At 42.9% G+C, this 142305-nt stretch overlaps 9 protein-coding genes across 15 annotated transcripts; 6 read left to right on the top strand and 3 right to left on the bottom strand.

Moving 5' to 3' along the window:
• Window positions 1-36249: 36249 nt before the first annotated feature.
• LOC114793011 (mitogen-activated protein kinase kinase kinase kinase 3-like) lies at window positions 36250-47876 on the top strand. Its single transcript, XM_028984596.1, has 12 exons — window positions 36250-36333; window positions 36624-36886; window positions 37145-37202; window positions 45513-45594; window positions 45712-45776; window positions 45870-45925; window positions 46038-46128; window positions 46215-46284; window positions 46393-46587; window positions 46685-46766; window positions 46917-47396; window positions 47737-47876. Exons 2-11 carry the CDS (start codon window positions 36794-36796, stop codon window positions 47352-47354), a joined length of 1230 nt encoding a protein of 409 aa, XP_028840429.1. The 5' UTR covers window positions 36250-36333; window positions 36624-36793; the 3' UTR covers window positions 47355-47396; window positions 47737-47876.
• A 19906-nt stretch (window positions 47877-67782) lies between these two features.
• On the top strand, window positions 67783-77085 carry LOC114792615 (vasodilator-stimulated phosphoprotein-like). Of its 2 annotated transcripts, XM_028983924.1 has the most exons (13): window positions 67783-67920; window positions 71513-71684; window positions 72766-72946; window positions 73015-73069; window positions 73152-73482; window positions 75525-75637; window positions 75793-75841; window positions 75930-75969; window positions 76049-76091; window positions 76178-76234; window positions 76414-76486; window positions 76589-76646; window positions 76910-77085. In XM_028983924.1, exons 1-13 carry the CDS (start codon window positions 67916-67918, stop codon window positions 76942-76944), a joined length of 1212 nt encoding a protein of 403 aa, XP_028839757.1. In that variant the 5' UTR covers window positions 67783-67915; the 3' UTR covers window positions 76945-77085. The 2 variants fall into 2 exon arrangements, 1 of the variants encoding a protein (XP_028839757.1); XR_003750139.1 differs by having other exon boundaries at window positions 76178-76486; window positions 76910-76926.
• An 832-nt stretch (window positions 77086-77917) lies between these two features.
• On the top strand, window positions 77918-80911 carry LOC114792791 (NHL repeat-containing protein 3-like). Of its 2 annotated transcripts, none has more exons than XM_028984233.1 (7): window positions 77918-78108; window positions 78755-78907; window positions 78991-79141; window positions 79226-79426; window positions 79516-79607; window positions 79704-79816; window positions 80013-80911. In XM_028984233.1, the coding sequence occupies exons 1-7, from the start codon at window positions 78016-78018 to the stop codon at window positions 80257-80259; spliced, it is 1050 nt and encodes a 349-aa protein (XP_028840066.1). In that variant the 5' UTR covers window positions 77918-78015; the 3' UTR covers window positions 80260-80911. The 2 variants fall into 2 exon arrangements, with proteins under 2 accessions (XP_028840066.1, XP_028840065.1); XM_028984232.1 differs by having other exon boundaries at window positions 78752-78907.
• A 1325-nt stretch (window positions 80912-82236) lies between these two features.
• Window positions 82237-93629, top strand: emsy (EMSY transcriptional repressor, BRCA2 interacting). The gene is made up of 21 exons (XM_028983367.1): window positions 82237-82438; window positions 83195-83243; window positions 83348-83461; window positions 83569-83668; window positions 83756-83830; window positions 83935-84110; window positions 84305-84460; window positions 84778-85034; window positions 85119-85353; window positions 85433-85654; window positions 85732-85881; window positions 86385-86558; window positions 86643-86779; window positions 87182-87358; window positions 87439-87631; window positions 87778-87942; window positions 88166-88315; window positions 89615-89757; window positions 89851-90378; window positions 91088-91462; window positions 92568-93629. The coding sequence occupies exons 3-21, from the start codon at window positions 83356-83358 to the stop codon at window positions 92763-92765; spliced, it is 3717 nt and encodes a 1238-aa protein (XP_028839200.1). The 5' UTR covers window positions 82237-82438; window positions 83195-83243; window positions 83348-83355; the 3' UTR covers window positions 92766-93629.
• Window positions 93630-105081: 11452 nt separating this feature from the next.
• Window positions 105082-115498, top strand: klhl35 (kelch-like family member 35). Its single transcript, XM_028984779.1, has 8 exons — window positions 105082-105820; window positions 111363-111475; window positions 112326-113193; window positions 113399-113583; window positions 113657-113775; window positions 113869-114057; window positions 114260-114448; window positions 114952-115498. The coding sequence occupies exons 3-8, from the start codon at window positions 112343-112345 to the stop codon at window positions 115144-115146; spliced, it is 1728 nt and encodes a 575-aa protein (XP_028840612.1). The 5' UTR covers window positions 105082-105820; window positions 111363-111475; window positions 112326-112342; the 3' UTR covers window positions 115147-115498.
• lrrc32 (leucine rich repeat containing 32) lies at window positions 105564-110546 on the bottom strand. Of its 4 annotated transcripts, XM_028984778.1 has the most exons (4): window positions 110445-110546; window positions 110201-110332; window positions 109494-109584; window positions 105564-108447 (listed from the first exon to the last, which is right to left on the bottom strand). In XM_028984778.1, exons 3-4 carry the CDS (start codon window positions 109578-109580, stop codon window positions 106600-106602), a joined length of 1935 nt encoding a protein of 644 aa, XP_028840611.1. In that variant the 5' UTR covers window positions 109581-109584; window positions 110201-110332; window positions 110445-110546; the 3' UTR covers window positions 105564-106599. The 4 variants fall into 4 exon arrangements, with proteins under 4 accessions (XP_028840611.1, XP_028840608.1, XP_028840609.1 ...); XM_028984775.1 differs by lacking the exons at window positions 110201-110332; window positions 110445-110546 and adding an exon at window positions 109935-110143; XM_028984776.1 differs by lacking the exons at window positions 110201-110332; window positions 110445-110546 and adding an exon at window positions 109935-109987 and having other exon boundaries at window positions 109494-109667.
• A 2742-nt stretch (window positions 115499-118240) lies between the features above and the next one.
• mpzl1l (myelin protein zero-like 1 like) lies at window positions 118241-124465 on the bottom strand. 2 transcript variants are annotated; one of them, XM_028983776.1, is made up of 6 exons: window positions 124289-124465; window positions 123522-123691; window positions 122683-122896; window positions 122253-122382; window positions 120617-120722; window positions 118241-120347 (listed from the first exon to the last, which is right to left on the bottom strand). In XM_028983776.1, exons 1-6 carry the CDS (start codon window positions 124359-124361, stop codon window positions 120246-120248), a joined length of 795 nt encoding a protein of 264 aa, XP_028839609.1. In that variant the 5' UTR covers window positions 124362-124465; the 3' UTR covers window positions 118241-120245. The 2 variants fall into 2 exon arrangements, with proteins under 2 accessions (XP_028839609.1, XP_028839610.1); XM_028983777.1 differs by lacking the exon at window positions 120617-120722.
• A 642-nt stretch (window positions 124466-125107) lies between these two features.
• On the top strand, window positions 125108-128240 carry psmg1 (proteasome (prosome, macropain) assembly chaperone 1). The gene is made up of 7 exons (XM_028984396.1): window positions 125108-125307; window positions 125836-125945; window positions 126017-126174; window positions 126312-126374; window positions 126848-127046; window positions 127612-127742; window positions 127823-128240. The coding sequence occupies exons 1-7, from the start codon at window positions 125183-125185 to the stop codon at window positions 127898-127900; spliced, it is 864 nt and encodes a 287-aa protein (XP_028840229.1). The 5' UTR covers window positions 125108-125182; the 3' UTR covers window positions 127901-128240.
• Window positions 128241-137135: 8895 nt separating this feature from the next.
• Window positions 137136-141831, bottom strand: ets2 (v-ets avian erythroblastosis virus E26 oncogene homolog 2). Its single transcript, XM_028983725.1, has 10 exons — window positions 141701-141831; window positions 141418-141493; window positions 140664-140784; window positions 140420-140539; window positions 140131-140331; window positions 139960-140040; window positions 139671-139883; window positions 139326-139589; window positions 139123-139241; window positions 137136-139036 (listed from the first exon to the last, which is right to left on the bottom strand). Exons 2-10 carry the CDS (start codon window positions 141463-141465, stop codon window positions 138821-138823), a joined length of 1383 nt encoding a protein of 460 aa, XP_028839558.1. The 5' UTR covers window positions 141466-141493; window positions 141701-141831; the 3' UTR covers window positions 137136-138820.
• Between the last annotated feature and the right edge of the window lie 474 nt (window positions 141832-142305).

Below are 142305 nucleotides of genomic sequence, written 5' to 3'. Positions count from 1 at the left end.
TTTCAAAAAAACATAAAACAACATTTATGTTGCAATATTTATTATTATTTGACGACTTAGCAGCACTTTCACTTCTTCCCAGGAAACCTTGCACACTTCCCTAGTCTGAGAGAGGTCAACCTGGTGAAGCAGAGCCTGCCTGGATATGCAGCACTTCTCAGATACTTGGACCAGGACTTTGCGTTGCGCTTTGAGGACTTTAGGGAAAGTAGAGGTGACACGGAGTGTGGATTCATGTCACTACACCTGAAAGACTTCTACACATGTCTCATCTGAAAGGTACCCAGACATTAGGAAACATGCACAGGTCATGTTAGCTTTGTTTGGCAGCACTTACATCTGTGAATAGACCTTTAGTGTAATGAACCTTAACAAGTCCAGGCTCAGAAGCACTCTGACTGACCCACACCTACAGGACATCTAAAGTGTTCTAAATGCCTATATATGACTTATTTGTCATATTTTGTTTAATGTTATTTACACAGAAAGGAAGGTTAGAAAACTGCTTGACAAATAAAAGTTCTTTACTTTACTATTAGTGTTTGTATTTTGTGTAAAATATTACATTTGGCGCGCGGTCCTCCGATAGATTTTCATCTGACATTGCCCTATAATGCATGTTGTTCCACCAGGTAGTAAATGAGCGGTCAGGGGATGCGTTTACATTTTGGTTGCACCGGCAGTGAAAGCAAGGTCTTGGGTTTGGAAATATTTTCCCTTCCTTCTTAGTCTAGCAAGCCTTTCTTTGAAGTGAAGGCCTTTCAGCTAAAAATGAAGGTACAGTGCATTTGGAAAGTATTCACAGCACATCATTTTTTCACCTCATTTTGTTATGTTACAGACTCAAATTCAAATTTTATTTGTCACATACATAGTCATACATGGTATGATATGCAGTGAAATGCTTTTAGCGACTACTACAGACCACAGTAATGCAAATGTTGCAAGTATACAATGAACCAATATGCAAATATTGCAAACATAACCAAATATTACACTTTTACATCTTTAACATAAAATATGTGTAACTGGTAGGGTGAAGGTGTGCAAATGAGTTAAAGACAATGTTTAAAGAAAAGAGAAAAGAGCCATAAAAAAAAAGAGCAGTAAAGTAAAAAGCGCAGAGTGATTTTGTGCAAAGATATTTTGTGCAAAAGAGTCCGGAGTGATTGGAGGTGAAAGTGAAAGTGCTGGAGTTCTATGTACTGTTGTTGTTGAGAGCTCGGACAGCCTGCGGGAAGAAGCTCCTCCTCATTCTCTTTGTGTTGGACTTCAGGGAGCGAAAGCGCTTCCCTGATCGCAGCAGAGAGAAGAGTCCATTATTGGGGTGGGTGAGGTCCTTCACTATCTTCCTGGCCCTGGTACAGCACTGTTTGCTGTAGATAGATTGAAGGTCAGGGAGCTTGGTACAGATGATTTGTTCGGCTGATGGAACCACCCTCTGTAGGGCTCGCCTGTCCTTCATGGTGCTGTTCCCGAACCAGGTTGAGATATTTCCCGTCAGATCCTGAGCACCTTGGAGGGCAGTCTGAAGTCTCTCAGGCGTCTTTCACCACGTTGAAAGCTGTCCACTCTCTCCACTGGGCTACTGTTGATAACAGGGCTCTGGTAGGTCTTCTCCTGAACTCCTTTGTCTTGCTGACGTTCAGGTGGAGATTGATCCTCTGGCACCAGTTCACCAGATTTCCAACCTCCTCCAGGTAGGTCGTCTCGTCGTTGTCAGAGATCAGGCCCACCACGACAGTGTCATCAGCAAACTTGATGATGGTGGTGGAGTTAGTAGTGGCTGTACAGTCGTATGTGTACAAGGAGTTCAGCAGGGGGCTCAAAACACAGCCCTGGGGGGCTCCAGTGCTGAGGGTGATGGAGGCTGAGACATGTCCGCCCATCCTTATTGCCTGTGGTCTCCTGGTTAGGAAGTTGGAGATCCACTGACGGAGAGATGAGCTGAGTCCCACGTGCTCCAGCTTGGTGGTGAGTGTGGAAGGGAATATTGTGTTAAATGCTGAACTGTAGTCAATGAAAAGCATTTTAACATTTACATTTATGGCATTTATCAGACGCCCTTATCCAGAGCGACTTACAATCAGTAGTTACAGGGACAGTCACCCTGGAGCAAGTTAGGGTTAAGTGTCTTGCTCAGGGACACAATGGTAGTAAGCGGGATTTGAACCTGGGTCTTCTGGATCATAGGCAAGTGCGTTACCCACTAGGCTACTACCACATAATTTCCCTTCCGAGTGTCCAGGTGGGTGAGTGCTGTATGGAGATGTGAGATGGCGTCATCTGTGGATCGGTTGGGATGGTATGCAAACTGTAGTGGGTCGAGTGTATCTGGTAATGAAGAAATGATGAAGTCTCTGACCAGGCGTTCAAAGATCTTCATCACTACTGAGGTGAGGGCTACAGGGTGGTAGTCGTTGAGGGAGCCAGGATGGGATTTCTTGGGGACCGGAACAATGATGGACTCCTTGAAGCATGTGGGGATCACCGACTGAGATAGAGAGAGGTTGAAAATCTCTGTAAACACAGGTGCTAGCTGGTCCGCGCAGGCTCTGAGGATTCTCCCCGAGATGCCGTCTGGTCCTGCTGCCTTCCTGGTGTTCACTCTCTTGAAGGCTCTCCTCACGTCATGCTCGGTGATGACGAACGCGTTCTCGGTGCTGGCAGTGTCCTCCTGTCTGCAGCTGTTGGAGCCGCTAGCCGTAGCATCGCTATCACCTTTAGCTGCAGCCTCAAAGCGAGTATAGAATGTATTTTGCTCGTCTGCCAGAGACACGTCCGCGTTCGTCGTACCGGATGTTGGTGCTTTATAGTCCGTTATTGTCCTTAGTCCCCGACACAGGCTCCTAGAGTCACTCTGTTTGAGTTGCGACTCCAGTTTCTTCCCATAGCGGTGCTTAGCCTCCTTCACTGCTTTCCTGACGCTGGACGATGCAGCCTTGTATGGTTCCATGTCCCCGGAAGCGAGCCCCGCGTTATAGGTCGCGGTGCGAGATTTCAGAGCGTCGTGGATGGTTTTATCCACCCGCGGCTTCTGATTGGGAAACGTTCTGACGATCGTTTCTGAACGGTGTCGTCCATTAGTTTCCCAACGAAACTCACAACCGCTTCCGCAAACTCACTGATGTTTCCAGAACTACTCTAGAACATGCCCCAGTCTGCATCATCCAGTGCATCCTGAAGAGCGGCCACCGATTGGACCGTCCAGCGTGCCACCTCCCTCTGAACCGGAACTTCCTGTTTAAGCCTTTGTTTGTATTTAGGCATGAGGAAAATGGTGGATGAGATTGTGCCCTGTATCCGTCCTTTATTGTAGTGTAGCAATGGTCCAGTGTCCTTTCGCCCCTGGTGGGGCAGGTGATGTGCTGATGAAATCTCCTGCCACAATAAGCGCAGCGTCCCGGTGCTGTGTTTGGTGCTGTGTGAGCGCCTCCTGCAGTTCGCATAAGGCAGTGTCCGTGTCCGCTTTCGGTGGAATGTAAGCGGCGCTGATGTTGACCGATGTGAACTCCCGAGGAAGTTAAAAGGGACGACACTTGATGGACAATAGTTCCAGATTCGGCGAGCACGAGTGTGTGAGAGTGACAACGGATTTGCACCAGTTGTTATTTACCATCAAACGCACTCCGCCTCCCTGTGTCTTCCCTGAGTCGCGTGTCCTGTCCATGCAGTGGACCGAGAAGAACTCGGCCGGCTGGATGGCGTGGTCCGGCACCGCTGGGTTCAGCCATGTCTCGGTGAAGCAGAGGAGGTTGCAGTCCCGGATGTCTCTCTGGAACTTTACCCTGGCCCTGAGGTCATCGAGCTTGTTCTCCAGTGACTGGACATTGGCAAGCAGGATGCTAGGCAGAGGTGTGCTGTGTGCATGGGCTTGTTTCCCCCGGGGCCGGTTTTATAAGTCTTAACCTTAGCTAAGCTAGGCTAAGCTAGCGAAGCTATGCATTCCTGTGTTCAAGTCAGCCTCCAAACAACGTTTTGGCTAAACGTAGGCATTAACTATTTAGACTGTTCTTAGCTGTTTAGTTAACTTTTTTCAAACTTTGAAGGTTTCCTAAAGAAATTCACCTCAGTTTACAAATCTTAACCTTAGCTAAGCTAACAAAGCTATGCATCCCTGTGTTCAAGTCAGCCTCCAAAGAACTATAATACAGGATTTTATAATGGACAAATATAATCAAAACAGTTGTTTAGCCTTACCAGGGTTTGTTGTTCGACAGTAATGTAAAGAGTTTTTTGTGATTATTTTATTTTTTTTGTGATTATTTTATATTTGTAGAATATTGTATTTTGAAAGCACTGGGCATTTCAGGTTGTTATAAGTAGTTTGTATGTTTCACTTTGAAATGAAACATTTCACTATTAGTTTGCGACTTTTCATTGATATACAAGCAAGTGTCCTTTATCATATCACAATCACATATCGCAATATTGATCTCAATAATCGCAATATGTCTTTTTCCCCAAATCGTGCAGCCCTATACAGAATGTATCTGAAGTTTAGCCAGAAAGTCGCTAGATGACGACACGCGCTACTTTACGTTGGCGTTCTGACAAAACATGACATGGTCTTCACTCTCTCTCCTCAATACAGAACACAGATGTGGTTTGTGTTTTGAAGGGGCTTTTGAAGCATCGAACATTTGAACATAAAGACACATCGATAGACAATACTCGATATTCAAATAAATTTCATGTTCATTCTGTACAGTTCAGTCATGTCATTTACCCAGGGTGACCAGATCTATACATTTCCCCAGAAATCCCTCCCAACACACTTTACTTTACTGCACTAACTAAATGCATTGTTGTAAAATTAAAATTGATGTGTCCCAGCTACCGGCATCTCAGTTTAAAAGAAACTCAGCGCAGGGAAACGCGATGATTGAAAATCCCTAAAAATGTAACTTAAACAGAACCTGAATTTAGACTGTTTAACCATGTCAGTGCCCTCTACACGATTATATAAACCTTTTTCCTGTTTAGATTCTGACAAATGTTAATAAATACGATCTCATGAAACAGAAGCAAAACGCTGCCTACTTTCTGAAGCTGAACAGCCGAGTAAATAAATCCCTGCTTCTGCCACTAGATGGCGATGACGCTCCACCGTCTCACTGCAGAGCAGGCGCGGATTAACCCTTCCTGCCCGAATCACACACGGACTAATGGCTGAAAATTACTAAATTACTAAAAAAAAGTGCATTGGATCTCCTGATGAAATAACAGAAGATGTGAAGTGGTCATTTTCACTTCATCATTTCAGTGTATTACAGCTGGAAGCTTCTAGGTTCCTCACTATTCCATTTGTTTTTGGAAAGAAGAAGTGAATATGACTATACATGTATATTAAAAAGCCCTTAATCCATCCAGTCAGAAGCTCCCTGTGACAGGGTCATAGATCTGTGGTAAATGTACTATAATAAAGGTTCATCTGATTTATTGTAATTATGTAACATAAAAAACAGAAAACAATCTTCCTGTAGCATGTGAAAAGTTAAAGTATTCATTTTGAACAAATGAGAAAATCATAAAGAGCACATGGATAAATGTATAATTCATTGCTTGTCTGTGTGTGTTTTTATGTAAACTCGTCCTTGCTCAGTGTACTTTTGACACATTACAGTTCACCTATCTGCAGCTGATCCTTGCTGGCAATCTGGAAACTTCATTGTTCCCTGCGCAGTTAAAAACGAGTTTGAATGCACCTGCTTCATTTCCACTCGTTCCCTCTCTGTCATTCTGACTTCTTCTCTCAGGTCGGTTTCATGAAGCTGTCAGGAGAGGAGAGAAGGAACTCTGCAGAGATCATGCTTGACTTCGCTGTATTGTACAACAGCCGTCACCACAATTATTCACTATTGCTAGTAAAAGATCTTAATTAGGAGCTGATGAGATCTTTCCTTTTTTAAATTCAGTTTTATTTTATTGAACAGACAAATCTATCACTACAACACCATAAATGGGAGACAGAAATACATGTAACACAGTTTCATTCACACTCACGTTCACACCCAATTATGATAAGTACAATGCTGCTGCATTTTGTACAACTAATACAAAATGCAGCAGCACGACTAATCTTCAACCTTCCCAAATTCTTCCACACCAGCCCTCTGCTACGTTACCTCCACTGGCTCCCAGTAGCTGCACGCATTAGAAAAATATTGATGCTGGCCTACAAAGCCAAACATGGAGTAGCACCATCCTACCTCACAGCCCTCATTATACCTCACACTGCACCTCGTATACTCAGAGCCTCCAGTCTGCTGCCCGCCGGGTCCCTCCATCTCTGAAGGAAAAAGGAAAACATTAATCTAGACTCTTCTCAGTCTTGGACCCTGAGTGGTGGAGTGAACTTCCCCTCGAGGTCAGAACAGCTCAGTCACTGAGTATTTTTAAACGACAGCCCAAGACCTTCCTCTTTAAAGAATATTTAGATTAAATTGTAATTTTCTTGTTGTCGAACTTGTGTACAGAATCTACAACAGAGTGAATAAAATAGATGTTTTCATAGTCCTAGTGAACCGGAGTTGATGGTAACTTAAGCACATTGTAAGTCGCTCTGGATAAGGGTGTCTGCCAAATGCCGAAAATGTAAATGTAAGTAGTGGAATGGTGGGATGGTCTTTACCTTTAACTGAATATCAGGTTTAAACTTATACGAGCAGGATGGTTCACAGGAAACTTTGTGAACCCTGATGCAAACTCTGGCTTAAGGTTAACAGAGGAGATGCAACAAATCAGAAAGCGGTAATCAGCAAGAAAGGAAGGAAAGCGATATCGTTGGAGATGGAGAGGCGTACCGTGCGTGATGCCTCAGGTCTCTTTCTGTGAGGGCGGTGAGTCCGCATCATCTTGTTGCTTAGCAACAGGTTGCGGCTGTTGGCATGGTTCAGCTGGCTTCACGTGTCTCCGTTTCTGCTCTGGTCATCCATTGGGTGGCTGCAGCCCCGTTACAGCCGATTGGCTACGAAGTCGTGACGAGTTCAGCTGAAGTGGAGCTGCAGAGTCTGAGCAGAGGCGGTTAAAGCACTGAATCCACGAACGGCTGTAACCTCAAAGCAATTTTGGAAAAGTGGAAGAGGAAGAAGTCTTACGAAAGACAAAACACTGGCGTCTCAATACGTTTTATCTTCAGCATTGGTCACCGCCTTCGGGCTTGTGCTGGACCAACGATGAGATGTGTTGGCAGTTTGAATCATTCTGGGTACGGGGACTGCAGCCCCACTTTTATTACACTGAGTAATAAACATTCCTAAGTAATCTTGCATCAACCATCTAACTCAAAGACTCTCTTTCTCACACACACACACACACATACACACACACAATCACTCATAAACACTGACAGCATTTAATATCAGACTGAATGATACCAAACCTGGCCTATCTCTTATTATTTACACTTAGATGGACGAGGGATGGTTCAGTCCTGATAACTTTGCTGTGTTCCAGTGACGAGTCCTGAGTTTCGGAATCACAAGGTCTTTCTATAAGATTCCCGTGTGAAGAGGTGTACAGAGGTATGCCGGCTTTTTGGCAGCAGCATGTCTGCTAAAAGGGGGCCATTTGTGCACTTTTTTTATCAGTGGAGATGGTTTAGCGTCCTTTAGAGTTGTTTGTTTTAGGGAAGGGTCCGAGTACTCGGGCTGGAGGACCTGTGCAGGCTTATAATCAGCTTTGACCAGCCTGTTTGCCCCCTACAACACAAGAATCACATGACCGTTGTGTCAGTGAACATAAAACCATTAATTCCATATACTTACAACCAAAGAGGTTACTGTAATATGGAATTCTAGAATCTGTATATGGAATATACAGAACTATATGTACTGTGTGTGGTTTTATAGGTTCTATGAGATGATTGTGTTGGACGATGGTAGCCTGGCTGCTATGGAAGCTGCACCTGTAATCAGAAGGTCAAGTTTTCAAAAATTTCAACCTACCAGGTTTCACTGTGGTCTCATTAAGCAAGATAGCTCCATGAGCACCACTTATGGCTGCCTGCTGCTCCTACGCAAGATGGGTTAAATACAGAGATCGTGTTTGGTTGTGTGAACTGTGTCTTTCTGTTTCTGCTGTTTTTACCATGGCTGGCATCACTTTCACTTCATCTCGATAACACACAATGTTATGTAGGTTGTTTGATCTGAAGAGCTTTGAGACCTGTGGACCCCTGTCCTGTTTCCACCAGCCCCCCTCCCACTTATCCCACTGCCTGAGGGAATGTCAGTGTTACTTGATGAGGAGGAAGAAGGGAAGGAAGCTCCAGTCCAGCACTTGAAGCCTACAGAGAAGATGGGAAGTCTGCACTTTCAGGGTTCCTGCGATCATTAAAACCATGGAAAAAGTCATGGAATTATAAAAGGGAATTTTCCAGACCTTAAAAAGTTTTGAAATATGAAATAAACATATAGTTATTGAAATCGGATTGACCCATGAATGTATAATGATGTACATAGTTCCCGTAAGATTGCATGAGAAACCTTTTTTTCACGTGCTACTGCATGCTTTGCTCAGGCTGTGCAAACTTGGAGGAAGATACGCTGTTGTTTCAGGCTTGTCATATTTTTATTATATCAATATTTTGGAAAAATTTGACTTTTTGAGTTTTTTATTTGCACAGAAATTTCAGAGAATGTAATACAAATTTTCATCAGAGCATTTGAAAAGTCATAAAATTATTTTCTAAAAATGTATGGCATGGCATCATTAAAAAATAAAATTATGTTGATATTTTGAGGGAGAATATGCAAAATTCTGCTCATCATCCATGCTTAGGTCGTCGCTGGGTCTTCCAACAAGACAATGACCCAAAGCAGTTCCTCAAAGATACCAAAACCAAGATCCTGGAGTGGCCTGCACAAAACCCAGACCTCAATCCTACTGAGAATCTGTGGTGGGTGTTCAAAGTAAATGTCCAATGTAAACCATGGATGTTCGATTTTTGCTCTCATTTCAACTCTGTGTATCAATTAATTAAACGTAGTGGACGTTGTTTTTATAGAGTATTGGTTTCCAAAACACTTGTTGTTAATGGTCATTTTCATAGTGAAATCAAAAGTGTTGTTTAATTACATATGGGGGGCTAATCATTTTTGCCTCAACTGTATTTATCAGGAGGCAGAACCTGGGACGCACCTGATGAAACAGGTTCAAGTTTGCGAGTTAGGGTTGCCATGGTAATGGAGGCGTCTGAAGGCTGGGCGAAGTCCTGATGCTCCCTCCATTACAGGAGACGAACGTCACTCTCCCGTAGAGCAGCAGGTGTGGACGGCCAGAGGCTGAAGAAAAGGGGCGTACCAGGAGAGCGTGGGTCATCCGAGGAGAAGGCAGAGTCAACATCACTAAAAGCGCAAGGGTTGAAGAACATCGAGTCAGACGGGGCATCTAAAAAGCAAGGTCACAGTCAAAAAGAGTCAACAATAAAATAATCTTGGACAGGAATGGCTTACATCTACGTGATAGGAATCAACGAAGAGTTTGCAGTGTTATGGCACGTTAGTGGCCCTTTCAAACTGGCTGGTGTACTCGGTATTTTTATTTACAGTCATCAGAAAAAGAAATCATGGTGGCTGACAAGCAGTGAGCACTTTCAAGTGAAGTGAAGTCATTGTCATTGTGAAACACTGCAGCACAGCACACGGTAACACAACATCATGTGTCCTCTGAATTTAACCCATCACCATCGTGAAAAGTGAAGAAGACAGTGTGTTTAACCATAAACATTATATTAAACAGTGCAATAAACAAGATGCCAGGCAATTTCAGTCTGAATGAAATCATTCTGGACATTTCCCTGCTGTGACTCTAGGCCAGTGGTCCCCAAACAGCGGTTAACGTCCCCCTGGGCCAGAGATCACAGGGGATGCAGAATTGCATCTGCGCTGAGGTTAGCAAACATTAAATGTACTAAATCCCAATAAGATACTCAAATAGGATTATTAGGATAATAAAAACGCTGTATAATCCTGTATGCTATATAAACTAGAGCTGTAAATCTTGGCCCGAGCAGAGTTGAGTCGGGTTTGTTCTCAATGTCTTTTTTTTCCCGGCCTGTAAGTAACACAGTTGACACATGAACGTGTGTACGTGTATCTGTGCTGTCATCATTCACGTCTTTTTTTTCTTATTTAACTTGTTACAATCATGACAGACGTTACTGGGGGACAGTGGAAAACGGAGAAAGAAAAAGGACAGTTGGACAGAAAGTTGACATACAGAGAACGGAGAGAATGGAGGAGGAGAAAAATGGGGTGGGGGGTTTGGAGAAGGACGGGGAACAAACACAGACCATCTGCTTCTGTACCTGCTTAAACAGACAAAAAAAAGTTGTCCTCCAACACAGAGGAGATTCTCAGAAAATGTCATCAGTGACAAAACCACAAATCCTTTGGGGTCAGAAAAGACATTTTACTGACCTTGTACTTCTCCTTCATAGTCATGTCACAGATTTCTATTTGCACTAAACCAGCGCTAATTGTAAAACCGGCTGTAAGCAAAGACTACGCTCAAATTGGTAAAAATGCATGATTTATCACGAATTGCCTTTCGTGTCCTGCTAATAAAATAACATTTATACATATTCTTTAATTTACAGTAAAAACAGCGATCACAGACAACGCGTGTTATTCATAATTCTTCTCAGTGTAGAAAGCTAACAAACTTACTGAGAGAATGAATATTTGATGTCTTCTGTTGAATGAGCAACATCCGTAACCTCGCTGTTTAATTAGACATCCAATATTTATCCGGTATGGAAGCTCAGCATTAAAATAAAGATTTTCATGAACCGCAGATGATAGAAAAGTGAGTGACCTACGTTAAAAAGGCCAAAACGCGGCACTTCTTTTAGCCGCCTGTGCGTCCAGAGACATGACCGTCAAACACCAGCAGGTGGCGCCCGAGGCACCATTTTCGCTCCCTGACGACCTACAAAATGACGAACGTCTGCTCTACGTCTTAAAGTGAAGTGATTGTTACTTATGATACACAGCAGCACATGTCCTCTGCATTTAACCCATCACCTTGAGTGGGAAGCGGGCAGTGTGTGGGGACGGTGCTCTGCTCAGTGGCACCTCAGTGGCACCTTGGCGCATCGGGATTCGAACCGACAACCTTCTGATTAAGGGGCCGCTTCCTTAACCGCTACGCCACCACTGCCCCGCCCCCCGCCGAACAAAGCTTTATATAGACACTACAAATCAAGCGCTGATGTTCGTTCTGGCTGAGTACAACCACTGGCAGAACATCATTTTTTATTCTCAAAGCCTGTTTTGGCTTTCACAGCATTCTGGGAAATGTAGTCAAACGCCCCCCCCCCCCCCCCCCCCCCCCCCCCCCCCCCCCCCCAAAAAAAAATACAAGCGCTACTGCATTGGTTTCCATAGAAACTGCTAATAGTTATTATTTGAAATATATAAGAAACATTATGAACTACATTTATTGGCCCGCGAGTGGCTCAGTTGGTAGCGCGGGTGTTCGCGAAGTGGAAGATCCCGGGTTCAAATCCCACTTACGGTAAGTTAGCTTAGCAACTTACTGGTACGTTGCTGTGTAGGCTAATGCCTATAGCTTCATATGCATGCATGAAGTTGTACACAATGTACTGAGGCCGGGTGCTGCTTGTCCTTGTGTGCTTTCAGGAAGGAGACAGGAGGAACGTCGATGGATCCTTTTTATGCCTTTTTGTGCCAGCAAGGCATTCTTTTGAAAGCTATAGTTCAAGAAGAGCTTGAGGAAGTTGCAGCAATTTTTTGCACATTATCCAAAATCCATCAATTACTTTATTTCCAAATGTGGGATTAGCTAACATTAAATTTTAACTTTTACACTCATATGCAAATAAGTAATGATTTAATGACAGCATTATTTTTAAAAAAATATGTAGTGACATTATACACTCCCTGGCCACTTTATTAGGTACACCTTGCCAGTACCAGGTTGGACCATTTTGCTGTCTGTAGTTTTATTATTTGTCAGCATTTCTTTCTACAGCATTTCTTTCTACAGATATTATTTAGACATATTTGATTCTATATTCTAGTGTCTTTGCGTGTTGTGGCAGTCATTATATAATACATTTTCTCCTAAATAAATACATTTTTCTGATTCGGAAGTGCCTTAATTCTAATAGCATAGATTCAACAAGATGTTGGGAACATCCCTTAGAAATCTGGGTCCATATTGACGTGATTGCATCATGCATGTATTGCAGCAGCAGATCCATGATGCGAATCTCCCATCACATCACGTCAGAAAGATGTCTGATTGGATGGAGATCTGGTGACTGTGGAGGCCACTGAAGTTCCGTCAACTCACTGTCATGTTCAGGAAACCAGTTTAATAATAATTAGCAACTTAATGACTTCACCTCACATCTAATGAAGACCCCCAGGTTCACCATGTGTTTGACCAGGAGAATGTGGGAGTGGAGGATTCCATCCTCTATATATTCTACACAGGATGTACTCTCACTGGACAAAGGATGCAGTGCTGTGGGAATCCAGTTTTTTTTACTTCCAGCCCCTCCTGCTGACAGACAAACTACTGCAGATAAGAGTGGGACCCAAGTATGGTGACCTGTTACTTCTGAATACATTACAGAAAAGTCACTACAATAAAATCTTTGGAAGAAGTCAGGGATTTTAATAATGTACAATCTGAACGCTTCTAATTTTGATACCACAGCACGGAGGTAAAAGTTACCAAGATCCTTACGCTTCAGACAACGTACTTGTATCAGAATAGATCAACTATTCTGTGTGATGTCTCCATAAAAACACTTTACACGGTCATCTTGGAGTCTGACTGTTATTGTTCCTCAAAAGATGATGAATGATGATGAAACTGTATCAGTTACCAGTAGACCAGGTTATTATTATTACTATAATAATCAATATAAAAATTATTTTATAAACACTGGAACTCAAATCAGGCGTAACACACAAGGAGATCAATAAAACAACACACTACAAATTACAATATATAATTAAGTCAGGAGTAAAGGAATTTAAATCGTGGTTATTGGCACAATTTATTTGAGGGGTACTTTGAATAGTTAAATGACAAAATGCAATTTGCAATAAAAAAAAAGTATAATATATTTATGTCATTATATTATATCAATATAATACATTACAGAGCAAAAGAAAATATCAGTTGTCTACATTTTTGTTGTGTACGCATGAAAGAGAGAAAAACTGCAGACGTCAGAGACAACAGATTAAAAGATTAGCAGGACCCTGTGGTCTTCTGATGTTCTCTGTCCATGCAAGAACACGTCCCTCTTTGCCTGTTTCTTTTTCTAATGTAAAAACAACGTCTGGTATAAACTTTTATAAGAAATAAAATTTTCTTTAGTTGTCTCTTATTACCAGATATTTATTAAGGTTTTTTAGTTGTTTTTTTTTTTTAAAGCCCTGCTCAGCTGCTCAACACAAGCCTGGTAGAGGAATATAATTTACTGAAACACAGAATACTGACCTTTCTTTTTAGTTACACGCACAGTCTCCCCTGGAGCAACTGTTAAGTGTCTTGCTCAGGGACACGATGGTAGTAAATGGGGTTTGAACCTGTGACACTGTGGTCATTAGGCTATGAACCCACTAGGTTCAGTCCTTTTTCAAACATGTAGAAATAAAACTCCAGCTGGTAGATGTTAGTATGGTAGTTTAAATTACTGCTCATAAACAGGAACAAATTTAACAAATCTTACTCTTCCTCCCAAGTAGTTCTGGGCTGGTTCCTCACTGTTCTCATCATTGAAACTCCACTAGATGAGAGCTTGCATGGACTTATTTTATCAGTTATATTATTTAATGTTGTCACCTTCTCACCCAGTTGCCTGGTGATGGTCTTGTAGCCCATTCCAGCCTTGTGTAGGTCCACCATCTTGTCCCTGACATCCTTGGAATGCTCTTTTGTTCTTCGCCATAGTGCAAAGTTTGGAATCTGTCACATGCCCCCTGGGGGCCAGGTGGTGGGACGGTGTCCATGACACATTCATGAAAATGCCAAATAATTCATTACTTGCATTATTTTGGATTTTCTGGATTTTGGATTTTTAGTGCAGAAGTGGTTCTGCTGCAGTGAAATGTCACGGTGACCATAAATGAAATGAATTCACTCTTTGTTATGTTGCAGCCATTTTTTCCTCATTAATGTACACACAGCACCCCATATTAACAGAACACACTTTTGCATTTATTAACAAAGATAAACTGAAATATCACATGATCCTAAATATTCGGACCCTTTGCGATTTAACTCAGGCGCTGTCCATTTCTTCTGATCGTCCTTGAGATGGTTCTACACCTTCTTTTGAGTCCAGCTGTGTTTGATTATACTGGTTGGATGTGATTAGGAAAGCCACCCCCCTGTCTATATAAGACTTTACAGCTCACAATGCATGTCAGAGCAAATGAGAATCATGAGGTCAAAGTAACTGCCAGAAGAGCTCAGAGACAGAATTGTGGCAAGGCACAGATCTGGCCAAGGTTACAAAAAAATTCTGCAATTAAAGTTCCTAACACTATTACACTATCCCTATATGAAATGAGGGACTCTTTCCCCTCCCCTCTTAAATATCATGCACGTCCCGTTGCATGTTACCATATACTAGTGGTGGGTGTGGTGTCACTAAAGCTCTATCAATGCTCAGACAGCCACCACGGAGACTTGACTATCCAGATCTTGGAAACCCCTTGGTCACCGTAGTGAAGTCCTTGTTCCAAGGTCTAAGCACAGCCTTTGTTGACACTCTGAGCATTGATAGAGCTTTAGTGACACCACACCCACCACTAGTATATGGTAACATGCAACGGGACGTGCATGATATTTAAGAGGGGAGGGTGTAACCCAGAAGAAAGAGTCCCTCATTTCATATAGGGATAGTGTAATTAATGAAAAGTATTTTTTTTTGTTCTTATCACTCGTGGTGCTGCGTTGTACTGACTAACTTGCTAACACAAATCAGGGCGGGACTTTCCCTCTCCTGCAATAGCGATACAGTACGGAGTGGCCCAACCAATAGCAAATAAACAAAACTTGACAGGCACCCAAATAACTTTAATTATTCATAGTCTGGTTTACCACGAGTGATAAGAACAAAAAAAAAATTACTTTTCATTAATTACACTATCCCTATATGAAATGAGGGACTCATTTCTACTGGGTTACAGAAGCAACTAGGACTGCATGGGATTCAAACGAAGAGATGTTAAGATGAGGGAGAAGCAGTGGTGTGAAGGAGCAATTTCGTGATATTAAAAGGCCAGTATCCCCTCCTCTCCCAGTTTTCCTAGGAGTGTGGGAGAACATGTAGGCAGAAGAGAGTGCAGCAGGTGTAGCTGTATTCTGAGGGGATATCCAGGTCTCTGTTAGCGCCAGGAAGTTTGGGGAGTGAAGAATTGTCACGTCCATGTGGACGAAGAAAGACGAGGAATGGCGAATGAAGGACGCTTTCACCTGACATCACGAAACAGGGGTTTACTGGTGGATCACAGGACAGGGGAGACATCCGAGACATTGACATTGGTGAACATGGAACATAACGTTAAAGACCTGACGGCGAACAGAAACGAACAGGGCAGCTTTATACAATTAACACGTGAAAACGATTAGGGAACATTACACATGACAACAATGAAACTCCGGATCTCCGGTCCGTAACCCCTTTTTTGGACCGGATCGTGACAAGAATAGTGAGGCCAGAGATGAAGTCAGCTTTTTTAACAGCAGATTGACAGTTCTAGAGCCCACCTACCACACTTGTTTGAGAAGTAGATGACAGGGTGGGGTAGATGAGATTGTGGGTAACAGAGCCTCTGCAGGGTGAGTATGTTTTCTAAGCCTGTAAGAGATAGTTACTGGAATAGGTTTCAGACACATTGTTGCTGTGAAGTAAAAAGCTAAAAGGAAAAGGAAGGTTAAGGAAAGATGTAAGGTTTGGATTGATGGCGGTTGTTTTACCGACTATGTCTGTAGCAGAGTGACTTTCACTATAAATCCCTAAGTCCTGCACCCTAATTTACACCTCAGGGGAACACGAAACTATCACTGATTGACCACCTCAGTAAGATAATGATGACACTTGATGCTGCTTAAACACAATCTACCTTTCAATACACAACACACAATTGATAGTTCAACACATCTCCAGGGATGACCAGAACCCTTCCTAGAGCTGGCTAAATCACATATTCTGTGCTAAAAAACACCCGCAGGACTGGTGAGAAGTAAGATTTTGCCAAAAGTTTACCTTCCAACAAGACAATGACCCTAAGCACACAGCTAACGAAGGAGTGGATTCACAACAACTCTGTGACTGTTCTTGAATGGCCCAGCCAGAGCCAATTGAGCATCTCAGGAGAGACCTAAAAATGGCGGTCCACCAACGTTTACCATCCAACCTGCCAGAACTGGAGAGGATCTGAAAGGAGGAATGGCAGAGGATCCCCAAATCCAGGTGTGTAATACGTTCCCACAAAAGGATTGTGATATACATCTTTCTATACATCTTAGATAATACATCTGCAATAATGTCAACAATTCTGTTTTTCTGTCAATATGGGATGCTTTTTTCCTGTGTGAGGAATATTTTACACAGTTATTTATCTTTTTTTTTTTTTTAGCAGAAAGTCTGTTTTGTTCCAGATGGGTGTCAAATTGCATGGTACCAATAAGGTTCAAATTTCTTTGAGAAATTCCCACCAGGCTGTGAGTGATGAGCTAATACTGATGCTTTTAAAGGGCTGATAAAGGGCGGATTAAACAGTCTAATATTATTACACAACGTTTGCTCAATATCAAACCAATTATGATCTAATTGATCTTGTGTAGTCTATTTTTGGACACTTATGGCAAGAAAATAATTATAGATATTTGGCAGCTCACTTATGGGAAGAATTGCAACTGTCAAATTTGACACCTGGCAGAAATATTAATACTCAGGTATTTAATGTTCCCAGTTTGCAGTGAGATAGTTGGGTCAAACTGGAAATCACAATAGTAAAACTAGGAACAATTTTAAGTAAGATGAGAAACAAAAAAATGAAAATAAGTCAACTAGACAGATAGGAAAATTAACACACAAAAAGAATAACACAAACCAAATAGAAATAATTCATGCAAACAGAGATTCAGTGGTCCAAACGAACCACACGAAATTGAAATAATGAAACCACAACACAAAATACCAAATGAATGGAAGTAAAACAAAGAAACAAAACGGGGCAGAACAGCAGCGCCAGAGACAGGCAGAAAAATGGCTTGCTTACCTGGGAAAAGCTGTGCAGGCCTCACCTCCAACACTATACAGTATGGCACATCACCCTCACTGGAAGGGTCTACAGCATATGGGACTGTACATACCACCAGCAAGCAAGCTTGGTTAGCCTACAAAAGAAACCATAAGGGGAGAAATAATAAAACCTGACGTAATGTACATTACCCAAAACATAAAAAAAAACTAGGCTTCCTACTTTCTACACGCTGGTGGAAGAACCCAGTCCCACATGATGGGATCCTGGCTATAACACAGGACGAAACCACTGAAACCAGACACATGCATCAAAACATATAATGAAATGTCCTAAAAAAAAAAGAGAATCCCAACATTAAAAGAAAATACCTCCTGAAGGCCGGACTGTGTGGAACCGCTCTACTAGTAATCAGCTCTACATTCTACAGAAAAACTACAAGTAGGGGAAGATTAGAAACTGAGGACCTTGCTACACACATTAAATAAGACAAAGATTTCCTACCTCCTAAACGCTGATTATTTAGGGACCAATCCCAGTTTAATTCTGCTGTTCAGGAGCCAAGCTCAGATACTAAAAGCAAAGCACACATTCAGACAGGCGCAACAGGAGCAGCCACGTCACAAAAAATGGTTTTGTGACGTGGCTTTTATGGTGGACATCACTGACCTGCTCAACACCCTGAATATTCAGCTTCAAGGGAAGGATCAGATCATCACTGAGCTGTTTGACCACATAACTGCCTTCAGGTCCAAGCTGCAGCTACTCTGTCGACATCTGTCAGCAGGTAGGTTACTACATTGTACACACACAGAGACACACATACACATTCAGTTTTAATGGTGATAATGTCTATCATACTGTATTTTATGCCGTAAATAAGTCCTGTCCTTGTTAACTGTGTTGTTGGTTCTTAAACTTGATTGACAGGCAGACATGCGCTTTGTTTGTCTTTTGGAACTTGCATATTTTTTCTATAAATGCTTATGATTTAATCAAGTGATAATGGAGAGGAAAGGTGGCAGCATGTACCCGCACCTCACATGATAAAAGTGCAGTTACTGGGATTGATATTATGTGGAATATGTTAGTAAGTGCATTTACTAACATATTGTAACGAATTAGCTCAAAAGGGAAATATCTAGAATTAATTATAACTGGTTATAATTAATAATAAACATTTAGACTAGATTTGGGGATAAACTGTAGCAGAATTAATGTTACAATTACTTGATCTGTCCGTCCACGGCGCAGATAATATAATTATCTATCAATTCTGGGAACGATTATCCCCCCCTTTTGCCAGGAAAGGTAGCTTTCCCACTCTGCGTGCTAGCAGTAATTTAGCATGTAGCTTAAAAGGTAAACGTTCAGTGACTCAGCTGTGAGCAGCACACAGAAACAAACGATTGTGAATTTAAAGAATTTAATAAACACGGCTATAGCTAACATACAACAATTAGACAAACATATACTTACAGGGTAAAAGGAAAGTGATGAAAAGAGAATGGCAGTATTACACATCAATTAACCACAGCCTAATGAGAATCGTCAGAGAATTCTTAAGTTCACCTTAAAAAGGGGTTTAAACGTGCATAGTTACTTGCATTGGTCCTTATTTCATGCAAAGGAGTCCTGATGTGGTAGGGTCGCGATCCTCCTTGAAGGTAAATTTTGCCAAAGAGTCAAAGTGTTGAAAAGAGGTGTCTCGGGAGGAAGAAGAGAAGTTCTGAGCAATGCGTGCCTGTGTGACGCTCTTTTTGATGCTTTCTGGCACGCCCATCATGTGGCCTGAATGGCCAATCACAAGTGTGACATTTTGGCGGGAGAAGTTCCCTTTGTCTGGGTTTACGACTGACCGGAATTTTTATGGCTGGTCCAGAGAGAAACTGTAGTTCATTGCAGTTACAATTTCTACCTTATAGAAATTGTATGATGCATTTTGTGACCTCATAGTGTGCATCACTGTTTCAGTAATAAGGAGAAGTTCCTTCTGACACCAAGAAAGGGACCTTTAGGAGGTAGGAAAGTAGAGATACACTTATACACTTAATTATAGGTAATTAGAGTTTACCTAATGCAAAATAGAAAGTTGTAACTAGTATAATTCATACAAGGGAAAGTACACACAACGCGTGCATATACGGCATCCACTTATAATCACATATTCCTAGCACAAGATACAGACAATATGTTTAAGTGTGTGCGTGATTGTGTATTGCAAAGGTGGGGCCAGGCAGGAGGTCTTTATGGAATGCTTTGAAGCTTGGAACCCCCATGAGCAGTTTGCAGACCCAGTCTGTTTAGCATCACGTTTGTGACAGTGGGGGAAGACGGGACAATCAGGCTGAGGGTCCAGGTTTGTAATTTGTATGTAAATGTCAAAGGTTAAAAGGTTCTTTGAAGATCAACCATCTGTGATCCTACACAGACGCTACAATATCCATATTCCACTGTTGTGCAGTTAAAAAGTATTGCAAAAAAGTATTTACAAACTACAAACTACTCTTCAGACTACGAGGCCTGCGGCGCCACCTCTGACCTCGGGCTCGCCTGTTCAGGGCCGCGCGGAAGATTCTGGAACGGGCGCAGCTGCGTTAGCGATTAACGTTGAGTATTTTAAAGCTGAACTTCTGTCCGCGCTGCGAGTGGATTTGGTCAATGCCTTAAAAACCGAGGTCCGGGCGGTGTTGGAGAGTGAGCTGGCTTCTATTAAATTGGACATAAGAGCGGCCCGGTCCGAGCTGAAGGAATACAGGGAGACTGTTACTACGGAGCTGTCTGGACTCAGCGTTAAAGTGAAGAACATGGAAGAAAGCCTCTCGACATGCACTGACGATATTACACATCTGCAGAAAGAAGTAAGTCGCCTTACAACACTGACTGAAATGTTGCAGAATAAGTGCGACGACTCGGAGGGCAGATTGCGGAGGAACAACGTCAGAATAATAGGAGTTAATAATAGGAGGCTCAGATCTGCTCCACAACTTTCGTCTCGTCACTACTTCAGCAGGCTTTTGAGTTGAAAGAAGCGCCACTGCTGGACAGGGCGCACAGATCCTTTCTTCCAGGACCCAGGCAGGGAAATCCACCCGGCGTCATCGTGGCCGCTTCCATTACTACCAGGACTGTGAAAATATCCTGCGTCTTGCCATTTATCGTATAAAGATAAATGACATGTCCATCTCAGTCTTCCCAGACTTCAAGGCTAAAGTAGCTAAGGCTCGGGCTGCATTTAATGACATCAGACGGCAGCTCCGCGGGATAGAGGGGGTGAAGTTCGGCATCCTGTATCCTGCTCGACTCAGAATCACCCATCTGAATACCGAGAAAACGTTCTCCTCTCCAGAGGAGGCCCGAGCCTTCATCTCTCGACGCCTTGAGGGACATCCAGGTGGTGAATGACTTTTCTTTTCGCCTGTTTTGAATAAGAAATTCAGCTGATCCTGTATGGTATTTATCTTATACATATGGGAAGTACAGTATTCCCTATTAAGGTATTTTCTATAAAACTGGTCTGATTCATGATTGACAAAATTTCACACCCAAACTGGGTACATGTTCAATTTCAGTTGATTTATTGGTGTGCTCAGTTATTACTGCTTACTGACTGTTTATTGTTATCGATGACGTTACCATAATTGCCATAATTTTTTTTTTTTTGCTGTTACTTTACTTTACTTTACTTTACTTTACTTTATTTAGCAGACGCTTTTATCCAAAGCGACTTACAATAGGAAGACACCAGCAATTCTCGTTCGATTTCTATAGAATATCGAGTTTACAAACTCGATGCTTATTAGAGCATGGTGCATGGAGCTCGGTGCTTATTAGAGCATGGTAGTTCACCCTGAGCACTGTTGTGCTATGTTTATCGCTCACTAGGAGTGTTCCGTTTGTAAAAGAGTCTGTAATATCAGATACCAAAGGCAGGTTTGTCATAGTTATTGGGAAGCTGTGTGGATTTAATGTAGTTTTAGCAAATGTCTACGGCCCCAACTGGGACGACCCACAGTTCTTTTGCACCCTTTTTGCTAAGCTCCCACACCCAGACACTTAATTCTGGGGGGTGACTTCAACCTGGTCCTGCAGCCAAATCTAGACAGATCGAATCCCACACTGTCCAAGATTGTGTCCAAGTCTGCATCAGCTGTTTTGTCATTTATGGAATTCTACAAATTGTTTGACCGCTGGAGGTATACTAACCCCACCTTCCAGCAATATTCATTTTTCTCACCTGTCCATCATTCATACTCAAGAATAGACTTTTTTTTGATTGATAGTAGGTTTCTCTCTTGCATCACAACTAGTCAATACCACCCTATCGTGAAACTTGGATCACTCCCCTGTGCAACTCGATATGTGCTTTCCTAGCAACATCGCAACTCGTCGAATGTGGCGCCTCAACCCATTACTGCTTTCTCATAAATCATTTCGAGACCATATTTCGGAGCAAATTGACTTCTTTCTTGATGTCAATCTCACGGCTGGTATGTCCTTCATCACTATTTGGGAGGCTCTTAAAGCATTTCTTAGGGGACAAATAATTTCATATACAGCCCATGTGAGGAAAATGCATAATCACTAGCTCGTGGACCTGTCCAAAAAAATTATGGAAATATACAAAAAATGTGCTGGTTCCTCTAATCCAGAGTTGTACAAGGACAGGCTGCTTTTGCAATCAGAATTTAACAATCTTTCTATTGCTGAGACTGAAAGGCTGCTTTTGAAGACTAGATGCACATATTATGAACATAGTGATAAAGTCTGCAGCTTATTATCTCATCAGCTTAAGCAAATTCAGGCTAGCCACACAATATATGAGATCCACACGACGCATGGCACTGTATCAAACCAGCCAACAACCATAAATGAACAATTCAAGGAATATTATACAAAACTATACACTTCTCAGGTCCATGTCAGTCCATCTGAAATACATACATTTCTTGATAAGTTAGAAATTCCTAAGATTACCTGTGAAGACCGGTCACGTTTAGACCTTTGGAATATCTTGCGAAGATATAACACAAGCTATAAATTCCATGCAAAATGGTAAATCTCCCGGCCCAGATGGATTCCCAGTTGAGTTTTATAAAGTTTTTTCAGCCAAGCTGACCCCTCTGTTAAACAAACTTTTCGAGGAAATTCTCTCCCAAAAGAAACTGTCCTGTACAGTCATAGTGGTTTTACTAAAAAAAGATAAGGACCCATTTGGAAATCATTTTCACATCAATCACAAATCAAATCACATCATTTTTATATCTCATTTTGTTATGTTACAGCCTTATTCCAAAATTAATTTAACTTCATTTTTTCCTCACAACACTTCATAATTACAATGTGAAAAAAATTTACTTGAGGTTTTGGCAAATTCATAAAAAAAAAAAAAAAAGAGAAATCATAAGTATTCACAGCCTTTGCCATGAAGCTCAAAATGGAGCTCAGGTGCCTCCTGTTTGCCCTGATCATCCTTGAGATGTTTCTGCAGCTTCATTGGAGTCCACATGTGGAAACAGCTGATTGGACCTGATTTGAAAAGGTCCACACCTGTCTATATAAGCTCCAACAGTTCATATCAGAGCACAATCCAAGCAAAAGCATCAGCTGCTGTTCTACACACTCAAAACACAAAAGCGAAACATCTGTTCATAGAAACTACATAAATGAGTTTAGCTTTGGCCACATCCACCATTAAAAGAAAGCCGGGCTTTGCTGGTTGAGACGATGCGGCGGCGAGCAGCGTCACAATCCAGGGGAGGGTGCTTGGGTTCGAGATGCCCAGTGAGATGCTCCTACAGAATGTATCTGAAGTTTAGCCAGAAAGTCGCTAGATGACGACACGCGCTACTTTACATACAAGTGACGTCATCACATCGCGTTGGCGTTCTGACAAAACATGACATGGTCTTCACTCTCTCTCCTCAATACAGAACACAGATGTGGTTTGTATTTTGAAGGGGCTTTTGAAGCATCGAACATTTGAACATAAAGACACATCGGTAGACAATACTCGATATTCAAATAAATTTCATGTTCATTCTGTACAGTTCAGTCATGTCATTTACCAGGGTGACCAGATCTATACATTTCCCCAGAAATCCCTCCGAACACACTTTACTTTTCCTGCACTAACTAAATGCATTGTTGTAAAATTAAAATATGATGTGTTCCGGCATCTCAGTTTAAAAGAAACTCAGCGCAGGGAGACGCGATGATAGAAAATCCCTAAAAATTTAACTTAAACAGAACCTGAATTTAGACTGTTTAACCATGTCAGTGCCCTCTACACGATTATATAAACCTTTTTCCTGTTTAGATTCTGACAAATATTAATAAATACGATCTCATAAAACAAAAGTAAAACACTGCCTACTTTCTGAAGCTGAACAGCAGCGTGCGTTTGATCGGCGCGTTTCCGCTTTATTGTCTCGCCGAGTAAATAAATCCCTGCTGCAGCCACTAGATGGCGATGACGCTCCACCGTCTCACAGCAGAGCAGGCGCGGATTCACCCTTCCTGCCCGAATCACACACGGGCTGATGGCTGAAAATGACGAAATTACTACTACAAAAAAGTGCATTGGATCTCCTGATGAAATAACAGAAGATGTGGAGTGATGTGTTATTTTTATTTAATCATTTCAGTGTATCACAGCTTCTAGGTTCCTGACTATTCCTTTTTTTGGAAAGAATAAATGAATATGACTATACATGTATATTAAAAAGCCCTTAATTCATCATTATTAATATGTATGGTAATAGTGGGTAGTGTGAAGCAACGCACCAGTCAGAAGCTCCCTGTGATAGGGTCATAGATGTGTGGCTTTAGTACATTCATCTGTGGTAAATGTACTATAATAAAGGTTCATCTGATTTATTGTAATTATTTAACAGAAAAAAACAAAAAACAATCTTCCTGTAGCATGTGAAAAGTTAAAGTATTCATTTTGAACAAATGAGAAAAGCATAAAGAGCACTTGGATAAATGTATAATTCATTGCTTGTCTGTGTGTGTGTTTATGTAAACTCGTCCTTGCTCAGTGTACTTTTGACACATTACAGTTCACCTATCTGCAGCTGATCCTTGCTGGCAATCTGGAAACTTCATTGTTCCCTGCGCAGTTAAAAACGAGTTTGAATGCACCTGCTTCATTTCCACTCGTTCCCTCTCTGTCATTCTGACTTCTTCTCTCAGGTCTGTTTCATGAAGCTGTCAGGAGAGGAGAGAAGGAACGCTGCAGAGATCATGCTTGACTTCGCTGTATTGTACAACAGCCGTCACCACAATTATTCACTATTGCTAGTAAAAGATCTTAATTAGGAGCTGATGAGATCTTCCCTTTTTTAAATTCAGTTTTATTTTATTGAACAGACAAATCTATCACTACAACACCATAAATGGGAGACAGAAATACATGTAACACAGTTTCATTCACACTCACCTTGGAACCTTGGAGTAACAATAGACAACCAACTCTCCTTCTCGACTCACATCAGCAAACTTTCCCTCTCATGTAGATTCTCTACAATATCAGACGAATCCGCCCTTATCTGTCAACCCAGTCCACCCAACTACTGGTTCAGTCCTTAGTAATCTCACGACTGGATTACTGTAACTCCCTTCTAGCTGGTCTACCACTGTGCACCATCCAACCTCTACAGCTAATACAAAATGCAGCAGCACGACTGATCTTCAACCTTCCCAAATTCTTCCACACCAGCCCTCTGCTACGTTCCCTCCACTGGCTCCCAGTAGCTGCACGTATCAGATTCAAAATACTGATGCTGGCCAACAAAGCCAAACATGGAGTAGCACCATCCTACCTCACAGCCCTCATTATACCTCACACTGCACCTCGTATACTCAGAGCCTCCATTCTGCTGCCCGCCGGGTCCCTCCATCTCTCAAGGAAAAAGGAAGACACTCATCTAGACTCATCTCTGTCTTGGCCCCTCGTCGGTGGAATGAACTTCCCCTCGAGGTCAGAACAGCTCAGTCACTGAGTATTTTTAAACGACAGCTCAAGACCTTCCTCTTTAAAGAATATTTAGATTAACTTGTAACCTTCTTATTGTCTGACTTATGTATAGAAACTACAACAGAGTGAATAATAAGATTGTATTCATAGTTGGGGGTCCTAGTGATCCAGAATTTATCAAATGCCTTAAATGTAATGTAATGTAAATGCTCTGGTCATCCATTGGATGGCTGCTGCAGCCCCGTTACAGACGATTGGCTACGAAGTCGTGACGAGTTGAGCTGAAGTGGAGCTGCAGAGTCTGAGCAGAGGCAGTTAAAGCGCTGAATCCACGAACGGCTTGAAGCTCAAAGAAATTTTGGAAAAGTGGAAGAGGAAGAAGACTTACGAAAGACAAAACACTGGCGTCTCAATACTTTTTATCTTCAGCATTGGTCACCGCCTTCGGGCTTGTGCTGGACCAACGGTGAGATGTGTTGGCAGTTTGAATCATTCTGGGTACGGGGACTGCAGCCCCACTTTTATTACGCTGAGTAATAAACATTCCTAAGTAGTCTTGCATCAACCATCTAACTCAAAGACTCTCTTTCTCACACACACACACACACACACACACACACACACACACAATCACTTATAAACACTGACAGCATTTAATATCAGACTGAATGATACAAAACCTGGCCTATCTCTTATTATTTACTTAACAAGAAACAATAATTAGATGGAGGAGGGATGGTTCAGTCCTGTTGTTTGCCCCCTACAACACAAGAATCACATGAACGTTGTGTCAGTGACCATAAAACTATTAATTCCATATACTTACAACCAAAGAGATTACTGTAATATGGAATGATAGAATCTGTATATGGAATATACAGAACTATATGTACTGTGTATGGTTTTCTAGGCTCTATGAGATGATTGTGTGGGACGATGGTAGCCTGGCTGCTATGGAAGCTGCACCTGTAATCAGAAATTTTCCAAATTTTCAACCTGCCAGGTTCCACTGTGGTCTCATTAAGCAAGATAGCCTCCCCATAGATAGCTCCATGAGCACCACTTATGGCTGCCTGCTGCTCCTACGCAAGATGGGTTAAATACAGAGATCGTGTTTGGTTGTGTGAACTGTGTCTTTCTGTTTCTGCTGTTTTTACCATGGCTGAGCATCACTTTCACTTCATCTTGATAACACACAATGTTATGTAGGTTGTTTGATCTAAAAAGCTTTGAGACCTCTGGACCCCTGTCCTGTTTCCACCAGCCCCCCTCCCACTTATCCCACTGCCTGAGGGAATGTCAGTGTTACTTGATGAGGAGGAAAAAGGGAAGGAAGCTCCAGTCCAGCACTTGAAGCCTACAGAGAAGATGGGAAGTATGCACTTTCAGGGTTCCTGCGATCATTAAAACCATGGAAAAAGTCATGGAATTATAAAAGGGAATTTTCCAGAGCTTATTTCTTACTGAGAGAATGAATATTTGCTGTCTTCTGTTGAATGAGCACCATCCGTAACCTCGCTGTTTAATTAGACATCCAATATATATCCGGTATGGAATCTCAGCATTAAAATAATTATTTTCATGAAACCGCAGATGCTGGAAAAGTGAGTGACCGACGTTAAAAAGGCCAAAACGCGGCACTTCTTTTAGCCGCCTGTGCGCCCAGAGACATGACCGTCAAACACCAGCAGGTGGCGCCCGAGGCACCATTTTCGCTCCCTGACGACCTACAAAATGACGAACGCCTGGTATAAAAAGTAATTTATTAGTTTTTTAATAGAACTTTCGAGCGCTGATGTTCGTTCTGGCTGTGTGGTGCAGGGTCAGCGCGTTCGTTTCCTGAATCGAGTACATCATTTTTTATCCTTCCTCTCAGTTTGGCCTTCACAGCATTCTGGGAAATGAAGTCAAAATACAAGGGCTACTGCATTGGATCCCATAGAAACGGCTCATAGTTATTATTTGAACTATATAATAAACATATGAACAGTGTACAAAGGCCCGGGAGTGGCTCAGTTCGTTGCGCGGGTTCAAATCCCACTTAAGGTCAGTTAGCACAATGTACTCTGACCATGTTCTGTCTGTGTAGTTTCAGGCACGAGGCAGGAGGAACGTCCTTTTTATGCCTTTGTGCCAGCAAGGCATCCGTGTCAAAGCCATATTTCAAGAAGACCTTGAGGAAGTTTCATGGAATTTTTGCACATTATTTTTGTTCTTGTCATTTTGGGGACGCTTTAACTCCAAAATCCGTCAATAACTTTATTTCCAAATGTGGGATTAGCAAATATGTAATGATTTAATGACAGCATTATATTAAATAAATTTAAATGCAGTGACATTATACACTCCCTGGCTACTTTATTAGGTACACCTTGCCAGTACCAAGTTGGACCATTTTGTCAGCATTTTCTTTCTACAGATATTATTTAGACATATGCTGGAAAAGTGAGTGACCGACGTTAAAAAGCCCAAAACGCGGCACTTTTTTCAGTCGACGCCGATGCCGAACCTCCTGTGCGCCCAGAGACATGATCGTCAAACACCAGCAGGTGGCGCCAGAGGCACCGTTTTCACTCCCTGACGACTTACAGACGAACTACTGCTATACATCCTAAAGTGAAGTGATACACAGCAGGACATGTCCTCTGCATTTAACCTCTGTCCTATGCGGGGAGCAGTGCGTGGGGACGGTGCTTTTTCTTCAGTGGCACCTTGGCGCATCGGGATTCGAACCGACAACCTTCTGATTAAGGGGCCGCTTCCTTAACCCCTACGCCACCACTGCCCCGCCCCCCGCCGAAAAAAACTTTATATAGACACTACAAATCGAGCGCTGATGTTCGTTATGGCTGTGTGGTGCAGGGTCAGCGCGTTCGTCGCTGTATCGAGTACAACCACTGGCAGAACATCATTCTTTATTCTCCAGCCAATTTTGGCCTTCACAGCATTCTGGGAAATGTAGTCAAACGGCCAAAAAAAATACAAGTGCTACTGCATTGGTTTCCATAGAAACTGCTAATAGTTATTATTTGAAATATATAAGAAACATTATGAACTACATTTATTGGCCCGCGAGTGGCTCAATTGGTAGCGCGGGTGTTCGCGAAGTGGAAGGTCCCGGGTTCAAATCCCACTTACGGTAAGTTAGCTTAGCAACTTACTGGTACATTGATGTGTAGGCTAATGCCTATAGCTTCATATGCATGCATGAAGTTGTACACAATGTACTGAGGCCGGGTGTTGCTTGTCCTTGTGTGCTTTAAGGAACGAGACAGGAGGAACGTCGATGGATCCTTTTTATGCCTTTGTGCCAGCAAGGCATTCTTTTGAAAGCTATAGTTCAAGAAGAGCTTGAGGAAGTTTCAGCAAATTTTTGCACATTATCCAAAATCCATCAATTACTTTATTTCCAAATGTGGGATTAGCAAACATACAATTTTAACTTTTACACTCATATGCAAATAAGTAATGATTTAATGACAGCATTATTTAAAAAAAATATGTAGTGACATTATTCACTCCCTGGCCACTTTTTTAGGTACACCTTGCCAGTACCAGGTTGGACCATTTTGCCGTCTGTAGTTTTATCATCTGGAGCTCAAGCCCTTAGCCAGAACGGGAGCTCAAACACCCCGAGTCAGTGACAGGCTCTGGAGGGATTCCAAATGCAATTAACTTCATTTTTGTTCACCATTGTGCACATGGTGAAAGAAAACACTTGGACCCCCAAATCTATACATTTGAACATCTATACATTGATAAATTTTATTTATCCTCATAAAGATGTCATTTCAGGACAGTTAATGCAAGTAGAAAACTGCTTTTTTTGTTTCACAAAGCAATACAAGAAATTACAATTCTATTCTATTATTGTATTAGTTCACTAATTGCAGTTTTATGACGGGATGGCAATAGGCGAACCCACGTGTCCTCCAAACTCTCCAGCTATCCAAACAGGAAAAAGGCCTTTCTAACAATGCTAGATCGTTTCTCACCAATAATATTACCATTGTTGTACTAAGCCGACTAGTATCTGACTTTTCAGCAAACTTAAATAAAAGAAAAGGATCTGCACTTCACTAGGTTAGAGTACCAGGTTCTAGACACAGATTCATGTCTGGTGTGATGACATAAAGTGAATTTTACAGCTCTGATGACAGTTCAGCTGCCCTCCAGTGGGTTCTCGTGGGGTGGAAGGAGAACTGTGCAGGCTGTGCATCCTCTTCTGAGGCATCATGTCACCATCATAGTGTTCCTCCCTGAAATAAGTAGGCAGAATCAAACAATGCAAATGTTCTTCTAAATGTACTAGATGTTCCATTTTGTACTACTACACTGAGCATGTGGCCAGCATGTAGCTAGCATTTAAATTCTATCCGCTAGCTGGCCAGGTATATAGCCAGCATAACACCTGGATAGGCGCAGCTCAGATTATCCATGATATCTCATTTTCCAGAATAAAACCACTTTTCTAGCATCATTACCATTTACAATGCACATTACAGTTAAATAATGTTCACAAAAGCACTTATTTACGTGCCATGGTAAGAATTGCGTTGCTAAAAGATATTTAAATGACTGCTACTGCCGACAAGCTGAAAGAGGTGTGAAAAGGGCATGATTCTGAGGACCAGATTATTTCGCGTATTTCTTGTGCAGCAGCGAGAAAAGTCCTACAAGGTTTGGCGTCCGTGTTTTGTGAAATACACTTGTTTTTTTGCATTGTGATCACGACTACTGTCTACTGTTTAGGCGCTGGTGCCTGACACAAGGGGGCTATTACAGGTTAGACAGCCAACACGAGAGATCATTGTCAAGAAAGACTTTCACATCCCTGCTTCTGAAAGGTATCTACTCTGTTTATTTATTATTATAAAGAACGATTACTCATATATTTTTCAGTTATATATTTTTTAACTATATGATGTTTTCTCCCTTGGGTCAGTTAAGGTTAAGGAAGGTTGCCGGTTCGAATCCTGATCCGCCAAGGTGCCACTGAGCAAAGCACCGTCCCCACACACTGCTCCCCGGGCGCCTGTCATGGCTGCCCACCAAGGGTGATGGTGAAAAGCAGAGGACACGTTTCTCTTCATCGATGGTGACTTAAAAGCACATTGTAAGTTGCTCTGGATAAGGGCGTCTGCCAAATGCCTTAAATGTAAATGTTTCACTGTCACCGTGTGTGGTGCTGTGTTTCACAATGACAATCATTTCACTTTCACTGTACTTTTCCAAACACAGTAAATGTATCTTGATGTTCTTTGTTGAATTCCTGAAAAATGGTAGTAGCCTAGTGGGTAACACACTCGCCTATGAACCAGAAGACCCGGGTTCGAATCCCCCTTACTACCATTGTGTCCCTGAGCAAGACACTTAACCCTAAGTTGCTCCAGGGGGGACTGTCCCCTGTAACTACTGGTTGTAAGTCGCTCTGGATAAGGGCGTCTGATAAATGCTGTAAATGTAAAAATGGCAAGCGCCGACAGGATACTGCAGGATGCTGCACCGTAGGGTGAAAACACGCATACAATGCAGAAAGTGCCAGGCGCCACCGTGCCTCACTTCCAAAAAGAGTATGAGGAATATACATATGATGTGATATTTTCACAACTGTTGGGAAGACCCCACCTTGAGAACAGACAGTCGAGGAACTCCATCGCCGCCTGAGATGTGACCAAGCCTGTAGAGGAGATCTTTTTGAGTACAGGTCATAGGCAACCACTAGAAAGCGCTGATAATATGTGACACCCTGGAATGGCCCACAGATATCCAGCTGAACGTGCTGCCATGGCCCGGCCGGCCACTGCACAGGTTGCAGAGGTGGAGGTGCGGGAGGGCCCGTCTTTCCACTGACGAGGCAGGCTGAGCAGTTCTTCACCGTAAATTCAATATCCCTGTCGATCCCAGGCCACCACACCCTGTCACGGCAGCACCGCCTGACTTTTACGATGCCTTGGTGTCCCTCATGAGCCATGGCCAGGATGCGAGGTTGTAGTCTGCCGGGATAACGGACCTCATTCCAGCAGAACAGCTCATCTTTAATCGGCTGAAATGGTGCCAGGTCCTTGGACAATATGCGTGGCCACCCCTCTCGAATGAAAGTGCAAAGCAGTGACAGCGCTGAGTTTTGCCCTGAAGCCAGTTGGAGGTCCTGTTGGACACAACCTCCCGGAGTGGCCCATGAAGCGTGTGGATAAGCTCTTGTCAGGGAATTTAAAGGTATGATGCCCTCTCCAGACAGGCGAAAGCCCACAAAATCGACCGCTGGCACAGGGTCTTGAGCATGTGATCCAGGCGCTCATCATGTGATGCGAGGGTTGGACCATGCACAACAATGTCGTCCCCGAAACTGCAGCAAAGATGGTGGACATGATTTTCTGGAAGCAGCTAGGGGCAGAGCTGAGACCGAAAGGCATCCTGGTATAGCGGAAGACGCCCATGTGTGTGTGACAAAAGCGGCTCTCGGGATGCAGCAAAACTTGGAGATAGCCCTGTAGGAGGTCTAGTTTGGAGAAGACAGTAGATCCATGGAGTTTAGCGGCCAGCTCCTCCACAGTGAGGCAGCGGGTACTTGTCAGGGAAAACAGCTGTGTTGACCGACCTTAGATCCACGCATGGCCGGAGAGTCCCACACTTAATTAGGATCTTGGGATCATTAACAGCTTAATAATGTGTCTGGTAGGTTGAACTAAAAACATTCTCAGCACTTGCCTTTAGGTTTTGGAAATTGATCTTTAAATGTGGAAGCTGTCAAGACTTGATTAATTTAGTTTAATATGTACATGTACATATTTCATTTCTAGGTTCTACAATCCTAAAGGATGTACCTAATAAAAAGTGTGGCACCAGAAAAGTGAAGTGATGATCATTGTGATACGCAGCACAACATACACTGCTTTTAACCCATCACCTCTGGTGAGCAGTGGGCAGCCATGTCAGGAGCCCGGGGAGCAGTGTGTGGGGACAGTTTGCTCAATGGCTCCTCGGCCAGTCGGGTTTCGAACCGACAACCTTCTTATTACCTAGCCACTTATTAAACCGCTAGGCCACCACTGCCACCAGACAAAAGGAAAGGTTTGCAAAATGTAGAGTAAAGCATGCTGTCCTGTAACAGAACCTGTAATTTACTGGAGTTTTTATTCAGCTTTCACTGTCACTGAGGTAAGAATCATCAGGGCCATGGGGCGTGGACTTCAATCTAATGAGCTAGAATGCAATAAAAACATGATGCTCAGAATGTAACAGTAAAGCGGATATTTTATTTGATGTATTTCTGTATCCTCCTCCTTCTCCTTCCTTCGGTCCCACCATCAGGACGCTGATGAAACTGCTGACAGTTCCACAACTCAGTGAGTGGACTGGCTGCTGTGGTCTTCACACGTCAGCAGCTGCATCTGAAACACAGTAAAACACGAGATGATATGAATCACACTGTTCTATAAAACCAACACGTTGTAAAAAGTGAAACCAGCGAATGAAGACGCTTCCTGTATGAACAAACCATCTGTGCGTCGTGTAGCAGAACTCGGGGAAGCGAGCAGACACAAGGAGTTACACACAACATAGTTACATATTTAACTCTGTGTAATGAGGGAGCAAATGTAAACCAAACTATGTTCAAGTCTTCATTCCTGCCACATCTTGTCAGGTACCCTGAGGATCTGGAGCTGCGCCATTCCAGATGACAACAAAATGTGCATTTGTGGTGCTTCACTTGCGGTTTGAAAACATGTGTTTGGTGTGATCTCCGATTTCTGATGAATTGTGGGTTTGTATGTGTGCTCTGAATTGTTGTCACGATTTGCTGTGTGTGCCGGGGAGGGTTGTTTTAACCCGGCAGTACTAGTGAGGTATAACCTGGTAGTGTTATTCTCCTACGCCCCCAACATGCATTTTGTCTGTTATTTAAATATTAAATAAATTGTATTGTTTGAATCATACTTTGTGTGTTGCCTGTGTCTGGGGTGGACAAAGTGGAAGTAATAAGTAACCTTACGGTCCCGACAATAACAGTAAGCAAACCAAACTGAAAGAGCTTCAAAATGTCATAAATCAAGCAACCTCTGAAAAAATAAGACAGAAGAAGGACTTTGACCAGATGATCAGCCAAAATGAACGCATGTTGTCAAAAAGCAACCTTGAAATTGCAAATCTGAACAAGAAGCTGGCACTACAGGGTTCCAGGCTGAGCAAAGACATGGAGAAAGGCAGGCGACAGAACACAAATAGTAATCATTTGAAGTCTGAGCTAACTAGGAAAGTTCAAGGAAGCTCAGAGACAAACAAGTTCTATTAACGATTCCTATGAGCCTCATTCAGAAGCTCAACTTCCGGATGTAGTGCCTGAACATTACATCAGAGGGGCTTAAGGTGCTGCTGGTCCTGCAACCTAATAGAATAGAACTTCCTACATTTACATTTTATGGCATTTATCAGACGTCCAGGCTGGAGGTTCCAGGACCACCACCTATTTACTTTTTTGCTGGGTTCCAAATTCTCTTAAGTTCTTAATCTCCATCATGCTCTGATTATTCAATGTATTCAGATATCAGAAGATCTGCCTGTAAATACTTTTTGGGCCATGGGTAAGATCTTCATAGGTGTGTTGGATCCCGATCACCCCACGTGCTGTCAATTAATATGTTGTGATCATAACCCATACGATGATGTGATCATAACCCATATGATGTGTAACCCATACATACTACAAATTGGATAATGAGGAGAAGATGGCGCTGAGAGAAAATAAAGAGAGAAACTAATGAGGTTGACTAGTAAATAGTTTTTTTTTTTTTTTTTTTCAATTTTAAGTACTGATAATTTTTTTCCATAGCAATAGACTGTGGTTACTGGACTATTGAATGAAGAAAAAAATTCCATGGCCGTGGACTGAACAAGATGACGATCTGCCACCCATTTTCAAAGAGCCTGAAACAGTGCAGCATTTACATGATTCTCAGCATCGCAGAGGGGATATCTTCAATAAAGGCAAAGTCGGAATGACTGTTTTTCTGTGTGCTGGATGTAAGTGGATTCACACTTTTGGTAAGAGGAAAAAGTGAAACTACAACAGTTTTGGACTCAGTGTAACCTGCTGAAAACTGTTGTTTCCAGACACTGATTTCTATTATTTTGTTCTACCACAACGGAAGAGAGAAACACTGTTTTTAATTTTAATATTTCGATTTTGTATTTCCATGCTGGATTGCGGGGTTTCCTTGTTTACTGTCTGTTAAATTGGTGGAAGTGGCGTCACAATTCCTAACTCTGTGGTTAACTGGTTCTGGGTTATTGGTGATTTGTGATAGTAAACCCAACTTGATTTAAAATAGGCCTATACATGATTAAAAGCATTAAAATAGTTGACCTACAGGGTTATGGTAATATTAAAATAAGAACTAGATAAGAATTTATGACTGATAAACCTTAACTAGAATTTGGAGAGCTCCAATTCTTTTTTAACCAAATAGATTAACCATCACCTTAGTGAGCAGTGATCAGCCATGAAAGACACCCGGGGAGCAGTGTGTGGGGACGTTGCTTTGCTCAGTGGCACCTTGGTGTTTTGGGATTCGAACCGGCAACCTTCTGATTACGGGTCTGATTCCTTACCCGTTAGACCACCACTGCACCTAAAAAATAATTTATTAATCTTGATTAATTGCATTTAATCACATAAGCAAATTTGTCCTAAAGTGCAATTATGTTTTATTTAAAAGGGTTTTAGTTGCCAACAGAATCAAATAATAGACATGGACATGAATATTATTAAGTCAAGCTTTTAAATCACATGTGTATCACATGTGACAATCACTTCACTTTGTAAATAAAAATAATATCCCTGGCTAAAAATGGGAAGAGTTCAAAATAAAAAGCTATTTACGTACTTTTAGTACATTTTCAGAATGGAATAAAAGTGCAGTTTTTGTTCTTCAAAAGAACAAGGCAGAAACATTTAAGGTCATTTGACAGCGCTTCGGATGTCTTGCAGATCGCGATCCCATGATGCAGTGCGCACTTTGCTGACGAACGGAGCGCACTGAGTTCGCACGGCCATTTGGTGACTTTGAAGCACGAAAAACATTTGTCGACGTGGAAACTGCTCCTGTACAGATTCAGATGGAGCTAATTGAGCTGCAGTGTAAAGATCGTGTTCGAATATTTCAAACGTCAAATGAAGCACTGCATTATGGGATCTGTAGTTTGTGTTATCAAGGTTTCCCTCGAATACATTGTGGTACCTCTAAAGTCTGCATCAATGTAATCGGTCGTGCACTGCATTTTCCTGGAATACAAAGGGCGATGTGTTAATTAAAAATGTGTTATTAAACATTAAATATGTTTAACGTGTTATTTTTATGATTGATTAATCGCAGTGACAGGGAGACAAGCGAACATGTGGCGCCATCTTGTGGTCAAAATGCGCCAGGTCGTGACAGTTTTTCAATAAGTAAAACTCCCAAATAACCCAATAATATTTTTTATATATTTTATGGATCATCACAAAAAATGAACATCATACAATTTCATCATTTCGTTGTGCATATTGTCCATATTGGATTTCACCACAGTTATAAATAGTGAAGTGAAAATGAAGCGATTGTTATTGTGATCCACAGCACACGGTGCACAAAACGAAATGTGTCCTCTGCTTTTAACCATCACCCTCACCCAGGCGCCCGGGATTCGAACCGGCAACCTTCTGATTATGGGGCCGCTTCCTTAACCGCTAGGCCACCGCTGCCCCAGTAAGAATGCTGAAGTCGGGCTGTTGCTATGACAACTCTCAGTTTAGCTTTTTGGAATAAAACTGTCAGTTGCTCCTGCAGCAAATAGTGGCGAAAACTCCCGCGTTTTACTCTTGAGACCAGAGCCTTTTTCATCTGCCTTTTAAAACATTTTAGCCTTCTAGCACATTCATTTAGTATAATTTTAGTATAGTTTAATTTAGTATAATTATTGGTGTTAAATATTTGTTGCTTGTATTTTACTTGTTCCAGGCGTTGGAGAGCCGGCTCTTCTTTTTGTCTCAGGTTTTTCCTTCCTGCAGGTTTCTCAGCTTCAGGACCTGCACCAGCCCATCTGGAGGTAAAATATGCAGCTTTTTATTGAAGTAGCCCCTTCCGGACCGGATCCTGACTTCGTTTCTGGTGATACAGAACTAATACAGAGCTACTAGCTATTAGTGTCACTTATTACACACAATAAGCTGAAAGGGTGTTAATGGTGATCAGTTTACTGACTGTATTCCAATTTACTGTCCTGCACTTGCAACATGTCCACAACTGTTTACTGTCCCTGCCACTGGGGAGTCTCTTTACCGCATGTACGAGTGGTTATGTGCTCATTGAACAATTTCATTACTATTTTCTGTCTAGCGGCGAGACGCAGAGGAGCAGCGACGACATCCAGTGACGTCGGAGGAGGACACCATCACCGCTTCATTGGCGACATCTTGTTTTCTTCTCCAATTACAGACTTTTTTTTACTTGTTCTAGTTTAATTGAATTGGTTTTAGGTTGGAGCAGTGAAGACGAGGACACCAGCCATGGAGCGGCAGATCAGGTTCACCAACCCCGAGGACGACTTCCACTACTACAAGGAGGAAATTGGGTCCGGTGGCATGTCCCTTATCTTCAAGGTATTTTTATTATTCACTTTTAACTTGCATTTTATCCACGTACTGAGTGCCACACCCAGTTTCAACTGTAGGGTGAGGAGATTGGAGCTTTTCTAAAAGAGGACACCTTAGCTTGGGACTCTAGTGAAAATTCCACTGGCATGAACAGCAGAACATTTAAAGAAAAATTAGGAGTTAAAATGTCTGACTGACTGTTTGTGCTGTTGGTGAGAAACGAGTGAAGTGCTGATCTTTTCTCTGTATTCTGTCTTGTTTCAGGCCAGAAACCTGCAGACAGACCAGATCGTGGCCAGGAAGATGACCAGGCCTGAACTCGGTGTGTGTGTGTGTTGTGTGTGTGGGATGATTGGATCATTGATCAGTTTCTGTCTTTGTCTTTATAATTATTGAATTCATCATTGTGTAACGGATGCACACCAGCATCCAATCACCCATGCACATCAGTTGGTGTCAGAAGAGAGATTTTATTTCTGTGGGAACACAGCAGGGTACAGTCAGTGGCTAACGATCACACGCGTCACGGCCCTCCTCTCATCCCCTCTCTGCTCCCGCAGCACACTGAGGCAACTGCCCGACAATACAACTTGTAAAATATGATTAAATAAAAAACAAAAAAATAAATAAATAAACCCACCACATGAATTCAACCAGTAACTCAGTCATTAAATGACATATATTAAACTATTTACAGGTGAGCCAACAGTGACATTAAACAACAGTAAAACAACAGTAAAATACAAAAATACAATTTAAAAAAAGAAAATGACGATCGTATAGTGGCTACGTTACATACATTTCACATTTAACATACCTGTGGGAACACAGCAGGGTACAGTCAGTGGCTAACGATCACACGCGTCACGGCCCTCCTCTCATCCTACGAAACACATGCTTCTGCTAACACGTGGCGGCAAATAAAATTTCTTTTTTTTCTTTTTTAGAACCGCGCGTGTGGCACAACGCCGCACGCGCTTATAATACACAGCATAATACCAACAACATGACATAACTTTAATAACTTTAATACACCTATATACAACACATGATATGGAGAACACTGCACGCGCGTCTCACCCCTCTCTGCTCCCGCAGCACACTGAGGTAACTGCACGTGAACGTGAGCTATAGAGTGCGCCATTAATGTAACCCTGACCACACAAACAATGTGGAACCAAAATTTTCGTTCCCACCCACAAATACACAGAAAAAAACACATGAACACCGTAGCTTACAATTACAATAAGTTTTGTTGGAGTTCACGACATACATACAATTATCTTACATAACATCCCGGCTACATACTCCCCCCTGAACTTCACAAAACTTATTCAGTAAGGTAAGTAGCTCAATGACACAATGCTATGAACCCGGTCATCCATACAACCATCGTCTACTATGCGACACATATGTCTCCCACTTACAGGGAAAATGACAGAGGATAACTGGCCAGGTTCTCCTCCATCACTTGCTAAAGAGGTGCCCCATACACCACTCACTACTACGAACAGGATAACTTCATTAACTGTGTGTCTTAATGGATCTACAATTAATGCCAATCACATGGGACATTGATTACGATGACAGGAGATTCACAATCCCACTAACTGATCTTTCCATAGGTACACTTTTCTGTGTCATGTTATGAATCAATCGGCTTACCGGCTTCACTATTCTCCCTACTCTCGTCCTAATCTGGGATATAGTAGTTGCTTGGGACGTAATCTCATCAGACAAAGGGGTTGTGGAGGGTACAACCATAACTGAGTCAGCAGGAACACTCGGGCTTTCAGTCTCAATATCATGGTTGCTATTTGAGGCACTGTCATCACAAGGTGAGTTGTTCACAGGTAGGGAAACAGGTTCTGACACTTCCAATCCTGAAGGCACTTGTGGATCTTCAGCACAACCAACTGTGTCGGTAACTTCAGCCACCCAATTAACGGTACGCACAGCACTGTCTATGACCGAATCTAGAACAGATTGAGTTCTTCCAGAATTCTCGCTATGCACCTGGCTGACTTCAGGCTCACTGGTGAAAGAACACTCATCTCCAACTTCAAGCGGGAGGAAATTTGCTTGCAGGAGTAAGTTGCGGTGAACTACTTTCACATGTCCCGAGCTGGTGTTCCTGACATGGTAGACATGGCACCTGGGGTCCTTAGATTCCACAATGTAAGGAGTAGATTCCCACTTGTCTGCCAGTTTCCTGCGTCCACGTTCTCCCTTGTTTGCCAAAAGGACTTGGTCTCCTACCTCAATGTCGCAGCCTTTGATTCTCCGATTGTACAATTCAGCTTGATGACGTTGACTATCCGTTGCATTCGCTTGTGCAACCAACAAAGCTTCCTTCAAGTCATCTCTCATCCTCTTGACAAAGCTGTCATAATCCACATGATTATTGTCTCTTTCAACGTTATGAAACATAACGTCAACCGGTAGACGTGGAATTCTTCCAAACATGAGGTAGAATGGTGCGTAGCCCGTGGACTCATGGGCTGTACAGTTGTATGCGAAAGTCAAGGTCTGCAACACTTGAGGCCACCTCTGCTTAGCTCTGGGGGGTAAAGCTCTGATCATGCCACCTAACGTTCTGTTAAAGCGCTCAGCTTGACCGTTTCCCATCGGATGATATGCAGTGGTTCTTGACTTCATGACTCCAGCTACCTGCATGAGCTCTTGAATCAGCTGGCTCTCGAAATTAGCACCTTGATCCGAGTGTATCCTCTCTGGGAATCCATATATACAGAAATAACGGTCCCACAGCTGTCGTGCTACCTGCTTAGCTGACTGGTCTCTACACGGGAAGGCATGCGCCATTTTGGTGAAGTGATCTGTTACTACCAAAACATCCACGCTTCTTCCATTCGAATCTTCTGCTGACCAGAAATCCATGCAAACAAGTTCCAACGGCCTCGTGGTTCTAATACTTTCCAAGGGCGCTCTGCCTTCTGGCTCAGGTGTCTTGCTAACCACGCATCGTCTACAACACTTGACATGCTCACGAACATCCTGTTCCATTCCAACCCAAAAGAACCGCTGTCTTGCCAAGTACAGGGTCCTGGCTTGACCTTGGTGTCCAGCAGTGTCATGAACTCCTTCCAGAACATCCTTAATAAGTGATGACGGAACAATGAATTGGTGTCTTTTCTTCCCTGTCAGAAAGTCTTTATTGGCTCTATACAATATGCCATCCAACATCTTCAGTTTCTCCCACTGTTTCAAAGCTTTAAGTACCTTGTATGTCTCCTTAGCACGCTCCCTACGTGAAGGTCTTCTGCCACGGGCCACGTAGACAAGAATACGGGAAAGGGTAGCATCCTCGGCTTGCTTTTCCTGCAAATCCCGGAGGGAGAATGAATGCAAGGGCACTTGACCAGATGGTACTAGCTGTTCCACGTCCTGTGCTAACCAAGAGATCACTCTTCCTTCAGGTCCCTTGTTCCACTCCATGCAGCCAGTCAATAAAGCAGACACTTCCTCACTGCCGAGTGAACGACGCTGCAGATTTTCAAAGGAGGAAGGTTCTACCAAGGCCTGACAGTTATTGCTTAGCCTAAAAGTGTCCTGAATCAAGTCTTCCTTAAGCTGTTCGGCCTCCTTCAACAATGCTCTGTAAGGTTCTTCCACCAATCTCACACTGACCTGTGGTTTCACAAACGGCTGTCGGCTGAGCGCGTCAGCCACTACATTTCGGCTGCCAGGTATGTATCGGATGTTAAAATCATAAGGAGCTAACTTGGCGACCCACCTCTGTTCACATGCATCCAACTTGGGCTTTGTCAGGATGTATGTCAGTGGATTGTTATCCGTCCAAACAGTGAATGGGTGACCTTTCAGCCAGTGTCCGAATTTGTCACAAACAGCCCACTTCAATGCCAGGAATTCCAGTCGGTGAGCGGGATAGTTAAGCTGGGCACGGGTAAGTGCTTTGCTGGCAAAGGCTATTGGTCGAGCCTTGCTCCCGTCTTCTGGGGCCTGTGACAGTACGGCGCCCAATCCATCCAAAGAAGCATCCGTGGAAAGAACGAACGGCCGACTGAAGTCTGGATGTGCAAGTACAACCGAATTCAGGAGTGCTGACTTCAGCTGCAGGAACGCTTCTCTGTGCTCCTGCCCCCAATCACTTGGTTTTAACTTTTTGAATGAAGCAGCTCCTCTTGGATTCCCTTTCCTTCCTCTAGGAGCTGCAGTCAACATGAAGAGTGGTTTGGCAATTCTAGAACAGTTCTGTATAAATCTTTGATAATACATCACCATGCCGAGAAATGATTTTATCTTCCGCTGACATGGTGTGACAGCATCATCCCTCATGAGATCCACTTCTCCCATATCACAGATGGCGCTGATTTTGTCGGGATCTGCAGCAACACCGGCCCTGTCTACCACATGACCAAGAAACCTTACACTGCGCCGGAGGAAATAGCACTTCTTTGGAGCTAGCTTCAGCCCATGGGCACTCAGTCGATTGAAGACCATCTCCAATCGTTCCAAAGCTTCCTCCTCACTTGGAGCATACACCAACAAATCATCTAGGTAGCAGAGCAAGGTCAAAAAGTTTTGATCACCGAACACGCCCATCATCAGACGCATAAAGCTTGCAGGGCTGTTACACAGACCCTGTGGAAGCCTGTTGAACTCGTAGAGGCCCATTGGTGTCGTGAAAGCAGTTAGCTTCTTGTCCTCTTCTGCCATTGCAACGTTATAGAAGCCGGACGTCAGGTCCATGGTACTGAATATGGCATTGCCGCCAAGGGCCGCCAGACAATCCGCTTGGTGGGGTAAAGGGTGTGCGTCTTTGATCGTTCGAGCATTCAGCCACCGGTAATCAACACAGACGCGGAGATCACCGCTCTTCTTCCACACTAGCACCAGGGGAGAAGCCCATTCACTCTTGGACTTCCTGATGATCTCTCTTTCCTCCATATCAGTCAACACATGTCGGAGTTTCTGGTAGTGTGCAGGGGGTACACGCCTGTAGGGTAGCCTGAATGGTCTGTCGTCGGACAGGTGGATATGATGGACTATGTCCCTAGCCTTCCCACAATCAAGCTTATCCTTGGAGAACACACTCTCGTACTTCTTGATCAATTGCAGCAATTTGATTTTCCAATCCAGCGTCACTTCACAGGAATCGATGTCCAAATCTTTCAATCCCATTCGCTGTAGATCATTGCTAATGCTGAAGCTTGGGTCAGCTCGTAATGTTTGGTTATGTAATTTGGCTGTCACACCAAGTGACTGCTTGATGTCCCCATCAAGGTCTTCTACAGCCACACATGGGTAGACATCGGCCAGTTTTGTGTTCCGTTTAAGAGTTATGGGCGAGTGACCTGCGTTCAAAACCTTAACTGGCACCCATCTGTCCCCTGTCATGGTAGCTATGACTCTACCAATAATTACCTCCTTCTTGTGGGTCTGTGCTCTTGGTGGTTCGATGACGATGGTACTTCCTTCAGACACTGGGGAGGTCACCGGTAACTTAGCCCACACCAGATGTTCATGCTCTGGAAGTAGCGTGACAGCACGGGCCAGTTTAGCAGTTCCAATGACATCAGGTATTTCACTTCCTTTCCAACGATTGAGGCCAGACAGCATGTTCATGAAATGGGAAACCTCTGGGCTCCCTGGGGCCTCAGGCTGTGCAACACAGCGCCAGTAAGACGACATCTGCTTCATTTGAGACTGTAGGTACTTGATGACATTCGTGCCCAAAATCAGCTCATCCTGCTGTCCGGGTACTACTAATGTGGGCACGCAGACTGTGTGACCATACACTTCCATATCTACATCATGCACCTGCTTAGGACGGACTTGGACACCTCCACAGCCTACAAGGACAACATCAGTAGGTACTGTACTCTGGGCTGTGATCAACCCTGCATCCAGCAGTCTCTGTTCAGCCTCTTCGCTCATAGTACACGCCATGGATCCACTGTCCAGCAGAGCATGCAATGAGACTTTCTTTTCCACAATAACATCCACATAGAACAGACTGTCTACTTTGTCCAATTTCATTACGTTCTGAAACACCACCATCGTGTGGTCGGGAGTAGCTGCAACCATTTCTTCAAACTCAGACATGGCATCACCAGTATTGAGGGTCCCTTTTCCTGTACTCACATTGTCCCCTCCCGAATGTGAGTAATTCAGTTTTCCTGGTTCTGTGATCGATTAACTGACTGGACAGCGCGTTTAGTTGTCCCAGGGCAATCCCTTCGTTGATGTCCAGTTTCAAAGCAGACGAGGCATCTCTTCTCCTTCATACAGTGTGTACGAGTGGAATGTGACTTATCACTACACACCTGGCAGGTAGCACGCTGGTCCCACGAGAAGGATGAGGGCCTGGCTGGAGCAACAGTGGGGAACTGGCTCGTTCTTTCGAGTACCTTCTCTAACATGTCGAGAACACGCTCCAGCGTACCTGACTCTGTAACAGCACTTCCACTTGTCTTGGCATCACTTGACTTGACTGGGACACACTGCGCTACATTAGCGTGAGCATACCCACCATCGCTGGTGGCAGCCGGGTCAGTGACGGCCATGGCAGTAGCCACCTGGAATGAGCGAGGCTTGTGCATGCCTAGAAGAAGCTTCTTTGCTTGGATCTCTCTCTGATTCTCGTCAATGGCTTCCTGCACCTCGATCACAGTCCATTTACCTATGGGTTTGCACTTGAACACACTAGAAAGTTCGACATCTGGGCAGTTTCTGATGAACATCATCGCTATTTCAGCATCCATATTCTCCATTCTGCTTCCTTGTTGGTCCAAATATTTGCTGGCTATTTCAGCTGCTGTGTTCAGCCTCACCCAGTAGTCAACAGGGGTCTCTTGAGCAGTGGGCAGTGTAGAATAGAAGTCGGCCAACGGTAGGCATGACACTGGAGTTTCGCTAAAGTAGCGTCTCAAGGTGCAGTAAATTGCTTCGGGGTTGACAGTAGCATTATGTGAATTGTTACTTTTGAGAGTTACCTTGACAATGCTCTTTGCTCTGCCCATCAGGTGTTCCAGAATCTCATCGATTTTTTCAGGTTGTGCACACTCTTTCTTTCGCAGGTACGCTTCCATCTGGTCGATCCATTCTTGGATGGAGCAGCTGTCTCTTCCATCACCACGGAAGATGGGTGGCTCTTTCACTTTGGATTTAACAATCAAGCTGACTTGAGATAAATCAAGGGTTTTACTGGCAGGTTCGGTTCTAGTGTCACCCAGCGGTGGTGACTGGCATGACTGCACGGGGGTCTGACTAGCCAACAACCGATTAATGACAGAGTCTCCAATCAGGTCACATAACTGTTGTGTGGCAAAATCATTGCTAATAGCTGGAGTGGAGAACCTGGGTCTAGCAATAGGTGTCTCAGTGCATGGTTGTGTGTCACCTACTGGTGAAGTATGGACCTCTGTGGGATGACTAATGCCTGGCGATCCCACCCCTAAAAATCTAGGTAACCCTCGGCCACGCCCCAAACCCAACATGAGAGCATCAGATACTTCTAACCTATCACTGGACATATTGGGTTGATATTACACAATGGATGATAACCAAATAAAAGAAGGTTCACTATGTACACAACACCACTATCAGAACTGATATGCAGCAGACCGTAACACAGTAGGTTCGGAACACTTCTGTCTTGGTGCTTCCAGCTTCACCAGCATGCACTCGGTCCCGGCGATCGGCGATGGCTGATCAGGTGCATCCGGGTCACGGCACCAGTTTTATGTAACGGATGCACACCAGCATCCAATCACCCATGCACATCAGTTGGTGTCAGAAGAGAGATTTTATTTCTGTGGGAACACAGCAGGGTACAGTCAGTGGCTAACGATCACACGCGTCACGGCCCTCCTCTCATCCCCTCTCTGCTCCCGCAGCACACTGAGGCAACTGCCCGACAATACAACTTGTAAAATATGATTAAATAAAAAACAAAAAAATAAATAAATAAACCCACCACATGAATTCAACCAGTAACTCAGTCATTAAATGACATATATTAAACTATTTACAGGTGAGCCAACAGTGACATTAAACAACAGTAAAACAACAGTAAAATACAAAAATACAATTTAAAAAAAGAAAATGACGATCGTATAGTGGCTACGTTACATACATTTCACATTTAACATACCTGTGGGAACACAGCAGGGTACAGTCAGTGGCTAACGATCACACGCGTCACGGCCCTCCTCTCATCCTACGAAACACATGCTTCTGCTAACACGTGGCGGCAAATAAAATTTCTTTTTTTTCTTTTTTAGAACCGCGCGTGTGGCACAACGCCGCACGCGCTTATAATACACAGCATAATACCAACAACATGACATAACTTTAATAACTTTAATACACCTATATACAACACATGATATGGAGAACACTGCACGCGCGTCTCACCCCTCTCTGCTCCCGCAGCACACTGAGGTAACTGCACGTGAACGTGAGCTATAGAGTGCGCCATTAATGTAACCCTGACCACACAAACAATGTGGAACCAAAATTTTCGTTCCCACCCACAAATACACAGAAAAAAACACATGAACACCGTAGCTTACAATTACAATAAGTTTTGTTGGAGTTCACGACATACATACAATTATCTTACATAACATCCCGGCTACAATTGCAGTTGAAAGAATGTGGGATGAAGTAGAAATGTTACGAAATTTCAACCATCCAAACATTCCAGCTTATGTGGCCAGCTTCTACTGGTGAGAGAAAACACACACACACACAAAATGATTTCCCTGTTTAATGATCTTGTAATAGATTAATAGATTAAAATGTTTCAACTCATCCAGTCACCTTTTCTTTCTTTTCTTTTGTAGGGACGCTTTTGTCCAGTTGTTCATCGAGTTGTGTGAAGGGGGCTCGCTGATGGACATCGTTCAGAGTAATACACCTTTCTTGTGTGTGTTAGATGTGTGTATGATGTGTGGTTTTTGTACAGTCCTTCATTGCTGTGGTTTGATGTTTGGATTTACAGAAACTGGTCCCCTGTCAGAGCTGCAAATTGCCTTTGTTTGCAGAGAAACCTTGAAGGTAACCACACCCATCCACACCCAATCTCTCTCTCTCTCTCACACACACACACACACACACACAACACATGTTTGCAGACCCTTGGTTTCATGTTCTGTGTGTGTCTGACTAGGCCCTGGACTACGTCCACAAGAAGGGGATTGCCCACAGGGATGTAAAGGCGGGCAACATCCTCCTCACGGAGAGCGGCGAGGTGAAGCTAAGTAAGTTCTGCAGAACGACGGAAATGTGTGTTTGTTGCAGGGGGAAAATGTGAAGAACTGTGTTTGAAGGATCTTTCTTGCTGCAGGTGACTTTGGACTCGCTGCACAGCTGGATTTTGCCAGAGGGAACTGTACGGTGACGGGAACTCCACACTGGTGAGTTCAGAATGTTCTAAGATCACATGAACAGACAGACCATCATCGTGTGTTAAAGTGTGTATCTCTGTGCTGGCGCCTGTGTTAACTTCTCAGCTGTGTGTGCAGGATGGCACCGGAGGTATCAGTCTCCCATATGTGCGGTGGCGGCTACAACCACCTCTGTGACCTGTGGTCTCTTGGGATCACAGCAATAGAGCTGGCAGAGGTGTTTCCCCCCAGCTACAACCTGAGCATTGAAGGCTTCTTCCGCCACATGCGCAGCTTCAGCTTCCAGCCCCCGACTCTGGACGAAGAGAAGTGGTGAGTCAGTCTGACCTCAGCCAAGGAGCCTCAGAAACATCTTCACTGCTTCTCATCAGAGCAAAGACACTTTAAGATGTTGCTCTTCTCTCCTCAGGTCTGCTGAGTTCTGCCACTTTGTGAAGCTCTGCCTCACAGAAGATCCGGAGCAGAGGCCCAGCGCAGAGGAACTTCTCTTAGTAAGACATTTGTCACATTTAGTCCCCTGGCTGATGTCACTATACTGACAGTGAATGAAGAGCAATATGAACATCCTGATGTTGGCAGCAGTGTTTGTAGATGCTGCTCATGCCTACAACTAACAGCCCCTTATTCCAACCTGTGTGCAGCATCCCTTCATCACTCAGTCGGGGCTGTCTGAGGACCTGATGCTGGATCGGCTGAACCAGCGTCAACACGCCGTCGAGGACCAAGGCCACCTGATCCCAGCCGCCGCCCAGCTCCCCTCTCAGCCTGTGTCATCTGCAGCATCAGATGACATCGAGCCTGAGCTGCAGAGCTTGAGGGGCTCTGACACAGAGCCCCGGTCTCCGGAACCATCCGACCCCGCTGCTGTGTCAGATGGAGCCCGGATGTCAGCAGGGTCGCTTCCCCGTCCAGTTTCCCCCCTGCACCTGCCTGACCGTCGAGGGACCGCGCCTGTCCGAGGAAACAGGGTGCGGCGGTTCTTCTGCCGCCTGCCACAGGCTTTCCACCGACTCCCCCGTGCCCTGCGACGCTGCTTCTCAAGGTTCAGCTGCACCTCCTGTGGGTGCAGTGACAACTGAAGCCCTGGAAGCAGCAGAAGAACGAGAAGAAACAGCAACAAGGTCAACCGTCATTTACGATTTTACAGCGTCAAACATCTTTTACTATTAGAACATCCTTCAACACGTTATTATCACGTATTCAGATGTGTCTGATACACAATCTTTCTGACAAGATGTGGCAGGAATGAAGACTTTTTGCTCCCTCATTACACAGAGTTAAATGTGTAACTATGTTGTGTGTAACTCCTTGTGTCTGCTCGCTTCCCCGAGTTCTGCTACACGACACACAGATGGTTTGTTCATACAGGCAGCGTCTTCATTCGCAGGTTTCACTCTGTACAACGTGTTGGTTTTATAGAACGGTGTGATTCATATCATCTCGTGTTTTACTGTGTTTCAGATGCAGCTGCTGACGTGTGAAGACCACAGCAGCCAGTCCACTCACTGAGTTGTGGAACTGTCAGCAGTTTCATCAGCGTCCTGATGGTGGGACTAGAGCATTTAGACTCTAGCTTGTCACCTGCGGATGAAGAAGTATGATAAAGGATCAAGAATTGATAAGTTACCACTACCACTGATGAAGACTTTAGATCCCTGGCAGTTTCCACCGTCAGTGGGTGAGATGTAGGCTCCTCCCACAGAACGATCCTGGATTCTACTAAGGCCGGCAGGAGGAGAGAAACCAAGTAAGCAACAGGTTACAGAACAAAACACCAATTTTCATCAGGATACGGAGCAGGATGTCTAGACTCTTCTCATTCCCTGCTGCTTTTACACCACAAATAACTGTATGTCTAGTTTTGCTAGTTGGTTCATTTGAAATAAAAACAGTTTTCAGCAGGATCAGCGGTTTTGTCCAGTTATTGTGTTAAAGCGAATCCATTCTTTCTTCACACAGGACAACTCCCAGCCACTGGGGACGTACGTGACAGTGTGTGACCTGGTGCCGGTCCGGTTCAGTCGTGCGGACAGCCAGACCGGCTGATCTGCTGTGGCGACGCCTAACAGGAGCAGCCGAAGGAAGGATGAGGAGGATACAGAAATAAAGTTTTTTATTTCTTCTTTATGAGTCCAAATAAAATGTCTGCTTTACTGTTACATTCTGAGCATCATGTTTTTATTGCATGGTTATAAAAATATGATAATTCCATATTGAACTGACCTCATGTTTATCATCATTAAAAATCCCATATAACAAGAGTGTGTGAACTGTTCAGAATTTTCCGGAATTGTAGCTCATTAGATTGAAGTTCACACCCCATGTAGATAAAGAGGAGTCAGTTGATCAAATTGCTTTGGTGGTTATTTAGGCTGATGGTTCTTACCTCAGTGACAGTGAAAGCTGAATAAAATGTAAAACTATTGATCATGCCTCAGATATGACAGCAGGGCTGCTTGTTACCGTAGCAAGACTCCAGTAAAATACAGGTTCTGTTACAGGACAGCATGCTTTACTCAAAACATTTTCCATGCTTTTTATTAGGTGCGTCCTTTTGTATTTTAGAACCTAGAACTGAAATGTGTACATGTACATATAAAACAAAAAGAGAAGAACAGAAAAATTCATCAAGTCTTGACAGCTTCCACATTTAAAGATCGATTTCCAAAACTTGAGGGCAAGTGCTGAGAATGTTTTTAGTTCAACCTTCAGTGTTTTTAACCTACCAGACACATTATTTAGCTGTTAATGGTCACAAGATTTTCTTGCACAAGTTTTGATCACAAAACTCTTGCACAAGTTGTGCTTCCTGTTGTGAATGATGCTCTGTTTCTATGAGACACCAGTGTTCTTATTAAAAAGCAGCAGGACCAGACAACATACCTGGTCTGGAGCTACGGGAGTGTGCTGTCCAGCTTGCAGATAGTCCTACAAATGACCGGCTCTAATCCAATTCAAATTTTCAAATTCAAATTTTATTTGTCACATACATAGTCATACACTGTATGATATGTAGTGAAATGCTTTGGCGACTGCTACAGACCACAGTATTGCAAATATTGCAAGTATACAATGAACCAATATGCAAATATTGCAAACATAACCAAATATTACACTTTTATGTAACATAAAATATGTGTAACAGCAAAGTATAAAGTGAAAATTTCAGGGGGGGATTGAGTCCAGAGTGATTGAAAGTGGAAGTGGAAGTGAAAGTGCTGGAGTGTAATGGAGTTCTATGAAGTGTTGTGATTGTTGAGAGCTCGGATAGCATGCGGATAGCATTCTCTCTGTGTTGGACTTCAGGGTCTCAAGCAGCCAGGCATAAGCTGGTTGACTACATCATAACCCTGGATAGCCTTTCTATTGTGGAAGGAAAATTTAGTAGGCCCAGACACTCCACGAAATTGAGCAGACCGAACACTCCACGTGTTTCACCTTTGGTCATGGAACAGCCAGAAGACAACTGTGTATCTTAGGTGGGGGGGGGGGGGGGGGGTTCTCTTGGGAGTCCCCCTGCGCGCGGTAAAATAAACTTGGATAATCAATTCAGTTGACTTCCTTTATTGCAGCTCCCCAGACGGCAGAATTTCCACCACACCCTCCACTGGCTCCCAGTAGCTGCACGCATCAGATTCAAAATACTGATGCTGGCCTAAAAAAGCCAAACATGGAGTAGCACCATCCTACCTCACAGCCCTCATTATACCTCGCACTGCACCTCGTATACTCCGAGCCTCCAGTCTGCTGCTCGCCTGGTCCCTCCATCTCTGAAGGTAAAAGGAAGACATTCATCTAGACTCTTCTCTGTTTTGGCCCCTCGGTGGTGGAATGAACTTCCCCTCGAGGTCAGAACAGCTCAGTCACTGAGTATTTTTAAATGACAGCTCAAGACCTTCCTCTTTAAAGAATATTTAGATTAACTTGTAACCTTCTTATTGTCGAACTTGTGTACAGAATCTACAACAGAGTGAATAAAAATATTTTATTCATAGTTGGGGGTCCTAGCCGCGGACTTCTTAGCTGCAGAGTCTGAGCAGAGGCGGTTAAAGCGCTGAATCCACGAACGGCTTGAAGCTCAAAGGAATTTTGGAAAAGTGGAAGAGGAAGAAGACTTACGAAAGACAAAATACTGGCGTCTCAATACTTTTTATCTTCAGCATTGGTCACCGCCTTCGGGCTTGTGCTGGACCAACGGTGAGATGTGTTGGCAGTTTGAATCATTCTGGGTACGGGGACTGCAGCCCCACTTTTATTACGCTGAGTAATAAACATTCCTAAGTAGTCTTGCATCAACCATCTAACTCAAAGACTCTCTTTCTCACACACACACACACACACACACACACACACACACACACACACACACACACACACATAAACACTGACAGCATTTAATATCAGACTGAATGATACCAAACCTGGCCTATCTCTTATTATTTACACTTAACAAGAAACACAATAATTAGATGGACGAGGGATGGTTCAGTCCTGATAACTTTGCTGTGTTCCAGTGACGAGTCCTGAGTTTCGGAATCACAAAGTCTTTCTATAAGATTCCCATGTGAAGAGGTGTACAGAGGTATGCCGGCTTTTTGGCAGCAGCATGTCTGCTAAAAGGGGGCCATTTGTGCACTTTTTTTATCAGTGGAGATGGTTTAACGTCCTTTAGAGTTGTTTGTTTTAGGGAAGGGTCCGAGTACTCGGGCTGGAGGACCTGTGCAGGCTTACACAACACAAGAATCACATGACCGTTGTGTCAGTGAACATAAAACCATTAATTCCATATACTTACAACCAAAGAGGTTACTGTAATATGGAATTCTAGAATCTGTATATGGAATATACAGAACTATATGTACTGTGTGTGGTTTTCTAGGCTCTATGAGATGATTGTGTGGGACGATGGTAGCCTGGCTGCTATGGAAGCTGCACCTGTAATCAGAAATGTTCCAAATTTTCAACCTACCAGGTTCCACTGTGGTCTCATTAAGCAAGATAGCCTCCCCATAGATTGCTCCATGAGCACCACTTATGGCTGCCTGCTGCTCCTACGCAAAATGGGTTAAATACAGAGATCGTGTTTTGTTGTGTCAACTGTGTTTTTCTGTTTCTGCTGTTTTTACCATGGCTGAGCATCACTTTCTTTACTTTACTTTACTTTACTTTATTTAGCAGACGCTTTTATCCAAAGCGACTTACAAGAGGAAGACACCAGCAATTCTCGTTCGATTTCTATAGAATATTGAGTTTACAAACTAAGAGCCCTGATAAGGCTTAGACTTGTCAGTGAAGAGCATGCTCGGAGATTGTTAGGTGCTAGACTAAGAAAAATTATAATGTATTTATACATTTTTGTATTGTTTGTGCAATGTATATGCATGTGCGTGTGTAAGTGTTAGATTTGTCTGTAATATTTTTTGAACAAGAGGGTTTTCACCTGCTTCTTAAAAGTGGTGGTAGTCTCGGCTAGTCGTGTGGAGGAGGGCAGGTTGTTCCACCAGCCAGGGACAACAACGGAGAACAGAGATGATTGGAATCGGAGACCCCGTGAAGAAGGAATTTTTAGTCTCCTTTCGTTTGCCGATCTGAGAGAGCGTGCAGGAGTGTAGCTAGGTAGTATTGTGTTGATGTAGGAGGGTGCAGTTCCATTTACAGCCCTGTAGGCAAGCATCAAGGATTTGAACTCAATGCGAGCAGCTACCGGGAGCCAGTGGAGGGAGGTAAGAAGAGGCGTGACATGGGTGTATTTTGGCTGATTGAAAATGAGACGGGCTGCCATATTTTGGATCATCTGGAGTGGTTTTATGGTGACTGCAGAGGCTCCAGCCAGGAGAGAGTTACAGTAGTCGAGTTTCACTTCATCTCGATAACACACAATGTTATGTAGGTTGTTTGATCTAAAGAGCTTTGAGACCTCTGGACCCCTGTCCTGTTTCCACCAGCCTCCCTCCCACTTATCCCACTGCCTGAGGGAATGTCAGTGTTACTTGATGAGGAGGAAAAAGGGAAGGAAGCTCCAGTCCAGCACTTGAAGCCTACAGAGAAGATGGGAAGTATGCACTTTTCAGGGTTCCTGCGATCATTAAAACCATGGAAAAAGTCATGGAATTTGAAAAGGGAATTTTCCAGACCTTAAAAAGTTTTGGAATATGAAATAAACATATAAAGTCATTGAAATCTGATTGACCCATGAATGTATAATGATGTACATAGTTCCCGTAAGATTGCATGAGAAACCTTTTTTTCTACGTTTACAACTACAGCGTTTAAAACTAGCGCGGGACTGTAGTATCTTAGTTGGCTTTACGTAGTGAACCATGTCATGTGCTACTGTGTGCTTTGCTCAGGCTGCGCAAACTTGGAGGAAGAAACGCTGTCGTTTCAGGCTGTTTTTTTATTTGCACAGAAATTTCAGAATGTAATAAAAAATTTTCCTCAGAGCATTTGAAAAGTAATAGAAATTATTTTCTAAAAATATTTCCCACAGTTAAACATGGTGGTGGCAGCATCATGCTGTGGGGCTGTTTTGCATCCTCAGGCACAGGGAGCCTTATTCGGGTGCATGGCATCATGAAAAAAATAAAATTATGTTGATATTTTGAGGGAGAAAATGCAAAAAAAATCTGCTCACCATCCAGGCTTAGGTCGTCGCTGGGTCTTCCAACAAGACAATGACCCAAAGCAGTTCCTCAAAGATACCAAAACCAAGATCCTGGAGTGGCCTGCACAAAACCCAGACCTCAATCCTACTGAGAATCTGTGGTGGGTGTTCAAAGTAAATGTCCAATGTAAACCATGGATGTTCGATTTTTGCTCTCATTTCAACTCTGTGTATCAATTAATTAAACGTAGTGGACGTTGTTTTTATAGAGTATTGGTTTCCAAAACACTTGTTGTTAATGGTCATTTTCAAAGGGAAATTAAAAGTGTTGTTTAATTACATATGGGGGGCTAATCATTTTTGCCTCAACTGTATTTATCAGGAGGCAGAACCTGGGACGCACCTGATGAAACAGGTTCAAGTTCGCAAGTTAGGGTTGCCATGGTAATGGAGGCGTCTGAAGGCTGGGCGAAGTCCTGATGCTCCCTCCATTACAGGAGACGAACGTCACTCTCCCGTAGAGCAGCAGGTGTGGACGGCCAGAGGCTGAAGAAAATGGGCGTACCAGGAGAGCGTGGGTCATCCGAGGAGAAGGCAGAGGCAACATCACTAAAAGCGCAAGGGTTGAAGAACATCGAGTCAGACGGGGCATCCAAAAAGCAAGGTCACAGTCAAAAAGAGTCAACAATAAAATAATCTTGGACAGGAATGGCTTACATCTACGTGATAGGAATCAACGAAGAGTTTGCAGTGTTATGGCACGTTAGTGGCCCTTTCATACTGGCTGGTGTACTCGGTATTTTTATTTACAGTCATCAGAAAAAGAAATCATGGTGGCTGACAAGCAGTGAGCACTTTCAAGTGAAGTGAAGTCATTGTCATTGTGAAACACTGCAGCAAAGCACACGGTAACACAACATCATGTGTCCTCTGAATTTAACCCATCACCATCGTGAAAAGTGAAGAAGACAGTGTGTTTAACCATAAACATTATATTAAACAGTGCAATAAACAAGATGCCAGGCAATTTCAGTCTGAATGAAATCATTCTGGACATTTCCCTGCTGTGACTCTAGGCCAGTGGTCCCCAAACAGCGGTTAATGTCCCCCTGGGCCAGAGATCACAGGGGATGCAGAATTGCATCTGCGCTGAGGTTAGCAAACATTAAATGTACTAAATCCCAATAAGATACTCAAATAGGATTATTAGGATAATCAAAACTCTGTATAATCCTGTATGCTATATAAACTAGAGCTGTAAATCTTGGCCCGAGCAGAGTTGAGTCGGGTTTGTTCTCAATAATGTCATCAGCGACAAAACCTCAAATCCTTTGGGGTCAGAAAAGACATTTTACTGACCTTGTACTTCTCCTTCATAGAGAGTCATGTCATTCTCCATCATCTGCTGGTTCCATTCCACCAGCATGCAGCACAGAACGCGGCTCCCCCCTCGGGGACAAAAAAAGTTCTTTGAATTGAAGTGAATGTGCAAATCTCTGTCTGTTTGGCACTTTATTCACAAAAGCTGCACTGATCCAAGACTAAAAACAATCAGCGTGTCCGACATGAAAGAGCTTATTTCTATTTGCACTAAACCAGCGCTAATTGTAAAACCGCCTGTTAGTAAAGACTACGCTCAATTCGGTAAAATGCATGATTTGTCATGAATTGCCTTTCGTTTCCTGCAAATAAAATAACATTTAAACATTTTCTTTAATTTACCGTAAATCTAGCTTTCTCCGTGTAGAAAGCTAACAAACTTGCTGAGAGAATGAATATTTGATGTCTTCTGTTGAATGAGCAACATCCGTAACCTCGCTGTTTAATTAGACATCCGATATTTATCCGGTATGGAAGCTCAGCATTAAAATAAAGATTTTCATGAACCGCAGATGATGGAAAAGTGAGTGACCGACGTTAAAAAGGCCAAAACGCGGCACTTCTTTTAGCCGCCTGTGCGCCCAGAGACATGACCGTCAAACACCAGCAGGTGGCGCCCGAGGCACCATTTCGCTCCCTGACGACCTACAAAATGACAAACGTCTGCTATACGTCTTAAAGTGAAGAGATTGTCACTTGTGATCCATAGCAGCACATGTCCTCTGCATTTAACCCATCATCCTGAGTGGGCAGCCATGATAGGCGCCCGGGGAGCAGTGTGTGGGGACGATGCTTTGCTCAATGGCAGCTCAGCGCCAACTTGGCGCATCGGGATTCGAACCGACAACCTTCTGATTAAGGGGCCGCTTCCTTAACCGCTAGGCCACCACTGCCCCGCCCCCCGCCGAAAAAAGGATCATATAGACATTACAAATCGAGCGCTGATGTTCGTTATGGCTGTGTGGTGCAGGGTCAGCGCGTTCATCGCTGTATCGAGTACAACCACTGGCAGAACATCATTCTTTATTCTCCAGCCAATTTTGGCCTTCACAGCATTCTGAGAAATGTAGTCAAACGGCCAAAAAAAATACAAGCGCTACTGCATTGGTTTCCATAGAAACCATATTTGAAATATATAACGAGCATAATGAACAGTATACAGAGGCCCGCGAGTGGCTCAGTTGGTAGCGCGGGTGTTCGCGAAGTGGAAGATCCCGGGTTCAAATCCCACTTACGGTAAGTTAGCTTAGCAACTTACTGGTACGTTGCTGTGTAGGCTAATGCCTATAGCTTCATATGCATGCATGAAGTTGTACACAATGTACTGAGGCCGGGTGCTGCTTGTCTTTGTGTGCTTTCAGGAACGAGACAGGAGGAACGTCGATGGATCCTTTTTATGCCTTTTTGTGCCAGCAAGGCATTCTTTTGAAAGCTTTATTTCAAGAAGAGCTTGAAGAAGTTTCAGCAAATTTTTGCACATTATCCAAAATCCATCAATTACTTTATTTCCAAAAGTGGGATTAGCTAACATAAAATTTTAACTTTTACACTCATATGCAAATAAGTAATGATTTAATGACAGCATTATTTTAAAAAAATGTAGTGACATTATACACTCCCTGGCCACTTTTTTAGGTACACCTTGCCATTACCAGGTTGGACCATTTTGTCAGCATTTTCTTTCTACAGATATTATTTAGACATACGCTGGAAAAGTGAGTGACCGACGTTAAAAAGCCCAAAACGCGGCACTTTTTTCAGCCGACGCCGGTGCCGAACCTCCTGTGCGCCCAGAGACATGACCGTCAAACACCAGCAGGTGGCGCCCGAGGCACCGTTTTCACTCCCTGACGACTTACAAAATGACGAACGTCTGCTATACATCCTAAAGTCAAATGATACACAGCAGCACATGTCCTCTGCATTTAACCCATCACCTTGAGTGGGCAGTGGGCAGCCATGACAGGCGTGTGGGGACGGTGCCTTTTCTTCAGTGGCACTTTGGCGCATCGGGATTCGAACTGACAACCTTCTGATTAAGGGGCCGCTTCCTTAACCGCTAGACCACCACTGCCCCGCCCCCCGCCGAAAAAAGGATCATATAGACACAAAAAAAACGAGCGCTGATGTTCGTTCTGGCTGTGTGGTGTAGGGTCAGCGCGTTCGTGGCTGTATCGAGTACAACCACTGGCAGAACATCATTTTTTTATTCTCCAGCCTATTTTGGCCTTCACAGCATCCCGGGTTCAAATCCCACTTACGGTAAGTTAGCTTAGCAACTTACTGGTACGTTGCTGTGTAGGCTAATGCCTATAGCTTCATATGCATGCATGAAGTTGTACACAATGTACTGAGGCCGGGTGCTGCTTGTCCTTGTGTGCTTTCAGGAACGAGACAGGAGGAACGTCGATGGATCATTTTTATGCCTTTGTGCCAGCAAGGCATTCTTTTGAAAGCTATATTTCAAGAAGAACTTGAGGAAGTTTCATCAATTTTATGCACATTATCCAAAATCCATCAATAACTTTATTTACAAATGTGGGATTAGCAAACATAAATTTTTTACTTTTACACTCATATGCAAATAAGTAATAATTTAATGACAGCATTTTTTAAAAAAATATGTATTGACATTATACACTCCCTGGCCACTTTATTAGGTACACCTTGCCAGTACCAAGTTGGACCGTTTTGCCGATTGTAGTTTTATCATTTGTCAGCATTTTATTTCTATAGATATTATTTAGACATATTTGATTTTATATTCTAGTGTCTTTGTGTGTTGTGGCAGTCATTATATAATACATTTTCTCCTAAATTAATACATTTTTCTGATTCTGAAGTGCCTTAATTCTCAAAGCATATATTCAACAAGATGTTGGAAACATCCCTTAGAAATCTGGGTCCATATTGACGTGATTGCATCATACATGAATTGCAGCTGCAGATCCATGATGCGAATCTCCTGTCACACCACGTCAGAAAGATGTCTGATTGGATGGAGATCTGGTGACTGTGGAGGCCACTGAAGTTCACTCAACTCACTGTCATGTTCAGGAAACCAGTTTAATAATAATTAGCAACTTAATGACTTCACCTCACACCTAATGAAGACCCCCAGGTTCACCATGTGCTTGACCAGGAGAATGTGGGAGTGGAGGATTCCATCCTCTATATATGCTACACAGGATGTACTCTCAACACCATCCAGCCCCTCCTGCTGACAGACAAACTACTGCAGATAAGAGTGGGACCCAAGTATGGTGACCTGTTACTTCTGAATACATTACAGAAAAGTCACTACAATAAAATCTTTGGAAGAAGTCAGGGATTTTAATAATGTACAATCTGAACGCTTCTAATTTTGATACCACAGCACGGAGGTAAAAGTTACCAAGATCCTTACGCTTCAGACAACGTACTTGTATCTAGAATAGATCAAATATTCTGTGTTGATGTCTCCATAAAAACACTTTACACGGTCATCTTGGAGTCTGACTGTTATTGTTCCTCAAAAGATGATGAATGATGATGAAACTGTATCAGTTACCAGTAGACCAGGTTATTATTATTACTATAATAATCAATATAAAAATTAGCTCATAATTTATGAACACTGGAACTCAAATCAGGTGTAACACACAAGGAGATCAATAAAACAACACAATACAAATTACAATATACAATTAAAACAGGAGTAAAGGAATTTAAATCGTGGTTATTGGCACAATTTATTTGAGGGGTATTTTGAATAGTTAAATGACAAAATGCAATTTGCAATAAAAAAAAAAGTATATATTTTTGTAATTTTATTATATCAATATAATACACTACAGAGCAAAAGAAAATATCAGTTGTCTACATTTTTGTTGTGTACGCATGAAAGAGAGAAAAACTGCAGACGTCAGAGACAACAAAGAAAGAATAAAAGACTGAAAGAAGCAGCGCAAATAGAAAACAGGTGTGATGAGGTGTGAAGGTACCTGCTTTCAACCTTAGTTGAGAACTGGAACTGTTCTTTACACTAAAATGAGAAAGATCTTCTTGCAGGTCCACCTAGTGAAAGATTAGCAGGACCCTGTGGTCTTCTGATGTTCTCTGTCCATGCAAGAACACGTCCCTCTTTGCCTGTTTCTTTTTCTAATGTAAAAACAACGTCTGGTATAAACTTTTATGAGAAATACCATTTTTTTTAGTTGTCTCTTATTACCAGATATTTATTAAGGTTTTTTAGTTTTTTTTTTTTTTTAAAGCCCTGCTCAGCTGCTCAACACAAGCCTGGTAGAGGAATATAATTTACTGAAACACAGAATACTGACCTGGTCCTGAATCTCATATCTTCATCTCGGCCTGGGAGAACATCTTCTGCATTCATCTACTCAATCGGTAGACAGAATGTTCATCAGCACACAAACACAAGATACCCAGAATATATGATTGTACAAGAGAACAGAACTGGGTTTTACTGACCTGCAGTACTGGGTTTGAATGGGTGGGGCGTATGGGTGCTGTACTGCTGATCCTCCAAACGCTGCCCTTGTTCCACTGCTTCTTCCCTCTCCTGCTGGAGTCTCTCCTCGCTCTGCCCTCTCCATCTTCTCCTGAACCCTCTGCACTCCACTGCAGTCATTTACATTTGTGTTATTTAGTAGACGCCCTTATTCAGAGTGACTTACAATAAGTAGTTACATGCACAGTCTCCCCTGGAGCAACTGTTAAGTGTCTTGCTCAGGGACACGATGGTAGTAAATGGGGTTTGAACCTGTGACACTGTGGTCATTAGGCCATGAACCCACTAGGTTCAGTCCTTTTTCAAACATGTTAGTATGGTGGTTTAAATTACTGCTCATAAACAGGAACAAATTGAACAAAATTTAACAAATCTTACTCTTCCTCCCAAGTAGTTCTGGGCTGGTTCCTCATTGTTCTCATTATCATTGAAACTCCACGAGATGAGAGCTTGCATGGACTTATTTTATCAGTTATATTATTTAATGTTGTCACCTTCTCACCCGGTTGCCTGGTGATGGTCTTGTAGCCCATTCCAGCCTTGTGTAGGTCCTTGGATTGCTCTTTGGTCTTCGCCATAGTGCAGAGTTTGGAATCTGGATAGATTGATTGCTTCTATGGACGGGTGTACTGAGGTTAGAAGCTCCCAATGTCAGCTCCTGACCTGTATAAAATACAACTGGGAGACAGAAATCTTGCGGATTGAAAGAGGTTCAAAATCTGTCACCCCCGAGTTCGGGAACGCACAGACCGACATCGCGGTTTCTGATCCTCCGGGAAGGCAGGAGAAGTGACTGCCAGGCATTGGGCTCGGTGGAGGTGGAAGTAGCCTAGTGGGTAAGACACTCGCCTGTGAACCAGAAGACCTGGGTTCAAATCATACTTACTACCATTGTGTCCCTGAGCAAGACACTTAACCTTAAGTTGCTCCAGGGAGACTGTCCCTGTAAATACTGATTGTAAGTTGCTCTGGATAAGGGCGTCTTATAAATGCTGTAAATGTAAATGTAGATGGAGGGATGATGCAGGTGAGTGGGAGCGGGAGGGGAAGACGGGACGTGCAGCTGCGCAAGAGCCCACAATCAAAAGGCAGTCGATGCAAAAAAGTTGAGCATCAATGAAAAAATAATTATCAAAGAGCGGGCAGCACCCTAGATGGTTGCCTGGCTTTTATTCTGAACATTGAACCGGTCTTCTTTTGCTTCCGAGTCACCTGTCGATGTCACATGCCCCCTGGGGGCCAGGTGGTGGGACGGTGCCCATGACACATTCATGAAAATGCCAATTCATTAATAACTTGCATTAATTTGGATTTTCTGGATTGTCTCTCAATGTTCAAATACACCAGCTATTGAAATTATAGACTGATTATAGACTGTGTCAGTAAATTTACAAAATCAGCAGGGATTAAAATAATTTTTCCCCTGACTATATCTTTTAATCTGTACATTTTAACTGAGTTTAAGAACAGTATAATGTCTGATCCCAACAAAGACATGGTCAAGAAACCCTCTGTCAACCATGATGGTACACCATGATCTGATGTCACTGATAGAGAAATGAATTACTGCTCCATGTGGAGCAACTCCAAGCAGGCCACTTCACTTTGGAGAAGAGGTTAGGCTGGACACCTGAGCTCTGTGGAGTCCACATCCTTAGAGATCCCAGGACAGTGTAGACAACGTTGCTCCATGTTGTGATGATCCTACTGACTGGACTGGATTCCATATTTGTCAGCAAGGTCCCAGTTTTAAGCCAAGTGCCAGATAGTTGAGGAACAGGAACATGTCATCTAGGCACTGCAGAGAATGAGTCTGGCAAAACACATTTGGAAACCATTACAATATTTAACCACAGAGGTATTTCAGAGGTATTAGATAAATAGATAACATTATTATTAATATTAATAATAATTATTATTATTATTAGTCTATAGTGTCCAAAATGTATTTTGTTTGTATAATATGTAATAAATTATTTTAATAAATAAAGTTAAATACATTTAAAAGTAAATCTAGGGGATTCACTGGAGATATACTGTATGTTTCAATGGGATTTGACAGGCCCTACAGTTGACACCCCCCACACTTGACCCTTCTGCACACAAGGAAAAACTCCACACAAAAAAAACTCTTGGAGAGAGAAAAAAAAGAAAGGAAGAAACCTTGGGAAGGAGTGATACAGAGAGGGACCCCCTTCCAGGGTAGAGTGAGCCTGCAAATGGTGTCAGTGCAGGGTTGGGGATGATATAATAATAAGTCCTACAGTTGTAGGGTTGGAGAAGTCCAGGATGTAGTCAGTGTCATGGTCTAGATTATGTGTCCAATGCCTTACATTTTTTTTATTAAGTAATATCATTAAACATTTCAATTACATTGGTGGCATTTAGCAAATGCCCTTATCCAGAGCGACTTTCCATCAATACTTCAATGCTACTTCCATCCCAATCAGTGTAGATATACAGTGGGTAGAGATAGTATTCAGACCCTCTTAAATTTTTCACTCTTTGTTATGTTGCAGCCATTTGCTAAAATCATTTCAACCATTTTCTTCCTCATTAATGTACACACAGCACCCCATATTAACAGAACACGCTTTTGCAGATTTATTAACAAAGATAAATTGAAATATCACATCCTAAATATTCGGACCCTTTGCGATTTAACTCAGATGCTGTCCATTTCTTCTGATCGTCCTTGAGATGGTTCTACACCTTCTTTTGAGTCCAGCTGTGTTTGATTATACTGGTTGGACGTGATTTGGAAAGCCACCCCCCTGTCTATATAAGACCTTACAGCTCACAACGCATGTCAGAGCAAAAGAGAATCATGAGGTCAAAGGAACTGCCAGAAGAGCTCAGAGACAGAATTGTGGCAAGGCACAGATCTGGCCAAGGTTACAAAAAAATTCTGCAATTAAGGTTCCTAACAGCACAGTGGCCTCCATAATCCTTAACTGGAAGACGTTTGAGATTTACATTTACATTTAAAGCATTTGGCAGACGCCCTTATCCAGAGCGACTTACAACGTGCTTCCATGTTACCATCGATGAAGTGATCAATTCTGGTTCACTAGGACCTGCAACTATAAATACAATCTTATTATTCACTCTGTTGTAGTTTCTATACATAAGTCAGACAATAAGAAGGTTACAAGTAATAAATATTCTTTAAAGAGGAAGGTCTTGAGCTGCCGTTTGAAAGTATTCAGTGACTGAGCTGTTCTGACCTCAAGGGGAAGTTCATTCCACCACCGAGGGGTCAAGATGGAGAAGAGTCTAGATGAGTGTCTTCCTTTTACCTTCAGAGATGGAGGGACCAGGCGAGCAGCAGACTGGAGGCTCTGAGTATACGAGGTGCAGTGTGAGGTATAATGAGGGCTGTGAGGTAGGATGGTGCTACTCCATATTTGGTTTTGTAGGCCAGCATCAATATTTTTCTAATGTGTGCAGCTACTGGGAGCCAGTGGAGGGAACGTAGCAGAGGGCTGGTGTAGAAGAATTTGGGAAGGTTGAAGATCAGTCGTGCTGCTGCATTTTGTATTAGCTGTAGAGGTTGGATGGTACATAGAGGTAGACCAGCTAGAAGGGAGTTACAGTAGTCCAGTCGTGACATTACTAGGGGCTGAAGTAGGGGTGGGTGGTAGTAGCCTAGTGGGTAACACACTCGCCTATGAACCAGAAGACCCGGGTTCGAATCCCACTTACTACCATTGTGTCCCTGAGCAAGACACTTAACCCTAAATTGCTCCAGGGAGACTGTCCCTGTAAATACTGATTGTAAGTTGCTCTGGATAAGGGCGTCTGATAAATGCTGTAAATGGCTGAACCAGTATCTGGGTGGCCTGTGTTGACAGATAAGGGCGGATTTGTCTGATATTGTAGAGAAGGAATCTACATGAGTGGGAAAGATTGCTGATGTGAATGGATGTGAGTAGATGGTACATGGCCGGATGTGATTGAGTCGTTTATGATATAAGAAATGAAAGGGATGAGGTCAGGAGAGATGGTTTGGAGCATTGCAGAAGGGACAGGTGGTTGGATTGCCTGTTGATCTTAGAAAACTGATTTAGAGCAGTTGTAGGAGGGTAGAGTAGGATTTGTGGTGGAGAATGTCTTACAGAATTGTTCAATCTTCCCTGTGAAGAAGTTGGCAAAATCATCAGCAGTTAGGGAAGATGGGGTAGGGGGAGTCGGAGGGTTGAGTAGAGATAAGAATATATTGTGGAGTTTGAGGGTTGTGGGCAGAGGCTTCCAGTTTTGCCTTGAAGAAAGCAGGTTTAGCAGCAGTAAGGTTAGTAGAAAATTTGAGCAGAAGATTCTGGTAATACAGCAGGTCTGAGTCAAGCTGTGATTTCTTGTATTTTGTCTCCGCTGCTCGAAGTACTCTTCGATTGCTGTGCAATGTATCAGAGAGCCAGGGCGCAGTGGGAGAAGTCCTTTTGGGATTAGAAGATAGACAGAAGTGATCCACAGAAAGGCAAAGTGAGTTGAGAAAAGAGTTAGTGGCTGTTTCTAGTGGTAAGGAGAAGAAACAGTCAGAGGTAGGGAGATGTGAAAGAATGCAAGAAGATACAGATGAAGGTGAGACAATGTGAAGGTTGAGTCGAATGAAGGATGGATGGTGGATAGTCATAGAGATGAAGTGACTTTTTTAACAGCAGATTGACAGTTCCAGAGCCCACCTACCACACTTGTTTGAGAAGTAGATGACAGGGTGGGGTAGATGAGGTTGTGGGTAACAGAGCCTCTGCAGGTTGAGTATGTTTTCTAAGCCTGTAAGAGATAGTTACTGGAATAGGTTTCAGACACATTGTTGCTGTGAAGTAAAAAGCTAAAAGGAAAAGGAAGATTAAGGAAAGATGTAAGGTTTGGATTGATGGCTGTTGTTTTACCGACTATGTTTGTAGCAGAGTGACTTTCACTATAAATCCCTAAGTCCTGCCCCCTAATTTACACCTCAGGAGAACACGAAACTATCACTGATTGACCACCTCAGTAAGATAATGATGACACTTGATGCTGCTTAAACACAATCGACCTTTCAATACACACCACACAATTGATAGTTCAACACATCCCCAGGGATGACCAGAACCCTTCCTAGAGCTGGCTAAATCACATATTCTTGTGCTAAAAAACACCCGCAGGACTGGTGAGAAATAAGATTTTGCCAAAAGTTTACCTTCCAACAAGACAATGACACTAAGCACACAGCTAACGAAGGAGTGGATTCACAACAACTCTGTGACTGTTCTTGAATGGCCCAGCCAGAGCCAATTGAGCATCTCAGGAGAGACCTAAAATGGAGGTCCACCAACGTTTACCATCCAACCTGCCAGAACTGGAGAGGATCTGAAAGGAGGAATGGCAGAGGATCCCCAAATCCAGGTGTGTAAAAACAACTCATGGCTGATCAAAGGGCTGTTTCTACTAAATACTGAGAAAAAGGTCTGTATATGGAGGACTATGTGATATTTCAGTTTTTCTTTGATAATACATCTGCAAAAATGTCAACAATTCTGTTTTTCTGTCAATATGGGGTGCTATGTGTACATTAATGAGGAAAAAAATTACTTAAATTATTTTAGCAATATGATTTTAGCAAAATGGCTGAAATTTAACAGCAACACTGACATACAGTTTCTTTATACATGTCAGTGTAGAGTACATAAAAAATACACATTGTTGGTGTACAGAATTGTAGAGATACACATTGTTGGTGTACAGTATGTGGAAATACACTGTTAAGTGTACAGTATTTGTTGCTAGTGGATATTTTACACAGTCATTTATCATTTTTTTTATTTAGCAGAAAGTCTGGTTTGTTCCAGATGGGTGTCAGTTTGCATGGTACCAGTAAGGTTAATTTTTTTTTTCCGAAATTCCCACAACGCTGTGAGTGATGAGCTAATACTGATGCTTTTAAAGGGCTGATAAAGGGCGGATTACACAGTCTAATGTTATACACAACGTTATATCAAACCAATTATAATCTAATTGATCTTGTGTAGTCTATTTTTAGACACTTATCAGCCTATTGGCAAGAAAGTAATTATAGAAATTTGGCAGCTCCAGACTTGTGGGTTGAATTTTAGGAATTAGAAAATTATAAATTATGGAGTCCAATGATTTGAACCAAGCTGGGGGTGATTTTTTCAGAACCATTTAGAAGTAATTGATTTTTGGCAAGATCATTTTGATTGTTTTAACACTTATGGGAAGAATTTGACAGCTTGGCAGAAATATTAATACTCAGGTATTTAATATTCCCAGCTTGCAGTGAGAGTTGGGTCAAACTGGAAATCACAATAGTAAAACAATTAACAATTTTAAGTAAGATGAGATAAGGAAAAAACAGAAAAGAAGTCAACTAGACAGACAGGAAAATTAACACAAAAAGAGAATCCCAACATTAAAAGAAAATACCTCCTGAAGGCCGGACTGTGTGCAACCGCTCTACTAGTAATCAGCTCTACATTCTACAGAAAAACTACAAGTAGGGTTTAGAAGTAAGATTAGAAACTGAGGAACTTACTACACACATTAAATAAGACAAAGATACTAAGATGAACCCTGTAAAAGAAAACAGCAGCAGCTCAGGACAAACCACGCTACCGGATGGTGCACCAACCTGTCACGATCCGGTCCGAAATGGGGGTTACTCCGGTCCATGATCCGGACCGGAGTTTCATTGTTGTCATGTGTAATGTTCCCTAATCGTTTTCACCTGTGTTAATTGTATAAAGCTGCCCTGTTCGTTTCTGTCCGCTGCCAGGTCTTTAACGTTATGTTCCGTGTTTACCAGTGGCTACGTCTCGGATGTCTCCCTGTCTTGTGATTCACAATTAAACCCCGGTTTTGTGATGTCAGGTGAAAGCGTCCTTCATTCTTCGTTCCTCGTCACTCCTCGTCCGGCTCTCCGTTCACCCGCCGCGCCATGCCCGCATGGCCGTGACACAACCTTCCCCGAAGAGGCGGGGTGGAAGGAGACGTACGCCGAGCTTCAGTCATGTCAGAAACTGCACGCACTGTGTGAATAGTAATAGTTTGCTTTTCAACAACATTCTCTGGATTCTCATAGAAATTTTCAGATGTGCTGGACATTGAGATGTGGTCTGAACTAGCTTGTTCAAGTACTGGTGACTGTCAAATAATGTGTCAGATTTGCAATTTGTGTGCACTAGATCTGAACTTGGTACTAAAAGATATCCATCTGATCATCTAAGGACAAAGAACCCCAAGATCACAATGGCAAGAAGATCTGTGAGAAAGATGTGATGACGTCACACCATCTGTCATCAAGGCTTTCTCAGGTGATTTGGCTGGTTCTGGTGACTCATTAAAACCACAAGCATCATTTTGTATGTTCTTTGATCAAATGTGCAATCTTAGCATTTTAAGATGAGTTTTATCTTCTGAGCACACTATGTAGTCAAATATCTCAACTCGCCCCTTTTTATATATTTTTTCCCAATGGGGAAGAATATCTTCTTCCCATCCTCTAAAACTTTGCTCACAGTGTCATCTTTCTTGACAATGATCTCTCATGTGCCCCCCTAACCTGCCTGTAATAACCAGCTTCACAATTCAACCAACCCATTACAATTTTTCATGTTTTCGTGAAGCATTTTTGTTTCCGAAACTAGGACCAGGATGCATTTGTTGCTGTGTGGCAAGAGTTTGGAAGTTTCATTTTAGCTGGTAAATGTTCCAAAAGTTTCCTCTTTTCTCTGCATTGCTTCCAGCGTGTCTGATTTTTTTTTTTTGCAAAACTCAGTCTACAAAGTGAGGAATATACTTTGTCAGGATTTCTTCTTCTCACCACATTGTGATTCATCTACCGGGTTAACACATAAAACAATTTAGAATTAAAATTAATATAGGATTAAGAAAAGCAAAGGCTAACCTATACATTTTTAGATATTGCACTTGAAAATTCACTTTACTGAATTCAGTACTGACTCTCCTTTTTAATCAAATAGTTCAAAACAAAATTATACTGTCCGGATTGAAAAGTAAGGTGTGCCATAGGGCTTTAAAATGAGTTTACAGTGAAGTATTTATTTACCATAGCCTAATAAGGGAATAAATTAATATGCTAATAGCTGCTCAATCACGAAGTTAGTAAACAGAGAGTAAGATTGCTTTCCATTTTCTATAAAAGCATCTGTAATTATAAATGAAATTTAGAGGTAAGTATTTCGAAAGAAAAAAAAACTTATATGCAGATTACATTTTGAACATAAAACTATTCTATGTTTTCAAAAAAGGCTTCACGGTCGTAAATACGTGTCTGAAACTTTAAAAGAACCAAGAAAACAACAATCGCTTCTCAAATTTGCCGGTTTATGGTCCTTTAATTCTGTATTCCACCTTGGCCCTGATAGACGTTCATTCGTTTAAAAGGAGCGCCAGCCCATCCCAATATGGCGGCTCTATTGACGCATTTGCTTCCTTGGAGGCCCCATTCAACGCAGTGTTGCATAGATGGCGCTGTGCCGCAAAAGACGGTGAACAACGTCAAAAAATTATAATACACGATAATTCTTAGCTGAATTAATTGATTATTGAGTGTTAATTGTGTACTTTGAGAGCAACCTTTAACTACAACATTTACCATTGTAATCATGAACAGGAACCAGGGACAAGAGGTCACAATCTTTGACAGGCGCTGCCAGATAGTGTGACCGTGCTGTAAGTAGGATCCTATGCGACTTTCGTGGCACAGCGCCATCTAGGGTCACGAAATTCGACGGGTCACAGAATTCGGTACAACACCTGTAACGTTAACGGTGATTGGATCACTGGTGAATAAGAAACGCCTTCGTTTCTGTTAAGATATGTTAAAGTTAATAGTTAAATATAAAAGGGTTAATAGTTGCGTTCTTCGCTTATCACGAAGCAGATGCTTTATGTATAAAGGCATTTGCAGTGACTGTATATGTATTTGTTTGTTTAATATACGGCCATAAAGCAGAAGTCAGCACAGGTTGATGACCGCGGCCACAGGAAGCGGCGCGCCACTTTATAAAGCAGAAGCGGCCGTGCACGAAGCTGCAGGTTCTCTGCTCTCCAGGCGCACGAAGCTCGCTGTCTTCATCCCCTGAACGGACCACCAGCGGGACGAGGACCGGGCTCGCTTCACGATGGGGTAAGAAGGACTTTATGGACCAAGTGGGGTGTACTGATGGTGTGTATTCACACACGCACAGGCCTGCGTAGGTTTAAGCCAAGAAAAAATGAAATCTTAAATTAACAAATTTTATTCATTACTTTCTGAATCACGACTTTCCTCTGTAAGAGTGAAAAAGCCAGGTTTGCACAACCAAGAAATGTTTATTACGTAAAGGTTTGTAATTGTGCTACATATGCATGATCTCAATATTATTGTACAATCCTGAAATGTACTTATTCCTGCACCAAACAAGAACATTGCCAAATTTCCTTTTGCAATGCTTGAAGATTTCACAGAGATGCAAGATTCTTACAGATCCAACTATTGACAGATTTAGGAGACCTAATGTAGTTTATGAGGGTTTGTCCTCAGACTCACTTACTAATAATCCAACCAATGAATGAAGAGTAACCTCTAATGCAGTTTTGTGGTTCACTGGATGGAAGGTGCGTACAACATGATTGCAGCCCAAACTGTTCTTGTTTGCTGGATGGGATCTTCCAGAATGTTGCTTTAGCTCCTCAACTCAACTTTGCACTCTCCTTTCAAGTTCATGGACAACTCAGCAGCACCTCCAAGTCTCCCGTTTTCCTGAAGCTTGAGGTTGTTTCCCCATCTCGAGCTCATTTGGGATAAGAAGCTATCGTCTAAAAAAATAACAAAACTATTCACCAATATTCATTTTGTTTTCCACACGTTAGATCCAAAAGTATCTCCGGTTCCACATTTCAAATCAGCCAAATCTGTAATATGTTTAGTTTATTAGGATATTAGAACATATGAGGATATAAAGTGCACAGTCTTTCCGAGTTAGTTTTATTTCACCTGTATCTACTGATATGAGCGATTTAAAGATATTTGCTGTGTTGCTGAGGCAAGTGTGGCTGTGTGTGAGAAACTGCACCGCAGTGAGAGCAGCAGGATGATGGTGTCTTTTTTTTTTTTTTTTTTTTAATTGTACGGTAAGTTCCTCCTTTTCTATCGGTTTAAATTGTGAACTTCCTTCAGCAGAGTTCATACACATTTGTTTTCTCTGACTCTCAGTTCTCCCGAAGTCTTTGAATTTCATCAATTTTCTTTCAAGCCCACGTGAGGACCAATCAGTGGTTTGCCCTGAACAGCTCACAAGTTCCCTCCCTCATCCGGAAACTGCAGATCAGGGGGGGCAGGTTGAATAAGTCAATAAGAGAAATGTAAAAAAATGAGAGAGAAAGAGAAAAGAAAAGCCGTCGTGAGAGTTTGACATCAAGTGCCTGATCTGAGTGTGTAGATGAAGCAGACAGTGTTCAGTGTCGGACCACAGCTTCCTGTTTTCTCAGTAGCGTGTGTTCCTGGCTGTCACGCCGAGTTTCGCCCAGCGTTACGCTTCTCTTATCATTTGTTTGGTCAGGGTTCGAGTTCTCGGTGTTTAATTTTGGAAACTGATAAACACGTCTGTAGCGGTCAATGCATGAATGCAAGGGAGCCCTGTCGCTTCACACTTATAGTCTGTAGAACCCATCTCACCACTTCCTGACTCTGTTCTACCAACCGCGTCCCACGCAGCAGGTTCAGAGCTTTCAAAAAGAATCGCTGGCCTTTTCCTGCATTTTCAGCACTTTATTTTGGTGCGATTCCTTGACGGGGCTTGTGTCTGTGTCCTTATTTGGCCGTGGTGAAGTCCCCTGGCACAGGAACTCTCACAGCAGAGACATTGTATCACGTCTTGCACCAACGCCTCTTTGTCAAAGTGCATCAGTTGAGGATTGTGGTGTTTCACATATGCTCTGCTTTTTTGCATTTTGGTCTGCATCAGAACCGCACGCCTTTTTTTTGTTTTTGTAACATCTTTTTTAGCTCCAGATTATACCCCTGCACGATTGTGAAGTTATAAAAATACTTAGAATTGTTAAAAGGTATATCAACACACACCACAGTGGCTGATTGGAATTTGTGAAGTGAAGTGATTGTCACTTGTGATACACAGCACATGGTGCACACAGTGAAATTTGTCCTCTGCATTTAACCCATCACCCTGAGTGAAGGTTGCCGGTTTGAATCCCGATCCGCCAAGGTGCTCAATGGCATATTGGCGGATCGGGATTCGAACCGGCAACCTTCTGATTACGGGGCCGCTTCCTTAACCGCTAGGCCACCACTGCCCCCTGGGAGTCACGTTACCACATGTCCGTTAAAATTAAAAGCCATGGCCACGCGTGAGATTAGACCTTCAAGAATGTTGCCCTGTTCCAGTCCGGCAATAACTTGCAGTGCATGTAGCAAATTTCTTGTCACATGATTCCATCCATGTGCCCGGGAGCAACACGGAGATGTGGTAACGTGACTCCCAAATTGGCAAGATGGCCACAGGCCAGCCGCTCAGTCATTGATTGGCATCCGTCAACTAAACTCTGCTCCTTCTCCATCTCAACCCGTAAGACTCACCCTGCTCGTCTCCTCACCTCTCAACTCTTCCCTCTCATCCTGTCCCTTCCCCAAATTCAACCTAAACGCAAACGACATCCGTGTGGCATTGCGGCTCATGCCGGTTCTCATTCGCATATTAAACCGGTGGAAACTTACCTGAAATTCCTACACATGTTCTTGCCAATCAAAAACGACCCACCGGATTGCAGTATACAAATTACCTGCCTCATTGCGTACTATCGCACCGGGGTTTCTCGTTTCGTCCAACACGTGCTCATGTTCTGGGACCGCGACATTCCATCAGTGAAGTTTTTTTTTAATACTTGCTTCACTGTCTTCAGCATGCATGCAGTGCGGTCCAGTTTATGGTCCTGTGTGATTTGTATACTGACATCCGGTGGGTCGTTCTCGATTGACAAGAACACATGTAAGAATTTCAGCCGGCAACATTGGAACAGAGAAAAAAACGCATTGATGTCTGAATACATTGCCAGCGTACATTTTTATTTATTAATGGTCGTCATCCACATTTGATTTCTTGGCTTTTATGAATACTTGAATGCAGTCAAAACATGTGACAAGGGAAGGTTTTTTAGGACATTTCAAAATCACGAATATTATCCGATGTTGTCCACGTTTGCGTTCACAACATGCTGCTAATGAAAGTGAAAAATTACGGACAGGTTGCTGTGATTGGACAAAATTGCAAGGGGTTGTTAATAGTTGAGATCATGACAGCTGTATTTGCACTATTTTACTTTGCACATTTGTTATTCATTTCGCTAGTTAATCGCTGTCTGCCTCATTGTCTACATGTCTTTTGTTAAATTTTATTCTTGCACTGTCTGTGTCCCCTGCTTGCACTTGGTGGAGCCCAGGTTGTCTGTTGCACACGTGCACTTTGTCAGTAACGTTGTTTAAATGTTACATGTAGCACCAGATTCCAGAGAAACATAGTTACTGTCTGTAGCTGAAATGACATTAAAACTCAACTTCAATGCAGTAAGCATCTTGTGTTTCACAGTGTCCTACCCAGTTTTAAGTCTTCACAGGATCACAAGAACATTACACCTTTCATTATTCTGATGATAAAACAGTGACTGAGTACAATGTGATGGTGACACTGAGTCAACTTCTGTCGTTCCTGTGTCTGTGACCTTAGTGAAACCAGTATTTGCCAGGCCCGGGCCACTGTCATGATGTACGATGACGCCAACAAGCGCTGGGTCCCGGCGGGCACCGGCGCCCAGTGTGTCAGCAGAGTTCAGATATTCCACAATCCTGGCACCAACACATACAGAGTCGTGGGCCGCAAAATACAAACCGACCAGCAGGTATGACGACCGTCGAGGTCACGACCTCTGTTAAACCTCTGTGTGTTTGCTGTAACAATAATCAGGTTTATGTTAATGCCACATATATTCCAAATGTGGGTATTTTTTTAAGTACACTGTGTGTCAGTGAAGATGTATAACGTGCATTTCATGAAAAGGCTCTTTGTTTAATGCAACTTTGCTGACAGGTTTATCTGTGAACGCGCATTGTACGCAGGGCTCTGTGGTTGTCACGTGTCCCATTTGTCAGTATGTTTTTGCTGTGTTGATTTCCATTTACTCAGTTCTCATTATTTTACCCATGACATTTTTTTATTCTAGTTCTTTCGTTCTTTCAAGAGCTGTATTCTAACCCTTTCTGATGTTTGAATAGTTTTCTGATGTTCTAAATGTGGAGCTTGTTCGGTCGTGCAACATTAAAGACGCCCTCAGGATTTACAAAAAATATATGAAACATGAAAGAAACACAATGTTTCTTGTGCATGTGCATGTGACACATTAACGACATTGAAATAGCCCAGAATGAGGAAATCAGTCATCAAGTTCCTACCGTTTTAAAAAGAGAAATAATTACACTCCTGCAAAAAGGGTACATAGTTTTTCTTTTATCTATTTATGAGAACACCTTTAACTTTTCACCAGGCTTCTGGCCCTTATTTCTTCACTGTTCACATGGCATTGGTTTTCCCCTGCCTCTAGTGACCACCAGCAGTACACTGGACGTTTTTTTGACACCACGGGGTTTGTGTCTGTCTGTACTAGCTTCGCTTGTGCTCCAGAGTTTCCTCTTTGTCCCTGTATATTGAGTTTAATTCACTTGAACTGGTTTGTACAGCATGCACCAAATAAACACCCCAAACTCGGAGGAACTGATTTGTTGGTGAAGAAATCAGAATGAATACAGTTTGGCAGGTTAGCTCTCTCCAGAAACACAGTAGCAGTTGTATTGTGTCATGCAGTGAAATATGTCTTTATTTTCAAATATCAAAAAAGATGTTTATTATATTATGGTTCATGTAGAGTTCCACGTCAACACAATATGCATGATGATTAACATTTTTTTTTCTGTACTTTATGATAGGTGGTCATCAATTATCCCATTGGAAAGGGATTAAAGTACAACCAGGCCACACCTACTTTCCACCAGTGGCGAGATGCTCGGCAAGTGTGGGGGCTGAACTTTGGGAGCAAGGATGAAGCCATCCAGTTTGGTGACAGCATGACGCATGCCCTCGACATGATGAACGGAGTGGCGGAAGCAGGTACCGTGCGCAAACTATTGAACGTCCAGACAGCCTGAGCAGCGTCTGATTGAACATCTTCTCCACAGCCCCACGTCAGGTGCAAAATGGACCCTCTCCAGAAGAAGTGGAGCAGCAGAGAAGGTACCATTACACAGTACAGTGACAGAAAACACTGAGAGTGTGACAGTCTTTAAGATCCAGGCTGTCGGACTGCGTTCACCAGGCTGGAGAAACAGAGACAAGAGCAGCTGGAACGTGAGCAGATGGAAAAAGAGCGACCCATCCCTCCATCCTCACCTCCACCCACATCCCCTGCCCGATCAGGAGGCCCCCCGCCCCCCGGGCCGCCTCCGCCGCCCGGACCACCACCGGCACCAGCATGTCCGCCTTCCGGAGCCGGGCCACCTCCTCCCCCAGGGCCACCTCCTCCTCCTGGACCTGGCCCGCCTCCCCCGCCGCCACTGCCCTCTGGGGGCGGAGGTGGTGACGGAGGAGGAGCCGGTGGTGGGCTGGCCGCAGCCCTTGCTGGGGCCAAATTACGCAAAGCAGCCAAGGTTAGTACAATGTAATTAATATTAATATTAAGTGTTTTTAGGAGCCATTTAAAGTTCTTATGCTTCTTCACCTTTTTATTGATGTGATATCAGTGAAGTAGTTGCAAAAGTAGGAATCATTTCCAATGTACTGGAAGGGTTTCAAGGACTAACTGATCTACAAAGTCATGGTTTGGTTTAGGGCTGCAACAACGAATCAATAAAAATCGATTACTAGAAGAGTTGGCAACAAATTTCCTAATTGATTTGTTATGTCGCGCGCCGCGGAGATGTTTGATTATTTTAAAAAAAACTTAATTTGAGTGCGGAGTGGAGTGAACACACTCGGTCTCTCTCGCACACAGATGCTAGCAGAGTTTGGCGCCTCAAAAAAACAAAAAACAAAAAAAAAGCGGAGGTAGAGGACATATACATGGCGGAGGCAGAGAAATCTGCGCGAAAATATGCAAAAGCGACATGGCATGGCACAGGAGCACCACGGCAATGATCCAGCACCTGAAACGCAAACATGTTGGAGTGTTTGAGGAGGAAGAAGGGAGTTCAGCAGCAGGGGAAGTCGCTACAGAATCCTACTTTTTTCCGTTTTGAAGTGAGGAACGTAATGTCCCTGGTGCTGGTGTTTAACTCGCCGCGGAGGAGAACTAGATGGGGACTTACAGCGCCACCTACAGGTGTGGAGGGAGGATGAAACAGCGTTCGGACTGTTCTCTGCGTCTCCGCGTGGACGACTCGCCTATTGTGTCCCTGAGCAAGACACATAACCCTAAGTTGCTCCAGGGGGACTGTCCCTGTAACAACTGATTGTAAGTCGCTCTGGATAAGGGCGTCTGATAAATGCTGTAAATGTAAATGTTTACCCGTCATCCAGCTTGACAGGCATGACAAGTTAGCGTTAGCGCGTTAATAACAGTAGTAAAGCAGGGGTGCTATAGTTTTCTTTGCATTAAAAGACTAAAGACATGTTTTTATTCACTAGACTTTTTTGGACCATTCATTTTTCTATCTGTTGTCATGCATACACTGCAAAAAAAGCTTTTCTTACCTAGTAATTTTGTCTCGTTTCCAGTCCAAATATCTAAAAAATCTTAAATCAAGATTACTAGACAAGAAAAATGGCATGAGAAAATTAAGTGATGCTTAAAACTTCTGTTTGAGATTATCTCATTAAGATTAGTTTTGTTACCCCATTGGCTTAATTCTGAGATATTTTATCAGAAAACAAGACATCACTTCTTATGTGTAGTAAACACATGATTTAAGATTTTTTAGAGATTTGGACTGAAATCAGGACAAAACTACTAAGTTAGAAAAGCATTTTTTGCAGTGTGTGTGTGTGTCAGTGTTTGTGAGTTTATGCGTCTGCGAGTGTGTGCATCTGCAGTGTAGTGTAGAGAACAAGTTCTGACATTCAAACAAATCCTCTTAAATTTTCTGATTTGTATTGTTCTTTTTTTTCTTTTTTTTATCATTCTGGCAGCTCATGTGGCACTTTATTTTAAAAAAAAAAAGTCTATATTTGGCAGATGTAAAGCATACATGTGTATGTTTTTGTGTTAGTCCATTTTTTTTTTTTTTTATTATAACAGCTCAAGGAGCAACATGTTTGTGCACTTTCTAAAGATTTTGGTTCTGTTTTTGAATAAAAGGTTGAAAATAAATGATTGACAGATTAATCGATTATTAAAATAATCGTTAGTTGCAGCCCTAGTTTGGTTGGAGTTTCTTAGTGGGGTTCTGGGTCTTATTAAATTGAATTGTAAATCGAGCAGATAATGGACTTTGGTATGGTCCCAGTAGTGCACAGGATCTTGAGGAGTCCACTGAACAGGCCATGATGTTGGCATACACGTGAAAGTGAAGTGATTGTCATTGTTAAACACAGCACACAGTGCTCACAACGAAATGTGCCCTCTGATTTTAGCCCATAATCAGTGGGCAGCCATGAAAGGTGCCTGAGGAGCAGGGTGTGGGGACCTTGCTCAGTAGCACCTTTTATGCCGCTCATACTCTTAATAATATGCCCTATCACTATGCCTATGTAGGATGACAGTGGTAACAGCACACCGAAGCCAGACACCAGCAGCAGTGGAGGAGGTGGTGGAGGAGGTGGAGGAGGAGGCCTAATGGGAGAGATGAGTGCCATTCTTGCACGCCGGTTAGTCCTTCACACAATACAGGACCCACAGCGAATCATATTTATTTAATGAGCACATTTATAATAAGATTAACCACAGTAACAATAGTAAATATAATAACTTTTGCACATAGTGTGTGTGAGAAAATGTGGAAAATTATATTGTGTCCCTACAGGAGGAAAGCTGCTGATATCCCAGCACCCAAGAAGGAAGAGCCAGCCAGTGTAAGCAACAAAAAACAATTCTCTGTAAAGTAAATTTGCCACAATGCCAATTGACATGTAAATAATTTGGGTGGTTGTATGACTACAGGATAGCAAAGAATCCTCAGCTCCTAAACCTGTCCAAAGTGGTGAGTGGTGATTCATTTTTCCAATCCACTATCATCACATCAGAATAAATTGTTACATTTTCTCACTGTTTTATTTTAGATTCTGTTAAAAAGCCATGGGAGAAATCGGCCACCTTGCCAAGGTAAAAAAAAAAAGCAATATTTTATTTTTTCTTATGCGTTAGTATTTCTTGAAAGGTTCCCCCAGATGTCTCACCATTTTCAACAGGTCTAATATAGCCCCCCGTGGTCAGGAGGTCACATCATCCACTGCCCCGGGATCCAGGTATTCCTCCTTTGTGTTGCTGCCTCAGGGTTCAAAATGCCACATTCTGGAAACCATTCTGGATGCTTATACTGTTCGCCTTGTAATAAAAAAGTGCATTTATGCACGTATGTGTTCCTCAAAGTCTTCTGCTGTGTTATTTTCTTGTTTAACCTCACAATACTTCCGAACACTGACAGGGTGAAGCCGTCAAATCCGAGTGCAAATGAAACAGGCACAATGGATGAGTCTCAGTTGGAGGATTTTAAACAGGTAGGTGACATAACTGGAATGGTATTATCTTTTTCAGTATAGTAAGAAGCATTTTATTCCACATTAGTTGTGGTGAGGCTCAAACAATGTGTGGTGTTGTAGAGTATCCTTGAGGAGATGCGCAAGGAACTGCAGAAAATAAAGGATGAAATAATTGAGAGTAAGTATATTTTTTTGCTTCACCAAACCATTATGTATAAACCATATATGTATACTTATATAGATACATTATTAGCAGATAGGTGTTATTGTTTTAATTAGAAAATCATGAAATTTTAAAATCTACTACTTGATTGGGACTGATGGGCAAATATTTTACTTAGATTCTAAAAACAAATGACTTTTTTTCTTTATATTCTATTTGTCTAGATGCTCCAGTGCATTTTAAATATGTGTTTCTTGTGTTGTTATCCCTTCTTCTAGCCTTAGTTCAGGAGCTGCAGAAGACTGCTGTGTAGTCTCTACTTTGCACAGAGCAGACTGGCACTGCAAAAAGAAGTAGAGTTTTATGACATATTTACATCAATTGTTCTGGAAGTTTTATTTAAATTTAAAATATTTGGAATTTGTTTTGCAATAAATTGATGCCTTTTTCTGGACGTCTGGGGGTGAAAATTACTACTTTCTTTCAGCATGGATTTTTTTTTCTTTCATGCTTGCATAAAGTTAGTTTCTACAGTTGTGTGGGTTCTCTCTTTAAATTACATTATATTTATTACAATTTGTGTATTATGAATTGTAAAATTGTCATACTCCTTTAAAATGCTAACATACAGAACTAACATACACAGTATATAGTTATAAATGGTAAGATCTTATTATACAGAATACACAATATTGTAAACAAGTGAATTAAAGTGAGGTGGTTGTCATTATGATGTACAGCACACGGTGAAACATGTCTTCTGTATTTAACTATCACCCTTGGTGAGCAGTGGGCAGCCATGACAAGCAGTGTGCAGTGTGTGGGGACGGTGCTTTGCTCAGTGGCCACCACTACCCCACTGTGACAGTGACAATAGCACTAACACTCGCACAATTATTTTTTTTCGACTAGCACTTTACAATTTCTGAGTTCTTTTTCTGACAAGTTAGGCCTTATCAGGGCTCTTAGTTTTGTAAACTCAAAATCTATAGAAACCGAACGAGAATTGCTGGTGTATTCCGCTTTGGGTAAAAGCGTCTGCTAAGGGAAGTAAAGTAAATAGCAAACATCTACAACCCCATAGCATGGAAAACAGCTTGACATTTAAATGTCTCGCCATGGTATGAGACAAATGAACAGATTATTTTCCTTTGCCGACATATGATGACTGACTCTGTCCTCGCTATTGCTTTAGTAAAAATAGATTCGGCTTTTGCATTGCGAGTCGGTGTTCTCGCCGCAAACGAACGTCTCTGCGGATCAATGCAACGTGACCGTCACGTGATCAAAACAGGAAGTAACGAGAACCGCGGACGCGAAGAAGCGGTGGGCTTGTGTCAGCGTGGAGTGACGTAGAAAACCGCTTTTTATACGGAAACCTTGAATGAAAAGGAAGAACCACTCGAGTTTAATACTGCTCATGATGGCTGCAGTGTTCTTGTTAATGGTAGTTTTATACAGCACCATCTTTTCACCGGTAAGCGTACTTCTTCCTCATAACACGTCTGCCATTTTGGTGGATACCGGTGCTTTTTGTGTTTGATAAAGTGTTACAGTGTTGGCCACTTGATATGTCTGCTCCATATGTCCTCTATATTTAAATTACTCTATCATTAAAAAAAACAGCTCTGCCCGTTATCATTCGCTAACTCGAATGTCAAGTGCATGTCTGGAAATTCTACTACGTACTTGTGGTTAGAAATGTGGACATATCAATGAGAAAGACGGATATATTTCGTCAGACTGCACATGCAGGAACATCAACCTCATCGCTAAATGCTGAAAGATCGCACGTATGCAACACAGTGGCCATTCACTAAAAACGAGGTGCAAAATAAAAGGGAATAACACTATCAAATACAATTTGTGTCTGTCTTTTGTCAGATTGATGAATAGTTTTAGTTTCCGTTGTGCAAGTCATCTGTAAATTATAAGTAAAAACAAAATTGGGTGGAGCTGACAGGGCTGCATTTAAGTGACTGTAAAATATATAATCTGAGGTTGCATCAAATGTTAAAAAAAAAAACGAGTGGCCTCAACTAAGTTTGCTTGAGATAAAGTGGTTCCAGATCTGAGTTTTGGATTAGTGCAGTAAAGCAGAGCACGATCCTGTACTCCAGCAGACCACCACTGCAGCACTGAAATCTGACGCCGGACAGATGGGGAAACCTCTGTACAAACTGGACATCGCTTGGCCTAAATACACAGAATACTTCACTGGTCAAGTGTTTGGAGTGGCGGTCGACCATATCGAAGGCTTGGTGTATGTTGCACAGGTGAGTGTCAACTCACATAGCCCTCAAACTGACATATTTCATCTGCGTAGAACAATAGTAATAATAAGTGGGTTTCAAAACAGAGGGGGGAAAATGTACCAAAAGTGCTTGTCTTCAGCACCGATGGTGACTTCCTGCAAGCTTGGAACACCAGTACATTAGAAGAACCCCATGGAATATTCCTTGCCAATGCAACTGCAAACCCCACGGTGTGGATTACTGATGTGGGAAAAGGTATTTTCTTATGGGAAAAACTGATTTATGTTTAAAAAATCCATGCTGTGCACATTTCATTTTTTTTCTCTTAATTTCCCTTAGGTGCATATGGTCATACTATCAAGCAGTACAGCCCTTCAGGAAAACTTCTGCAAGTTCTGGGCACGCCCGGAAAGCCTGGATCTAACCTGAACCCGCTTCAGTTTGACCAGCCTGCCGAAATTTTCGTCCACAGTTCAGGGGAGATTTATATAGTTGATGGTGATGGTGGCATGAACAATCGTCTCATCAAATTATCCAAAGGTTCTTATAGATGTTGATATTTATCATGATTACAATTTAATTTAAAAAGTTAATGCTCCTGGTGTTTTCTAACTGGATGTCCCTCTCAGATCTTCAGGTCTTGTGGATGCATGGCGAGAAGGGCCAGGGCCTGGCGCAGTTCAACATTCCCCACAGTGTGGCCGTAGATTATTATCAGCGTGTATGTATCTCTTCCTCTGGAAGCTATTGGAGTACATTTTGTGCAATTTTTTTCCCATGCATTTTCACCTAACATTTCCCATTTTTTATTTTGCAGGTGTGGGTTGCAGACAGAGGAAATAAGCGAATACAAGTGTTCAATTCTGTAACAGGAGACTGGCTTGGATCATGGGGCAGCTGCTTTGATGATGATGCACCTTACTCTGTGAGGTAAGACTAAAAAGGCAATGAAGTTGTTGATGTGTGTATGAGATTATTTTACCCGCTTCCTTTTATTAGTGGAAAAAAGGAATACTATATTACTAAAAAGTGCTAGATTACACATACTAATACTATGCTTATACTATGTATATAACTATATAAGAGCAGCTTGAACTAATAGGGGGACACCCCTCTGATTTTCCAGGTTGACTGCTGACCAGAAGTATTTTGTTGTGGCTCAGTTAAACACCAATCAGGTATCCCTGCTGGAAGCCCCTCCCGTGGGAGGGATTGGTCAGTGTAGGGTGACCAGTGTCATACAGCTTGCAGAGGACATTAAACCCCACCTAGTGGATGTTGACCTCAAAACTGGGGCATTGTATGTTGCAGAAATTGGAGGCCAACAGGCACAGAAATTTATACCGTTGACTCGTGGCAGTAGTTTCCTCTGAATGATTGTTACGGTGAGATACATTTTTCCATCATGGTGGCAGACAAAACACATGGGACAAGAATCATTTATGGGCACAGGCATTGTATGGCAAAATAAAAAAATGCAGTATTTGCACAGAGGTGATATGTATGAATTAAAATAAATGTTTTTTTTTTTTTTTTTTTCATAATTAAATCTACCTGTTGAATTTGTGTAGTACTCTGGATTCTTGCTGTAATATTGTGTTAGTGTTAATGAAATGCACATGATGCTGTATTTTATATTGATTATGCAGATTCCCATCACACTGCAGCCATCATGAGCAGTATTAAACACGAGTGGTTCTTCCCAATCCCATCAACTGATTGAATTAAGTTTGCGGTTGTTGTGCAAACTTGCTTTACTATAATTTTTATTGCTGTTATTTTGAATCTGAATTGCTTTTCATGCTATTTGTGAATACTGTGATTGTGCAGTTCTTTTCATTTAAATTTGATTTACAGAATCATTTATTTAATTAAAAATTACTCACTATTTTACCTGCAAGTGATGAAGTATGTGGTGCAGATTTCAACTATAAAATTCAGCTTATTATACACCAAAGACATATCAAAGATATCTATGTATACAACAACCAGATTTTCTGGAAATAAATAATGTTTTAATGCAGACATTTAAGTTTGGACTAATTTAAATTATCCATGATTAATGTGCATTTTTAAAAAGAAAACTTTCCCCTGAGATAATAATAGTGATAATAGTGAAGTGATTGTCACATGTGATACACAGCAGCACAGCACACAGTGAAATTTGTCCTCTACATTTAACCCATCACCCTGAGTGAGCAGTGGGCAGCCATGACAGGCGCCCAGGGAGCAGTGCATGGGGACGGTGCTTTGCTCAGTGGCACCTTGGCGGATCGGGATTTGAACCGGCAACCTTCTGATTACGGGCCCGCTTCCTTAACCGCTAGGCCACCACTGCCCCCCACCACTGATGATGATGATGCTGTTTTATCATGTCTTATGATTGATGTTGAGAATAATTTATGTATTTGGTGACATTCATCGTTTCTGTTGAAGCAGTTCCTAAGACTTCTGGGATCAATGGCATGTTTAGAATAGAACAGAATGCCGTTTATTGTCACTGTAGGCATGTACAATGAGATTAAAAGCAACTCCTTCAGTGCAGACATGTATGTAGAAAAATACACAAATTGCACAAATTACAAAATGACGGAATAAATGACTAGGTAAGGTTTTATATACAGTGTGACGTAGTGAGGATTGCACATTGTTTCAAAAGTAATTCACAGTAATGCTGAACATGTACAGTGTCTTTAGACGTGTTTGTAGTTTCTTGTGTATTAATAACGTTATTTTTTTAGTTTACCGTGATATGCAATAATAAAGTTTGCTCATCTGAATAATTAATATAGCCTTCGTATTTCATAATAATAAGTGCTTTATCTGAAATGCATATATCTCAGCATTTAACAACAGCAACTACATATAACATGGCAATGATCAAGTTGAACGAATTTGTACATTTGTTCAAAACCGCTGGGGCACTTTGTACAGTTTCAAATACCAAATGTAAAAAAACAATAATAATCAAACGTACCACGTTTTCGAGGTTTGAGTGGACTATATACCCTATGGCACAAGAGTTTCTTGCGAATTATTAAATGATCACTGAATAATTTAATAACGTGCATAAGTTATTCGAGAAATCTGCGAAGCTCTGACACAACAACAGAACCCGTACAAAAGCGCGTCAACAGCGCTACTGGGGGTCCGTGCATTGATTGTAACAGAATTGCCCAAAACATAATGAAATAGAAATACGTAGATTACAGATTTTTGCATTGTTTCTTATATGAAACTATTTAAATTAAGCTCATCGCACCTCTTCATAATTTTGTATTCATTTTAATTACACCCATATTTTGAAGGAAGTGTAAGACACAGTCAGGCACATTTGTGGACACCTCTGTTTGACTCAGGCCCGAATGTTTTGGCGTTCATTGATCATGGCGGAATTGTAGAAGAAATAGAAGATGATGCCCAATAAAATGGCTAACATGACCTAATCGGTTTAAATACAGCTACCCGCAGGAACACATTAATGGACTACAATGTTGTTACATCTGGATATTACGGTTTGGAGCTGTTGTGACAACGGAACTTCAGTGACCTGTAAGATAAACCTACCTAGCCTACTGATTAGCTGACTAGCATTCTTCTGCATTTGAATGTCAGTGTTTACAGACAATGTTCTGCTTAGACCTGATATATTTTATTCTTGTGGGCAAATTTGAAGACGTTTGTGACTGTGCTCTATAACTAGGACGCGGCGGGGATTTTTCACAACATGCTACCTAGCCCCCGGTTCGACTGATGCAGTCGTTTCGTGAGAGAAAAGCCACAGCATTTAACCTCTTAGATGGAGACTCACGATGTGCATCCTGAGAATGAGTTTACATCGTAAGATCCATCAACGAACCTGCATGGTGGGCAGGAAGGTGTCTGCACAAGAGCCTATTAGATTTTTTATTAAGCGGTCAAACGCACATACACTTGTCTACTTTCTGGACGTCTCAATCTGCCTTTTAAAGTTCTTGAACGTGTGAAATGGTTCGTGCAAGGTGCACAAATAAAGAAAACCGAACCTAATTTAAAGCACTGTACTGTGCCTTACGAACCATCGGTTGTCTTGATCTCGGCCCTGTAAACAAGGGAGCTACTGAGACGTGGTTGCAGCGTCGCAATTCATTCTTTCCACGCAGGTCGTGTTCATTTTGTGGAGGTGATATGGTTTACTTGTAGTTGTAATTTCAATATCTGAATTGCAGGAATAGCCATTCGTGACTGTAGTTCTAATTCGGTTGCCCTCGCGACCTCTGTGCTCCCCTATAAAGTGGAAGTTTTTAACTGGTCGTTTCTCTTTTGAAGCCTGAAGCAGTTTCTTACCACCTCGCTGAGCAGCAGCGCCCTCTGAGAGGTGAGCGACGCAGAAGCGCTTGTTCAAAACTTCCAATTCCATCTGCCCACCAAGTTCTGGTTTAAAGAGAGCAAGCTGTTTATTTGCATTTTCTGTGTTCTCAGACAAGTTGATGATCCAGCAGGAGAAACCCGAGCTGGTCGGCACTATGCCTGTAGTGTGGCCCACCCTCCTTGACCTTGGAAGAGATGAGTGTAAAAGAATCCTCCGCAAGCTTGGTAAAATATCCATATTGGCAACACCAGTTCACATTTCAGTCTGTTGCCATGCTGGATTGAAGGAGCTAGGTGTTCATGAGAAGTTCAGTTGATCTCTCTGTCTGCAGAGTTGGAGGCATATGCAGGTGTCATTAGTGCTCTCAGGGCGCAAGGAGATCTCACAAAGGATAAGAAAGATCTTCTTGGGGAGCTCACAAAAGTTCTCAGGTACAGGTCGTGATAAATGGTGTGTAGTATTATAAGAGAATGCATATGCTGATATGACACATCACATCGCCTTGCTTCCACATTTAGCATCTCAACAGAGCGCCACCGTGCTGAAGTCCGCAGGGCTGTCAATGATGAACGCCTTACGACCATCGCACATCAGTGAGTTATAGCGTCTTTTAATTTGATATATGGGAAAATGTTATAGGGAAAGGGTAGATTTCTTATATGTTTGTTGTCTGTTCTGTTCTTTTACCTCTTTGTAGTATGTCTGGACCAAATAGTTCTTCTGAGTGGTCCATTGAAGGGCGGAGACTTGTCCCTCTCATGCCCAGGTTGGTTCCGCAGACGGCATTCACTGTCACTGCCAACACTGTAGCCAATGCAACAGCTCACCAGAACTCATCCCTCCTCCTGCCTGCGGAGACGGGCAACAAGGAAGGTAACTAATTCACGCAAGTGAAAATATCTGACTTCCTGACATGGTAGTGTAACCGAATACGAATGCATGGCCTGAATGTGTGTGGAGCACTTAAAGGATAAGAAATTCGTGTCTAAAGCTGGAGAGCCCCTCCTGTACATGATGTATTTGAATTGTGTGAATGCTAAAACTTTGATTTTGTTCATTGCTTGCAGTGGTTGTTTGCTACTCCTACACAAGCACTACATCCACACCCACTAGCGCCACTGCACCAAGCGGAAGTGCAGCTGCAGCTCTCAAGTCTCCCCGGCCAGCCAGCCCTGCCTCCAATGTGGTGGTGCTCCCCAGTGGCAGCACAGTTTATGTAAAGAGTGAGTGGAACTCCTTTAAACTTTTTCTCATCTGCCATATTCCTGGTTGTCTCTATCCTGGAGAGGGTAAACTCACTACCCCCCCTGGCAATTTTTATTGCTGTGCAATCATCTCTTGACACCTTGAATGATGTTTTTATTTCTTTATATGAAATGTGAAGAGGGAAAGAGCCCACTAATGCCTCTCACACTACCTGCTTCCTTATTCCTCCCTTTTTCCGTCATTCTAAACACTCCTAATAACTCTTGTAGAAAATACAGCCCTTTGTCTTTATTGTATTTCCCTTAATGGTCATTTTCTCTGTAAACCTGGTCAGGTGTGAGCTGCACAGAGGAGGATGAAAAGCCCCGCAAGCGTCGGCGCACCAACTCTTCGGGCTCGTCACCGGTGTTGTTAAAAGAAGTCCCCAAGGTGGCCCCTCCCATCTCCAAAACGATCACTGTCCCAGTCAGTGGCAGCCCTAAAATGAGCATCATGCAGAGCATCGCGAACTCCCTTCCACCGCACATGTCACCGGTCAAGATCACCTTCACCAAGCCCACCACCCAGACCACCAACACCCCGACGCAGAAGGTCAGTTCATAGCTCATGCAGCGAGAGAAGATGCGCCTTGCTCTTCAGGAGTAAAGTGTCTGTGTTTTTTTTTCCCCCTTCTAGGTGATTATTGTGACAACGTCTCCCAGCTCCAGCTTTGTGCCCAACATCCTGTCAAAGTCACACAACTATGCAGCAATGTCCAAGCTGGTGTCCACCTCCATTCTGTCGTCCTCCAGTCAGAAGCAGACTGTGGTTATCCCAGCCAGCTCCAGCCTTTCTTCAAACCCCAGCACAGTAGCTGTGACCTCTGTGGTGTCCTCCACGCCATCTGTGGTCATGTCAACATTAGCACAGGGTATGTGTGCTAGTAAGTTTGCCATTAAATCTGTTTAAAAGCACTGAAGAGGTGTGTGTGTTTGTGTGTGTGTGTGTAGGTGCCACCTCTGCTGCGGTCAAAGTGGCCTCAGCAAGGCTTCCCTCGCCGAAGACCCTGGTGGGTTCCCCGACTCAGATCATCGCCCAGTTTCCCAAGCAGCACCAGCAGTCCCCCAAACAGCTGCAACTGAGCTCACCCATCTCCTCTCCCGTGGGGTCTGGCCAGACCTCGACAACGCCCCCCGGCAGCAAACCCACCATCCAGATAAAGCAGGAGTCTGGTGAGCATTGCCGGCCACGCCCCGTCCCTGCATGGCCCACCGTACAGGGCAGTAAATGTAACTTTAACACGTTTCAGGAGTGAAGATCATCACCCAGCAGGTGCAGCCCAGCAAGATCCTCCCAAAGCCTTCCTCCACCCAGCTGCCCAGCAGCAGCACCTCACCCATCATGGTCGTCAGTAGCAATGGAGCAATCATGACCACAAAGCTTGTGACAACACCCACAGGTGCGATGATCACAGTTTCAGTTGGGGTTAAATGTCAAAACACTAGTGAGCAGCACCACTCAAAAAAGTTGTTTAGGACTGCTTGATGCCACAAAAGCCAAATCTTTGCTTTTATATCGGTCTTGTTGGTCCCCTAATACTGTATCTGAAGTCTTTTGTTTCTCTCTGAACGATGAAGCAGAATGGCCAAAGCTCTCTACACCTATCACTGTTTCTAGCCACTGCAGGACCATAGACAGGGAACTCATATTAATGTTAGGGGACCTTTAAACTCCTGGTCAGTTAATGAAATGTAGTTTTCAATCAATTGCCTTATCTTCATTTTGCAGTTTAAACTTGCAAATTTAAGTCTTAAGATTTGTGTACATTAGCATTTCATCATACTTAATCTCCCATTGAGAAATGGTTAAAACATTTCACTGGAGTACACAATGTGTTTTGATGGTCAAGATGAATACAGATTTGGAAGACATCATAGCATCATTTCATTCTTTTTCCTGAAGGCACGCAGGCAACCTACTCCCGACCTACAGTCAGTCCTACCGTAGGAGCACGAATGGCAACTTCAGCAGGTGGGGCAACCTATGTGAAGACCACCAGTGGCAGCATCATCACCGTGGTGCCCAAGTCTCTGGCAACGCTTGGGGGAAAAATAATCAGCAGTAATATAGTGTCTGGTAAGGCCATCACGCTTTTCCATTATGGAAATTCTGTCTGAATTTTGAACTTCACTTTTTTCCTCCCTCCATTCTCAATTTCAGGGACCACCACAAAAATAACCACTATACCTATGACATCTAAGCCCAACGTCATAGTGGTCCAGAAGACAACAGGAAAAGGAACTACAATCCAAGGCCTGCCTGGGAAAAATGTCGTAACAACTCTGTTAAATGCTGGGGTGAGCAAATGTCGCCATGTCTGCAATAGATGAGATCCAGCATGAGCAACACATGTCATGTATAGGGGAATGGTAATAAAGTCTATACAGTCTGTATAATTTTATACTGAACCCTGTCTGGGTGTTTTTGTTTATTCCATTTCCAGCTTTGCAACTGGCTTTGACATATCAGCCATACATTTAACCAGTGGAGGTTTTAACTTTTATGATGCTTCACCATTGTATTTTTTTCATTTTATCTATTTAGCTTTATTTTTTCTTCATTTTTTTGAACACTTGACAGTAGAAATACATATGAAAACATGTCACAATTTCCTGACACAGTAGTACTCCTGTACGCATCATGCAGAGCATGTTAATTATTTTTTTTGTCATTTGTTTTAAATCTATCCCTGTGAACAGGGTGAGAAGACGCTGCAGGCAGTTCCTGGAGCAAAACCAGCCATCATCACAGCCTCTCGGCCCATAACCAAAATGATTGTCACGCAGCCTAAAAGCATGGGCTCAGGGGTACAGCCTACAACCACCACCAAGATCATCCCTACCAAAATAGTGTATGGACAGCAGGGGAAGACGCAAGTAAGCTGGACGTCCTTCGCCTCATCAGACACACAGTGGTGAATCGAGCGCTTATCAGCATCTCACCGTGTTTCTTCCAGGTTCTCATCAAGCCCAAGCCCATGACTTTTCAGACGGCCGTAGTGAGTGAACAGACCCGGCAGCTGGTGAGCGAGACGCTGCAGCAGGTTTCTCGAGCGGCAGAATCAGGCCTTGCCTCTGGCCAGGAGGGGGCGCTGAAAGACGATTCTACCACGGAGAGCAGTTCCCCATCTGCCGAAACGCTGCAAAGCGGTAGCTGACCACAGGCTCATTATTAAGCAACCTATTTATTGGTTCAGTTATTAGTTATTCCTCAGGCCTGTTCACCTTATAATTCACTTAGGGTCCATTATTATTATTTATTAAGAACAATTTTGGGGGGATCTTTAATGTTACAGAGCTTCAGCCAGTGGTACATGTAATTGCATCCAGGGGCCAGGAATGGCCTGAGCATGAGGTTGCTATGGAAACAAGCCCCACAATTATTTACCAGGACGTGTCAGGAGAGTCCCAGTCTGCCACTTCCACAATCAAAGCTCTGCTGGAGTTGCAGCAGACAACAGGTACAGTTTAGTTTTCCTCTGCAGATTAAAATGTTTGATTGTAGTAACCTTTGCCTCTATTACGTGTGTGTGTGTGTGAGTTTGTTTGTGTGTGTCAACACTACGTTACATCATACTGATCAGCTGTGGAGCTTTATTTCGCACCAGGAAGTACGGGGCTTTCCCTGCTATTCCCCTTTCATTTGTAGATTTTTCTTTAATAAAAGCCTTGTCTTTAATACAGTCAAAGAGAAGGTGGAGCCCAAACCCCGTCAGCACACAATTGACTTGAGCCAGATGGCTGTCCCCATTCAGATGGCCCAGGACAAAAGGCAGTCCCCTGAGCCCCCAGGACAGGGGGAGTCAGAAGCCTTGCCGGACCACCCATCAGCCGGTATGAGCCCTCCTTTTCTCCTGGGTTAGGTACCAGCAATTTGTGTGTTATGGAACTGTTAGCATGAACAGCAGGGATTTAGGTGGGCTTTCCACCAGGAGTCAGCCCACATGACGTAGGAGGCTGGTGTCATTTGATAACATGTAATCTTGTAGGGTTTTTCTTTTTTTTTTTTATTTTATTTTCGTTTTCGTTTTCCTCCTTTGTGCCAACCCTGCTGGAAAGAACAGAGTGCATGCAATTTAAATAATATTGTTAATAGTGAAAGTGAAGTGATTGTCATTGTGAAGCACAGCACACGGTGCACACAACGAAATGTGTCCTGTGCTTTTAACCATCACCCTTAGTGAGCAGACGTGACAGGCGTCCGGGGAGCAGTGTGTGCCCTTACAAATCCATGTCAACCGATATACTTGGCTAGGGCTGTTTATGTCCTGAAATAAACATATGTAAGCACATATTTTGGCTGTGTTAATGTTATGCAAGGCTATGTATACATGTTGTTATGTATTAATAGTGTTTCATATGAAACATTAATAATGTTTCATATGTTCTAAAATTATCCTTTCGGTCTAGATTACTGCCTTCAGTTTCTTTTTCTTAATTTTCTGCCATCTGGTATTATGAAAAAGTACCTATTATTTTCCAGGTCATAAGGTATTTTTATACACACACACACACACACACACACACACACACACACACACACACATATATATATATAAAATATATATAAAAGCATATTTATATATATATATTAGTATATATTAGTTCTGTTTTCAATTATAGGAACTTGCATTTTCTAGAAATGTTTATTAAATGTGTTTTTGGACTTGTCATAAAGAAACAGAAAAAGTGTCACCATGTAAACAAATGGGTACAAGCAATGTTTTGGGAATTGGCATTTTTCTAAATAATCAATTTAAACAGTGTAAATGTACATTTACTGCAGCATTGAGCATCATTAACCCTAGAAGCAAAAATGTATGTGTCTTTTAACTTGTGTGTTTCAATCATTTTGTCCAATAGATGCTATGTAGGTCTGTAGTAAACTGAGAGTTTTTCAATATAAACCTTTTATTGGTGCGGATGAGAATACAACATGATAAACAGCTAACTTTAAAAATAAATAAAAGGATTGTTCATAATCTTTAAAGCCAATCAGCAAGTATGTATCCAGTCTTGACATTTTTAATTCTTATTTCATACAGTTTTAGAGGCTGAGCATTTGGACAATGACTAATATTAATGATTTCCAACAGTAAAATATTGCATTTTTTTTCTCTTCCTCTACTGCAGGCAAGACCTCCACAGGCAGTCCTTCAGTTGGCACTGTGGTCAGCGAAGTAACTCTGTCCTCCAGCCAACCACAGGTGGTTTCGTGCCAAACCACCGGCCCAACGTCCTCCATTGTGACAGTCACTCGTCTAGTGCCACCACAGGTGAGAAATTCCCCAGAGAGCTCTCTGCTGGTGACCAGCCCTTGTTTTCTGTTGCCCGACACCAAGCTCATTAGGATCTCTTTTCTTCTGCAGGTTGGAGGAACCGCCGTGATGCACAACAAACAGACCGAGGAGCAGGTTGTGGAGGAAGGGGAGCTGGAGGGTGACACTCTAGATCCCCAGACAGGGCTGTTTTACAGGTCGTCACAGCCATCTTCCCAGCCTCCGTCTCAGCAGGGAAGCTCCCAGGCAGCCCAGCCAGAGCCAAGCCGACCCACTCCTCACTCCACACAGCCTCAGCAGATCAAACCTCCACCCTCCTCCTCGCCTTCCACCTCTTCTCCATCCTCAGTCAAGAGAGCTCCTGTACCTCATGAGCATCCACCACCCAAAGCCTCCACACAGCCGAGCGCTTCTGTGAAGGAGAAGCCACCCCTGGCCTCGGGTGGGCAGCCTGTGGTCCAGGTCCTGTCTGTGAAAGCTCCCCACACCCCCCAGCTGCCCAAGCTGCAGCAGGCACCCACCTCACACAACAGGCCCAACATCCACACTCAGCTCTCCCAGCCACCACCCCTGCAGGCACACCACCCCGTGGTTTCGGATAAGACCTCGTCTGGCCAGGTTAGTGCATTTATGATGCCCCCCGCATTCAATTTGGCTCCTCAATGAAATTTTCACTGAAGGATGAAAAGATTTAGATTTTGCCACTCCAAGGTCACGATTATTCAATTATTTATACTCATTTCACACGGATTAAAGTTTTCAGTCACCGTGACAACTGAGTCCACTACAGACCCTCACAGGCCAAACACATCTCATCGTTTTAGCGACACTCCGCAAGCATCTGCAGAATATTGTTGAACTTTGACCTCTGACTCATTAATGCGCAACCCACGGTTTTGGTTGAGTTTTCGGTTTACAAAAAAATAAATAATACATTTGTCAGATATTTTTTTGCTTAATCCATGATTTCAGCTGATTTTCTTGACCTCGTTTTAGATTTACTGTAGTAGTATTTAACTGGACGTAGCTGCATCAGTGCACTGGGACACTAAGCAGGGCACTCAATACCAGTACAGTTTAGAGGGGTGAAACTTCATTTGATTATTATTATTAATGCCTCAATAATTGATTCATTATGATGTTCAACCGTCCACCAACCGTCACGTCTCCATCGCAATGCATCAATAATGCAACGATTTCAACACTCCATGTACAGTTATTATATGAGACGGCAACAACGCATGTAGTAGAATGTTGTTGGAGGCATGCAAGTGCATAGTGGCAATTTTAATGCCACCAAAAGTCATTTTTTTATTTGCCCTAACAGGTTCAGCAGCCCATCATCACTCAAGGAGCCACTGTGACAAAAATCACTTTCGGCAGCCACCAGTCACCCCCTGTCTCCAGCAGCGCCGAGGCAGCAGCCAAACTCCTCCCTGAGGCCAGCTCTGGCATGAACCCAGAGAAATCCTCTGTGTCCGACATCCTCAAGATCTCCATGATGGAGGCGGAGATTGACCCCAGCGCCGAGCCCATGGTGGTGGACTCGTCCAGTGACTGTGGCTCCTTCAGCTCCACCGCCGCCTCGTCACTCATTAGCAGCTCAGGGTCGGCCCTCCACCACCCCAAACAGCAGCATGGCCAGTTTAGCCGCATACAGAGCCTCACCGCCCAGAAGAGCAAAGATGTGGATGTCATAGAGGTACCAGTGACCCTCAGACCCACTTCAGAACCTGGTGTTCATTTTGGGATTTTTTTTATTATTATTATTATTATTTTTTATAAACAATCTTGTCCTAGTTTGGCTTTTGTAGATGCCATAATATACATACAAAAAAACACAGCACACCACCTTTCACGCTTTCATCAAAACACTAGAGTACACAACATTTATACAATTGTTAAAAGGTCCCCTGTCATGACTATTATGACTACACCAGCCATTAATAGGAGTTCCCCTAGCCTGTCTATGGTCCTGCAGTGGCTAGAAATGGCAATAGGTGTAAAGAGTGTTTTATCCATTCTGCTTCACTGTTCAGAGAGCGGCAGCTCAGACGGTCAGATCTGGAATTTGTCCCCTTATGATGTCTTAAGGGGAAAGATTACCTCCCCTTTCTCATGCTTTTTCCTACCAGAGAATTTCCTACCCCTCCCCTAAAAAAAAGTATCTCCAGTGATAATCACGGCTTCCAAATGTGCTCTGTGATTGGTTATAAAAATGAACACAAATGTATTTTTTTAGAACCAGTAGTGGTAAAAGTGGTAGTAGCCTAGTGGTTAACACACTGACCTATGAACTAAAAGACCCAGGTTCAAACCCCACTTATTACCATTGTGTCCCTGAGCAAGACACTTTACCCTGAGTGTCTTTAGTGAAACTGTCCCTGTAACAACTGATAATTTATTTTCTGAAAAAAAATGTTGACACGACTTCCTGTCTGCAGCAAACATTGTTGTTGGTGGATGTTGATGATGACCTAATTTCTGTGAATGCCCACTCAATTTCTATAGGCTGCTCTCTTCATTTCGCCTGTCTCCTCCTCATTAGCATTTAAAGCTACAGACACCAAAATGGTGTATCCTGAGAAATCTAATTGTGGGACTTGATCAAAGTGGCTGTAATTCTGCACCAAGGCTGAATCTCAGAAAGAGACTTCAGATACGGTATTAGGGGACCAAGAGACCGATTTAAAAAATAAAATAAATTCACAATAGGGGATAAATAATCAAACACTGGTATTGAATTAAAAGTCAAGTGATGCAGATTTTGGATGCATAATATAAAAAATTGGGTCCTCTTTCTCCAGGTTATCCCACAGTACTCCATAATGCCCGACTCAAGTCAGTCGAACGTTGTGGTGGAACCCAGCGGCTTCCTGGAAATCACTGACTACACCAGCCAGCGTCTAGATGACGAGAGCATGATGGAGCCGGAGGTGGACAGCAGCAACGACGAGGGAGCGGCTGCCAGCCCGATGGAAGGCTGCGCTGACCAGTCGCAGTGAGCGGCTCTACGTTCACAAAGACCTTATTCCCACTTCTGTAGAACATTGACACACGGTTGGTTATTTTTTTAAGCTTTTATGACACTTGGAGCCTTTGTGATGTCACATGGTCAGAAGAGCTTCACAATTGCATTTTGTGAAGGGAAGGAGCTGCTGAACAGAAAGGATCCTGAAGAGACGAAACAGGAAACTTAACTTCAGAGGCATTTAGAAAAGAGGTGAAAACATGTTAAATATCTTTTTGTACTTTATTGCCTTTTAGAAAAGCAGTGTTCATAAGGAAAAAACGAAAATACACTTTTTGTGGTGGCTTCTCATTAGTGTCCACGTCGCTCATCCATTTATTTAAGAAGACTTTCGATTCATGCTGAAGTGCCATAGGATGTTAAGTGGTAAGGCTACTTAAATTTCATTTGACGTAGACAACGTTGACGATGGATATTTTTGCTGTAATTATGCTCACTCACGCAATTGTTTTTTTGTTTAGATGAACTAATGTTAAAAAACTAAAAGTTACCCCCCCCCCCCCAAACCCCCTGCCCACCCACCCCCAACATCTCTCGTTTTAAAGGATCTGTAACCCAGGCCGTGGAACAGCTACTATTGTTTAACTCTATCTACGTTGAGTATATCTTTTGGTGCAGACTGTGTGTTTTTTTTTTTTTTTTTTTGTTTCCCCCTGTTGGCCAGTTCCACTTAAATGCTTGTAGGCAAATCATTCTCAAGTTTGTTTAAAAAAAAAAAAAGAGAAAAAGAAAGAAAGAACAGAAAAATGACCATTTTGTTCTAGTGTTCTAAACAATGTTTGTCTATCTTGATGTAACATTTTGAATTTTAACTGTATAAAATTTACTATAAAACCTTTGTTTTTGTTCTGTTTTGTGTGTGTGTGTGTGTGTGTAAGGTTTAATCATTTACTTGTATTTGCATCTTTGTGCAAATGAATCCTCCTATGGTTGAGGAAAGTACCATTCTGAAATCGACTCTAAACACAGAGCAATAAGGGCAGAGACTTTTCGGTGGATCCCAGCACCTGCCTTTTCCTGAGAGGTGTCAGCGCTGAGATGTGGTCATCTTGATGGGAGACAAGGTGTTTGCCCCCCCCCACCCAGCCTGTTGGGCAGTGGAATAAGACAAGCAGTGTTTTTGTGTAAGACAAGTCCTCTTTAAGCACGTTAATAACTAGTTTATCTCCATGTAATGAGTCCGCGGTGGGGCTTTCCTGCGTCCTGGGTTGTGTTTGAAGCTCAGCTGTCATTATACTGAATAAGGAAAGTTAGCTGGGTCATTTCTAAATGGCTTTTGTTTGTGGGCGTAACAGTCTAGACTTTATCAAGACGTTTCTCTCATTTTCAGTTTCATAAAAACCGCTTGAGATGTCATGCAATCGGGGTTAAAGACCAATGGAAACCCCCCCCCCCCCCCCCCTTCTTTCAATCGAGGCATATATGTGTGTGTACTCCTCTCATGACGCCTATGAAACTGAACATGAATTACGCTCCGTGCACATCAGGTAGTTTTATGCTTACGACGTTGTCTGTCCATGCATGCGGGGCCTTGGTCGTCTCGTTCTTGTTAAGGCTTAAATAGTAACCAGAACATGAAGGTGTTTCGCTCTCGCTGCCTGGGTCAATATACAAACATTTAAGGCCTCAAGTCGCATATTTGAATAGAAGTCTTCAGATGAATGGAGGCCCATGCCTGGGGTCTGTTCTGGAGTTAATGGGGAAATATCCCAGGAAACTCAACCTTGGGTTCACCTTGCTGAAAGAGCTGGTGAGTGGGAGCTCCTCGGGTGAAATATCTTTGTGGGAGTAAACAGAGACGCAGAACGCGGGAAACCTGATCCCAGCATCAACACTTTCAGTGACTTGACTGTTTCTCTCCCTTTGTTGTCGCAGCTCTGTGGCATTCGATAGCTCGCCATTCTTCTTGGTGTGACTCTCCCAGTGGCGTTCTCTCACAAGAGAGCAGCAAATGGGAGATTTTGTTCTACTTCCAGACTTGGGATAGCTGAGTCAGTCCTAGGACATATGGCTCTCTTTAGGGACATGCTGACTTATCAGCCCTCTCTACACGCAGCCTGTGGCCAGCGACTCCTGATTAATGAGCCAGATTGGGGTACGTGACATAAGATTATAAAAGCAACAGTAAAATTCCAGATGGGTGTTTTCTGCAGTGCTGAAGGTCTCCTGCAGATAGGAATTTTTCTAAAAAGGAAATTAATATACGGGGGGGGCTGGCTGATGTTGAACCTCCATTTCTTCACAGTGCATATTCATTCATTCCTCCCCTGGGAAAAAGATATCCAAGTATGCTGTAGCTTTGGTACCGGCTGTGAGTTGTAAATCGGTTATGTAAATATTTCTTTTTTTTTTATTTCAGGGTGAGAGGATCTTTCTCTTAAACAAGAGCAATTGTGATGTTCAACATGCCCAGCTGTTAAAAAAAATACAAGACTATTTAAAGTGCTGGAAAAACAGTAAAAGTAGTGGCGCAATAGAGTCTGACTTCCAAAAGTGGTCGTTTTGGCCCCAGATACAATGCCATTAAAACACCGTATGAAGAACATGTGAACAGGGATATACGTGATTTCCGTCACTGCCTTGTAGGTTTTTTACTTCCTAAAAACCAGTTCACTTTCAGGTAGTTGTCAATTACATGGCGGACAACCACATTGATTACTACAATCAAGGTGAATTCTGATCTTTAAAATCTGATCTTTAACCCATGACCACTAAAATGTTATGTTGAGACCGAGTGAAGGTTTGCACCAAACATGAAGAAGATTCCTCGATGTGGTCTTACACTTTACAGTGAGGTCACAGAGACCTCAAGCTCGGCTCGAATCGGCTCATCCTTGCTTTGAAAAAATCCACCAAAGGCCATCTTAACTTTTCCTTCACACACGAATTTAGCAAGAATCGCACCAACAGCAAATAAGTGGTCAACGTATAAAAAAGGTACTGTGCATAGAATATGAACTAAGAAGTAATGTAATATGTGGAAGTCTGATAAGACAAAATATTTGCCAATATCAGGCTGGCAAACTTTGGTATGATTAACAATATTTCTTACATCATGGAAAGCAGGAATCAAGCTTAGTTTTTATTGTTTTGTTTTTTTTAGACTTCTTGTCAGTCAGGATTATTTCTTTGATGTGGTGTATAATCTCACACATTGTAGGAGCCTACGTTAACAACTAATTGTATTCATTCTAGATGTTAAAAATAGTTTTTTTTTGTCCGTTGAGAGTATACATTTTCCCATTTCCACTTGTGTCCTGAGAGGTTTCACTAAACATTACTGTCTCTTCCAGGCTCTTTGATGGATTTTACGCACTACTTCAGCAACCAGGTACAAGAGTTCCATAGATAACTTCCTCCTGCTCGTTATTTATAACTACATTCATTTCTGCATTACTTTTAAATCATTCATCCTTCTTCTCAGTTATCTGATCACCTCGGCCCATTTGAGAGGACTTCAGAATGAAGAAGAGCTATTTTGACCTTAGTGCATAAGCAGCATTCAAACCACCAGGGCATCGTAACGCTGTCCATCACAGGAGGGAAGGGGGCCGTAAATAACCCCGGCTGTGGGACCCCTTTAACCCCAAATTTCCCATGTCGAGATGCAAGCAGTGTGATGGGAAACATGCTGCATGATGTTGACCAGAATACTGTATTTACATTACAAATGAGCCTGGTGGGGAAATTAGTACTCAGACACACCCTGGCTCATGCTCTACAACTGCCTCTCCTGTATATCCACATTAGTTAGTATGTTCCGCCACAAATGAACCTTGTGTGCATTATTTTGCTGAAGTGCAAATGAACTGTACCCCCCAGAATCATTAGTATTCGATTAGCATTCAACCTCTCTACTCATTACCACCCAGTTCTTGAGTTGAATCTATGCTGTTGTGTGCTACCTCTGCTACAAAGACAATGACGTCTATGTGAATATAAAATCACATAACCAGACAAAACCGCAAGCAGAGGGTGTGCTGTCATGCGTTTCCATTGCACAGCAGAAACCTGCGACGTCACAGATCTCACAAATATTATGCGGAATTGACTGACTCATATTCACTCTTATGAAACCCTCAAGCGTAATATGTGTAGGAGAACTATTTTTGACTCTGAAATGAAGGAAATACTGTATGTATTTTGTTCTAACTAATCCTCCAGTGGGCTGAAATAAGTCACTGAAACAATGACGCTTTGCTCTTAGGGGGAGTTGCAGATGCTATTAATGAGAATGTAGGGGCTCAGCATGGTGGGTAACCGGCCAGATGAGAATGTAGGGGCTCAGCTAACCAACTAACCACATGAGTAGCCAAGTGAGTGCTTGCGATTTTTACAACAATGTACTTGGAATAAAAACCTGCCCGATAGAGTAATGTAATAACACAGGACTCATTATTACATATAACACGTTACCAACTTTTTGAGGCATTTTTTGTAGTTTGCTCAAATTGCTCAAATTCCTTTGCCAACATTATTTTTGTTGTAAATACCTCTAGTAGCTGGAAATGGAATATCTACATAAAGGTAGAAAGATCCATTATCAGCAATGATTATCAGTTTAAATGGATGCTGTGTTCACTAATGCAGGTTTGTCGCTTTTAAAGCTTAATTGTTCTTTAGAACTGACATCTACAATGCACAAGGTCTGCTGTGTATTCCTTTGATCTAAGAATTTTTTTTTTCAAACAAATGTCATTATTTCTAACTATGTCAGTGACTATTGATTTTGCAATATTTTCAATTCAAATTAATTTAATCTAATTACTAAATGATTCTAACCTTTTGAACAGTTGTGTTCTTTCAGAAGTTTTGTGTAAAGGAACCAGTTCAAATTCTATCTCTAATTCACTGAATTCATACCTTAAATTTACTGAAAGCCCATGCATGCAGAGTTCAAGTAAAATAATGAGCTGAAAGGGAACCAGCAGATTTCAGTTCTTGTCACACTTGGGTTGAGGTTTGGGCTTCTGAGGTTTAGGATTTATTTAGAAATCAGACCACTGTGGCTTTTCCTCTTTTCTCCAGGGCCCTATTAAGCGAATAGTTCCCCCATGTCTCTCGTAGACCTCTCTGAGATTTACAGCACCGGCAGCCATGCATTATACAAGCTGTCCAGTGTGACATGAGTTTGTCTGAGTAGAAATCACCAGAGGCCCGTTTGGATCACAAAACATGTTACTGATTCCTCTCTGTGCTTTGGAATAGATAAAACAAGAACAACACACACTCATTAATAAACAGTCTAACTGGATATATATTCATATAATTTCGCACATGCAGGATAAGCCTGAGACGCCCACTTCCCCAGATACCCCAGTATGGGTGGGTCATGGGCCCTGGGAGAATGTGGTTGAAGTTTGACTAAGGGGCGCCATGTCCTCCTCATGCCACCTCACAGCTTGGTCCCATTAATATAAGTAAGCCTGTCCCACCATGGGTTGTCAGCAATGCTGGACTGGCATTTAATACTATATCAAAAGACCTTTTTACTTGGTTAAAAGCAGTGTTTTACAATGACAATCACTTCACTTTCACTGGTTCAACTCACCTCCACAGCAGGATTGCCAAAAATGCAGACTGGCAGTCAGTGTGATCCTAACCCACTTGAGACGGGTACATTGTGCACTTGTCTGGCATTCGTCTGGTCTGGCACCTGGGGAGTCTAAGAATGAAATCACGCCATCCAGAGCTCCGCTTCTAATGAAACACCAGAATAATTTACGCACAAACACCTGCCGGATGACCTCAGATCTGATAGCCGTTCACTAATCTCTGGATTGCATTTAAACGCGGGCTTTGAAATAGGGATTGAAATAGTTTCACTGTTGCTCAAGGCATCGGTGCCATTGTGATTGTGTGTCTCTCTTGGCGATCATCATGAGGAATGATGACACACAGTCGGTCTGCTTCATGTCACTAAAGTGCCTTGTGTGTTTATGCGGCCGTATCTGGATCTCCACTCACTAGGCTCTTACTCCCATGTAGGACTCACACATTCTGCAGATGAAGAGGATATGAGTAAAGAGCACATCATTTCACACGCTCCCTTCCCGCAGCCCATCCATCAGTTGGACTGCCATGCTCAGGCCAGACAGATGGGAGATAACGTTTTATTCACATTTAAAATTCCACAGACATAAAGAATTGGCCAAAACCTTCTCTGGGTAATCAGGTAAAAGCCAACACTTTACTTTACTTTACTTACTTAGCAGATGCTTTTATCCAAAGCGACTTACAGGAGGAATACACCAGCAATTCTCGTTCGGTTTCTATAGATTTTGAGTTAACAAAACTAAGAGCCCTGATAAGGCCTAACTTGTCAGGAAAAGAACATGCTCGGAAATTGTTAAGTGCTTGACGAAGACAAAAAATCAAAAATTATTTTGTGCAGTGTGTGTGCGTGTGTTAGTTTTAGACTCGTCTGAAATACTTTTTGAACAACTGCTTCTTAAAGGTGGTGGTAGTCTCGGCTAGTCGAATGGAGCAGGGCAAGTTGTTCCACCAGCCAGGGACAACAAAGGAGAACAGAGTCGATTGGGATCGGAGACCCCGTGAAGAGGGTACCTACAGCTAGCCCTGTAGGTAGCATCAAGGATTTAAACTACCAGAAGCAGCTACCGGGAGCCAGTGAAGAGAGGTGAGAAGAGGCGTGACGTGGGTGTATTTTGGCTGATTGAAGATGAGACGGGCTGCCACATTTTGGACCATCTGGTTCAAAAAGAATATGATGTCTGAAAAAGTATGTGATGTGTACAGCTATAGTGGTAAACAGGTTTTCAGCGTATTTGTGTTTTGGCTTGATGATGCCAGAGTCACCGTTAAACATGATCCCTAACACCTTTTCACTGTAAAAGTTGTATCACTCCTCCTTGGTACCAGACCCAAACTCAGGTACATAAGATGGTTGCATCAGGTAGGGCCATCCAGCATGAAACTTTTAACTCGGGTGTTCCACTGTGACGACCCCGAACGGGAACAGCACAAGCGAGATGACGACGACTTTAGCATCAGTAGCCCCTCTCCAGAGGTGGGGTTTCAGTGACGCCACTCCAGCGCTTCTAGCATCTTATTTTAAATCTTATTTTTCCCCCTTTATGGTTTGATCCAAGGTTTGATTCATATCTGCGCACCCCAGACATTTTCAGAATATTTCCAGTCACCAAGCACTGGATCTTAAGGCAACTCACAAATGTATTTTTTTTAACTTGCTTTAGAAGTCTTATAGAGGACAATTGATAATTGCAGTTTTTTTTTACACCCACATAGGTAAAGTTTGAGCTGTGTCTGAAAGTATTAGAATATAATATTACTGATTCGTATGATTGGAGATATTACACTGCGTAATCATGGTGCTAGATTTACGCTGGAAATGATGGTCAGTGCTGGCTGACCCATGGTTGGCAGTATCCCACTTGGCCATTTCTTCCTGTTTCACTATCATACTTCATTGCGTTTGAAGGACTCTATACATTGATGATGAGTAATTTGATTCAGTGTAACCGACACCATCAGATATGCCAGAGATCAGCTGATGTGGAGTACTTTTCGACACAGAAGTAGAGAAGTACCTTGTGAATCCGACCCAGTGTTTGTTCCTCATAAAATGTTTGCTTGCAGAGGAAACCAATCGCATCAGCCCACAGATATCATCTTTTAGCTTTCAGAAAGTTCTGAGAACTTGATCCTTATGAAACCCAGGTTGCATCTGTTCCTTGTATCTAGCGCTCTCACGTTGTCAACGTTACTAATGTGACGGGTCTGCTTGCTCCTGGTGTTATTGTTGTATTGGATTTATGGTCCCTCGGACCGCTGTTCGTGAGAGAAGGGCTGGCATGCCATGCCGCTGTTGTTTAGAGCTCATGAAAATGATGGCCTGACTCAAAAATTCCACGTAGCTATGTGTAATGCCCCTCTGGCGTGAGGCTTGCGAGGGGGGGGTGTATATAAATTTGCGTGGAGGGGGTGGGGGGGGATTTAGCTTTGATGTCTGAGGCAGGGACGTGTGGGGGGAGGCGTCTTCCTTACTCAGAGGTGAGCGGTCATCTGTGAGTCAGCAGTAATGACCACCGAGGAAAGTGATTGGGGTCTGCTTCCAATTAGTCCGCCCCAAACTAGCAGCGCTTCGCTCTTATCTGCAGCCACATCGTAAACACCATGAACAGGGGAATAAAGCAGGAAACTGAGATCAGAGGAAATGAAAAGTTTTTGTTGCCACTTTGGTGCCAGAAACAGCAGTGCTTTGATCAAAGCTCCTCTCATTGGTTGGCTCATTCGTTCTATGTTCTATAGCTCTATGCCATTCTTACAAAAAGTTCTCTAAAACAAAATGAATAGGACCCCATGTGTACTAGACTTGATATTCAGCTTGGAAATGCCCTCACTCACCCTCACATGGAAAACACATCAGCGCAGGGTTGATTGCGGCCACCTTCTTATGCAACACCTTGTGTAAGACACAGTAATTCATCTCCAGCTGTTGGGAAAACAAGCCATTTCACTCCCTTTTTGGCCCTCTTCTCTCCAGCATTGTCCTGCTTAGAAGGTCTGCTGTCTGCCCTGGAGCTGTTAATGTCTGTAGAGGGACCAAATGGGACACTGAAAAATATGCACAGGGGTGGTCGGTGCTTTTTTTTGGACCAAGTTCAAGCGCTGTCTCTCTGGGCTCCCTTCCCATGGCTTAAAAATGTTGAAGATTTGCGTCTCTCCAAATCAGGGAGCTTTGGCTGTGATGGCAGCATTTCACACTCTTGTCTTCTCTCCACCTTTGGAGATCGCAGACGGTTTCCTACAGTCCTGAAGGTTTATGCTGAACATTTCTTATCATTCATTCATGTTAATCTGATGATGACAATAGTGAACAAAGCAGCCATGAAGCTACATAGAGGTGACTCTGAAAAAACATATTCATCAGATTCAACATACTTCACTTTCTCTTGCTACAAAAAAATAATTAAATCTGTTTTTAGCATTGGATTCTTCAAAATGGCTCCATTATAACCACCACAGAGTAGGTGTGTCCAGACTTCTGACTGGTAGTATATAACTAATGATTGGATTGAGGACAAAACAATTCCTGTTTTTTGAGAATATATATGTTTTTTTTGTAAAGATGTTGGTGAATGGGGGGATAATCTAATCACAGTTCCCTTGATATCAACTTTAAAGACATCTGTCAAAACATGGCCACGTAAACTGTGTTCGTACGACGAGGAAGGAGAAACATTTCACAGCCCTTGAAAGGTCACGTCTTGAAAGAAAAATATATAAATCATTTAGAACACTTGCACTGGATGGGCGGCATGGGCAGGATTAAGTCAGGGGAACAGGGTCTCCTCATTGTAATGAGAGAGGGCGTCGGCCTTCCTACCGAGTCAATAGGATAATGTGTCTTCCTCTGAGGAATGGAGGTGCAGGGGTGCTCCTGTTTTTGACCACAACGGTGGCAGGGGTATAGCTGTGTACAGAAAGTCATGTGCACGACGTCGCCGGAGTGGTCCTGACCAAACCGAAAACTGCAGAGACACAAACACCAATTTTTTTTTCCCACAACCAGAGACCGAAAAAAACACATCTGTTCCACCAAAACCATTTACCCATATCTCACACTTTCAGTGACTCATGAAAACAGTGATTATCAGTATAAATAATCCGCTTTGGCGGGTTTAATCACCGACTCACAATGACCACTAAGCGTCTCGTAAACAAGGCAGATGGCAGCTCTGCGTGGTTTTCATTTTCATTTCAGGAATCCCATGACTTTGCTTCACGCACACAGGCTTTGTCATTGGACAGCCTCATCCGTTGTCTTTCTGTGAAAAACGAAATCTTGCACAGTGGGTGACAAACACTGGGCACCAACGTATTTCCTCCAGAAGCACAAGAAATAAATGCGAGCTGTCCAACTTTTATAGCAGAGCACAGAGAGTCTGACCTGGGCATGGTGCATGGTGCATGGTGCATGGTGCATGCTACTTAGTCATAATCTTTCAAAGTTTAACATCAACAGGAGATTTTTGCCTCAAAACTGAATCCAGTTGTTGAAGTTTTACAGGGAAAACAGCAAACTATACACAAAACAAACATTGCTATTCTGATGTGGTGATGATTTTTAAAAGTGTAAATATACAAAACTTTTATTTTATGTATTAATATTTCAAAATGAAAAAAATCCACTTCATAGTGCCTTGTATAACTTTTGATATAGAATATTTGGGGACATTTTGGGATTTGTTCGTTATGATATTCATTCATGGTTGACAGCCTCTGAAGTATGTCTGTGTGCAAATTAGATTGGTTGAAACTTGGAAGATACCTGTACCAACACAGGACAAGCATGAAAAACGCCTGCACAAGGTCCGAGCTGGGAATCCAACTCACAACCTTGGAGATGTGAGGCCACGTCACTGAATGAAACTTTAATACTGAATTTTGATAGATAGCCTCTTAGAAGAGAGGAAACTAATATTTAATTGTCATGTTTCTGAATAAAAAAATGACAGATAAGCACTCTTAACTCTAAAATAACAATCACATACCCTATCTGTGGTACACTCAATAAATGTTTATGTAAATTCAAGTTAAATCAACAATATTGCTCTAATTATACTGTGAATAATTAATACACTTTTGCAAACTTACACATGATTATTTGTTACCGTTTCACTTCCACAGGAAACAGCTTGCTCTCACAGCGCACTCCTTCACATTGCACATCTTAATGGTCTGACTGAGGAGGACATGTTGGTTCTGTCAAGCATGTTTTTCCAAACTGATAAGCAGAACACACGGGTGGATGAAAGGACGAAACCCCAACAGCTGAGAGGTCTCATCCAAGAAGATCTTGGCTGGAAACTTTTCACACAGCGAACACGGAACCTGAACTGTCAGGAACCATAAACCCAGGATTTAAACAACAGGTTGGTGACAAAACAGTACGTCAAACTCAATCATCATGAGCCAGGGGATGAAGAGTAAGTGAAGTGTAGATCTTCATGTGCACATGTTCGTTGGAGTTAGTTTGTCTCCTTTAGACACATTCATCACGTGTCGATACAAGGGATTTCACACACCATCTTTGTTTGTTCTTTTTTGGAAGGATGGGATTGGGGGATGTTACAGACAACAGCAAGCAAACATTTTCTTTTTTTCTTTTGCAGATTTCCATTACAAGAACAAACCAAATTATGGGAACTTTGTTCGCAGTCATCACTGGAGCTCAACATCTGCTTATATGTTGAATGATCCCAACAGAAATCACTTATTAACTTCTAATCATATTTTTCAATTTTACATTTACATTTACATTTACATTTACGGCATTTATCAGACGCCCTTATCCAGAGCGACTTACAATCAGTAGTTACAGGGACAGTCCCCCTGGAGCAACTTATGGTTAAGTGTCTTGCTCAGGGACACAATGGTAGTAAGTGGGATTCGAACCCGGGTCTTCTGGTTCATAGGCGAGTGTGTTACCCACTAGGCCACTACCACCCACCCCTACTTCAGCCCCTAGTAATGTCACGACTGGACTACTGTAACTCCCTTCTAGCTGGTCTACCTCTATGTAATTTTGCAAGGAAAATGCCACTATAACATGCCACCTCCAGAAAACAGAGAACTTCAATTGCATGGCGCTTTATGAGCCTTACTCATAAACAAAGAAATCAATTGCACATTTGTAATATGTTGGTGCTTGACGTGGTTCAGCCAAATACCAAGAGAAATTACCGCATTATCTACTGAGGGTCTTTGTAGACCTCAAAAAAATGTGTTGGACACTTTATTACAAACAATGCGTGGAATGCTTTCCGTAGCGTAAAATTTCAAAGCTCTCAAAAAAATTGTGTATAATTTCTCGGGGAAGAACGCTAATGGCACATTATAGCGTTATTTAGCTTTGTCTTTGAACAGACGTTGAGGTCTTGTTGCAGGAACAGGGCCTGTGGCATCGCCAAACAAAAGCCTTAATCTGACAGACTTTGGACAGACAATGGACGTTTTCTCCCCCGTCATGCAATTCTCTTCTTGTGCGGTGTAATTATCCAAGCTTTTGAACCCAATTGTGAACATTTCACCTGAAACTCTATCTACAGCTGAGATTTGGCGTCATGTAAGCACCGGTCCTGAGCGTCAGAAACTCCATATCATATGTCCCATAGTAAAGTAACGCCCAAAAAAACGTTCTATATTTTCATTTTTATTTAGAGGGTGGTTAAGGAATGCATAGCAGAGGCTGTCCTTCTCTGGCAGACCTGGCTCAGATTGTCTCTAATAACTTGGCAGTTTATATTTATGTGTCCTGAGGTGTTTCCTGTGAGCCTGCATCCTGTTTTCAGAGGTCAGCCTAACTGCAGAAAAACAGAGCGCCCCATCCCAGGGGAGACCATCAGAAACTCATCCTGGCAGCAGACAACAGAGGACATTACTGGACAAGAAGGGGGGTTGTGAGGGAAACGGACAATCCCAGCCCGTCTGTCCCAGCTTATGACTTTAGGGTCCAACGTTTGAGAGCCAGTCTGGGTGCGGTTTCCACATCTTCCTGGTTTCCTCTGGGTACTGGGGCTTCCTCATAGTCAAAGAGCCCAGAGAGTGGCAAGTTAGCTGGTTTGCGACTGTATGTCTTTATCCACTTTTTTTGTTGCAGACTTTAAACATTTGCTATGCTCTAAACTGAGATTTGTCCTAAAATCGACAGTCCTCAGAGACACAACCATGGTTCAGCAATCAAGATGCAATCAGTTGTTACAGACACGAATTGAAGACGGAAAACTGCGTTTGCAGATAATTTACTTATGAAAATACAAAGAGAACATAATTACATGAATTTACATCATATACACAAAAATCCTTCATACTTGTGGGACACAAAAACAGTTTGTTTCAGTTTCTGTGAGGACCAGGTGACCTGTCACTTTGATTTAATGTGACCTTTAGGGCTTTCTGGTTGGCCCTCGTCATGTGAACTACAATGAAAAGCAGAAGAGGTGATCGTCATGAGTCAGTGTGACCAAGAGGAAACAGGACAAGGTGAGTTTTTACGCCTCTGAATGACTAAAAATATGCCAGAAGACGGAGAACTTCCCTCACCGGGGATCTTCCTTCATCTATTTTAGAAGGTCTTGTTAATATAGATGAGAACACACTGTGCTTGTCCAAAAAAAAAAAAAAAGACCAGTGAATTTACTTGACGAGCCATATCAGTGTTTTAGATCGGAGTTTTGTGTACCCAGCCAGCAGGACACGCATTCTTGAAATGGCTGCCAATTTGGCAATTTTGACTGAATTACCTCTTAATCACTCCCGGCCGACCCTCAATTTCAATCAACAGGCCAATCAAAAACAGGAAACGTAACTATAGTGCCCAGCAAGCTGTAAAAACAAGGCTTCTGCGGGCGTCCCATCGGCTTTACTTCCTCGGGTCAGATTTATAAACCAGTCGGCTGATATCGTACGCCACTGCATAGGAGAAGTCAAAGATCCTGATAAGCGGCGTCTCCGTAGTCACGGTGGATGGAAACGAACGCATGTGGAACATATCATAGGTCCATGCAGCTATTCACTGTCCGTTCCATAGAAATAGTGTCTCCGCTGGAATCTGTTCATATTCACATTCAATAGTTAAAGTGCAAAAGAAAATAAATACAAAAGATACATGTAGTGTCTACAAAACATTCTTATCCAATTTTTCAAATTGACCCTTAAATGTTGATGCCTAGTATGATGTCTATGTATAAATATATCCTAAAAAATTTCCATTTCTTCACATTTCTCACGCCATAATTCTTCATTCGAATCAGTTTGGTGTTTCACGCCTTAAAGCTGTCGTTCAGCCTGCACCTCTTGGAGTGACACAGTTTCAGGAGCAGCATCACCACCACGATCAGCCCCAGCAGTGTGGCCACGATGACGATGACGGCCAGCCGGCTGTTGTTCAGGGTCTGGCAGGGTTCCTGCGACGCGCCCCTGATGTCGATCTGGCCGAGCTCGGAATCTCGCTCGTAGGCACACGTCACTGCGTCAATGTCGGCAATGTCCACCTTGAACTCCTGGACCAGGGCGGGGAGCCACGAGTTGCTGCAGCAGTTGAAGGGGTTGGAACTCAGGTAGAGAGTTTTCAGCCTCTGTCCCAGCGTGGACACCGTGTCCTCTTCCAGCGTCACCAGACTGTTGCCTTGAAGGTTCAGCACTTCGATCGACGACTCTTTGTTCCACAACGGAACTGCTGTTAGTTTATTGAAGGACAAGTCCAGATAAGTTAAAAAGTACAGGTCCGCGTCCAAGGAACGCAGGTCGTTTTCTTTGAGGGACAGACGCGTCAAGGACGTCTCCAGACCAGAGAACGCAAGCGCGTCGATTTGCAAACTGGGGTTCCCAGACAGGTCCAGGAGAAGTAGAGGACTTCCGCGGAACGCGTGGGCCGGCACTGACGCCGGGCTGCTTTTGGAATAGTACAAGTAGTTCAGCGTCCTTATCGAGGACAGCGACACGCACCCGGGCGGCTCGTCCCCGCCTTCGTGGGCGCAGACGCTCAAGTCGTTGCGCTGGAGATGCAGTTCCCGGATCTGGGGCAGCCGGCGGAATATGTCGGGGTCCAGCCTGCTCAGATAGTTCCCTTGCAGGTACAGGCTCTCCAGGGCGCGGAGAGTGTCCTCCCCGAACGAGACGTTCCGCAGCTTGTTGAAGCTGAGGTCCAGGGTTCTCAGCGAATGCATGGGGACGTCTCCGCTCACGCCGAAGTCCCTCAGACAGTTGCTGCTGACGTTGAGCGTCTCCAGCTTCTGCATGCACTGAAAGAAGGCGGCCGGCAGAGCGTGGATCTGGTTGTGGCTGAGGTCGAGGTAGAGCAGCTCGGAGAGGTTCTGATGACCTGCGGCCTCCTCCTCAGCCGTGCCGTTAGTGTTGACGCTCATCAGGCGGTTCCGAGACAAGTCGAGAAAAATTAACCTGTTCCTGCAGGGCAGGACGGGAAAGTAGTGGATCTTGTTCTCCCGCAGGTCCAGGTAACGCAGCTGGTACTCCACATCGGTTTCCACCTCAGCTTCAAAGAGCTCCAGGCTGTTCTTACTGAGGTTGAGCGACCTGAGTCGGTGCAGGTTGAAGTCGGCGATGCAAGTTATGGAATTCGTGGACAAATTGAGATCGGAGAGATCTTGCAGCGCGTCGAAGGCGTCCTCCTCAATCTCGAGGATGACGTTGTTCTGCAGGTCGATGCTGCGGAGGGCCGAGGATCCAGCAAAAGTGTCCTTGTTGATTTTGGTGATGCTATTGCTGGCTAACGACAGGCTTGTGAGTGCTGGAGCCTCGCGCAGGAAATAGTCGCTCATGCCGGTGTACAGCCCATTACTGGAGAGGTCGAGCCGCCGCACCGCGGTGAGCGGCCCCACGTCGGACTTCTGCAGGGCGAAGGCTTCCAGGTCGTTCTTCGACAGGTCCAGCTCCTGCAGGTTGGTCATGTCCTTAAAGAGGTGCGGCTGAATGAACTGGATTTTGTTGGCGCGGAGGTTCAGGTGGCTCACGGCGGCGAAGGCCGCCAGCAGGCCGTGGGTGAGGTTTTGGAGGAGGTTTTGCGACAGGTCCAGCTTGCGGACGTCAGGGGGCAGCTCATCTGGGACGGCCTCCAGATTCATGCCGTTGCAGTACACAGCTGTATCATTCTGGTGAAAGAAGATCGAAAGGAGAATTAGAAGCTTATCTTCTGGCAGTGGTGGCCTAGCGGTTAAGGAAAGGGCCCCATAATCAGAAGGTTGCCGGTTCGAATCCCGATGTGCCAAGGTGCCACTGAGGTGCTGCTGAGCAAAGCACCGTCCCCACACACTGCTCCCCAGTGGCTGCCTACTGCCCACTCAGGGTGATGGGTTAAATGCAGAGGACAAATTTCACTGTGTGCTGTGCTGCTGTGCATCACAAGTGACAATCACTTTACTTTTCACAACTGCAACTGTTTTCAGCTTTACTGAGATTCCTAATAATCAATCAAGCTGATAAAGTGAACACAGCAGCCATTAAAACCCAAGAGTAATTGTTGCTGATGACGGAACGCTTTACATTTATGCAGATATTGCACTCGTTAACAGCCATTTCCAGCAACCAAGCACAATATTAACAATGTCTGCACAAGACTGTACATCATTTTGATCGTATTTTAATGCAAATAACAGTCTTTTATCTATAGAATCTACTGCTACTAATACCAGCGCTTCGTGACAGATCCACACTGGAGACGGTTTCAAAAAGACCAATCTTAATTTGATGACTTCATTTTTTAATAATGCAGTATAGCGCACGCAATCCTGAAAATGTTTTCTCACACAGTCCTGTTTTCACTCCGGACGAAGCAGATCAACAGTTAAAGTGAGACGATTACAGCTCCAAGCCTCCCACATTTCATTTATTGTTTCCAGACTTCACGAGCCCCTTGGCTCTTCCAAATATGGCGCTGGAGCAAAAACATGCATTTGTTTATGTCCATACTTCCACCAGACAAAGCCAAAGCCAGCTGGGAACAGAAAGTGTGTGTGTCTGCTCCCAATTACTCAGACAAACAATGATGCTGTGCGCAGCATTCTTAGAAGAGCTGGAATTCCTTCTCTCCTCGACTCAAAAAGCGGCTTCCACGCTCCTTTCTCAAAGCAATGTACATGAAATTGTTTTATGATTATGTGTGTATGATCTGGCTGTATCTGGTCGCCATCCAACTTACCACTCGGCAACGGGAGAGCTGCTGCGGGTGTAAGGATGAGGCTGCTGCATCCATAAGGGCCAAAATCATCCAGAGGCGAGCTCCCATGGTGCTGTGAAGAGTCGAGAAGCATGTGGGTGAACCTCCTGATCTTCTGGCCCCAGTAAACTACTTCTTGTGGCAGGGTGGAGGAAGCTGCTCGCCAAATAACAGTCTGACCTATGACTGTGCACTTCAACATGATGCATGCAGAAATGTGCTCACGGCTTATTTTTTAACATTAAAATTTGACGTGGAAGGAAACACCCACAGACAAAAGTCAAAAACATATCTGACACAGATCTGACAATTTTGCAGAAATGTCTATCTTCCTGTCGTACGAAAGACAACACAGACCAAAGATATTAAAGTTACAAAGCGACAGATGCAAACTAATTTTGTCTGGAGAAAGCACTGTTTTACCTGTGCTGGGAAGCGCAACTCTCTCCAGCTGCTCCTGGGACCATCTCACATCCTCAATGGCTCAAGCTACCACCTTCCATCCTGCAGCATTGTTCCCCACCTCCTTTCCTATACTCCCCCTTTTCCTTATTTGGGATCGGGAAGGGAATATTCCCTCTCTCAGGAATTCCCCCTCAGATGACCACAGGTTGTGTCACGGCACGAAGGCCGATGGACAGGACAGGACCAGACCCCGAGGAAGAGGAGGAGGAGGATGCGGAACGTACCTGCAGGACCCATGTCGCGCGTCACGGGGATTCCCTTCTTCTGGCGTCGAATTCCTTCATGAGCGGCCACGAGCTTTTACTTTCTTTTCGCAGCATAACGAAGTCCGCGACAGGACACGGGCTCGTCCGAAACTTTAATCAAATAACAAGTGCAAAATGTCGAAACATCGATATTATTAAATCTATCTTTAAAAACAATAAAATACACTGGATGAATTAAACGTTAATTGGATTTTAAACTCACCATAATTTATAAATTCAGTATTTTTGGAGCTGGTAAACAGTTTCCTTTAAGCCACCAGGAAGAGCAGCTGTACGGGTCTGTAGCGGGCAGGCAGGAGCCGACAAACCCGCTGGCAGGAAGAGCGTGAAACGGCGCCCCCTAGCGGCGAAAAGATGTAGAATTCCAAAAAAGGGAGCAGATACTTTATTTATTCATCCGTGTTTCTTTTCATTTTGTTATAAGAATGCGAGAATTAAAAACGACATCAATATTCGCCTGTTGAACAATAGAAATGCAGAAATGCGGATTTTTGATCTAACCTAAAAGCCAGGTAGCAGATCTATGACTAAATTCTCCGCTCAACTGGTTGGTTGACGCAAAATCATGTCCTGGAGGTCCTTAGAAAATTAATCAGGAATAATAAATTGTTAAATTTACAGCACAGCATGCAGCACGCCACAGTGCCACCTAGTGGATGTCATTTTAGTATTGAAGGGACAGATATCTACATTCGTCAATGTACATAAAGAATACTTGCTCTTGGAGGGCTATGGAAACTCGGTCTGTTTTCCACTATAAATATTCTTCTTTCCACATTCCAGAATTGCAATAATATACAGGATTGTTTTGCAATCGCAAACTAAAAATGTACGTACCTAAATCTCCATCAAATCTGCAGTAAAAGAATAGTATTGCAATGTGCTCAGGTCAAGTGTCAATTGCATACCAATTTATAAAATATAGAGTTGAACGCTAATTAAAAATGTCTGGACTAAAAAAATTAACATTTTAAAATTCTTTTGAAAATTTGTTCCCAGTAGGTGGCTACTTTGGCACATATGTAAAAAGTTGCTTGTCTGGGTTTTTCTTTGCCTCCACATTCTTTTCTGTGATGATGGGCGGTCCCTAATTGAACCACGCCTTTGTGTGGAAATGGAGCCAAGCTCCGCCCCCAACAGCCGTACCCTGCATATTAGACGGAAGTGCGTCCGTCTATAGGCTGACATGTGTGAGGGCTTTTTACATCACTTCAGACCATCATCTGGACAAAGGTGAGTCCTATACAACATACAAGGTTTTTATTAAAGAGTGTCCAGCATCAACCCATTACCAATGCTTATCATTTATCATTGCAATTCTTTATTCATCTCACGTGAAAACATTTTTAGAAAGCTTTGTTATGCACAATTTGTCTGCTGCATTCAGTTTAATGAAGTTTATTTTGTAAATTGCATACTTAATCAATACAAATGGGTAAAATTAATTGCACCGCTGTAAATGTTTAGTAGGTAAAATGTTTTTTTTTATAATTTGACGATCCACTTTAACACGTCGGACACTGCCGTAGTCCTTCTGTGATTCTCTCCTTCTGCATTACACTGTGTTGCCAGATCCGAGATTTTTCCTCGGACATGGCATACATTTAAACATATATATTTTTTGTTCCGTGAAATCACAGATGGTAATTACCTATAATAATAAAAATTACCTATAGCAGTAAAAATATATACAATCCACAAAATTGTCCAAAATAATTATTTATGAATAGAAAGATTTTTTAATATTTCTAACCAACTGAACCTCAGATCATCTCAATAATATGCTGCCATATAAGAGTCTGAACACAATCTTTATTGTTCTTCACAACTGAGTGCTAATTGTCATGATAAAGTGCAAAGCCTGTCACTTTGAAGCATTTTATATGGTTTGAGGGAGATTTTTCTGTTTTGGTGTTTGGTGTACTGTTTTTCAGATCTGGCAACATTTTAGGGCCACAGCTGCTGATTCTATTGACTGGCACTCATGTGCATCCTGCATGTCCTTATTGTCTGTGTCGATGTTATGTTTATGTCACATTTAGTCATGGTGATTTTGATTTTAACATAGAATTCATTTCTTCAGCTGTACATCCTTCCATTATGGGGTCTGGGACCATTAAAGAGGGACAAGATGACTGCAGAATAAAGGACAACTTCTGCAGCGGACCCTCTCATGCAGAGCAAGTCTTGCAGATCTTGAACCTCTATCGGCAGAGCGGCAGTTTCACTGACGTGGTGCTGCAGGTGGAGGAAAAGGAGTTTCCATGTCATCGTGCTGTCCTCAGCGCCAGCAGCAGCTACTTCCGCACCATGTTCAGCAGCCAGCTCCAAGAGCAGCACCAACACCTGGTGCAAATGAATGGCATCTCTAGCACGGCTCTGGAGGTTGTGCTAAATTTCATGTACGAAGGACTGATGAACATCAATGAGGGCAACGTGGCCATGGTTTTCCAGACTGCAGATCTTCTTGATGTCACTGTGCTACGGAAGGTCTGCATCCAGTTCTTGGAGAAACAGGTGGACCATTCCAACTGCCTTGGCCTGATGGATTTTGCCAGCTTCTACACCCTCACTCCACTGGCTGAGCAGTGCCAGAAGATGCTGTTTCAGAACTTCACTCAGGTTTATCAACACGAAGAGTTCACAAGCCTCCCCAAAGATCGAGTGAAGAAGCTGCTTTCCTCTGAGCAGATGCAGGTGCAAAGTGAGGAGGTGCTGGTGAAAGCCGTGCTCAAGTGGGTCCACCACAAGCCCACCAGTAGGAAGGGAGAACTGAAGGAACTGCTGGAGCTCGTCCACCTGCCTCTGCTGGATCCCGTGTTCTTGTTGAACTCTGTAGAGAGTGACAGCATCGTCCAGGACTGCCCCGAGTGCAGGCCTCTGATTCTTGAAGCCAGGAGATACCACATGTTTGGAAGAGAGGTGCATTCTCACAGGACAAAGCCTAGAAGGTCAGCACGAATGTGGATGTTGTCTGCTGACATTTTTAATATATTTTACTGACCACCAAAAAAAAAAGCAATATTATCTGATGGAAAAATAAACACAAATCCATCGTTATTTTTTGAAATATATATGAAAATCTATAACAATCAACTTATTGTTGCTGTTGATTAATTCATGATTATCAGGCAAAACTTGATCTTTCCTGTCTAGGTCATCAGACAGAGCAGAGATGATTGTCGTGATTGGTGGCTGTGACCGAAATGGCTTTTCAAGACTGTCCTTCACAGAAATGTTCAAGCCCACCTCCAATGAGTGGATGTCAGGCGCCTCTATACCCGGATACTCCAAGTCTGAATTTGCATGTTGTGAATTTCAGAATGACGTCCTTGTCTCAGGTAGCGCCCGGCACCGCGCTGACCTCCGGCCCGAATCCCTGTTGTTTCGTGAATAAATCCTCTGCTCTGCCAGGTGGTGCCCTGAACAGCGTGGATGTCTGGAGATACATGTCCCAGCTTGACCAGTGGGTCCGGGTCGGCTCTTTGAATCAGGGCAGGTGGCGCCACAAGATGGGCGCGCTTCTTGGGAAGGCAAGTTTCTTGCCCCAGGTGATGCTGGGCAACACTTTGCTCAGAAGAGCTGGATAACCATGACTTTTTTTTTTTTTCTTTTTTAACTTGTAGTTATACGTCGTGGGGGGTTACAATGGCCAGGAGAGGCTATCCAGCGTGGAGGCGTACAGCGCCTACGACAACAAGTGGCGCAAAGTTGCCCCCTTGCTGCTTCCTGTTAGCTCAGCTGCATTAGCAAGCTGTGCCGGTAAACTGTATGTGATTGGAGGGGCGGTGAGTGAAAAAGACAACTCAGACAAGGTGAGCATCCTAAAAAGATAAAGAACATCAATCAGTGTAAATTGAGCCATCAGCCAACTGGGCTCTTGTTTTTGCACGCCTGCAGCGTGTGACATGTCAGCTCCAGTCCTGTAATAAGCGGTGTCTACAGGCTCTCCTTGTAATTATGGAGGAACTGCGCTCCGCAGACTGGTGTTCTTCACCCTCCGTCCTCCTGTTGTAGGTACAGCGCTACGATCCATCCACAGACGAATGGGAGTGCATGGCCCCAACTCCGTTTTCACAGCGGTGCATCAGCGCCATCGCCCACAATGACATCATTTACGTAGTCGGTGGCCTGCTGGATGTGATCTACAGCTACAACCCGAGCAACGACTCCTGGGGCAAAGTTGCTAACTTGCCTATGAAAGTGGTATGTGGTTAATCACCTTCATGTAGTAGTTGCAGGATCAGCACTAATTGAACACGCAAACCAATATGAGAGTAGAAATGGGACGAGTTGACCAAGAATCAGCCACAACATAATAACCACCATCCGATGACGTGAATAATCCTGTCCAAGGACAGGGGGCAGAGGGAGGGACATATTATTCAGCAACTGTTCTACTGAACGCAGAAGCATTTGAGCTTTTACTGCAGCTGGGTCATAGCATGGTCCGACCATTGGTGGTCCAAGGAAGGAAGATGGAGAACCTACACAATGTTATTAGGATGGTCATTATGTTATAACTCCATTTATGTGCAAAGAACAAGAGCTGGAAAAACCATTACATTTACATTTCTGCAATTTATCAGACACCCTTATCCAGAGCAACGTAATTCCCAAACCTCTGCTGCATTTTAAAAGCATGAGTGCCCCCGTGGTTTATAGGACATTAACGTTCCGTCTGTTGATCCCGTGTGCTTGTCTCTCAGGAGAGCTGTGGGCTCACAGTCTGTAATGAAAAACTCTTCATCGTGGGCGGCCGTGATGAGTGCGCTGCAGCAGTAGACGGTGTTTGGTCCTTCTGTCCTGATAGTGGACTGCTGTCCAAGGAGCTGCCCATGTCACGGTGTGTCAGCTACCACGGCTGCGTCACCATCACCCAGCACACACCTAAAAAATCCTGATGCAGACCACTTCCTGTTCAACTGGAAAAACGTCACCTGAGCGCGTTTGCTGCTCCAACCAGGATGAAGTGTGATTTTAATACTCTATTTGTAAAAGTGCCTCTCTTTAATTTATTCTTAATATTATATAATATATAATCTAGTTATTCTTCATGCTGTACAGCATTATTCATGTTGTGCTTTAAACAAAATGTTAAGTGAAATAACACTTTACTCCTTAATTCCATGACTGCTTCAAGCACAGTCTCACTGAAGGACAGCTACTTAATAGGATGTTATAAATGTGATTTTTATGTGTACAGTAAGGCATTGTTGATTGGCTCAAGGGAGCGTAATGCCAGAAAAATCCTGACAGGCGATATCCACACTGTAAAACATTCATCCTACATTACACTGTACCCATTTCAAAATAAAACATGGCCTGTTGATGTTCAGAGTGTGCAGAAGTATTTATTTCCCATTCAAGGATGTGGAGAATGTGCAGGAAACATCTAGGACAAAAAAGATAGTGATTGTGAGATAATTTGATTGTTTGTATTCCTGGGAACTCTGTGTGGGTCTCAGATGTGCTCATCAATGCTGAATTACTGTCGTGGTTTGTGCAGATGGGGCTGAGGGCCAGATGGACAAGCGTCTCCAGTGCCCCTCTAATGTTCTGGTGATGAACTCCCCAGGGGAGCTGAGGTCTGCTGTATGTTCCCCTCTGTCCTGTTACCAAAAGCATCATGTCAAACCTTTATTTAAACCAGGATCTGCTCATTGTTCTAGATTTGACTTGGTTGCATTGGAAAAGTTCAGAAAAATACAATTTACCTTATAATAGAGGTGTGAACCTTCACTGGTCTCACAATTCAATTCATTTACAATTATCAGTGCCTCGATATCAATGCATCCCATAAATTTTCACATGATGTTTTCAAATACAAGAGTTAAGGTCTCGTACACCAGTGTGGACGCTTTGATTTTCTCCAACATTAAGAAAAACAGACTCACCCCCCCCCCCCCCCCCCCCCCCCCCCACACACACACACACACACACACACACACACACACTTATGAAAGTGAAGTGATTGTCATTGTGAAACACTGCGGTGCAGCACAGCACACGGTGCACACAATGAAATTTTCCAATCACATTTAGTTTTTGTATACAATTTAAGTATTGGATCAGTATTGCCGATACCAACCTGAATTTTAGTTGGTATCGGATCAAATGGGAAACCAGTGGTATCACACATGCCCAGTTTGTGGTGATGTTACCTTAGTTCCGTTTGGAATTTATATGAAAGCTGAAGTGGGGATCTCCCCCCACCCCAGCATGTTGGTGTTCAGATTACCTCTCTGCCCAGTTCCTTAGAAATTGTCGTCAGGTCACAAGATTCATGACAGTTTCCAAAGAGAGAGAGAGAGAGATAGAGAGATGGACAGATAGAGAGATGCAGACCTTTCATCCACCTTTCAAGAAGCTGTTTTTCACGTGCACATTTCCACAGTACTCGTTTGAGGAAATCCAAATTCTCCAGATCTCAATCTGATGTGTGGGATGTGCTGGAAAAACGTCACCTGATTTTTATATGTACAGTAAGGCATTGTTTATTGGCTCAAGGGAGCATAATGCCAGAAAAATCCTGACAGGCGATATCCACACTGTAAAACATTCATCCTACATTACACTGTACCCATTTCAAAATAAAACATGGCCTGTTGATGTTCAGAGTGTGCAAAGTATTTATTTCCCCTTCAAGGATGTGGAGAATGTGCAGGAAACATCTAGGACAAAAAAGATAGTGATTGTGAGATAATTCGATTGTTTGTATTCCTGGGAGCTCTGTGTGGGTCTCAGATGGGCTCATGAATGTTGAATTACTGTCGTGGTTTGTGCAGATGGGGCTGAGGGCCTGCTGTATGTTCCCCTCTGTCCTGTTTCCAAATAGGGGCAGTGGTGGCCTAGCGGTTAAGGAAGCAGCCCCTTAATCAGAAGGTTGCCGGTTTGAATCCCGATCTGCCAAGGTGTTCGTCAGGTCACAAGATTCATGACGGTTTCCAAAGAATCACAAACATTAAACAGAGATAGAGAGATGGACAGATAGAGAGCTGCAGACTACTCATCCACCTTTCAAGAAGCTGTTTTTCAGGTGCACCTTTCCACAGTACTCATTTGAGGAACTCCAAATTCTCCAGATCTCAATCTGATGTGTGGGATGTGCTGGAAAAGCAAGTCAGACTCATGGAGGTCCCAGCTCACCATGCACAGGATTCAGACCTCTGCATTGGTAGCAGGAAAAGGAGCTAATCAAAACTTATTCGTACTGCCGGTTACTGGTTTCAAAAATAGCTAAACAGATTTTTTATTATTAAACAGACAGTAAACTATTTGAAACCTGACACCTGCCAACATGTTAGACTATTACACAGATGTCAGGTGACAAAAGCACAGCGATTTAATCTGATTGGATGGTAGGGTGGTAGTAGTCTAGTAATTAAAAAAAATACTTGCCTATGAACCAGAAGACCCAGGTTCAAATCCCACTTACTACCATTGTGTCCCTGAGCAAGACACTGAACCCTAAGTGTCTCCAGGGGGGGCTGCACAGTGGTGATTAGTCAATAATTAACCTCCCAAAACAAAATGCTTTCATATATATATATATATAAAGTGTCCTTTTTAGGCAACATATTAACCCTCAATGAAACTTAATATAAGAAAATCAGACCAGCAGCAGTCATAAAGGAAGCTGTAAAGAGGTCAGGGGTTCCCCAACTGAGGGCAGAAAATGAGAGTTGGTGGAAGAAACAATGATCTGACACCGTGGTTAAATACAGTTTAGGGTTAATTCTGGTAGGGATCCAATAAGCTTCACCAGCTTTGGTGAAAAATAAGAGCCAATTTGAATAGGTTCTCAACAAGATATTTAAGCATGTGGCCAAAGTTGCACTAATTATTATTTAAGTTGCTGATGTATTTATTGAAAAATGAGATAGTGGATTGCTTGTTTAGCTATTTTTCATATCAGTTTAATTACCACAACCCATGTAAGTGTTCAATTAAATTTATTTTATAAAAAAAAAAAAAAAAAAAAAAAAAAAAGCCTTAGGTACACACGTAGTTCATACACAAAACTCATGTACCAAAACAGATCTGCAGTGATGTGATTTTAGTACGTACAGAGCATTGCAGTTTTTTTCAGTTAGTAGATGAAATGCAAAAGGCACTAATTAACCACTTTTACATCGTTCCAGTTTTAAGACACAGAAAACGCACACGCAACAATGAGTCTCTTTCTACAGGACAACAATAAGGAAAGTTGCATTTGATACACAGCAAATAGTGCAGACATTGCAACACAACATTTTCAGCGCAAAGAATAAATGCCTTTACAAAACACCCACATCGCTACCCAGTTCTCATCACTACTGTGGAATGGTTAATAAAACTGTGGTTGAAGTCTAAAACTTTCATTTTTGATCGGAATCAATGACTTAGAGGGAAAAACTCCAGCATTTTTTAGATTTGGGAATGTCAGTCATCTCATTACATATAGCTTGCCAATGGTTTAAAGCTACACAAAAATAAAATAATAACAGGATACAACCCTTTATAAAGCAATGATAAGACTCCAAAAACAAGAAAACTTGGCAAATAAACATTTAAAACCTGAATATTTAAGACTAGAGAATATTTGGCGACAGGATAATGCAAGTCTGGGTTACCCTCACCATCATCACCTGGATAGGTTTTAGAAGAACTCGCTACAGTGAAAAGAATACAGTTTGTGGAAATAAGACTACTCCAAACAAGAAGGACAGAGGGCTGATATGCAGCTGAGATGCTGATCTGCAACCACTTTTTCGGCCCCGAAAATGTATAAAATCAATAATAATAATAAAACAAGGAAATCCATAAACATCACAGACATAGGATAGGATATGTCAGCTGCAAGGTGGTTACTAAAGCCATGCGTATCATGCAGCTATCAGCTCCAGAGGTTGCCCAGGCTTTTAAGACTATATGTAGTATACATCAATGTTCACATAGCAGTCAGTAGCACCAAATATAACATTTGAATATGAATACATATCTCACATAAGGCAAATGCGATTCGAATTATCTGTCTTTGCTGAGAGCTCAAGTCAACCAGGCAGTTTCAGTGCCGTCTGAATGCAAACGGCGATAAAACTACATGAATGAGCCGAGCCCTTTCAACAGGCAGTGGTGGTTTTGACTTAAGATGTTTCTAACCATACTGTGAACTGTGAATGCGGCATTAAAATAAATCCTATTAAAAAACGATTTCTGAAAATATAATACATAAAAAAAAAATCTATCTATATACGGTTTGATATTTTTTGGCCCATTTTTGAAGCTTAAAGCAAGGATGGTTTGATTCTTTTTCAGACATTATGAAAACCACACATTTCAAACAGTATCACATTCCAGCATTAATGCTATTAATAGTCATGGTTTCTTAATAAATTAAAAATAGCAACATTTTTGTACAATAAATCAAAATCATTTGTTTCACATTATGCTGTGGCCAAAATTCGTATCTGGTGGTGGTTGTACCAAGTGGTTAACAAGTGGTTAGTTCTTTAGAATGGTATTTACAATTCTAAGACAGTGTCAGGTCCGTAGCTACATTAGCATACACTTAATGCTGATTGGCTGAAATTAAAACCTTATAAAATGTACAGGAGGTCCATGCTAATGTTCTAAAAATCATATTTATATGTGTTCAGACAGGTTAGACAAATTAGCAATATGTAAAATTACTCAACGGAAATGTTTGGCAAAGTGTCTGTAGTGAAATCAGGAAAATCTACATGGAGGTGTGTGTGTGTGTGTGTGTGTGTGTGTGTTTCTGCCTGTGAATGGATCTGGTTGTGTTATAAGTAAGCCATGTCTATAACAGGAACCCTAAAAAAAATGGGGGATAAAAGACAAATGAAGATTTATCTAGATGATTAGATGGAGTTTGTTCAATGGCATTAAGTCCGTAGGAGCCCCTCCACAAATGCAATGTTTTAATACCGAAAAAGGCCAATATGATCCATCCGGAGACAGTCTTCAAGTGCAGCCTCACAGCGGGTGGCGTCATGGTTCAGCTTTTGCGAATGTCGGCGTAGACCACTGGCTCCATCTTGTGGAATGAGTTTGCGTTTTTGGTACCGGAGTGATCGAGCTGAGCGTATATCACCGGTCCCTGTGGGAACGAGGCAGGAGGTGAGTGACAGTCTGCATTCCACTTGAAAACAGGTCTGATTCCAACAAGAAGCAGCTTGCGTGAAGTCGGCGTACAAGTCTTTGCAGGAAAGGTCTTAAACAGACATCCCGGTGGAAAAATAAAAGATCTGCCTGCACTTGCCTTTTCACCCAGATGCAAGAGAAGATACCAAACAGGAAAACAAACCAACCCCAGCAACACTCACGGAAAACAGAAGAGCTCTGCGGCACACGTGATCCAGGTCCTACCTGAACTGGGGCCGACGGGCTGCTACACCGCGAACCCTCCGTACTCGACTCAGCCTTCTTCCCTGGCCGCAGCGCTGGGGAGCTGGCACTCTCAACCGAGGTGCAGCTAGTTAGCGCACGTTTCGGGTGGAATGGAACGTTTGCGTTGGTGGCAATGGCAGGCATTTTGGGTAGGATTGTCACAGAGCACACATGGACATACAAACAGGTGGAGACAGACACAAAGAACATGAGATGAAGACATGTGATTATGGCCCTCAGGCTCACGGCAGAAAAGAAAATGTGACCGTGGAACAAATAAGCAATGCAGGTACAAAAAAAAAAAAGCGAAATCAGCAGAAACGTGCTGTGAAGTCTCAAGAGCAAAGGTCTTAAAACCCTGACAACTACGCAGAACATCTCAGCAGAGATACGGAACTGGGGTCCCGATCACAATTCCGATTTCATGTGGCCTGAAAGAAAGTATAAACTGATAACATTGTTACTAGGGGTGTTCAAAAATATCAATACAGCAATATATCGCGATATTTTATCAATACAGGGACATCAAAATATTGATATCTTTCTATACAAAGTCCAAAACTCTGCTCTGAGTTATGTTATGTCTGAATTATTAATTTTATGTGATCAACACAGATCACACAGCATCTTGTTTTTCAGCTCTGATTCACCATTTTCAGTGAACTGTAGAATATTGCAATATGTATGATAAAAAGTCGTATCGTGATACGTATTGTAATGTGAGATCCTTGCCAAAACACACCCATAATTCTAACTGTATGAGAAGAAATGACTGCACTGTCATGAGATATCAGACAAAGTCTTGACAAAGGTGCCAATTTAAGTTGTGTTATCATAATGAAAACAATATTAATGGTCATATTCCTGATATTAATCATTGAAGATCCATCTACTGAGCCGCAAATGTTAGACAGGAGAATGCAGACAGAGCAAGGCAACGTCACGATGGGTTAGCCTGTCAGTATTATTCATTAGTACCTGTCCTGTCATCCTATTTGCTCTCGGTGCTAATGTTCTTACTTCTTACTCACTTGCGATGGCCAGTTTTTGTTTTTTTTCTGATCAGAACTTCTGATGGACATGAGGACAAGCAGCATGAGGACAACACTGGCGGGACATACAGTGATGAAGGGTTAGTAGGTGGATGGAGGGCAGCAGATGGACGCGCGGGTTAGATGCTACACAGATCATTCCCCTTTTCCTGTAGTATCCATGTGAACCACTGGAATTCCAAATAAATACCATATTCCTACCTATGATTCTAATTACAACAAATTTAGTCTGAAATTTGATTGTAAACTGGGCATTTTCTTTGAAGCTCTGAATATGAATTTGACCACCACTTTGCATTAATTAAACTTGTTACAAAAGCAAAACACAAGCACTAAACACGCTTAATTATTGTTGCTAATCGGCTTGACAGTCACACGCCATGCAGACTAGTTTATAATAAAATGCAGCAGTAGTAGTAGTAGTAGTAGTAGTAGTACACAACAGAGGGTTCATGCAGAGACCCCACATCACATGATCAGACCCTACAAAGCTATGGTATCTTCACTGCAGACCTTGTGGACACCTCGCTGTATGAGTTTAGCAGTCTGAAAGCACAGCTTACCCTTCGTAGTCATGTCTCGGCTGTTGTCTTCTTATGATCAAATACGAGACAATGGCGATGAGAAACAGACAAATCATGGAACCAATCACTGCGCCTGCTATTATTCCGGCATTGTTGGGAGGTAAAGACTCTGAAAAACAAAGCAGAACAAGATCAAAGGCTTTAGAGGGCGGGAGGAAGTGAGAGGAGAGGAGAGGAGGATGTTTTCTTCAAAGTGCAAAATATATTTAAACTATGTCAGATGATGTTTAATCCAATCAGGCCATTTAAAGACTTTAAAATCTTCCAATCAGGTCGTGATTTACCGATATCAGCTCTAAAACAACCGATCCCTTTTTATTCTTAAAAAGGTTAACAAATTATTTAATTCCAAATTTCGTGAATTAGTTGATGCATGTGCAAGTTTTAGAAACCCCAATAAAAAGTTTACCTTTCATCACAACCCACACTTTGGTACGGGACGCTGTCCCTGCTATGTCAGGAGGGTTCTTCACGTCACAGGAGTACGTGCCATTGTCAGTGAACTGCATCGTGTTCACCTGGATGGAAGCATCCTTCTTGTTCAGGTCTCCTACCCACAGCACCCGCTCCTTAAACTGAGGTACATCTCCTGGGTAAGGCTTTCCTCCAGCGTAATGGAAGAACTGCAAGAATCAGGACAGAATCACAGACAATTAAACACAGACAATTGATAAACAACCTTAACATGACCGCTAAACAGAACTATGGACACACCGAGTTCCACATTTTGATCAAAAGCAACTAACTAGGCCAAGAAAACTTCATGTGGCTAAGTGGTACTAATGCAATAACATTCAGCACAAAATTCAAACCACTAAAAGAAAATTGTTAACGTAACAGAAAGCCCAGCGTCAAAAACTGTGTTTAATACAGAATTCCCTTATTTCCATGAAACAATGACACGATGTGTGTGTAGAGAAAGAGCCTGTGTTATCCTGTTGTTCTCTGAGCAGCAATACAATATAATTCTCCATCTGTAGACTTTTGCTTGAAGGAGATCATTCATTATCTTACAGAATTGGGACGAGATCAACAACACTCAGAAAGTGTTAACATTATTAACACTTTCACTTTTTAATCATTATTGTTGTGTGTTTTACACTTTTACATAGACCATTCCCAAACAGTTAATCTTGGGAACCTTTACAGTTTATACTATTTATAACTTGCAGAAATATATAAAAAAATATATATATCCCCTTCCGTGACAAGCTAGTAATGCTATATGTGGTCACTGTGGACACATACGGTCGTTCCGGATTCCGAAGAGCCTTCAGGGACGAAGGACCAGGACACTGTCGCTCCACTGCTCACCACCTCCTTGGACTTGAAGGAACATTTCAGAATGCCGGTGGTGCCGTTCTCCACCAGGAGCTCGTCTGGGGCGTACACGTCGATGGCTGAAACTGGCAGAGTACCTGGGTTTGTAGGACGAACGACATCAGAAATGACATCAATGATGAAGGCCTGAAAATTACCGCACCCAACCCCACCCAAGTGTGCCAGGACCGAGCAGCTCTCTGCACGGGTCAGCTACGACTTTATATGAAAGCAGGCAATTAAACTGCAGCGCAGCTATTCGTTCAGCCGGATATTAGCCGGCATCCAGTCGGCAGTGGACGTTGTCAGCCTGTGTAAAGGCGTGTCTCGCGAACATGTGAGCAGCATGAACGTCTCCTCACGTTAACGCCTAATTAAACGCAACTGGGCGGGAATTAAACTCACGTGACTTCCCATTCGGAACACTGGACCGAAACCTGTTTGGTTACGACTCTTTATTGGGAAATATAGCAAGACGTGCTAACAAAAAGAAAGAACGAACTCGCAGTAAACCAAAGACATACTTATTTGAGTACACTTTTATATAATCCACCCAACAGACGCGAAACAGTCGCATCGTGCGGGACTGGTGGTGAGGATCCCAGATGTCACAATCGCGGCCAAAGCGAGCAGCACACACTTATTCTGCTAGCTAGCATGCTAGCTAAATACACAGGAAAAGGCCATATACTCACCAAAAATAAGGCGCAAAAAGAGCCCGCAGAGTAAAATGTTCTTGTGTGCTGGATTTAAGTATCCAAACCCCATTGTTTAGCGTTCATGCGTTTACCGTGCGCCTTAACCCGCGACTAGAGTTGAAGGTGGTCTGTTTACAACAGCCTCGCTCCTTTGATGGTCGGCCTTTCTTCCTGTATTCCAGCAGGATGGGTGGAGGGCGTACGGCAGCCTGAAGGTGGGCGGGGTCACGCGTGTATCAAAATAAAGGTACCGCAGCTTTTCTGCCACGCGGTTGGATTGGAAGGGAATACTTGAACACGTTTAAGCGCGATGCAGAAAGTGAATACTTTGACAAAAACCTCAACAGCTTCATGCACTCTGCTGTATAATTTCACTGTTTTTTCTGCATCGATTTATTACGTGTATGTCATTTAAGTCTTTCCTTAACTTTCACTTTCTTGTCACAACATTGTCCATGTCGCACACGTACCCTTCATGCCAGACCGTAACTTTAATGTTACAGGTAGCACCTGGTTCCGGAGAAGCGTAATGTCTAGCCTGCGAATAGCTAAAACGGCAATATAGCTCACTTGAACTTGAACTTGAACACAGTTCACAGTGGGCTGCTAGACTAACGAATGTTCTTGTTGTAATGGATATAAAGCTAGAAGTAACTATATAATTCAACTACTCCCGCGACCCCGAGTAACATGACTAACCGAATAAGGGTAGTGGGTGAGTGAGCGATGTTAGATTTGTTACTTTTTTTTTTTTTTTTTTTTTACTATCTGCTTTTGCACTTTTATTTTGGCTGATCGTAGCCGGAAGTAATTGAGAAGGTGCCGTCTTGAATGAAGTCGTTTTTTTTGCGTTAACATTTGCAGCTGAGAGCCGTGTCAAAGTCAGAGATCATGGCAACGTTTTTCGGGGAAGTGCTGTCTGTGTATTCACGAGCAGTGGACGAGGACGAACAGGAGGAGCTGGACGAAGAAACCGAGGAAGATATTCAAATCCGACACGAGTTACTCCAGAAGAGGTAGCTTGTTAGCCAGCCATCGTGCATGAGTCGGGATTTTGAAAAGCTCCACCCATTCTGTTAGAATATGGAAGATCATAACCGCACGTCCGAGTAAGGACAACATTTTATAATGACTCTTCATGTCCACGTTTGCGAACAACACACTTTAGCGAGTTGGCATTTAGTGGATAAACTTTCACATCACGGCGACGACGTGAATGCCAGAACTCCCCCAATATTTCCTTCTGACCGCGGCATCTCTCCTACATTATTCCACCACATTGTTCTTTGCTTGTGAGTGGATAAAAACTAACAAGGCAGAAGTAAGAAGCAAGTTATGTGTCCAAATGACAGTAGTTAGTGCACATATAAATTTTTTTACAGATGCTATTCCTATTACAGCGCATCTGCTCATGAACACAGCTGCTTTTACATTTCGTTTCATACAGGTGCCGTGTAGAAAAGGAAAAGTCAGGTCAGGGTTTACTTTCGTTCTTTCCTTTCTTCCCAGAACAACTTTTTTTCTTCTTCTTTTTGCTTCTACAGAGAGGTCCATCTAAATTGGTGCCCAGAGCTTTGTCAGGATATAGAAAGCTCTAGCGACAAGAAATTGCAGCATTCGCACCTCATATTGGCAGTTGGCCCCAATGCAGCAGGTAAGCATTGGCAGGAAAACCTTTGTGCGCTACTGTCTGGAAGGACATTAAAATATGTTTTTGCCCGTCAGGTTTTTTATCTGCACATGTTTTAACCGCCGGAGACTGGGCGCCAGTAGGCTGGTTCTCCCTGTGGAACGAGAGGAGTCGGGGAACCAGCCGTCTCTCCGACTCTCCGGCAGTGGGGGAGCCTGGATGCCTGATCTACCAGCAGAAAGGAAACGCCTCAGTAAGAGCGGTTTTAATCCAGATTTTTAGAAGATGTTGTTAGCATGTTTTGGAGATTCAATTGCTGAAATGTCGTAATGCTGATATTTTTGATGTTTGATTTTGATGTTTCAGTCAGATTGTCTATAATTGTTGCAGGTTCTGATATGCCAGTGTCTGAGTTATGTTGCAGAAGATCAGCTCTTTCAATGGACTGATAAGGTAACCCTCGTTTTGGTGGCAAAAGGATGTTTCTATATCTGGGATGGTCAATCAATTATGCACATTGCTTTCTGCATATTTATAAGCTTGACAACGGCTCAGATTGAGAGTGAGTTGAATGGAAATTAAATGAATTGTTCTTAATAGTCCAGTCATGCAGTTTTTTTTGTCTGCCTGTGTTTCAATATGGTCCTTCTCCTTGTTTGTGGCAACCGTGTTAATTGCATTCATTTATTTGAACTTAAGTAATTGCAAGCATTAACCTGTTCATGTTGATGGCCCTAATATAACCCTAAGTTACTCCAGGGGGACTGTCCCTGTAACTACTGATTGTAAGTCGCTCTGGATAAGGGTGTCTGATAAATGCTGTGAATGTAAATATAATATACAGTACATTTAATCAGCTTTAATAGGGTCTGTTTCTGGTTTTCTTAGACACCAGTGATTGATGAAGTCATGAATGTTTTAAACAGATCTTCGCATGCCTTCCAAAGAGAGGTCTCAGTGTCCTGGTGCTGTCGGACTCCCCAGTTGCTGAGTACAAGACCCCCAACTACATTAATGGAAGCAGCACACCTTTCCTTCGTGCACTGAAGACTAGTGCTTATAAAGAAGCGCTACGTTGCCCATTACTTGAGCAACCAAACATTGTCACCGGGCTAGCAGCAGCAGGTATTATACTTACCAAGTATTACATGAGTACTTCATTCAACATTAATTGTCTCTGTTTTTGCAGCACGTTCATATTAACTCCACTCTGCGGGTTTTGAAGTTTTTAACATATTTTGAAACGCACAGCAATAAAGTAAAGCTCGGCAGCCTAGCATACAAATATTGTGATGGAAGAAATCAGAAAAGCTCCAAGCTGCTAAATCATTGATGAATTATGAAATGTGCTTAAATAATTAACTGCTTCTACTAACATTTTAAGGACACATTGTTTCTGTTTCAGAGTAAGCATGGCGTTAATTTAGTGCATTCATTCAAACACTGTCAGATATATATAATGGGACATTAGGACATTTTCTGGAGTGTTTTTAATTATGATTGTTAACTTAACTGTATATGGTGATTTATAATGAATATATATATATATATATATATATATATATATATATATATATAAAGCAAATGCAGTATTTGAATGGAACCACACACTCATGAGTAGTAGACGTATGACCTGAAGTAAGATGTGGAGCTGTTGAACAGTTGTGATTTTTCTTCCCCACGTTTTCAGTGCTTTCCCACTGTGAGGTTCAGGGAGTCCCTGCGGTGCTATACCAGTGCTACAGTGACATGATCGTCCCGGACTCGGTGACGATGGAGGCCTACAGAGTGGCTCTCATGCTACTGAGCAAGACGGTGAAGGTACGGACCATCTCTCTGCCTCTACCTGTCACTGCCACACTTTTACACAGAAACTCATGACATGTTTTGTTCTCTTTTAGCTGGAGTCTTGCCCAAATGCAGATGTCTTGCAGAAGGTGTCACGTGTCACTGATGTCTCTAGTAACCTGTACACGTAACTAAAGGGTCTCGAGTTTTTTTTGTGTGTGTTTTATATATACATGTGACCTTTAGAATATTTTCTAATGAAAATGTATTTTTTTAATGCATTGTCTATAATTTCATATCTCCACCCATACAAGGTGGCGATGCTCCATTTATAATACAACCTAACCCTCAAGAAAACCTGCCAGTACCATTATCTGTTTTTAGTTCTATTACTAGTTCTATTATAATTGCTGGTACTTGGGATGCACATTCATTAAATTTGCTTCCACCATTTTCAAAATCATAATGTCATATTAAATGTATTTACCAGTGCTGTAAATTACAGGTGAAATAAATGCCATTATGTGATTACATGTGGTTATCTATGTTGAGCTGTGTCTAAAGTCTAGTGTCACCTCCATAAAGCAGATGGTAATAAATAATTGGAGGAAGTGCTGTGGAATGGGATTGATAAAAATGTTCTTTGAATGAGCTGAACTGTATGCGTCATTAAGAAATTTTGAACAGTGAAGCCAATACACAGATGTGCTGCTCTGTAATATGCGAAGGACCGCTCATATTCATGTTCCTGCCATCTCAGGCTTCTGGAATGATAAATTATTTCCACTCATCTCCATACAACTGGGCCCTTTTTCCCCTCACATCTTCTATGATGAATAGCTTTTTTCTGACCTGAATAGAATTTTTTTATTAGAATAATTTGAAGCAGCGTTGGCCAATAATAAGTATATTTGCAATAGATGATAAATGTCATACATGTGAACCATATCCAAGCATCCTGTTTCATTTATTTTGATTTCAGGTGCCTGCATCACACTCTTAAGATTGTCTGCAGGCTACTATCTTTATAGTCTTTCTGAACTTATTAGTTCATGATTATAAATGGCAGTAACTCTCACCAGTTGTCATCATAGGTAAATTAATTCATTTGTTCTTTCTGTTTCAACATGAAATGCCCCAGGTCAATCCCCATAGGGCTGGTATTGGACAGCATGTCTTCATGTGTTTCACATGAAGCATGAAAAAGCTTAATGTTATGCTTAATGTTACACCGTTATTTAAGATCCATAAGCATTTTGATCATTTTATGTCGAATTTGAGAATTACAGCTGTCAGCACGCAAAAGTAAAGCAGCAATGCATCTGTAGTTGCGTTTCAGCAGGGGGCGCTGTCTGCCTGCCACATCAATTCTGCAGAGCCTCCTGGTCATTTTCTGCTATCAAAGCAGCTGCAGAGAATATTCATGGATCCATCATTAATTTCATCTTCAAAATTCTAAAATATAATGAACAAATCAATTATTACCATCAAACCCAAAATAACCCTAAACTGGATAATACCATCAATAATTATTATTATTATAACATTTTCAGATATTGAGTTTTGTAAGCTTCATTAAAAGCCCATCTTGAAGATTTTCCCCAGTTGAGAAATTGTCCTGCTGCCGCTTCGCACGGAAACTCTCATGTGTAGACGTACTTGTGAAAACCTGGCGCTCAGCAACTTCCAAAGGGCTGTTCTGGTTCACACTACATGCAATCTGAGATGTGTTGGGGGTGCTAATTCACCCCTCTCCCACTCGCTGAATGTGAGAAATGCATAATCATTTAGCGGGACAATGACAACTCTTTAGCTGGTTTGTAATTGATCAGTGTTGAGTATTTTTATGGCAAATTTTTGAAAGAATGATGTGTTTGTTATATTGAAAGTTTTTTTTTTTTTTTTTTTTTTTGCATTAATCCATTATTATTGTCTCAGATAATACAAGCCACCAACACAAAATTGCCTCTCTCTCACTGGCCCCTAAACAGTGACATAAAGTTCTGTGGTGACATTCTCTGAAGGTTATGGTGTTTGGTTGCCAGGACTATAACTTATTAAGTATTTGTTTGGGTGAAATACAACATCCTAAACAGACAGGCCATTTCATGGATTGCACACACACACACACACACACACACACACACACACACACACAGCCCATGTGCAATTCAAGAAGAAGTCTCTTTTGTTTATACCAGTTCCATCCAGATTGATACAGGCCTGTGTGGTAATCATTAATGGTGTAGCCGCTTTGTGGAAGACCTCAAATGAAAGCTAGAAGTGACTGAATCATATGTGTATTATTACACCGCTGAGACACCCAAAAGTGTAATCAAACTATTATTCACACAGAAACGGATTGTATGACTTATAGCCCTGAAGTGTACAGTAACATTGGAAGCATTAAAACGCTAAAGTGAATAAAAAATCCCAGGGGCTGAAACAGGATTCTCTGCTCGTGTTCATACGTTATTACTGCCTCAGCAGTTTAGGGAAAATCTCGGTGTGATGCAATACTGGCAGCTACTGCAGCTACACGCCCTTCACACAGTGCTGTTCCCTTAATTGGTAAAGACCGTGAGCCATATTCCTCAAAGACAGGACAGCAGAAACGAGGCCTGGCCAAGTTTTTGAAATTCACAACAGATCTACCAAAATGGGCCGTAGGCTCACAAGAAGGACAAGTGAGAGAGGAAATGAGCTTTGTTTTTTTCTTCAGGCCATGTACACACACCCTGTGCACTACAGGCATGCATGCTTCGTGAGCAGTGTGGTAAAACAAATGAAAGTCAGAAGTGTAGATTTCCATGACAATTAAATATGACATATCAAGAAAAAACGCATCAAACCTTTACAGAACACAATATGCTTCTGACTTGTCACAAATAAATAAATGGCAAATAAATATTCAAATAGGGAAGAACAATTAGATGCAAACTTGGTATGCAAGGACTATTAAATGTCATACCACCCCATCAAAAGCAATTATTCTCCACTGTATCAAACACAAGGTCGACTGAAAGCATGGAATAATTCATATTTTGCGGCTCCAATTTTAATGTCATCAAATTTGATAAGGTGATGCTTTAAAGATCCTTTCATAAAACAGTGTGCCGAGTGATGCTCAATACTTTATGACATCCCACCAGTAAGGCTATTGTACAAAATGTCTGCTGGGTTATCAGCATGCGCCTGCTGTAAAGCTGTAAATGTAGGTGTGTGCTCTGTAGCACCCGGGCACAAGTCAAATATTTGCTGTTTTGTCCCGACCGCAGGATAACACTGACGAATGGCCATTCACGTCTGCGAGCCGGGTTCAGCGGTCACATTTTCTCGCAGTTCCGTCTCGAGTCACTGCCGGAGTGCTGGGCCCATGCGTCATTGCAAGTGTCCCAAATAAACCACCACCGGTACGCGAGTGCATTACCTTCCGTTGCTCAAGACGACAACATTTGGTTTCAGCCTTCAGGGTCAGTTTCCTCTGTTTGCGGCTGGGTGCTCTGCTTTGCGTTCATTTTGCACCCTGCTTTCATGAGGAAGGAAGTTGCGCTCATCTTATCTTACGGCACAATATCGAAGGCCTTGGGGACTTTCTTTCTCATATCCTGCTCTGGATATTAACACCGTGCCTCATTAACACCCAAATTTGTTCTTTCAGCACAGGAGCTGGTTGGTTACGGTGCAATAATGGGAAGCATTTATTCATATAATTGCCTGGGTTGCCTCTGTGCTGCTCTAGAGGATTCAGTTCCAGCAAGTATGGGGCAGAAAGGAGTGGGAGTCACACATGATGTGGTAGAGATAAGAGAAGCATAGCAGAGGATTTCAGACATTTGATGAGGTTTAGAAACCAAAAAGACGTTTCCTGGTGGACAGTGTCATCTGTTCTTCGTGGAACTGTTTACATGCGCTGTTCATCCACGCAGGTACAGAAGATATAGAAGCAGTTAAAGAAGCAGGAAAAATGAGTAAGTGTTAAACTCTGAGTGACTCTCCAGATGAGATCTAGATTCTAGGTTCTCTGGGGTGTTCCAGTGAATTAAGATAAATAATTGTATATCTGCAGCCTGCTCTGCCCTTTCCTGTAGAGAGCATCAGAGTTGTGAGTCTAGTCCAGTTTATTGCTGAAGTGGCCTAGTGGGTTAGACACTCGCCTATGACCCAGGTTTAAAATCCCACTTACTACCATTGTGTCCCGGAGCAAGACACTTAACCCTGAGTGTCTCCAGGGGGAGACTGTCCCTGTAACAACTGATTGTAAATCGCTCTGGATAAGGGCGTCTGATAAATGCTGTAAATGTAAATGTACCATGTATTGTTCAGATAAACAACAAGGTACCTTCAGTGGCTGTGGTGGAGGATGTTTGTGCCTGCGGAAGTCTACCACCAGCTCCTTGGTCTTTCCTGTGTTGACCTGGGGGCAGTTCTGCGGTCCCTGGGTCATTTGTCTATACTCCTTGATGTCCCCATTTGTGATGAGGCCAACTATTGCAGTCATCAGAGAACCTCTGTAGGAGTTGTGAGTGAAGTCTGCAGTGTTGATGGTGAAGAGGAATGGTGCCAGAAGCCTGTCTGTGTCTCCGTCAGGTTGTTGTTTGGTGAGGTTTGTCCCTGTCTTGTGTTTGTGTATTACATCCCCTGTCTTGTGAGTCATGCATATGCGTCCTGCTTTCCTCGCCATATCCAGCAATCGTGACACAATGGTCTCTTTCAGGACATTTGGTCCTGTTCAGGAATATTTTGAAGGTGTTGACTGGTACACCAAATTCCACAGATCTCAATCTGATTAAGTATCTGTTCTGGGAAACCAAATTGGATCCATACTTCACTTACAGTGTTGAAAATGACACCACAGGACACCTTCACAGGTCTTGTGGGTGGTTTTAATGTTTAGGCTGATCAGTGTAAATACGTTTCTGAAGTCAGGCTTTTGCTTTTCCTTTGTAACATTAAAACCTGCCCTATGCAGTCTTGTAAGCCAGCATTCTACGTCAGATGTTGGCCTTCAAAACAACTGGTGGGTGTAGCTTCGTCCCTCCCACTACCTGACAGGGGCGGGTGCATTTACGGGAAATCGGGCCGAGGTGGAGCAATTCCATGTGGAGCAGGTGACCTGTCATTGTTAATCCTGTGTCCTTTGTTTTACCTCATGTCTCCAGTTCAGGTGGCTCTAGAGCAAACAAAGCCATCTCCCCTTATCAGACAGCGTCAGTTCATTTGTGTGGAGGCGGTGAATGTAGGCGGGCGTGTGCTGTACACAATGAGCTCCACTCTGGGCATACCCAAGAAGTGGCCCGTTTTACTCAGAGACTCGCCCTACAGTCAAGCGTTGCGCTTCGTTTGCATTCGTTTTGTTTCTGCCATTTCCTCCGTGTGTGGTAATATAACCTGTTCGCATTTTCCACGTGTGTCAATGCACGTGTCTCAATGTCAGATGAACAATTTGAACTCCACAACTCCAAAAACCTAATGGACCAAGAGTGAGCAGAACACAATTACACATAAACGTCCTCAGTTGGAGACTACCAGGGTACAAATGTTTCCTTGATCCCCTTCCATGTTTGCATGTTCAACCTAATCTTGCAGCGCTTCCATTTGTGATTCCAATAGGACTTTTTATGTGAGGCAGTAGGTACATTTGTGGCTTCACAACTCCAAGGTGGTGAGATTAAATCTCGGCCCAGGTTTTTTTATGTGTGAGATGTGTTAAGTTTCTCTGGGTTCTCCAGTTTCCTCCCTCCATCTGAAGCATGCAGACTAGATGGATTGTTCACTCGGCCATTGGCCACTATTGTGATAGGGTGCGTGAATGGTGTGGGTGACCAGTGTGACCTGCAACTCAAATGTGGATTAAGCGGTTATGGAAAACGAGTGAGTGTCTGAGTAATGAATTCCCAGACATACAAAGTGGCCAGTGGGATTTTTGAACCATGCTGTTTTCTTGATTCTTTCAGGAGGGTTGGAGGGCTGGATGGAGGGATTCATGGGTGAATGTTTAAATAGGTGTTTTTGTTATTTACTTAATAAATTCTACATCTTTTTGTAAATATGCGTTAATACTATTTTACATTGAAAGGGAGTTGCCAACACACAGCGCTAATCACACACAAACACTTTCTCAAACTGTTAACTCTGGGCCATGTTTCATGTTAATTTCACCCCTGGGGATGTATTGGTGTTTACAATCGTCCATTATCCGGCATTATACGGTCCACAGTGCCGGAGCCCTTCAGCTGTTGCGCCTCCCGCTCTGCTGAGAGGAGGTCAGACTCTGGGCTCAGACAGCTCAGCAGTAAAAGCCTGTTGCAGCGCTCCACTCGAGCATTTTAATGAACCAAGGAGCTGGTTGCCATAGGAGCCAGACGTCACAGGCACAGGGGATTTTATTACATTAAACTACGCTGGCTGGGCTGGTATCAGGGTTTCTTCTTTTTGATTTGTTCTCTCTAGTTCAAACATTTAATCAGATATTTGTGCCATAATATTTGTGTCATGAACATTTAATGGAAAAACCTGTGAATAAAGAACGTCATGGCAACAGTAAAGTGTGCTCTGCTGAAGATAAAAAGGTTATTTCCCTGGTATCATAATGTTTTGTGATATGTGCATATTAAATGAAAAGAATTTGTTATGCAAGAATCAAGTTTTGGTTGAATTTTTTTCTTTTTTACTTTGCATCACAGATTTAGATTGCTGTCCGCTTGGGGTTCTGGTTCATCCTCGTACCGCCTCTCTCAGGATTTCCCTAAATGTGTCATATCTTAAACACATCTTAGAACAAAGCGCCTTCTATGACGACATGACAAACGGTCTCTGGCCAACATCAAATCCCCGTCACTCTCGGGAAGTTTGCAGCCATTCCTGGGGAAGGCTGCTCTGGCTCCGGGAGGAGTTGTGCCGCTGTGCCGTGACGTCTGTAGCACTGCCAGGAGCAGTTGGAGCAGGTAACAGCTTGCAGATGGTGCTGACTGCGGTTCCTGGAAGTCAGCTAGGGCTCAGCATGCCGAGGGCGACCAACACAGTAGACTCCAGTCATACAGAGATGGCGGGTGGGAAGGAGAAGGGACCTGCGCGTTTCCATGCATATTACCCAAAGAAAGTCATCTTCCACACATGATAAATGTTCCACTGTATACGGTATTCAACTGGGAAAACAATAACTCTGCTGGGGGCCAATTGTATCTCCAGTTCGTGATTAATTAACAGTGGGAGGCTTATGTAGTCGCTTGCCAGCGGCATTCTTAATTTGGGCATCTGAATGAGAGGCAATCACCTCATACTTTCTGGAATTTGGCACTCATAATGTAACAGCTTTGTTTGCAATGATCAAGAATCTTGCTTGACTAAACGGCATTTGTTGGCAGAGCTATCCGGCTGCGCCTGCAGACAGTAACCTGCAAACAAACCGTTGGCATCAGCAGGATCTGTTTGCTTTACTTTACTTTACTTTACTTTACTCGGCAGACGCTTTTATCCAAAGCGACTTACAAGAGGAAGACACCGGCAATTCTCCTTCGTTTTTTTTTTATAGATTTTGAGTTACAAAACTGAGAGCCCCGATAAGGTCTTCACGCAAACAGTACACATACAGTACCAAATATAAACATATAAACCATAAGGTGGTAGTAGCCTAGAGGGTAACACACTCGCCTATGAACCAGAAGACCCAGGTTCAAACCGCACTTACTACCATTGTGTCCCTGAGCAAGACAGTGGCTCCAGGGGGACTGTCCCTGTAATAACTTATTGAAAGTTGATCTGAATAAGAGTGTCTGTGGAGTGGGGTAGTGGTGGTTCAAAGTTGAAAGTTTACCCACTGAGCAAAGTGCCGTCCCCACACACTGCTCCCCAGGCACCTGTCATGGCCGCTCACTGCTCACTATGGGTGATGGGCTAAAAGCAGAGGACACATTTCAGTGTTTGACAATGACAATTACTAAATGCTGTAATGTACAATAATACGCTATCCAAGAATCATTCCAGAATCGGTAACATCACACACCACTTAAATGCATGATGTTTTCTTTTTGCACACAATCCATATGTAAATGAACCCACCAATTGTATTAATGGCTTATAAAAATGTGTTTGTGCAGACAGAAGGGCTTTGTTCTCACCTGGAAAGGTTCGCGAGCTGGCACTTCGGACACTATTTTGTTCTCTCGGCTCAGTAGCTGTGGAGGAGGCAATCTGCGATGCAGATGGACAGTGAAGGCAGATGGACAAATTAACCTTCATTTTTTACAACCATCCCATCGCAGATGCTGCTGGCCATGGCACAAGCAACACTACACAAATCATTGTGGAACACAGCCATTATGCAGTCAGTTACAGGCAAAGCTTAGGGAATTTCTTCAAGTGGTATGCAGTTTATTGTCTGAATCCAGAGCAGTGATCTGAATTTTACCCTAACATTACAACAACAACAAACAGTATAATGTATTTTTTCAATAATAAGAATTAATAAATACATAAACATTGTGACAACTGAAAATTACATTCAGATGAACTGAGACATAATGGCATGTGATTTTGAAGCCCTCTGTTTTCATTCCATGCATTTTTTAAGTGTCTTCATAGCTTTATCTTTTGTGTTCATGTGCAAGCCATAAGAAAACCATATGAATATATGATTTCCTCATACAATACACAAAACTGAAGCCTGAAACTAACCCCCCCATCTCCTATAGTCCTAGACTGATAAATTATAAGATAAGATTGTCCTTCATTAGTCCCACAAGTGGGAAATGTATATGGTGCTATACTGTACTAAACTGTTAAAGACAATAGTAATGACAAATGTTCCACTGAATCATTGTTGGCTGTGTCTGCAACGGCGGGAAAGTGCAAGAAATGTCACCACATCTTCCTCTGCTGCATAAAGACTGTTCTGTCATTTCACTGTAATGATGTGCCCAGCTATTACATTTTTTTTTTTATTTTAATGAAGGCCGGGTTTCCTGGCAACAGACTTCAGCTGTGACGTGAAAACGCAAAACAAAAAAAAACACTTGTAGAGACATGACCTTCGGGCAAGCAACCATACAAATTCATACTGCGTTTCAAAAAAGGAGACAAACCTGCCCAAGCCTGCATTCTTTGATTCATATCATGACTGGCAGTACTCAGTATAAGGAAAGTATTTGTGGAATGCTCCTATTATGTAGTCATTGTTCCAGTTTTTTTTTCCACGTAGTCACTGGGCTAAAGGTCCTGTTTGGGATTATTATTTATTATTCTGTTATGGAATTATCCTTCACTACTTCTAATGATTATCCCTTTCAGAAACACTGAACTGACATGCTTTTGTTGCCAAGGGGTCTTTTAACAAACACCCAACATGGGCTGACGAGTCATTTCACAGAAGTGAAGCTTTGCATAGATCATCCTCCTTAATGGTGTCAAAAGATGCAGCAAATACAGTCAACAGTATTGATTTTATTGAAATTTGCATTACAAACAATAAAATATGGCTTGTGCATTCACTGTTAGAGGCGTCAGAAAGGTGAAACGGGTAGAGTAAGATTACCTAAACCACAGTCACAATCCTGGAATTACAGAGAGAGGGATCTGACCACAGGGTCCAACAATAAAGTCAGCAGCATCTCAGCATCACATTCACTCTCATACAATCTCTTCAAAAAATACCCTATTTGTTTCTATTACAGCGCCATAAAATCCTCTGCTGTATCACTGTACTTGTACATGTAGGCTGCATAAGCAGGACGTCACCAAACGAGGAATAGAAAAGTCATATAAAAATAAAAGTTTTATAAAAACTCAACAGGGGAACAGTACAAACAGAGCAAATGATGTTGGCTCACATGCCCGGATTGTGTCGGATTTAGACAGTTTAAGACAGTCAGGTGGCGACCACAGGTTGGTGTTCAGGATACAGTCATGCCACAGTTTCAAAGAAGGCAACATGAAATTCACAACCATATAGATTCACAATTAGTCAGACTGAACAAAAGACACTTTAATTTTACACATCCGCTGCAAGTCCACAAGAAATGCACTGTAGGTTTCGTTCTCATTACATATTCATTAAAGTAAAATTAAAACAAAAATCAACCTCAGCCCATGTGGGGATGCCAATATAATACAAATTAAATAAATAACAATATCTGGAAATATTAAAATATTTCATTATATACAAGCGTACATCTCTTCTGAGGCACATAATGCTTCCTTTCTTCTTTCAAGACACTTTTCAAGTATTCTAAACCCTCACTTTGGTAAAGAGATAGAAAAAAATATGCACATTAAAATAATAATAATAGTAATAATAATAATATTGTGTACATCCAAGTGTCACTTTGGCCTGAGCAAACAAAAAGACATCCTGGCCCCAACTGAGCCTATAGAAACCAGATACATTCCAAAAAATAAGTTATTTGTGTATATATAGAAATTTCTATATGTGCGCGTGTATTTACATTGAACAAAACGACTTGTCAACTCATTTCAAGTCGTTCCAAAGTAGAAAGCTGCACCTAAAGCAAAACACAAGCACTTTCCTTCCAGCAGAGGAGAAGATACAATGGCTTGACCACATCTGACAGCGTCTGACGAGTCAAAAAGAGACATGCTGGTAGGTTTCGAGTTACGATCATGCCTGCATTGTGTTTCAAAAAGCATCTTGCAAAATGAAAAAGGCCCGATGGAAAATATGTTCCCACTGGCTGAAGTAATTTACAGTGTAATCAGAGCACACAGGTTCGTGGAATTCAGAACTTCATCAGGTTTCTTCTTGATCATCCAGCAAGTTCCACCGCCACTTGTCTTTTCTTGTAAAGCCGATTCGTTTGGCAGGAATAATGTACTATCTTACAGCGATTGTCTACTTTCTTATCGGAATTCAAATTCACTCGAGACTGGATCAAGAAAATACACCCCCTTCCCCCTTCAACCAAAACCAGGCCAGATCAAGTATCTTCCTGTTGGCACCCTCTGCCAGTGGAGTGCACGGTGACAACTCACATGGAGACACCGGCACCTTCACCAGAAACAGAGACCCTCCTCAACAGGACCACGCCCTTTTTCCAGGAGGAGTCTAGTTTTCTCCATCTCTCGCCATAAAAAAAGGTAACAGGCGGGCGGTAGTTTCAGTCCTCTGTGTCAGGCTGGATGCCGAGCATGAGGTGAAGGTCCTCTGCGGAGTAGCCCAGAAGGTTCTGCAGGTCGCAGACGAAGCGGTACACGTAGCGCTTGCCTGACGTTTTGTGGATGATGTTCTTGTCGTAGTAGTAGCGTAGGCCTCGGCTGAGCTTCTCGTAGTTCATCTTGGGTTTGTTCTTGCGCCTGCCCCAGCGCCGGGCGACCTGCACGGTGAAGGGGAGGAGCTCTGTCACTGGCTCCAGGCAGCAGCATCTAGTAACATCATAATCATCTGGCCGGTGTGTCTCACCTCGTCAGGGTCAGTGAGTTTAAATTCCCACCCGTCGCACGTCCAGCTAATGATGGTCTGGCACGACTCGTCCGTCAGCAGCTCCAGCAGGAACTGCCACAGCTGAATGGGACCACTTCCTGTCATTATGAGAGAACAACAATGTTTTTAAAATGCTGTAATTAAAAAAAAAATCCTTTTAGGACCGACGGGTGGAATCTGACCTGTGAACCCCGCCAAGACCGCGGCCGGGATGACGGGCCGGCCCTGTTCAACCGGCACCTTCCTCTCCTGCACGTAATCTTTGAAGGACAGGCTTTGCTTCCCGAGGCCAAGCGAGCCGATGCCATATTCATCCTCAAAGCTGTCTTGGGACGGGACCCGCTGCATGTCGGCAAGGGAGGACTGGCTGCCCCACGAGCGCAGCAGGGGGTCCGGGGTCTCAAAACTTTCCACACTTTCCACCGAGCTTTGGTCACGTGACGCATCTGCCAGGAAATGGTATACAGTTACAAAATATGTGGAAGGACAGCGTATTCATAATCCATAACGGCAAACTGCAAACGTACAGGGTTTTGAGGGGGTGCTGGTGGTCCTGGTGAAGTCCTGTGCGGTTTTGACGTAGCTGACGTTGACCGTGCTCAGCTGCGGTTTTGGGAACATGGAGTACTCCTGATCGGGCATCAGCAACGATGTCTTGTCTGTCTCGAACAGCTCCCTCAGAAGACTGCTGCTGCTCTCAGGCACCTGCACGGCACACTGGCCATCGTCCAGGCTGAAGCCTTCAAACGCAACAAGACACTTTGTCATCTTCACGTGACCAATATAACAAACCAATGTGAATAGACAGACACTCACCAGCAGAGTTGCTGCTCATCCAGTTGGGGACCGACTGCGCTAAATGGTTGAGGCTTTTCGACTCCTTGATCTCATCACAATCTGATGTAAAGCAAACATGCATTTCGGTTCATTGCATGCCTCGGTGGAGATGTGCACATTTAACAGAAGGGCAGTTCTCGGCGGTTCTACCTTTCATCATCTGGTCCAGGTGTTCCCACAGAATATCACCCACAAAGTCCGGCGCCAGTTCCAGGAAATTGTCCTTCCCCAGGTCACAGAGTTCCTGGCCGCTCATGTCGAACTTGAAGAAGCTTACGTTAGTGAGGCTGAACTCTGCCGAAGCCCACTGCAGCCACTTCAGAACGTGCTGCTTCGTCCACTTGCGAGGGTCTGCACATGGCACAGAAACGTCATTTTAGAGGATGTCTAGTTGCTAAACGGGCACAGTTATGGCGAAACATGACAGAACGTGACTCACTGCTGGAAATCCCGTAGATGTGCTGCACCTTGGCGAAGCCGCTGAAGCTGTCCTTCAGCGCCTGGCTCATGACCGCTTTGCTGCAGGGCGTCAGCAGAGGCACAGTGCAGGACCCCAGGTCTGGGGGAGAACATGAAAATGTCTTCATGGGGGCACATCTCACTCTCTAATGTTCCAGTGTAATTATGAGAAACCAGACCCTGGAATTTTCCTGGCAGGATACCTGATATTCTGGATCTCTTACCGTGTGAGACAAAGTCCAGGCCGGAGGGCACCTCCTGGAGAGATTGGTCATCATCCATGGACAGGGAATATCCAGAGAACAATGACATGGGGTCCTCAAACATGTCAAACGCCCTCTGACGCTGTAAAAGAAAATGAGGACGTTAGTAAAGTGATCCGGCAATAAAAACATAATTTTGGGTTATTGTTCCAAGTGCTGATGTAACAGCTTAACGTTGTAGTTTACGGCACATTTATTGGGATCATAAACAGGACAGTATAAAATCAGGGGGGGGGGGGCGTGGGCTCTGTTTGTCACACATCTGCCATCAAGCGATGGGGGAAGGAACGCTGCGGGCACACCCTCGTACACATCAGCCATCGTTACTCAACGAGGCCATGACTGGCTGGGACCGTGTGGCCATATATGGCCTTCCTCTTCCGGTAGCTTTCCCAACGCCCCCAGCAGCCTGGCAGCCAATCAGCTGCGCCGAAGCCCGCAGGCGCGTGGGCGTGCGGCTCGCTTCAGAAGCGATTAAATATGATAAGACTCCCTTTCAAATATCATACCAGCAAAAAAAACAATAGAAATGGTAGTAAATGAACACGGCGGTTCAGCGATGCCAGTGTGCGCAGACTTTACACATTTCCCGTGATTTTTAAAGATTATTATTTCAGTAAAATGATTATTATAGTCAATTCAGAACACAAATCCTGAATATTTGGCTCGTTATTTGCATTACTGTGAATTCGCATGCAGCTGCAGATGACCTTACTTTTAATGTCGAGCGAAAGCTGTGCGACGGGGGCATCACCTGGTCCATGGTGCTGACAAACGAGGAAAGTGAGGCTCTGAAAATATTAAACACGGACAATAAAACGTACAGCACGGTGTAAAAAGTACATGAATATAAACGCGCCTGCTTTACGCTGACTTTTACACCAGAGTTATGACTCATGCGCTGCAGATTGACTCCACAACGTCATATTATCTTCAGTTTAAATGCATAGGCGTTGACCCAAATACATTCTACTTAAAATATGAGAAAAAATACCAACCTGTCGGATCCACAAATCTCTCCCTCAGCGGGAAATGCCTTTAATTCTATGTAGGGAGATCCTAACTATGCTTGTGTGTGTAGCGCAGCGGCCGCCGCCTTTACTCCGTGTGCGGACGCGCTGCGCGTTCTCGCGCCTTTTAGCGCGCCGCGCGCCGGTGGGCGGGGCCAGAGCGCCGGTTGCGTAATGCCTGACATCATTAAAGTCATCGAACAACGAAATGTACGAAATGAATGAGTTCGTCGGTTTTACAGTTGCAAGTTTGATTTTTGTTGGTCTTTTTTATTTTACGCATGCGTATGTCTGTCTGGAATGGAAACGTATGTTTTCTTGACATATGGCCTCGTAGAAATGGCTGGGTTTGTTCATTTTGTGGGTTGAGTAAGGGGGCCTACAGAAACTGCTCCAGTAAAGGAGCCCAACCTACATGTATAGTGTCTTCAGACAGCAGTGGATTTCTACTCTGACATCTTCTGCAACTACTGATTAGTCTGATCTTCTCAGACAGGCCACACCAGTAATGAATGAATTTTCAGCAGATAACAGCATGCACTTTGGGGGCATGTAACATGTGAGTGGCAATTATTCAGTGCAAATTTAAGCGG

The sequence above is a fragment of the Denticeps clupeoides genome, chromosome 6 (genome assembly GCF_900700375.1).
Source record: "Denticeps clupeoides chromosome 6, fDenClu1.1, whole genome shotgun sequence".
NCBI lineage: Eukaryota > Metazoa > Chordata > Actinopteri > Clupeiformes > Denticipitidae > Denticeps > Denticeps clupeoides.
This window is presented reverse-complemented; position numbering and strand designations above follow the sequence as displayed.

Coding starts and splice junctions, on each gene's coding strand:
- LOC114793011 (XM_028984596.1), top strand. CDS start 36,794: ATGGAGCGGCAGATCAGGTTCACCAACCCCGAGGACGACTTCCACTAC. Junction 45,595..45,711: donor TATGTGGCCAGCTTCTACTG/GTGAGAGAAAAC, acceptor TTTCTTTTGTAG/GGACGCTTTTGTCCAGTTGT. Junction 45,926..46,037: donor TTTGCAGAGAAACCTTGAAG/GTAACCACACCC, acceptor GTGTCTGACTAG/GCCCTGGACTACGTCCACAA.
- LOC114792615 (XM_028983924.1), top strand. Junction 75,970..76,048: donor TCCTAAACCTGTCCAAAGTG/GTGAGTGGTGAT, acceptor GTTTTATTTTAG/ATTCTGTTAAAAAGCCATGG. Junction 76,487..76,588: donor AGTTGGAGGATTTTAAACAG/GTAGGTGACATA, acceptor GTGGTGTTGTAG/AGTATCCTTGAGGAGATGCG.
- LOC114792791 (XM_028984232.1), top strand. CDS start 78,016: ATGAAAAGGAAGAACCACTCGAGTTTAATACTGCTCATGATGGCTGCA. Junction 78,908..78,990: donor GCTTGGTGTATGTTGCACAG/GTGAGTGTCAAC, acceptor GTTTCAAAACAG/AGGGGGGAAAATGTACCAAA. Junction 79,427..79,515: donor TCTCATCAAATTATCCAAAG/GTTCTTATAGAT, acceptor TGTCCCTCTCAG/ATCTTCAGGTCTTGTGGATG.
- emsy (XM_028983367.1), top strand. CDS start 83,356: ATGATCCAGCAGGAGAAACCCGAGCTGGTCGGCACTATGCCTGTAGTG. Junction 84,111..84,304: donor GGAGACGGGCAACAAGGAAG/GTAACTAATTCA, acceptor CATTGCTTGCAG/TGGTTGTTTGCTACTCCTAC. Junction 85,035..85,118: donor CCAACACCCCGACGCAGAAG/GTCAGTTCATAG, acceptor TCCCCCTTCTAG/GTGATTATTGTGACAACGTC.
- lrrc32 (XM_028984775.1), bottom strand. CDS start 109,978: ATGGTCCCAGGAGCAGCTGGAGAGAGTTGCGCTTCCCAGCACAG. Junction 109,585..109,934: donor AGTTGCGCTTCCCAGCACAG/GTAAAACAGTGC, acceptor GACTCTTCACAG/CACCATGGGAGCTCGCCTCT. Junction 108,448..109,493: donor AGCTCTCCCGTTGCCGAGTG/GTAAGTTGGATG, acceptor TTCTTTCACCAG/AATGATACAGCTGTGTACTG.
- klhl35 (XM_028984779.1), top strand. CDS start 112,343: ATGGGGTCTGGGACCATTAAAGAGGGACAAGATGACTGCAGAATAAAG. Junction 113,194..113,398: donor CACAGGACAAAGCCTAGAAG/GTCAGCACGAAT, acceptor TTTCCTGTCTAG/GTCATCAGACAGAGCAGAGA. Junction 114,449..114,951: donor CTAACTTGCCTATGAAAGTG/GTATGTGGTTAA, acceptor CTTGTCTCTCAG/GAGAGCTGTGGGCTCACAGT.
- mpzl1l (XM_028983776.1), bottom strand. CDS start 124,361: ATGGGGTTTGGATACTTAAATCCAGCACACAAGAACATTTTACTCTGC. Junction 123,692..124,288: donor CTTTTTGCGCCTTATTTTTG/GTGAGTATATGG, acceptor CTACAAACCCAG/GTACTCTGCCAGTTTCAGCC. Junction 122,383..122,682: donor AGTGTGGGTTGTGATGAAAG/GTAAACTTTTTA, acceptor TTTGTTTTTCAG/AGTCTTTACCTCCCAACAAT.
- psmg1 (XM_028984396.1), top strand. CDS start 125,183: ATGGCAACGTTTTTCGGGGAAGTGCTGTCTGTGTATTCACGAGCAGTG. Junction 125,308..125,835: donor CACGAGTTACTCCAGAAGAG/GTAGCTTGTTAG, acceptor TTGCTTCTACAG/AGAGGTCCATCTAAATTGGT. Junction 127,743..127,822: donor TACTGAGCAAGACGGTGAAG/GTACGGACCATC, acceptor GTTCTCTTTTAG/CTGGAGTCTTGCCCAAATGC.
- ets2 (XM_028983725.1), bottom strand. CDS start 141,465: ATGGACCAGGTGATGCCCCCGTCGCACAGCTTTCGCTCGACATTAAAA. Junction 140,041..140,130: donor CCTGGACCAGATGATGAAAG/GTAGAACCGCCG, acceptor GCTTTACATCAG/ATTGTGATGAGATCAAGGAG. Junction 139,884..139,959: donor GATGAGCAGCAACTCTGCTG/GTGAGTGTCTGT, acceptor TTGCGTTTGAAG/GCTTCAGCCTGGACGATGGC.